This window comes from Glycine max, chromosome 8 (genome assembly GCF_000004515.6).
Source record: "Glycine max cultivar Williams 82 chromosome 8, Glycine_max_v4.0, whole genome shotgun sequence".
Classification (NCBI taxonomy): Eukaryota; Viridiplantae; Streptophyta; class Magnoliopsida; order Fabales; family Fabaceae; genus Glycine; species Glycine max.
Window position 1 is genome coordinate 40,808,610 of NC_038244.2, and position 144,179 is coordinate 40,952,788.

General features: G+C 32.5%; 4 protein-coding genes, 1 long non-coding RNA gene and 5 other non-coding genes across 13 annotated transcripts; 3 read left to right on the forward strand and 7 right to left on the reverse strand.

Moving 5' to 3' along the window:
• Positions 1-21,081: 21,081 nt before the first annotated feature.
• Positions 21,082-24,727, forward strand: LOC102662414 (FBD-associated F-box protein At5g22730). The gene is made up of 3 exons (XM_006586496.1): positions 21,082-22,122; positions 23,584-23,733; positions 24,407-24,727. The coding sequence occupies exons 1-3, from the start codon at positions 21,082-21,084 to the stop codon at positions 24,725-24,727; spliced, it is 1,512 nt and encodes a 503-aa protein (XP_006586559.1).
• A 647-nt stretch (positions 24,728-25,374) lies between these two features.
• Positions 25,375-25,495, reverse strand: MIR395D (microRNA MIR395d). The gene has a single exon (NR_126696.1). It is a non-coding gene; the product is annotated as a microRNA MIR395d (primary transcript).
• An 8,932-nt stretch (positions 25,496-34,427) lies between these two features.
• On the reverse strand, positions 34,428-34,544 carry MIR395E (microRNA MIR395e). Its single transcript, NR_126697.1, has one exon. It is a non-coding gene; the product is annotated as a microRNA MIR395e (primary transcript).
• Positions 34,545-48,938: 14,394 nt separating this feature from the next.
• On the reverse strand, positions 48,939-49,060 carry MIR395F (microRNA MIR395f). The gene has a single exon (NR_126698.1). It is a non-coding gene; the product is annotated as a microRNA MIR395f (primary transcript).
• A 6,253-nt stretch (positions 49,061-55,313) lies between these two features.
• Positions 55,314-55,441, reverse strand: MIR395G (microRNA MIR395g). Its single transcript, NR_126699.1, has one exon. It is a non-coding gene; the product is annotated as a microRNA MIR395g (primary transcript).
• Positions 55,442-78,770: 23,329 nt separating this feature from the next.
• Positions 78,771-83,861, reverse strand: LOC100802834 (serine/arginine-rich splicing factor SR45a). 2 transcript variants are annotated; one of them, XM_041018531.1, is made up of 7 exons: positions 83,586-83,861; positions 83,293-83,462; positions 80,555-80,665; positions 80,259-80,282; positions 80,127-80,144; positions 79,746-79,845; positions 78,771-79,657 (listed from the first exon to the last, which is right to left on the reverse strand). In XM_041018531.1, exons 2-7 carry the CDS (start codon positions 83,304-83,306, stop codon positions 79,505-79,507), a joined length of 420 nt encoding a protein of 139 aa, XP_040874465.1. In that variant the 5' UTR covers positions 83,307-83,462; positions 83,586-83,861; the 3' UTR covers positions 78,771-79,504. The 2 variants fall into 2 exon arrangements, with proteins under 2 accessions (XP_040874465.1, XP_040874464.1); XM_041018530.1 differs by having other exon boundaries at positions 83,293-83,860.
• Positions 83,862-85,001: 1,140 nt separating this feature from the next.
• On the forward strand, positions 85,002-85,088 carry MIR395C (microRNA MIR395c). The gene has a single exon (NR_048860.1). It is a non-coding gene; the product is annotated as a microRNA MIR395c (primary transcript).
• A 1,579-nt stretch (positions 85,089-86,667) lies between these two features.
• On the reverse strand, positions 86,668-89,768 carry LOC100305401 (protein kinase). Of its 2 annotated transcripts, none has more exons than XM_041017569.1 (6): positions 89,492-89,673; positions 88,676-89,004; positions 88,398-88,533; positions 88,021-88,157; positions 87,814-87,937; positions 86,668-87,444 (listed from the first exon to the last, which is right to left on the reverse strand). In XM_041017569.1, exons 2-6 carry the CDS (start codon positions 88,733-88,735, stop codon positions 87,026-87,028), a joined length of 876 nt encoding a protein of 291 aa, XP_040873503.1. In that variant the 5' UTR covers positions 88,736-89,004; positions 89,492-89,673; the 3' UTR covers positions 86,668-87,025. The 2 variants fall into 2 exon arrangements, with proteins under 2 accessions (XP_040873503.1, NP_001238650.1); NM_001251721.1 differs by lacking the exon at positions 89,492-89,673 and adding an exon at positions 89,705-89,768 and having other exon boundaries at positions 87,026-87,444.
• A 41,644-nt stretch (positions 89,769-131,412) lies between these two features.
• LOC102663939 (uncharacterized) lies at positions 131,413-137,020 on the forward strand. 2 transcript variants are annotated; one of them, XR_005892693.1, is made up of 5 exons: positions 131,417-131,596; positions 132,126-132,296; positions 133,945-134,054; positions 136,335-136,594; positions 136,794-137,020. It is a non-coding gene; the product is annotated as an uncharacterized lncRNA (long non-coding RNA). The 2 variants fall into 2 exon arrangements; XR_005892694.1 differs by lacking the exons at positions 133,945-134,054; positions 136,335-136,594; positions 136,794-137,020 and adding an exon at positions 131,685-131,734 and having other exon boundaries at positions 131,413-131,596; positions 132,126-132,259.
• Positions 131,946-138,799, reverse strand: LOC100803361 (transcription factor MYB124). Its single transcript, XM_006585952.4, has 13 exons — positions 138,538-138,799; positions 137,908-138,045; positions 137,757-137,803; positions 137,602-137,658; positions 137,411-137,483; positions 136,926-136,981; positions 136,650-136,829; positions 136,391-136,572; positions 136,095-136,240; positions 134,723-135,111; positions 134,455-134,645; positions 133,961-134,106; positions 131,946-132,603 (listed from the first exon to the last, which is right to left on the reverse strand). The coding sequence occupies exons 2-13, from the start codon at positions 137,983-137,985 to the stop codon at positions 132,493-132,495; spliced, it is 1,656 nt and encodes a 551-aa protein (XP_006586015.1). The 5' UTR covers positions 137,986-138,045; positions 138,538-138,799; the 3' UTR covers positions 131,946-132,492.
• Positions 138,800-144,179: the final 5,380 nt, after the last annotated feature.

The window sequence follows — 144,179 nt, forward strand, 5'->3', positions numbered from 1 at the left end:
TTTCTTTATACTTTCACCATTTTTGTTCATTCAAACATTGTTTCCTCCTTGTATTGAGCCCTCCCTGCAAATGGAGGGCTAAAAACTTCATGGTTGGGGAGTTTTTCTACTGAGCACTCTTAATGTAAAACTTCTAACTATCTATTTAATATTATTTTTAGTGTTCTCTGCTTCTATCTGTGTTTATTGTATGCACTTGTGGCTTGATCATCCATTTGTATGCTTGGTTAGGTTTTGAGTGTTGGAAAATGCTTAGAATCCTTAGAAATCGGTAGAGCAGCTAGAGGTCTGTATATCTAGGAATAGAGTGCAGTAATCTAGTATATGTGGAGGGGAGATAAAATTGAAAACTCCAGAGGAAGCAATGGAGCTGATTAAGAACATGGCTGCCAATGACCATGCTATTTTGCGTGACAAAACGCACATTCCCACAAAAAGAAGTCTATTAGAACTTTCATCATAAGATGCTCTATTGGCTCAAAATAAGCTGTTAGCTAAACAACTTGTATCACTCACAGAAACCTTAAGCAAATTGCCAACACAGTTGCAAGCAGCTCAACCGACTCATTCAACAGTTATGCAAATTGGGGGCTATTGTATATGTGGAGGGGCTCATGAGTCTGGTTGCTTTATATCTCAAGATGATGCATCTAAAGAATTTAATTATATGACTAATCAAAGCAGGAAAGGATTTCACATAGGTGATTTTTCAGGATATCAGCAGGGATGAAACTTTAATCATAATCAAGTACAAGGCTGAAGGTCACATCCAGGAAATCAATTCAACAAAGACCAAAAAGGTTCTTCTAATCGACCTCCTAACCAAGGGCCTAACCTGTATGATCGAACCACCAAGTTGGAGGATACACTGACTTAGTTTATGCAGGTCTCAATGTCCAATCACAAGAGTACTGAGTCAGCAATTAAAAACCTGGAAATCCAAGTGGGGCAGCTAGCTAAGCAAATAGCAAAAAATTCCTCAGAAAGTTTTGGAGCGAATACTGAGAAAAATCCAAAGGAGGAGTGAAAAGATGTAGTCACTAGAAGCCAAAGGAGAGTGATAGTGGATGATGAGAGTCAAAACAATGAAGGAGAGTTAGGAGTAGATGAGGGAAAAGAGAGAGAGGGAGATGAGACGAGAGAAAAAGAAATAAGTGAGAATGAGGAAGCAGAAAATGAAGAAAAGAATAAAAAGAGAAAGATTGAAGGGGTAGAGAAAAAAGAGGTTGGAGATAGAAGGACTAAAAGTGAGCTGGTGAGAGAAAGAAAGAAAGAGGTTGTCCCCAACTCGGGCAAGGAAGCACCATATCCTTTGGTGCCGTCCAAAAAGGACAAGGAGCGATACTTTGCTCGCTTCCTTGATATTTTCAAGAAGTTGGAAATTACTATTCCTTTTGGGGAAGCCTTGCAACAAATGTCACTGTACACTAAGTTTTTAAAGTATTTTTTGACCAAGAAGGGTAAATACATAAATAATGAAGGCATAGTGGTGGAAGGTAATTACAGCGTAGTTATTCAGAGAATCCTTCCACCAAAGTTCAAAGATCCAGGGAGTGTGACTATCCCATGCTCAATAGATGTTGTATCATTGGGAAAAGCATTGATCAATTTGGGGGCTAACATCAATTTGATGCCCCTTTCTATGTGAAGAAGGATTCGGAACTTAGAGATCGCACCAACTAGAATGACATTGCAACTTGTTGATCGTTCAATTACAAGACCCTACAGTGTGGTGGAGGATGTGTTGGTCAAGGTTTGTCAATTCACATTCCCTATGGATTTTGTGATCATGGACATTGAGGAGGATACTGAAATTCCATTGATCTTAGGTTGTCCTTTCATGTTAACGGCTAAGTCTGTAGTGGATATGAGAAATGGTAACCTAGAAATGAGTGTCGATGATTAGAAGGTTACCTTCAATCTATTCGACGCAATTAAGCATCCCAACGACCATAGGGCATGTTTTAAGATGGAGGTAGTTGAGCATGAGGTGGCCATGGTAGTTCAAGGTATGACATCTCAATCTCCATTGGAGAAAGCATTGACTAATGCTGTGGAGTGCCTTACAAAGGAAGAAGAAAAAGATTTAAAGAGGTGTCTAGAAGAGCTGGAGGGGTTAAAAGTAAGCCCTTCAGAGAATGTTTTGTTTGAAGAATTGAAGAAAGACCCTCCCACAGAGAAAGCAAAGGTGGACTTGAAGATCTTGCCAAAGCATTTAAAGTATGTATTTTTGGAAGATAATGAGGCAAGACCTGTCTCATGAGGAGGAATCTTGGCTGGTGGAAGTCCTGAAGAAGCATAGGGCAGCGATTAGATGGCATATATCAAACCTTAAGGGAATTAGCCCTTCCTATTGTATGCATAAGATCAATATGGAAGCTGAGTACAAGCCTGTGAGACAGTCACAACGAAGACTCAATCCTTCTATGAAGGAAGAAGTGCGCAATGAAGTTTTTAAGTTGCTGGAGGCAGGACTCATTTATCCCATTTCTGATAATGCTTGGGTGAGCCCAGTACAAGTAGTCCCTAAGAAGGGTGGCATGATAGTGATAAGAAATGAGAAGAATGATTTGATTCCTACAAGAACAGTCACATGATGGTGCATGTGCATTGATTATAGGAAGCTGAATGATGCAACAAGGAAAGATCATTTCCCTCTTCCTTTTAGGGATCAGATGCTTGAACGACTAGCTGGACAGTCATTCTATTGTTTTTTGGATGGCTATTCGGGGTATAATAAGATCGTCGTTGACCCCAATGATCAAGAGAAGACTGCATTTACTTGCCCATTCGACGTGTTTGCTTATAGAAGAATGCCCTTTGGGCTTTGCAATGCTCCCGCTACTTTTCAAAGATGCATGGTGGAAATATTTGTTGACATGGTAGAGAAGTGTATTGAAGTATTTATGGATGACTTTTCAGTGTTCGGATCATCATTTGATTGTTGTCTAGCCAATTTGGAGCTGGTGTTGCAACGTTGTGAAGAGACAAATCTGGTGCTCAATTGGGAAAAATGTCACTTCATGGTCCAAGAAGGGATCATTCTGGGGCACAAGATTTTTGTAAGGGGAATCGAGGGGGATAAAGCAAAAATTGATGTTATTGAAAAATTGCCTCCACCAGTTAATGTTAAGGGAGTAAGGAACTTTCTAGGACATGCTGGATTCTATAGGCGGTTCATTAAAGAATTTTTGAAGATTGCCAAGCCACTAAGTAATTTACTCAACAAGGATGCCATGTTCTTATTTGATGAAGATTGTTTAAAGGTATTTGACACTTTAAAGACCAGCCTAGTATCCACTCCTGTAATTACAGCAACAGATTGGAGCCAGGAATTTGAGCTTATGTGTAATGCAAGTGATTATGCAGTCGGTGCTATGTTGGGTCAAAGGAAAGGCAGGGTTTTTCATGCCATTTACTATGCGAGCAAGGTCTTAAATGACACTCAATTAAATTATGCCACCACTGAGAAAGAGATGCTTGCAATTGTCTATGCCTTAGAAAAATTTCGATCATACCTGATGGGGTCAAAAGTCATTGTGTACACCGATCATGTGGCTATCAAATATCTGTTAACAAAGGCAGATGCTAAGCCCAGGCTAATCAGATAGATCTTTTTGGTGCAAGAATTTGATCTAGTCATTTAAGACAAAAAAAGGATCAGAAAATCTGGTAGCTGACCACTTGTCAAGACTAATGAATGAAGAAGTCACCTTGAAGGAACTGTAAATACGAGATGAGTTTCCAGATGAATCGCTGTTAGTTGTGAATGAGAGGCCATGGTTCGTGGATCTGGCTAATTTTAAGGCAGCATGAATCCTTCCAAAGGATCTTAATTGGCAGCAGAAGAAGAAATTCTTGCATGATGCTTGCTTTTATGTCTGGGATGATCCATATTTGTTTAAGATTGGAGCCGATAACCTGTTGAGAATATGTGTGACTAGAGAAGAAGTGAAAAACATATTGTGGCATTGCCATAACTCGCCGTGTGGGGGTCACTATAGTGGGGACAAGACAACAGCGAAGGTCTTGCAATCGGGTTTCTTTTGGCCTTCAGTTTTCAAGGACGCCCATGAGCATGTAACTCAGTGCGATCAATGTCAAAGAGCGGTAGCATATCAAGGAGAAATGAAATGCCCTTGCAAAATATCATTGAGGTGGAAGTTTTTGACTGCTGGGGTATTGACTTTGTAGGACCACTTCCCCTATCTTATGAGAATGAATACATACTTGTAGTTATTGATTATGTGTCCAAATGGGTTGAAGTAGTGGCTGCCCCAAAGAATGATGCCAAGACTGTTGTAAAATTCTTGAAGAAGAACATCTTTTTGTGGAAGCAAAGCTTTCCAAGTTTATTTTGATGATGCCAAAGAATCAAGTCAAGAATCAAGAGTCAAAGAAGTTTCAAGAATCAAAGAGTCGTTCAATCAAGATTCAAGATTCAAGTAAAGAATCAAGAGAAGCCTCAATTAAGATAAGTATTAAAAGAGTTTTTTCAAAATATTGAATAGCACAATTTTGTTCAAGAGAATTTTTCAAAGAGAAAAATCTTTTACCAAAGAGTTTTACTCTCTGGTAATCGATTACCAGAAGGCAGTAATCGATTACCAATAGCCAACATTCTTTTCAAACTGATTTAATAAGCAGTAATCGATTATCATGAGCATGTAATCGATTACCAATGTTTTAAAATGTTAGATTTCAAATTTCAAGAGTCATAACTTGTGATAAAACATTTTCAAACTTGTGTAATCGATTACACAATATATGTAATTGATTACCAGTGTTTCTAAATGTTTTGATTTTTAAATTTAAACATGAAGAGTCACATCTGTTGATGTGTAATCGATTACACTATAATGGTAATCGATTACCAACGACTTATTTTGAAAATTAAATTACCAAAAGTCACAATTCTTAAAGTGACTAGTTTCTAAAGATTTTTCTAAAAAGAGTCACAACTTTTAAAGTGACTAGTTTTAAAAAAGAATCACAACTTTTAAAGTGACTAGTTTTCAAGAGAGTCGCAACTTTTAAAGTGACTAGTTTTAAAGAAATTGCCAAGAGTCACAAACTTTAACTTGAGTCATCAAATGACTATAAATATGTGACCATGACACGAATTTTAAAATGTGAGAACTTTCAGATTCCTTTCATTCAAAGAGGGATTTCTTTCATTCATTCAAAACATTTTTCTAAGAGTTTTTGTTCAATACTTTCTTTATTCAAGAAAAGTTCATTGGCCAAAAACTTGTGTTATTCTTCTTCTTCATTCCTTCTCTCTCTTGCCAAAAGAATTTAAAGGACTAACCGCCTGAGAATTTTTTTGATTCTTCCTTCTCCCTCTTGCCAAAAGATTCAAAGGACTAACTGCCTGAGAATTCTTTTGATTCTTCATCTTCCCTTTAAACAAAAGATTTCAAAGGACTAACCGCCTGAGATATTTTTTGTTTCCCTTTACAAAGATTCAAGGGACTAACTGCCTAAGAATTTTTTGTCTTAACACATTGGAGGGTACATCCTTTGTGGTACAAGTAGAGTGTACATCTACTTAGGTTGTTACACTGAGAACAAGAGAGGGTGCATCTCTTGTGGATCAGTTCAAGTGGAGTGTACATCCACTTGGTTGTTCAAAGAGAATAAGGGAGGATACATCCCTTGTGGATCTTTGCTTGTAAAGGATTTTACAAGGTTATTGGAAATCTCAAGAACCGGTGGTTGCTTGGGGACTAGATGTAGGCACGGGTTGTTGCCGAACCAGTATAAATCTTATGTTTGTCTTTTTCTTCCCTACACTCTTTATCTTTCCGCTGTGCACTTTTTATTTTCGCTTTAATTTTGTTTAAGTTATTGTTTCTGTTCTTTACTTTCTCATAACTTAGTAGTAAAGCCTAATTGAATCTAGTAATATTAAGAAGGATAAAATTTTAATTAGTCAAGACACGTTCATAATTAATTCAACCCCCCATTCTTAATAATTCCGAGGTCACTTGATCCAACACTTTTCTTGCTTAGGGGTACCGAGAGTTCTGATCAGTGATGGTGGCTCTCATTTTTGCAATTGCCAACTTCAGAAGGTATGGGGCACTACAGGGTAACACATAAGGTGGCCTCACCTTATCATCCACAGACAAACGGTCAAGCTGAGGTTTCTAACAGAGAACTGAAGAAGATACTAGAGAAGATTGTGGCCTCTACAAGAAGAAACTCGGCTATTAAGCTAGATGATGCCTTGTAGGCTTATCAGACCGCTTTCAAAACTCCCATAGGACTGTCCCCATTTCAAATGGTCTATGGCAAAGCCTGCCACTTGCCAGTAGAGATGGAACATAAGGCATATTGGGCTTTAAAGTTTCTGAATTTTGATGAAGTTTTATCGGGTGAGAAGAGGAAGCTGTAGCTCTTGGAGCTGGAGGAAATGCGGCTGAATGCTTATGATTCATCCAAGTTGTACAAGCAGAAGGTGAAGGCCTACCATGACAAAAAGCTGTTGAAGAAGGACTTTAATCCAGACCAACAAGTTTTGCTCTTTAACTCAAGACTCAAGTTATTTCCAGGAAAACTGAAGTCTAAATGGTCTGGGCCGTTTACCATCAAAGAGTGAAGCCGTATGGAATAGTGGAGTTAATGGATCCTCAATCAAATACTCCTGAGAGAAGATGGGTGGAAGCATTGAGAGGTTAACCATCATCTTGCATTTACAAGACCCATAGAGGTGATATATGTCAAGCTAGTGACGTTAAAGAAGCGCTTACTGGGAGGAAACCCAGCTTTCTTACCTTTTCAATCTTTATTCTTGTGTTTTAATGTTTATTAGTTTAGATGTTGTTATAATTGATACTGCTAGGAGAAAATAGTGAAAGAGAATGAACTTGAAGGAATGGGGTTGGCCACAAGCTTATTTGAAGCTACTTGGATAGGTTGAGTCTTAGAAAAATTTTTAGTCATCCAACTCACTCAGCGCCACACCCGCGCTAAGCGAGACATATGCTATGCGCTGAGCGAGTAATACTCTCGCTAAGTGCACCAACCTATCATCCAATGGTAGAAGGTTCCTCGCTAAGCATGCCCACACGCTAAGCCCAAAACCTTCTCGAGTTGTGCATTGGATGAAATTGGGCTAAGCGTGACACTCTCGCTAAGCGTGTTAAATTGTCTCGCTAAGCGCTCCTACACGCTAAGCGCAAAACCTTCTCTGTGTGAGCTTTTATGTTAATTGGGCTAAGTGAGACCATCTCGCTAAGGCCAAATGTCTCTCTGTAATGGCAATTGCGCTAAGCGAGACCACCTCGCTAAGTGCTCCAACACCATTGCATTCATTCTCACTTAATTTGCTAAGCACGCCATGGCCCGCTTAGTGGAAGTTGCAGACCAATCAGAGCTGCATAACTCGCTAAGTGCGCACCTACGCGTTAAGCCCAAAAACCTATCGGGTTGAAAATTTGGATAATTGGGCTGAGCGAGCATGGCTTGCTAAGCACGTGGTTTTAAATTTTGAAAACTCAAATGTCACAGAGTGCTCGCTTAGCGTGACACTCGCGCTTACCAAGCAACTCGTAAATTTAAAAAGAGAACATAATTGCTTAAGGCAATTACTTTTGGTTTCATCACTATAATTGCACATTTCTACCTCTGTCCTTATCATTTACCTCCTATTAGCATTGCATTCCTCATCCATTATCTTCATCCCAAGTAAGTCTTCTCTTCTCTTCTTAATTTCTGTTTATGCAAAACCCTAGGGTAGAAGACATGTTTGAGTAATTATTTGCTTCTTTCAGTTTGTTGCTTTGATTTCTTGTTAATTTAATGTTTGGGTACTATGTAGTTAGTGTTATTGCATGCTTGCTTGGTGTTATTAGGTTGTTTAGGTTGAGCCTCAAGCTTCCAAGCCTAAATAGTGGCTTAGGGAGTTGAGGCTGACAAGCCTCAATTTCCGGGTTGTGATGAACTCGCTAAGCGAGACTACTTAGCTAAGCAAGTTCATACGTTTGTATGAATTTCATGGTTTTAGGATGAACTCGCTAAGCGCTCCATGTTCCGCTAGGCGAGTTCATCAAGTTTGTTTGAATTTATGCATTTTAGTGATGAACTCGCTAAGCCATTGCCTTCCGACTTAGCAAGTCTTTGATGATTAGTTATATTTTTTGGGATTGTATGAACTCGCTAAGCCGGCTATCCGCGCTTAGCGAGTACACTTAGTTTAGTCTGAAACTTTGAGGCTTTCTACATTACACGCTAAGCCCAATCTCGCCTTTGTAATAAAATTGGGCGAAGCGAGCCTGTCTCGCTAAGCCCAAAGCAATTTTAGATTTCTGAATGTTTGTTCATGCGCTAAGCGCGCCATGCGCCCTAAGCACAAATACCTCTCTGTCACGAATAAGGCTTAGCGAGTCTCCCTCGCTAAGCCCACGTTGTTATCTGTAGTGAGTCTCGCTAAGCGCCCACTAGCGCTAAGCTTACTTCCGTTTCAGTTCATAGTCGCGCTAAGCGTAATTCTCTTTCTGTTTGGAATAAGGCTTAGCGAGTCATACTCGCTTAGCCACTGTTATCTTTCGGCTAAGTGCGCTGCTGGCGTTAAGCCATTGTTGCTTTTATTTTGTTGTCGTGCTAAGCGCGCCATGCACGCTAAGCGACCTTCAGTTATTTCTGTAAGGCGCGCTAAGTGAGCCTATCTCGCTTAGCGCCCACCTTATGTCACCACTTGTTTTCTTAGCACAGTTTTCAATAAAATTCCTGACTAACTTCAATCCTTTACTGTGTTTGGTGCAGATGGCTTCTAAAAAGAGATGTGCCTCATCTTCCAGGCCCCAAGAGTCATATGAGACATCCCGATTTGTCTCTAAGATTGCATGGGAGAGATATGGGACAAACATTCATCAGAGGAACATCCTCCTAGAGAGGAATGTTGAATTAGCTTACTCGCATTATGATGAGTTCCTCCAGGAGCTGGAGTGCCATCAGTGGCACAAAAATCTCACACGCTAGATGGAGAATCACATAGACCTAGCACTGGTTAAGGAGTTTTACTCCAACATGTATGATCCAGAAGACCGCTCCCCAAGACAATGCAAGGTGCGGGGGAAGACTATTAAATTTGACGCAGCCACACTGAACACATTTCTAGAGACCCCGGTGGTGCTTGAGCCTGGGGAGAGGTACTCAGAATACTCCCGCTACTACCACACTCACCCTGACCATCAGATTATTGCAACCAAATTATGTCTACCAGGGCGGGGGTTTGTTCTTAATGCTGAGGGGGTGCCTTGGAAGTTGCGGAGGAAGGACTTGACTACTCTCTCTCAGACATGGAGTGTCCTTTCTTACTCCAACCTCGCTTTTACTTCTCATACCTCTGACCTTAACATGGACAGAGTGAGGTTGGTATATGGCTTGGTCATGCAGATGGACATGGACTTGGGCTCTATCATTTCAGGCCAGATATCTCAGATGGCCCAGTCCAACTCCTCTAGGTTGGGCTTCCCGACCCTTATCATTGCCTTATGCTTAGCCTTTTTATCTTTCTTTGTCATCTTTTAATTTAAATCTTTATCTTATCTTTTATCTTTCGTTATCTTCTATTTTAATTTCCTTATCTATTACTTGTAAATTAAATATTCATCTATCTAAGTACAAACAAAGTCCTTGTGGATATGATACTCGGACTTCCATTTTAACTTTACTACTTGGAACGCATTGGTGCACTTGCCAATCCATCAACACCTACGTTCTTCAGTCCGAAGTGCATGACCCTATAACAGAAATTGGCATCTTGCATGTTGAAGGAGGTTTTTTTCCTTGTCTCGAGGGTGAATCCTAATTTGGTTATACCTTGAATAGGTGTCTAGGAAACTCAACAATTGGAAGCCGGACGTGCCATCCACAAGTCTGTCGATATTGGGCTAGGAATATGCATCCTTGGGGCATGCCTTGTTGAGGTCGATATAGTCAATGCACATACGCCATTTTCCATTTGTCTTCTTTACCATGACAACATTGGCTAGCTAGGTCGAATATCTAACATCTCTATCAAAATAAGCCTTGAGTAACTTTTTAATCTTTTCTCTGATCGCTTTTCTCCCATCTTTCTCTTCTTCTATGGGTCTGGTTTGGCCTGAGGATAGATAGCCAATTTGTGGCATATAATGCTAGGATGGATACCTGGCATATCAGATGACTACCATGCAAATAAATCTACGTTCTTTTGTATGACTTTCACTATTTGTACTCGTGGCTAGTGAGGTCTCTGCTAAGCTGCATGCATTACCTAAGTCTGGGTCCAAGCTGTAGCTTGACAAGTTCTTCAATTGGTTTTGGGCCTTTGTCGTCGTTGTCATGAAGGTCTACGTAAAATATGTCATCTTAATCTCTTCTAGTTGCTTCGTAGACGGCCAGGGTCTTTATTGGGGATTCTTCGTCCATGCCCATGACTTCACTGTCGCTACCACCAAAGATGGGATGAGGCCTGCTTGGGTCTCTGATGAGAGGATAAAGAGCCACCTTCAAGCTTTCAATATAGCATTATCGGGCCTGCTTCTGGTTTTCCTCGATAGTTACGATTTCTCTCGTCAAAGTTGGGAACTTCATCTTGAGGTGCGGTGTAGAGACAATGGCTTCGAGCTCATTTAACGTTTTCCTGCCAATCAAAGCGAAATAGAAAGTATCTGCATCAACAATTAAGTACCTAATAGTGAAACTCCATGAGAGCTTGCCCAGACCAAAGGTGATCATTAGGTCTACATAACCTCTGGTTTCTACTCTATCTCTGACAAAGCCAAGGAGTGATCCATAGTGCGGTTGAATCATGTCAGGTGAGACTTCAAGCCTTTGGAATGTCTTCCAATAAAGTATATCTGTGGAGCTGTCGTGGTAGATGAGAACCTTGGACACCATGAAATTGGCGATGACAATGGAGACGACCATGGGGTCATCCTGGTTGATGGGGTTGATGCCTTTGAAGTCTTTGTCAATGAATGTCATCGGAGGAAGACTTCTTGGTGACTGTATGTCGACGCAGTTGACGTCAATACCTCTGATGGCGTGGAGATGAAATTTTTGGGACTGACTAGACAACCCTCAATAAGAAAATCTATCCACAATGGTGTTGATTACACCTCTAATCTGCTGAGTGGGTTCGTCCTCTTGCTTTTGCTGAGGTTGACACTCGTGTCTTTGGAGATGACACCTCTATCTTCCTCTTTCTTTCATTCGATCGCTCTTTCTGTTGGCATCTCGTACCCTATGATGGTCGTCCTGGTGCCCCCCAGACGTCTAGTTCGACTGCCATTAAGTGTTTTTTACAAAATGGGCTAGGTACTCGATTTGTATGAGTTCCTCTATTTTTTCTTCGAGGGTCCAACAATCTTCAGTATTATGGTCGTTATTGCGAAGATACCTATATTGTTTGGTTCTATCCAACCCAAGTCTAGGAGGGGGTATAGAGGGTAACTGTGTGGGTATCTTCGCATTGAAGACTTCTTTAAGAATGACAGCTCGATTTACTATCAAGGGTGTGTAGCGCTCGTACTTTGATCCCTTCAGAAGGGGCTGACGTTTGTCTAGTTTGTGTCGCTTGCTCGACTTGCGTGAGTCAGTCCTTGTTCTACTTTCGCCTCTCTCTCTCTCTCTCACGTCCAGCCTATCAGACTTTGTTTTGGAACCTTAACATTTCTTTCATCTAAATGTACCTTTTGGCTTATTCACGCAACTCATTCATGCTGCTAGGAGGTTTCTTGCATATACTATTAGCGAACTTGTTAGGTCGTAGGGCCAACAACATGGAGTGTAAAGCCACCTTAAGATTGAGATTCCTGATTTGGATAGCGATTCGACCAAACCTGTTTGTAAATTTACAGAGTGACTCATCATCTGCCTGGCATAAACTAGTCAAGGCTTCAGATGTCAGGCGGTGCGATCGACTCGTCGTATACTAGGAACTAAAGCGTTCGACAAGGGTGTCAAAGTTGTCAATGGATCAGGGAGGGAGTCCCTCGTACCACATCAAAGTTTCCCCTTTAAGAGATGTTGGAAAGACTCAACACAGGATCACATCGTCATTGGTATAAAGATTAGTTTGGGTAAGGAACACATCTAGATGTTCATTTGGATCAGTAGTTCTGTCATAGCGCTACAAGTCGAGAGATTTCTAGCCTAGAGGCAAGTTGACCTCCATGATCTGATCGACAAAAGGGTGTCATCGAGTTGTCAGTCCTTCATGGCGATGTACGTGTGAGATGTTGTGGTCGTCCAGGGTATTGTTGGTCTGACAGGGATGTGATTCACCCTGGGTGCACTCGTTGATCGTATGAGCAGAGTGTTCGTCCCCTTGGTGGCGTCTCACATGAGCCCCTAACTGGTCGTGGTCGACCTTCAATTTTCTAAGTTCTTCTTCGTGACGGTGTTCCATCTCTGCAATGTGTGCTTGAAGCTGACGGAGAACATTGTTTTTCATCATGGTCGTCTGAGGACGGTTGGAGTTTTCTAGGAGTGGCTCTCGCCAATGGCTAGAGCATGTACTAACCATGAATGCGGGTGGCCGCGGGGGAAGTTTTATTATGACCTTATGGGTTTTGGTCATTAAACTCCATGGGGAGTAGGGTTTTGTTGTTCGTCACACCTTCGTCAGTGTTGCAAAGATGTTGTGTGGTTGGATCTGGTTTGACCTCCTCCTATTTTCGATGTTCCGATCTAGTTCAATCTCGTGATGGAGGCGCAAAAGGGTGAAGACATTGTGCGCAGTGTCCATCTCACTGGAATAGTCGAAGCTTTTTTGTGTCATCTCAGATTCCTCACACACATACCCTCTTCGTGTACATCCCGCTAGTAGCAATTGTATATATGATTTGTTTTTTGACTCTGTGTTTGATTGGGTATGGAGCGAAAATGTTGGTATAATTCTCTGTTAGATTGGTTTTTAATGTCAAATACACTGGTGAGAAGGTTTGGAAAGGGCTGAAATTTCGTTTGAGAAATGTGATCAAACACTTGGTGTGCAACAAGGTATGGATATGGCATGTGTTTTATCTGAGGAAGTCAAGCCATTTTTAATAGAAGATCACCTGCCAAACAATACATATGCAGATCAAGGAGCAAAACATATCTGTCAAAGTCAAGAATTTTATGTAAGTGATTGTATGGAATTTTGGGTGTTTTCTGTTGGTGGTGTGGGGTGGGTTGTTTTCTATTGGATAAGGGGAAGAAAGGGTTGGACGGCGCAATGGTGGCGATCGACGACAGTGGTGGTGGTTTCCGTTGGAGAAAGGGAAGAAGGGGAAAAAGGAAAGAAGAAGGGGAAGAAGGTGATAACGTGACATTGAGGTGTCAGTGATAAGGCTTGATAACGTGACACCTTGTTTGCCATATCATCACTTAACGAAAGAGGATTAACGGCAGGTACTAAATTGAAACATAAATTTTTTTCAAGTACTTAGTTGAAAAAAATGAATGTTAGTTAGTAATTTAAAAAAGACTTATTTTTCAAATATGAAAATCTTAATTAAGCCTTTATTTTATAGCTTAATCTTAATTTTTGCAACTTTATCTTAAAACCAAATATCTTTTGACTAGTTTTTGAATTTACACAAGCTAGCCAGTGTTTTTGCTTAGTACAAACAAGTAGCATGGTGGTGTGTAGGAGCATATGCATGTTTCATTGGTTGTGGTGGAGCAAGTGGCATAGAAATTTAAAGCTTATGTGAGCCGGTTTTATATATGTCTTGTAACTCATCGCATATCTTATGCTATTGATGTCATATAAATATTATAAATAAAAGTTTCTTTGCTTAAAAAAATCGGTAGGTTTCTAAAGCATATTATATTACAAGAAAAAATATTAATATTAAAAGAAGAGTAAATTCCGTCAATAAAAGAAAAAGAGTAAATTACATTAATTATTTTTGAGATTTTGTGTAGTTACGTTGAATAAACACTCTGTTTTTTTTTTTTTAACTATTACAATCATCTTCTTTATAGGGAGTGTTGATAAAAGACATGAGAGGGTGTTAATATAATAATTTAAAATATATAAGAGAGTGTCAGTATAATATTTTAAAATAAAAAAGAGAATTAATGAAAAAGTAAAAAAGTAATATTATATATAATTTAAGAAAAATTAAGAAAGTGTGTGTGAATGTAATTTACTCTTAAAATAGTAATAACATGCATATCTTTAATTTCTGAATCCGTTAAAGGTGCATGCATTATGGATTTGGGTGTAATGGGAAATGTTGCACTTGCGCAAACTAGGTTAGTAGGTTGGAGTGCTCCGATAAGTATAACTAGATAACTTATATATGTTCATACCATGAGATGAACTAAGAATGATAATCAAATATACTAGTAATGATCATGGACGAGACATACTAGCAGATTAACTTTCTATATTTCTTGTTTTAGTCGGAAACAGACTGTAGACAAAGTTCTAATAATTTATATAGCTGAATTTCTAGGAAAGGTACACATTCTAAATTAGGAAGGTGTAACTATAAACAGAAATTTTCGGAGAAACACAATTTAGAGCAAAGATTTTTTATTTCTTATAACAAAGAATTTGTCTTGTTCTTATCTTCCTTTGCGATTTGTTAACCTAGTGAACATTATTATTGATGGCAGGAGTGGACAATTGGATATGGATCCGAATAGGATCGGTAAATCCAATGAACTTGATTCCAACTTACAACGTGAATAAAATTAGGTATTCAATTTAAGTCAAATAGAAATTATCCAAGCTTCATTGGTTTAGGTCGATCAGGTTTCTGGTCAATAAATTTAAGATTCCTGCTATATGGTGCAAAATCTTAAAAAATGCACGAAAACACTAAAAACAGATAATGTGTAATTATCCTATAATTAAATAATAAAGCAAATCGACTTCGATTCTTGAATAATCAATATCACTTCTGCTTCTATTGTAACAAAAGATTCCCTTTTTATGTGGAAAATTTTAAATACAAAAAATTCAAATAATAATTGATCCACCGAATTCAAGTTGTGGGCGTGTTGCAACAAGAAGGCTTACATGTTGCAATGGCTAATGGGTTTAAACGTTGATATCAAAATGGCTAATTATCTTTTAAAAAATTTTGGTACAATGCTTATCTTCAATTTAGATAGTGGCACATTTGATGTCTCGATATTAACAATCGATGAGATGAGGTACCTTTTGAAGTGAAGGCCGCAAAGAAGTAGAGGATCGCAGTGCCTTAAGTAAAACGTTTTACGTTTGAAATTAAAATTATAGTTGAAATGAAGTGCATGCCATTCGCCTTTAGTACGAATAAAAACAGCAGTTTCCTAAATTTAATCTGTCCAATATCACTAAAATAAAAGCTATAATTTATGGGGGCTAAAAATGTAATTTGAGACAGCTAAAAATTACAAAAAAATAATTCTGACAGCTAAATAAGCTGTTAGAACCACGCGTCACAGATAATCTTTGACAAATATAGTCTCTTAAAAAGCTGTCAGGATAGTCTAAACGTTTACTAGGGGCTGAAAACTCCCAGTAATTGCATTTCTAATATTTTCAGCTTTCATTTATTGACAACTTTGAGCCACCGCACTTAATAATTTACATTGTTTTTGACCTTTAAACTTGCAACTATTGATAGCTTTTAGCTGCCACAACATATAATAATTAAAAAAAATGGTGTGATTTTTTAAACAAAATGAAAATTTTATTATAATAATCACTATTTTTATATCAAAATTAAGAATAATTATCTAGATGAAATGATAATTTTAATTAAGAATAACACCGTAATACCTTAAATGCACATTATTTGGTTTTTGACAATAATTAAAAAACTAAACACTTGAATTAATTTCATAAAAATGAATAAATATGAAGTTAAATAAATGATCATGTGTGAACATGAGAATTTTAACTGGCAGGGAAAATGCTTAAATTAGGTGTTGGATCCTTATGACTTGAGATGTAGGGGAGCAAAGTTTTATCATTCATTTTTTTGCTTTTTATGACTACTAAAGAATCATGAGTAAAATAGGAAAAAAATACATATGATCATGTACCCAATAGAGAAACTAATATAAACAGATAGAATAATCAATAAGCAAAAAACTATGAGATAATATCAATATTTAGCAAGAACTGTTCCATGAAATCATGGACACATCTGTCATTTTCTTTCCTAGCTGTCAAGGTATATCTGTTAGGGTGATTTTGATGCAATCTTATCCTGCAAGGGCATTGGATAGAAGACTCCAAGTAGATTGGGCCAGAGATCCAAGGGAAGGCCCTAGGGTTCTCATGAGCCTTAGGGTAGATTTTGAGCCCGCTTATCTTTGTAAATATTAGAATAGGTTTTTTCCTTCGTTTAGGCCTTGTATTTTGGCCATTCTACTAGTATAGGGTTTTAGCCTTGTATTTTGAGGCATTTTGAGTAGTCTTTGTAGTAGGGACTTTTTTTTTTTTTTTTTATTTTCATGTATTTTGTCATGGGGGTGAGCTTAGCTATTATAGGGGGTGTGTAGCTAAGTTCAAGCTTCGCATCTCAAGGAGGTGAGCTTAGCTATTAGAGAGGTGCGTGTAGCTAAGCTCTAGCTTCGTTAGGAATCTTTTCAAGGAAGCTTCTCAAGGAAGTGAGCTTAGTTATTAGAGGGGTGTGTGTAGCTAAACTCTAGCTTCTCAAGGAAGTTTTCTCAAAGAAGCTTTTCGATGAAGTTTTCTCAAGAAAGTTTCTCAAGGAAGCTACCTAGTCTATAAATAGAAACATGTGTAACACTTGTTGTAACTTTGATGAATGAAAGTCTTATGAGATACACTTCAAAGTTCCACTTCTTTCCCTCTTTTATTCCTTCAATTTCGTGCTCCCCCCTTCTCTCTTTCTTTTCCTCCATTGAAGCATCCTTCCAAGCTTCTTATCCAAGGCTCATCTTGGTGGTGAAGCTCCTTTTTCCATGGCTTATTCCCTAGTGAATGACGCCTCCTCTCACCTCTTCTCCTTTGTCTTCCGCTGCATCTCCATGGTGGAAAATCACCATTAAAGGACCTCATTAAAGCTCAAAGATCCAGCCTCCATAGAAGCCCCACAAGCAAGCTCCATCAGATTTCCTTTCCTTTACATACATTTTCAACAAAAAAAAAAAATTCATAAACCATAAGAGATTGATAATTAATACACTAATCATCAATCTCAGTCATTGTCCTAATTGAAAACAAACACTAAATCAAAACAAGAGTTTAGGATTAAAGGAAGCACTACAATTCATCTCTCATCTCTTCACCTAGCTATCCCCTGTATCAAATAAAAAATTCACATTATTAGCATGTCACTATCCACATAACAAAAATGTATCATCATATAGTAAATAAAAAAGGCTCAGCTTCAGATGATAATATTAAATTTCTAGGAATTGTTGGCAGTTTTAACACTGCCCAAATACAATCAAAAGGCAAAGGATTAATCTGAACAACATAATGTTAGACACCATCAGGATTACTAGCTAGTGAAGATCCTCCATGTGGTTGTAGGTACATCTTGTCCACTCTCTTCATCCTATGAAAGATAAAATAAATACATCATGTCAGCACAATTAATTAATAAAATTTATACAGGATATAAAGTTCAATAAAATGATTACCCTTGGATTAGTCGTATTTCCAAACATAGCACCTAACTCTGGAGGAATACGTCCTTCCTTTATGTGTATATATGCAACCATTACATTTTGTAATGTCTTGACATTTTCCTCCGAAGCCGCTAACTTTGCCTTCAAACTAACAACCTCCTCCTTTAATTGAGAACTTTCACTAGATTCAAAACTAGAGGAACTACATCCTACACCACTGAATTTTGTGTTGAACTTAAATGCAATACTATATAAACCTCCTAAGCCCAAGCAACGTACACGTCCACAGTGATCTTTCCCCAACACTTTTGGAAAAGCATCATCGGAGGAAATTGTTGTAGAATTATCAGCTTGACTCATTTCTTGATGCTATGTTTGGAATGCAGAGGAAATGTTAAACTAAAAGTGAGAGTGCAAGAGAACGAGAAAATGCTTTGGAATGCATAGTGTAAGAAAACTCTTCCAACTACATTTGAAAAAAACACAACCAGAGAAAGATGAAGACAATAGTGCAGAGAGGAAATGAAAACAAAGAGTGCTACGGATTCCAACAAAGATGAAGCAACACTCGTACCCTAACCAGAACACGGTGTCAAGAATTGAATGTGTTGAAGTTGAGAGTGTAACCTGAGAAGAAGAAGAGACAAGACGAGAGTGGGTTTTTGTTTTTGTCTACGTCTACAAAGAGGGCTTTTGTTTTTTAATTGTGAGGGGTTGTAGAAAGTGTTTTTTTATTTTTAATTCTTATCTATATTTTTCTATTTTTAAAATTTCATATATGGCTTATCCTAATAATCACGTGCCATCTTAGAATTGTTTACACAGAGCATTAATATGTGTAAGCATCCCTAGCGGGCACAATAAACAACTAAATTATTTGCAATAAAATAAAGTATTTTTGGCGGTTTCTTGTAGTCGCCACAAATAAACAGCCAAAAAAATTCATATTTTTTTTTGTAGTTATGATTGTTTTTTCCGTTTATGATTCTCTTAATAACTTTTTATTTTTTCAAAAAGTAAAAAAATTTCATTAGCTAACCAATTTAAATTTAATCTAGTTTGCTAAGTTCAAATTGAGTACCAAAAAATCAATCTAACTTAACCTCAATGACGTTTTATTACACTTTAGTACTTATTAATAGCTTGTACACTATCAATCTATCACACTTGCATGGATTTTTTTTTTTTTTTTGCAGGATTTGAGGTTGAGTTAAATTATCAATTGTTGAAGGCCTGTAATAAATGATCAATTATGATTAGTTAAGGTTTCCAAAAATTTCCGGAAAAGCTGAAAAGAAGATACTATACGAGCAAAAACCCATTTATGACCGTAAAAAAATTAATTCTAAATTCTTTGACAATATTATTTTTATTAAACTTTATATTAGGGGTATTTGTGTTCTATTTAGTTTAATTTTTGAGTAAAAAGTCATTCAAATCAAATACAAAATAAAGATACAATTTCATTTAATTCGAGGTAAGTATAACATCAAATCCAAATTCATCTTTTTGATTTCAGTTTGAATTTTTTTATTTTTTTAATTCATTATCAAAATTTAAAATCTTGCCAAGTAAGCTTACATAATTATTATTATGTTATAATATTTAAAAAATGACTTTTATTTTTTTTATTTAATTTTATTTAACATATTTTAATTAAAAATTATCCTTTTCACTCTTATTTAGCATTATTATAAAATATATTACCAACTCTTTTTATAACATAATCATAGTACATCATTTAATATTTAATATCTTTTTAACATATTGATATATTATTTTTAACATATGAAAATCAACTATGCATTTTGATTATAAAAGAAATATAATAAATTATTACATACTTATTATTAAATACCACAACAAAAATCATATATTACAAATTTATTACAAAAATAAATACACTAAATTAAATCACATACTATAATTATTATAAATTAAAAATAATACTAGTTACATAAAATTAAACATCCGTTGAATAAAATCAATATAATTATAATATGTAATTTAGTTTGGTTTGGTTCAATTTTGATAACAAGATTTAAAAATTAAACCAAATAAAAAATATTATGCAATTTTTTAGATTTTTGAATTTTGTGATTTTTTATTTAAGTGATTTTTGGTTTTTTTTAAAGATTTAACCATTTATAAACTATTTGATTTGGTTTTGAACAATCGTAATTTATATGTGTACTAAAGATAAAAAAATGAAATATTAAATATAATTTTTACAAATTTTAAATATTAAGTATTTATATTTATTTAATACGTTAATTATTTTTATAAAATATATAATTAAGATGATTAATAAAAAAGTATTATGAAATTAATATTGGGTCTAAGGCATTATACTTAAAGTTCTTTGCTTTTTTCACATCAAGGTCAGATTATTTTCTATATTTTCTACAAATTTAAGGTGTGTTATCCATTAAATTGCATCCATTGAATTAAACTTGACTGTCTAATTGTTATCGGCATGGACTTGACGGCCAAGTAAGAGAAATGGCAAATTATTAACGAAACTCGTCCATGTCCATTTAAAATCATGATCGATTAGATCGAGTCAGAAAGAAACACAATAACGGATATGATTTGAATACTCTTGTCTTTATGTGACGAGAAACAGAACATTAAAATCAATAATCAATTATACTGATAATAAATAAAAAAATTAAAAGAGAGAAAATAATTCATACAAAACTTTTTGATTGTTTTTTTGGATGGAAACAAAAGAAAAGATGAAGAGAGAAATATATATTAATGACATATAGTAAGTAATTTAGAAAAAAAGATATAAATTAACTATTTTTTTTTAATAATGATTCCTGTGATTCATGTTTGCAGGAATCATGAATTTTGAACGAGTCAAATTTTTTTCCTATCAATTATTATCTTGATAAATTAAATAATTATGTCTTATAAATAAAAACAAAGAGAATATATAATTAATTTTTTTCATAATAAAAAATTATAACTATATTGATATAACAAATAATAGATAAATAACATATAAAAAAAGAAAAAAAAATAAATCAATAAAATATATTTTTATAATAAAATAAACAGTAATAAAATAACTTAATATAGTCGTAATTTATAGGAGTATAATTTTATTTAAAAAAAATTGAGCATAACCATTGCCCCTGCTATATATTCACCCTTCCATCGATAATTCCGACAGTGACACAAAAAACAAAGATACAGATCCTCAATGGTTACTCTTATCTTAAATTACACGAAAGACCATGTATGAGCCGGCAATACGGGGATGATTCCTAGTATCCCTTAATCAATTTGAATCATTTTCCAAGATATGTACCAAGTTCATTGGCTGCTTAATTATCACAATTTTAATGAAGACAAAACCATGCACTTTGTGATATCCGCACTCCTCCTTACGCCTTATATAAATTACGGCTTTGTCATTGTTGATCTCTCCTTTTGGCCACGGTCACTACTTTCTCTAGTCTAATCTAGAGAGAGTGCACACAAAAGATGAAGAATCAAAATCGGAAGAAACAAGGGGAATCGGCAGCTAAGTGTAAAAAAGAAGATTATATCAGCAAACTTCCCAATAGCATCATATGCTACATCTTATCTTACCTCAAAGTCAAGGATGCTGTGACGACCAGTGTTCTTTCATCCAAATGGAGGAACATTTCTTGCAATCCAAGCAACCTTATTCTGGATGAAGACAACATGCTAATTAAGCGAGAACACTCTCTAACCTATGTTTTGCTCCACCAAAGCGTGGTGCAAAGGTTGGAATTCAAAAGGGACAGAACCTTAGCCTTCGTTAGTAATGTCAACATGTACTTGTCACATGTTGAAGAAGTCCAAAAGATTGACAAGTTAAAGGTTTGCTTCACATTTCGCCATAATGAGTATGGCTCCACTGATCTTGATCGGTGGATTCGTTTCGCCGTCGAGAAAAATGTGGAAGAGATTGATCTTTGCTTGTTGGAAGAGAATCATCATCACCAGATCAATGCTAGTCCAAATGATGGATACTATGTTTTCCCCTGTGAAGTTGTTGGCAATTATGAGGGTGAAAGTGGCTCCAAGTCATTTCTGAAGAGTCTTCGATTGGCACATTGTGTACTTGCACCCCACATGTTACATAACTTGGGTTTTAGCACACTTACCACTATGGAACTCTTCAAAGTAGATCTGAAATCTGAATTGCATATTCAGATTTTGTTGTCTAGCTGCAGTAACCTTGAGTTTTTTGGGCTGTCTGAATGTTACAACATGAAGAATCTGAAGATAGAGCACCCCTATTGCCAGAAGTTAAAGTACCTGAAGGTGAAGCTTTGCCAGGAGTTGAAGAAACTTGTGCTCTACAGCACCAGCTTGGAGGCCTTGGAATTCAAGGGAAGCAAAATTGAATTTGTGTTCGATGCTCCAAGACTTAAAACTTTCTACAGTCCTGTGAGTGATACTGATGCTTGTCATAAGGAGCTTTGGCCAGTCTTTAGGCTTCCCATTGACATACCCCAGCTGGAAACTTTGATCATGGAATGCAGCTGTAACATGGTATGTGGTTTTCAGCATGAGTTTTGAATATTTTTCACATCAATTTTTGTTACACACTTTCTTGTACATCTGTTTGAAAACATTTTTTCTTTTCTTTTCTTATCCAACAACGAAGATGATATATATTAGGATACCTTAATTTATAAACATCTGCCAACATTTTTTATTTTTTTTTCTTTTTATTATATCATATCACGGATTTTATCAATCAATTATCTTTTCTATTTTTTTATGTATCTCAAGGTGAATATATTCTTTTGATGTACGATAATTATTATTACTATGATGTAACCAGAAGAAAGAAATAAAAAGAAAAGTAAGTATTAATAATGAATTATTTATAATGAGAGGTGTCCATATATCACTACTCAATCACTAATGCATCCAACAATGATATTTTTGACACCCTTTTACTTTTAACGTTATCATTAGACTCCAATTTTTGTCAGAAAAGATGATATGAAAATTCAATTTCTATAATCCTTCTTTTTTAACAACAGGCAGAGTGTGAAGAGTGGTAATTAACTAGGACCCCAGTTTGAACTATTTACAGTTTAGATGGGATTGGAAGGATCATCGAGATAAGAAAAAGAAACAAAAGACAGAAATATTAAGAATATACTTTTTTTATTACATTCCTTTTATTAATTGAACTCTATTAAAAATTATAAATTTTTATGAATCCTTCGTTTTATCTAATGAACATATCTCATGATTTTGTAATTTAAAAAAAAAAATCTAATAAAAGAATGTGTATTATAAAGAGTGTGTTAAAAAGTATACTATTAGAATTAATAAAAAAAGGAAGAGAGAGAACAATAACTTTGAAAAAAAAGGAAGAGAGAAATAAAAGACAGATAAAAAATGAGATGGAAGAAACAAAAATTAATGACTATAATTATTGGAGTTAGAAAGTGTAAAATAAGAAAGGGTACTAGCATTTGGATACTTAGAAATTATAAACACTTCATTAAAATGTCTCATTTTTTTTTTCTCTTCATTCATCAAACATCACATAACCAATTATGAGTCACTCCTCTCTCCTCTTTCTCTCTCAAGTTGTTAACATTCAAGCAATGTCCAAGAATATATATTTTTTAATAGAGCAGGGAATTTTGAACACCCTGATTTACAAATACCTTATTAATATTCTACTTTTTTTCCTTCTTATTGTACTACTTATTTTTTTCCTATTTTATCTTTGTCGCTTGGTATTAAATAGTATTTTGAGTAGTGTTGACAAAACATTTTTATTTCCAATAAAGAATGTCAAGTAAAGGTTATATTATTTTATCTCCTCTTTCTTTCAAGTGATTTAGCATTTTATAGAAAATTTTAAAAGGTGTAAGACAGAATGGGGGTGTGAAAAATCATTCAGTTTTTAATGCCAATATTCAACCCGTTTGATCGAGTATCAATTGTTTCAAAATCTTTGACATATTTTTCTTTATGGGGCTTCAGGGTAAGGTTATGACAAACAGATTGCCGACGTTGACATTTCCATGTTTGAGGCATCTGGAAGTTATCAAAGTGTCCACACAACGACAGGACCTGTGGTGGGTTGCGAGAATTCTGAAGGCATGCCCTATGCTTCAACGACTAGAGTTGCATGTAAGTTTCTCTTTTCTAAAATCTATTTATATAATATATCAATTTTGAAGCACAAATTATAAGATTGTCATCTAACTAATAATACATCAATATTATTTAGCGTAGATGTCATCCTTAAATTTTTAAATATAACTTTTGATATATTTCTCCCTCTTCACTTTCATAATAATTTTATTTTAATTTTCAAGATTGTCTCTCTATGATAATAGTGTCTTTATTTCCAGACAAATAAATGATACAATATCCTTGATAAGGAACCAATGTTTTATGTCAAGTAAACTGTAAACAATTCATCTGTGATCTTGCACATTTCCCTTGGCATATGAATCACATTAATGAAGAGAAATCGATATTTATATTCTTTTTACTATATTATTGATATAAGATATACCTCATATCAATAATATTTATATTCTTTTTACTGGTTGGTCACTTTTAATAAAATTCTTCTCTTTTTCAAACACGTTTATTCCTTCTACAATATTTAAATTTGAAACTTTATTTCAAGAGACCATATCAATATTATTAGACCAACTACTTGTTGGTAGAGGGATATTTATATAACTGTACAATTGAACATCTTCAAAGAAAAGATGAAAAGCCATCTAGAATTTAATGATTTTTTTTATGATAATTTATGTTTACATTGATACATTGATCTAACTTGTTGCAGCTGAAGACCTATCTTTGTATTGATGATGATGTAAGGGAAAGAGGTTGGCCTCCCAAATTTGAGCATAATCATCTCAAGGAAGTTGTAATAACCGGCATTAAAGGATACTTATGTGAAATTGAAATTGCAATTTATCTTCTAAGGAACGCAATTTCACTTGAGAAGATGACAATAGATCCACGTGCAAAAGTTTACACTGAAAACGGAAAATGGGGTCAAGCAGAAGCTTTTGGGAATTGGAGCAGGGTAGGGAAGCCGAAGGTCCATAGACATCTAAAGCAAGAAGCTAATTCTTCAGCAGTGGAATTGTTGATAAAGTAAACAAAAAGGGATGCAAGAATCTTGCTATGTGCAACATCTCCTCAAGCAATAGAGATAGAATCAGACAAGAAAAATGGAAGCTAGGAAAGAAATTCATAAAGGCATAGCTAACAAGGAGCATATAATAATAATGATAATAATAATAATAATAATAATAATAATAATGGTAAAATATGTATTCCTGTTTAGTCTATGTATTTAAGTAAAATTTGATTTTAGTTTTTAAACTTTAATTTTTATTAATTTAGTCCCTGAATCTTATTGAAAAGAGTGATTTTCACCCATTTTCTTCGGTGTTAACATCGTCTGTGAATTGGGATGAAAACAATTGTTTTTAAAAGTTTAGGGACTAAATTAATTAAAATTAAATTTGGAAATTAAAATTAAGTTTCAGATAGACTAAAAACATATTTTATATAATAATATTGTAAACTTGTAATCCGTAGTTCACTAGTATGCACTATGCAATAAAGAATAGTCATATATATGTAAAAGGACAATGCTGGACCTCGGAGTTCAGCTGAACACAAGTTTCCCCAAACACTTCAAATGAAATGAAATACAGTTCCTTGTTGGTTTTCAATGTACACATATAGCCTTGCAAGTAATAAAAATGATTTTGGTTCATACTTTGTTATTTAGTGTTAGTTGTTCCCGAAAGTTCCCCCAAACACTTCACTTAATTAAGACTATTCTATCTAAGGGTAATACAGAATAGAACTAGCCACACACGTACGTGAAGTGCTCAGAGGAACTCCAAGAGACAGCCAACATTTAATCCGAGACATGCTTCAGGGCTAGACAATATGCACACAAAGGATCCTATTTATAGGAAAGAAATATGTTCAGAGAACAACTAAATGATGTGGAATTTATGTGGACATGGAGATTTTTAACAAAAAATTGTGTCTGGTACTGAACCTGAACCTGGTCAGGATGTTTGCTAAGATTCTAATGGGTTTGCTTCTGGTAAAGTGATTCTAAGTTGTATAGCCATCAAAAGCTAACACAAGATAAATTCTCAATCCCTTTTTAAGCCATTTTAGTATCTCATGTTTTTTTTTTTAAAAAAAAAAAATTATTAATAAATATTAATTGTTAATTTATTAAATTTTATTAGCAACAGGATTCAAATCCAATGACCTCTCCTTTTCAGATTTTTTTTAACCATCAAACTAACCTTATATTTTCATTTTAATATCTCTCACATATCCTGGTAAAAGTCACGTGTAGCTGAGAAAAGGGAAATTACTGTAATGTAACATACACTCTTCCTTTACATAAGCTAGACATATTCCAGCTTATACTTCTTATACTTTGGGAGAGTAAAGTTACTCAGAAGTTTAGGATTTTTCAATATATATATATATATATATATATATATATATATATATATATATATATATATATATATATATATATATATATATATGTATGTTAAGTAATGATTAGTTTATTGGTACTTTAAATGCCTAAGTCATGTATTGATGAATGTGCACAGAAAGAATAACTTTAACAAAATTAGAAATCTTGATTACATGCAATCTACATTATTATATTCCTCTTAAATATCTGACTAGGATCTAGGAGCATACAAATATAAAGTCTAAAAAGAGTAAGTGCTTTGTATATGTCTTATACAAGGGAATATTGTGAGCATTATATTCGATAAAATTCATGTGGAATTCATTAATTAGGAATTAAATTCATTAAATAATTAAAAAGTGATACACTATACTACATCGTTTACTGAATTTTACGGGGTTATTGTTTAATAATATAAAAAGAAAAAAAAATATTATACTATTTACTAACCTTTATCATTGCCCAGTAAAAATAAAAACGAAGTTAAGGGTCAAAGAGTTGCCTACGTGGTTCTGTTATACGTAGCCAAAATCATTCAAACAATGTCAAAGGAAAATACAAGAATCAGAGTTCTTGCAGCATATATATGCGTTTGCATCAGATTGAAGACCTAATTTGTGACTCCAAAGTCACGTACTAGATTTTATTTGGCTCTTGTCTGTATGCATTATTTAGAAATCAATATCTTTTAATCAGAGGACGTAGCGAGGACAACAAAGCAGAATTGCATGTGGCTACTCGATTTCGGATGTCCTTAAAATATTCGCATTCGATTCTTCAACTCTCTATGGACCAATGTTGCGTCCAGGTTCACTTGCTTTACAATATTCCCATGAACAAAAGCAACATTTGCAGCAAAGTGCAGAACCCAATGTAAGGACATACGTAACTCATCAGGTGTCACCTAGTGTCCCTCGAACACTTCAACATGAAGGAGATCCTTTATATATATATATATATATATATCCCCCTCTCAAGTGTGTTTGGGAATTAGTCCCTGGTAGCTAGCATATAGTAGCATTTGATAATATACTTTAATTACTGTTGCAAAATTGTATATGAAAGACTGAATTGAAATAATGTAGGATTGTGCAAAAATAGCCAGCAAAATAATTAAAGGATAATTGAGTATCTTAAAAAATGAGTAAAATAAGACAAGGAATAAGGAGAAAATGGAGAATTTTATTGATACTGCATTCATGCTTTACATCAGACTAATGCCCGCTATTTATAAGTGCAGAAAAGGCAAAAATAAAAAAGGTGGACGGATGATTCTGGATTAAAAGTTTATTACAGAACATGCTGAGCTGACATTCTCAATGGCTCACCCTTTTTGTCCTTTCTGCTCATGTGTATTATCCTCACTCGTTTGATATTTTAACATCCCCCACAAGCTGGAGCATAGTAAATGTCAATCATGCCCAACTTGGAAATAAATGGAACAAAGAATGGAGGAGGTAATGCCTTGGTGAAAAAGTCAGCTAGTTGCTCTTTGGATGAGATTGGCAACAAGCGAAGTACACCCTCTTGGATCTTATTTCGAACAAAGTGACAGTCTATCTCCAGATGCTTAGTCCTTTCATGAAACACCGGGTTAGCAGCTATTCGTAAAGCACTTTGATTATCACAATATAGGACAAGTGCTCTTGTACAAGTAATGTGTAAATCGATCATGTAGCAGATATAGTAACCATTGTAGTTCATAAGCAGCAGTAGAGAGTGCCCTGTATTCTGCCTCGGAGGAAGATCTTGAGACTGTTTGCTGCTTCTTAGCTCTCCAAGAGATCAAAGATGCTCCCAAGAAGAAGCAATATCCTGAAATGGACCTCCTTGAATCTAAGCAACCACCCCAATCAACATCAGAAAATCCTAGTAGCTGGATTTCTGGCTTTCTTGGGAAGAACAGGCCTCGGCCAGGACTGCCTTTGAGGTACTTAACAACCCTACAGGCAGCATTGTAGTGTGTCATACTAGGTTTACTTAAGAATTGACTAAGTTGTTGAGTGGCAAATGTGATGTCAGGCCTAGTGTTGTTCAAGTACAGAAGTTTCCCAATCAATCTTCTGTAGGATGCTACATCTTCATATGGTTTCCCTTCATCTTGATGCAGCCTAGTTGAATGGTCAAGTGGTGTTTTGGCAAGCTTAGCCCCAAGCAAACCAGATTCATGCAACAAATCCAAGCAATATTTTCTTTGACAGATTGAGATTCCTGACTTGGGGCGGGCAACTTCCAACCCAAGAAAATACTTCAACGTTCCCAAATCCTTGATTTTGAAATTGGAATCTAGAATTCTCTTCATTCTAGTGAATTCCTCAATGGAGTTTCCTGCTAGAATCACATCATCCACATAGATAAGAAGAGTTGTGAAACTTTTAACATTCTGAAATGTAAATAATGAGTGATCTGCATTGGATTGTTGATAGCCTTGACTTATAAGCAATGAAGTGAGCTTTTCATACCACTTTCTACTTGCTTGCTTGAGACCATACAAAGACTTAAGCAATTTGCATACTTGATTGGATTTGGAGCATTTGACACCTTGAGGAATAACCATGTAAACATCCTCATGTAAAATCACCATGCAAGAAGGCATTGTTGACATCTAGTTGATGCAAATGCCAACTGTGAGCAGAAGCTATGGCCAGCAGGGTCCTTACTGTGGTGAGTTTAGCTACTGGTTAAAAAGAGTCAAAAAAATCTAGGCCTTCAACTTGATTGTAACCCTTAGCCACCAACCCAGCCTTATATATTTCTATAGATCCATCTGCTCTATATTTCACTTTATATACCCACTTGTTACCAATTGGCTTTACATTTTCTGGTAGATCAACTAGTATCCATGTACCATTCCTCTCAAGAGCATCCAATTCAAACTTCATGGCATTATTCCAGCATTCATGCTTACTAGCTTCCAAGTATGTGTGTGGTTCGGAATTATGTGTGACTAACAGTGAGTAAGCATGAGGTGAAGGTGACAAGTTTGAAAAAGAATGAAATGATGAGATAGGATAGGAAATACCTGAGGCAATTGTATCTACTGAGCTGCTTGAAAGGCTACACACATATTCACTTAAATGTCGTGGTGGATGCCTTTGTCTCTGTGATCTCCTTATATGTTCAATAGCAGCTTTTGCCATATCTGGAGCAGTAGGATTCAGGACAGGTTCAAAATCAAAGATTCCAGCTTCTACGGGTTCTGTATGGATGGTGGTAGGTGATTTAGGTTCTGTTATAGGAGTGAAAGGTGGTGTAGGTTGATGAATAGGTAGTGGAGTGTTATTTTGGTGATGTAAAGTGGATGGTGTGGAATGACAAGTCCAGGTGGACAAGGGCGAGGAAGATTTAAATGGTAATATATGTTCATGGTGAGTGATAATTCTAGAAATGAAAATTTCCCTATTACTGAGATCCAACAAGACAGCTCCTTTCACACCATGTTTATAACCAAGAAAAATGCACTTCCTAACTAGGTGCAAGCTTTGTTCTATGTGACTGCAGTGTGGATGCATAGCATAAGGAACCAAAAAATTTCAAATCATGCAAATTAGGTGTATGTTTATACAAAAAAAAAAAAAAATAAGGTGATTTATCTTTTAGAAGGGTGCTAGGCACCCTATTTATTATGTAAGTAGCATGAAGAATGGCATAGGACCAAAATTCCTTTGGTAATTTTGATTGAAAAAGAAGTGCCCTCCCCACATTGAGTACATGTTGATGCTTTCTCTCAACCCTTCCATTCTATTGTGGGGATTCCACACAACTTGTTTGATGAACTATGCCTTTTGAAGCATAAAACTATGGCATTGTAAATTCAGGACCATTATCAATCCTTATAGCCTTAACTCTTGCATTGTGTTGATTTTCAATTAATTTGATGAATTCCTGGATATACTGCCTCACTTCCCCTTTTGATTTCAACAAAATGATCCATGTAAAACGACTAAAATCATCAACTACAGTCAAGAAATAAGAATGACCATGAATAGATTGTATGGAGATAGGTCCCTAAATGTCAAAATGAAGAAGTTCATAAGGTGAATCTGCTTTGTTTAAACTAACATTATATGGTAATTTCTTATGTCTAACATAATGGCATACATCACAAACTGCCTTTGGATCAACAACAATAAAAGGAAATTCTAAATTCATAGAAATCATCCTAGAAATTGACAAGTGTCCTAGTCTAAAATGCCATAAGGCTTCTTCTGGTAGAGTTTGTATATCAGTTGCTTGAACATTGGAACAAGAGACATGCTTGGCATCAAAAACTAAGTGATATATCCCTTCAAACCTTTCAGCAGATCCAACCATCCTTTGAGATTTCTAGTCCTAAATGAGACAAATTGAATCATTAAATGTGACAACACATTTTAAGGTAGAAGACAATTTTTATACTGAAATCAAGTTTAAAGAAAAATTAGGTACATACAGTACATTTGTAATGAAGAATCCAGGGGAAAAGGAAACAGTACCAGCATGTTTAGCGACTGAAAACTGACCATTAGGTAGTCTTATGCTAATTGGTTTTATCTCATTAAAGGTTTGAAAAATCTTTAATGAAGCACATATATGATCACTAGCACCTGAATCTATGATCCAAGAGCCAAGAGAGAAACTATTGAAAGAGGAAGAGATGTAGATTTTACCTGACTTGTGATTTTCAGCTAGTGAATGACCAACCTGAGTAACTGTGCTGACTTGGTTAGCTATGGTAGCATAATCCTGATTAATACCAGAACCTTGAATCAGACTAAGCAGTTTCTCATATTGCTCTCGAGTGAAACTAGGAGGAACAATATGCATTTCTCCATTAGTTGAGAAATCTCCATTCGAATCTGCAACATCATTACAAGCATGGTTTGCCATTGAGGCATTTCCTTTTTGAAGGTGAGGAGGCAATCCATGCTTCCTATAGCAAGTCTCCACTGTGTGACCATTCCTTCCACAATAGGTACAAATTCTCCTTGATCCCGAGTTTTGTACTGGACCTCTCCCTCTTCCTTATGGCCTCTTATAATCAACAACATTTATAAGGGCCTTAGAATCATCTCCAACAACATAGTTCCCTTGTCTTTCATGTTGAATGACCATAGAAAAAATTTTGTTCATACTAGGCAGTGGATCCATTAGTAGGATCTGAGATTTCACTACTGAAAAATTCTCATTCAAACCAGTCAAAAATCTTATAGCATAATTAAGAGTATGAAAATGTCTGGCATTTCTCATTGCAGCACAGGTGCATTTAATGGTACAGGAACAACATGGAATACGCATATATGTTTAAAGTTCTTCCCAAAGTATTTTTAACTCAGAATAAAATTCAGTGACAGAGAAGGAACCTTGCCTGAGGCCATATATCTCTTGTTGAAGTTCAGAAATTCTGATAAGGTCTCCTTGAGAGAATCTCTCCTTCAAATCATTCCAAACATCAACAACATTTTCCAAAAACACTATGCTTTGACCGATTGATTGTGATACTAAGTTCACGATCCATGAATGTATGATCATGTTGCAACGACTCCAAGCTTTATAACTTGGATCAAAGCTACCAAGAATGGGTATACTCCCATCAAAAAACTCAAATTTGTTTTTAGCACCCAAGGCGCGTCTCATAGAACGAGGCCACGCATGGTAATTAGAGCCATTCAACACAGAAGTGACTACTACAGATAAAGGTCCATCTCTTGCATGGACATAATACGGGCTGGAAAGGTCTTGCGATGGATCTATATGACCACCTCCATGATTGTTGTTGCCGGAACCACCTGGACGAGCCATCAGAGTGACGCAGTCAGAGAGCTAAATACTCTGGTACCATCTTAAGAAATGAGTAAAATAAGGCAAGGAATAAGGAGAAAATGGAGAATTTTATTGATATTGCATTCATGCTTTACATCAGGCTGATGCCTGCTATTTATAGGTTAAGAAAAGGAAAAAATAAAAAAAGGTGGATGGATGATTCTGGATGAAAAGTTTGTTACTGAACCTGCTGAGCTGGCATTCTCAATGACTCACCCGTTTTGTCTTTTTTGCTCATGTGTATTATCCTCATTCGTTTGATATTTTGACAAAGTATTCATTTTGTTTCCTGAAAGTATGAGATAATGGCAGATTGATAACTGAAAGATGAAAAATTTAAATTTAGTTTTCGAATATGCAAAAAATACGACAAATTGATACTATGGTTAAATTCATGAAATCATTTTGTCATTAAATTGTAATGTTTAAGAACCAATTTGACAGTAAATTATATTTTTATGATCAATTTGACATTAAGTTACAAAGATTAAGAATTAATTTGTCATTAAAATATTATTCACATGACCAATTTTTGGCACTTTTTGTATATTTAATAACTAAATTTAAATTTGGGAGTTTTTGTACAACTGAAATCAATATGTCACAATCTCACGTATATAAGAACTAAAATGAGTATTTATCCATAATTAAAAGCTATGACTAGATTTCAGTTATGCTCTAAATGAAGTTAGCTAACTTGTGACTTTAGTCTCACTCAAGAAAGATGTATACAACTCAAGATATAATCGAATTAGTGAGGAAAATCAAGCTGTTAGAATTATATAGCGAGTTCATGTTCCTTCTAATTTTTAGTATAGTAAACAACCAAACTAGCTGTTATGGAGACACGATTTATTAAAAGAAAGGTTTTTTTTAAGAGACAATTTATCAAGAGCTGCTATGGAGCCAATAGAAATTTAAGTGTTTTAATACAATTTTTTTTAGGGGTTTAGAGTTTTTTTTATATGTGAGCATTAAACTTGTACTATTAGATTTATAATAGTGTATAAATATTATTCTACCAATTGAATTAAACTATTCATCTTTTGGATTAAAAGTTAAATGAATTTGAACTCACGAAAGAAAAGTAGAAAAACTCATCAAATAGAAATTCATTACGAAAAAATAACAATACCAAAATTGATCGATACTATCAAAAACCAATATTAATATACTATTCATATGTGATCTTTTAGAGGAATATTTATGTGACTATATAATTAACAGGGGTTAGTGTAGCCTAAGGTTAGTCTTTTATTACATAATGAATTAGGTTCGAATCTCTATTAAAAAAATATTTATATTTATTATTTGATCATGTATTAAATAAAATTGTTTTGTTTTAATTATAAATTTTATCATCAAATTTTTATTATTTTATAAATTTTATCACTTATTTAATTTTTGTAAATTTTACCATTCAATTTTTTTTATGAATTATAAAATTTATCATTCGATTTTTTTATCATACTAAAATGTTGGTAATAAAATAATGCAAAAAGTTATTTTTCTAAATTTTTGTACATCGGTTATAATTATAATCGATGTAGAGAAGTGACTTTTTACATCGATTTTGATTATAACCAATGTAAAAAATCATTTTTCTACATCAGGTATCGTTATACCCATAAATGCTAAGAGTCAAAATCATCTTTTTTTAGTAAAAAGTTTTTCAAAACCACCTAGTTGATATATAATTTTACAAAACTACCTAGTTTGGTAAAAAAAAAAGTCCATCAATGGTAAAATGTATAAAAATTAAAAACTTTGGAGGTAAAATTTGTAAACCTAGAACTTGAATGATACAATTTATAAAATAATAAAAGTTAAATGATAAAATTTATAATTAAGCTAAAAGGAAATATTTTTGGGAAACCAAAAAAAAACTTCCAACCCAGCCGTTTGAGGTTTAATGTAGTATAGATCCCTTCAACTGAGTAGGAAGTAGGAATAAGAGGCATTAAGGACACTCAAGTGAAATTGAAACTGCAATTTATCTTCTAAGGAATATGCAATTGCACTTGAGAAGATGACAATCCCCGTCCAAAAATTTACCTTGAGAAGAATTGGAGCATCGAGGTGATCAGGCAAAAAAGGTTCATAAACATCTAAAGCAAGAAGCTAATTCTTCAGCAGTGGAATGGTTGATAAATTAACAAACAGGGATACAAGAATATTGGTATGTGCAAAACCTCACCAAACAATAGACATGCATATAGATAACGGAATCAGACAAGGAAGAATGTGAGTAATTATAAAGGCATTATAGCTAACAGGGAATACAGATACATAAAAATAATAACAATGTAAAATTTTAATCTGTAGTTCAGTAGAATGTACGATGCAATAATCAATTCATGAAATGTAAAATGACAATGCAGGATCTTGGAGTTCAGCTGAACAGATAAACGAGAGTTTCCCTTAATTAAATAAAATGAAATATGTTTCCTTGTTGGTTTCCAATGTACACACAAATAGCCTTACAAGTAATAAAATGAATTTGATTAAATTCATACTTTGTTGTTTAGTGTTAGTTGTACCCAAAAGTTCCCCCAAACACTTCACTTATATAAGACTATTCTATCTAAAGGGTAATACCAAATAGAACTAGGTCATTCGTGAAGTGCTCAGAGGAACTCCAAGAGACAGCCAACATTTGATCTGAGTCATGTTTCATGGCTAGGCATAGCACACAAAGGATGCTATTTATAGGAGAGAAATATATATATATATATATATATATATATATATATATATCCAGAGAACAACTAAATAATGGAGAAGTGGACATGGAGATAAAATTTGTGCCTAGTACTGAACCTGGTCAGGATGTCTGCCAAGATCCTAATTGCTCTGAATGATAAAATGTGTTGCCTCAAAAGTTATTCTAACTTCTATCCCTCAAAAGCTAACAGAAGATCAATTCTCGATCCCTCTAAGTCATTTTAATATCTCACGCACTAAATAATATAAGTCACGTGTAGCTGGAAAAAGGAAAAAACTACTGTAATGTAACATACAGTATTCTTCCTTATACATATATAGGCATATTCCAGCTTATTATACTTTGGGAGAACAGTTACTCCGAAGTTTAGGACTATTCAAAATATGAACTAATGATTAGTTTATTGGTACTTAAATACCTAAGTCTTTTAACAAATCAGGATTCATAAGTACAATCTAAATTATTATTCCTCTTAAATATCTAAATAGGATCTAGGAGCATACAGATATAAAGTCTTAAAGAGTAAGTACTTTATAGATGCCTTTTACAAAAGAATATTGTGAGCATTATTTTTTTTTCAGCATATTGTGAGCATTATACTTATACATTTTTTTAAAAATAGCTACTTCCGTCAATAAAAGTGTGAGTTGGTGATTAGACATGGCAACGGGACGGAGATAAGTATGGTCTCCCTAGTCTCCGACCTCGACTCCCCAACATATATCCATACCGGTTCCCGATATTTGATAAGTTAAAATTTGTTACTCCATCCCCGTACCCATCGGGTATCGGGTATCCCCGTCCTTGCCCCGTCCCGAGTTTAGATTTGTAAATTTATTTTGTAAAAAAATTATATTGAAAATCTGATTTTAAAAAAAAATTAATTGTTATACATTTATTTTTAACTACTTGTATTTGCAACACATTTGTCTACAAAAATCATCAAGAAAAGAATCTTAAATTATGTAAAAATCATAAAAAAAATAACAAGTAATTAATAAAATTTTAATAATCTCATCATCGGGGCGGATGCGAGAATGGGTATGGGACGGGTAGTGACATCCCCATCCCCAACCCTGATTAAAAAAGTCAAATAATCCCCGAACTTGTACCTGGTCAACTCAGGTATTCCCTGTCAAAATTGGAACGGGTTTGGACGGATACCCACGAATACGAGTTTCATTATCATGCCTATTGGTGATAATTTTGCGAGTTAATGAAAATTCTGATTTGTTCATTGAATATGTAAGAAATATGATAATTATGGCATACCATTAAGTTTTGAGACCATTTTGTAAATTAAGCTTTGATGTTTATGAATTAATTTGACATTAAGTTATATTTATTGATGATCAATTTGATAGTAAATTAAAAAAATTGTGAATCAATTTGGCATAAGCTATACAATAGAATAAAATTATGCACTTTTTACACATCACTGACTAAATAAAAAAAATGTTGTAACATAAACTAATTTATCATCACTTTACATTTCTCAAGAACAAAAGTGTTTATTTACACCTTCTTTTATCTAATGAAATTCATGTCAAATTCATTAGTTAAGGAATAAAACTCATTAAATAATTAATAAGTGATACTACATAATTTACTGAATTTTACGTGATTGTAATTTAATAATAAAAATGTTAATAATATATTAATATATATTTATGAACCTTTTTCATTGCCCAATAAAAATAAAAAAGTTAAATAATTATTTTAATCCTTAAAAATATAAATCGGTGACATACAATTTAGTTTCTTGAAAGAATAAATATTCTGATTTAATCATTAAGTATATAAAAGTACACTAATTACGTCATGTGTACAACTTAATGATATGTAACTTCATTTCTAAGTTTTATAATTTAATATAAAATTAATTATCAAAAAATTTAATTTAATTTTAAATTAATCATTGAACATCATAATTTAATAATAAAATGGTTCAAGAAGCTTAATGGCCCGATATAAATATGTAATTGTCATACTTTTTAAATATTTAAGAATTAAATCAGAATTTTCGTTCTTTTAATTTAATTAGAAACTAAATTATTGCCAATTTCCACTTTGAGATACTAAATGATTATTTGTCCAAATAAGTTAGTGTCAAAGAGTTGCCTTCGTGGTTTTGTTCTAAGTAGCCAAAATCATTCAAACAATATCAACAGAAAAAAGAAAAAGAATCAAAGCATTCTTGCACTATGCGTCACTTCTAAAAAAAAAAAAACTATCAAAGATGATTCTATGGCACTTTCCACAATGGTTTCGAAACGGTCTTTAAGGCCGTTATCGTGAAAAGTAAATATTTTTATGATGGTTTTTAAACAATCTTATAAGATTTTTTTTTACATCGATTATCTTATAAATTGTCTTAAATTGTAGTGTTTATTGTTTAAAAATGTGAAAAAAGATAAGATTGTAAGACGATTTTCTTTAAAACTAATATTTTTTATGTTTATTTAGTTTTACAATAAATTAAACCCAACGTGCAATTTCAAACCGGTTTATAATAATAATAATAATAATAATATTATTATTATTATTATTATTATTATTATTATTATTATATAATAGTTAACGGTCTGTACGGAGAAAGTTTTATTATTATAAAACCATGTCAATTAAACACATAGATTAAACTAACTAATAAATAGAATCCATGTGAAGAAAACCAAGATAAGAATATGGTTACCTTATATTAAATGTTTCCTTGAGTTGTCCTCAAATCGAATTAGCAGAAAAATTTCCCCCAACTTCCATTATTGCATCTATTTCATATTTCATATAGGTACCAATCATCCAATGTCACAAATAAAACCTGAGATTAAAAAATAATTATGTCAAACAAAGTAGTATTTCCTTATGTTCTTACCTTAGAATGATAGTTTAAAACTATTTACATTTTGTATGTGCATAGATTATTTACTATTTCCTTACTATACTGTTCTTACCTTTGACTACAGAGTTGGAGATAGGATCGGGAAGACCATTGATAATGTGAGCATATGAGACATTTGGTGCTAATCATATTTGCATTGCTTGATTTATAATAGTTTCTGTGTTTGCTTTTTGTTAATGGATTGACAAGGGCATCAATTCATCCCAAATAGTAAAGTTAAAACGGAAGTTTGAGTATCATATCCATAAGAAATTTGTTTGTACTTAAGTAGATGGATATTTAATTAAGAAAAAGATTTGAAAAATGTAGTAGAAAACAGTAAATTAAATTGTTGAAAATTAAATCAAACAAGAAAAAGAATTAAACATGAATTTAAATTAATTAATTAAAGACAGAAAAGATGAGAAAATCCAATAATATTGTAGAAGGAAATTCAGAAGATAAAAATGTTGGGAACTTAGCCTACCAGAGCTACTCCTTAATGTAATGTTAATGATTTTTTTCTATTTATAATTATTCCAATTTACACCAGCATCTGCTAATATACTCTAACTTCGATCCCCTGCATGAAAGAGCCTAATTTATCTATTTTCTCTCCCAAATCCCTTTGTAGAGCTAAAATAGTAAATTGCATTAAGAATAGAGATGTATAACAGACTAAACAAATATCAACCTATCCATAGTGATGAGAAAAGATGAGAAAATCCAATAATATTGTAGACAGAAATTCAGAAGATGAGAATGTTGAGAACTTAACCTACAAGAGTTACTCCTTGATGTAATGTTAATAATTTTTCTCTATTTATAATTATTCCAATTTACACAAGCATCTGCTAATATACTCTAACTTTGATCCCCCGCATGAAAGAGTCTAATTTATATATTTTCTCTCTCAAATCCCTTTACAGAGCTAAAATAATAAATTGCATTAAGAATAGAGATGTATAACGGGCTAAACAAATATCAATCTATTCATAGTGATGACTTTATTTAGATACCCTTTCCTAGTTCTATTAGAAAATAATGTTTCCCAACACTATCCCTAAAACTTACCATGCAAATGGGTGATCAAGCCGCAAGCAATAATATTAAGCACAATAAAGGATAATGCAAAAGTAATATTCATAAATAGATAGGAAGAGAAATTACATCAAGAGTAGTTGGCTACTAAGTTCCCAACAAAGGGGGTTTAGCCTCTCATTATCATGGAGGCTTTACAATTGCAAGAGGGGAATATTTAATAAAGGGGGAAAAGATAAAAAAAAAAAAGGAATGGAGGGAAGGAATGACTCTCATTGTTTGCTTCTCCCTCTTCTAGCCTTTCCCTTCTATAAGAAACTGTATTTTGTAGGAATTCTTGTGTATCTTCTCCTTCTTCTCTATTCTTCTTTTATAGGTGCAGATTAACGGGCTTTTGAATTAGTTTGATTTCCTTAATTAGTTATTCTTTCATTAATTATTATGTTTTCCTCAATTAGTCTTCTTTCCTTAATTAGCTCTTATTTCCTCAATTAATTTTCTTTAGTCTTCTTTCCTTAATTAACCCTTCTTTCCTTAATTAGCTTGCTTTCCTTAATTATTCTTGCATTTTTGGGCTTTATTTTACTCACAAAGTTTCATAAATCCATCACTTTTAATATTCTCTGCACAAAAACTTAAATAATGTTAATTTAACAATTATTTACTCAAAAAGGAAAAATTATAAGAGAAAAAAATATGAATTCCTATATAATTTAACCCCAAAATGTACTCATAATTAGCCATTATCAAACTCCTTCAAATTTAAATCTTTGTTTGTCCTCAAGCAAAAGGAAAAAGTTCAGAGTTTACCAATCACAGTTCATGAGATAACTGAATACATTCCAAAAAGCTTCATTGGTTAATTCTCAAGTTCACAGTTGTCATAAGTTCATGAAAAGAGCAAAACAAGGTGTACTTCAAATGAAATGGTTAGCAAGAATGACAGATCACAAGGAATAATCACCAAACATGTCCTCACAAGGCTAGTGTTTCTCTCAATCCCAGAAGTGTCTCAGTAAAAGTGTTTGAATTATAACAAATGAATAGTAAAATTCTCAACTTTGCACATCATCTTAGTGAATGCTATCACACATGCATAATGTGGATCACTAAGGACTTTATTAGGCTTGTAACGTGGCTGGGCTAGCAAAGAAATCATGATTTTTCTAGGAATCAAAGCTTAGAATCTAGGAGAGCATTCATTCCCCCAAATTAATTACAAACCATAACTTAGAATTTTTCACAACACCAACCTTATTGCTTTGCTACTCTTTTCAGCACCTTTATTTTCTTTGAAGATGGTTTACCCCAACTTTTATTCTTTAAAATAACAACTTTTTTTTCATTTTTTTTGCAAATGTAAAATCATTCATACTGGGATGAAATAATACCATATTTTTAACTCAATTTAACTTGTGTTGTATATTTATTTTTTTGCAATAGAAAATCACCCAAAAATATTCCCCCAAATTTGGGACAAATTTGTCTGGATCCATGAGTACTCTCATACAACCTAAGAAAGGGTAGTTAGTGAATATCACATTTTGGGCTTGTGAATGTATGAATACATGATTTTTATGATGCCAAAGAAGAATCAAACAAAGTTGCTTCAAAGGTTAAGCATTGCTTCAAGATTAATACGAGGTTGCTTCAACAAACAAAGTCTTGCTTCAAGATTAACTCAAGATCAAGTCTTGCCTCAAAACAAAGTGTTTGCAAGACATCCAAGGCTCTGGTAATTGATTACCAAGTAGTGTAATCGATTACCAGAAGACAATTTTGAAAAAATAGCTTTTAGAAGGGTTTTGAAATTTGAATTTAAAAGTTGTAATCAATTACCAGCAACGGAACTCTTGAAATTCAAATTCAAAAGTCATGACCCTTCAAAATATAACTGTGTAATCGATTACCAAAAACCTGTAATTGATTACTAGTGAAGAATTTCAGAAAAAAGATTTTTTGAAAAGACACATCTCTTCAAACCATTTTGAAAAGGCACGAAGGGCCTATATATATGTGTGTATAACTTCAAAAAACAAGAGACAAATATTCCAAGAGAACTTCGTTGTCAAATGCTCTCTCAACAACTCTTGGGAAAACACTTGCAAATCTATTGAGAGTTCATCCAGGAACTTGAAATTGTATTATCCACTCTAAAGGAGAGAAATCTTTATATTCTTCTCAGAAAGTCAATTGTAATTAAGAGACTGATTGTCTCTTGAATTGTGAGTTTCCTGAACACAAAGGAAAATGATTCCTTGGGTGTTCAGAAGTTGTAAAAAGGATTTTTACAAACATAGTGGAAAATCTCAAGTGGGTTGCTTGAGGACTGGACGTAGGCACGAGAAGTGGTCGAATCAGTATAAATTGAATTTGCATTTCTTTCTTCCTTTATCTTATTTATTTTATTGCCATCAATTTTGTCTTTCACATTTAAAGAACATTATTAAATTGAGTGTTGCTTCTTCTTCTGCATTTTGAGTCTATCATTTATAAGGGGGTCAAAAGTTTGTTAGTGGGAAATTTTGAAACTTAATTCACCCCTCTCTTAAGTTATTGAGGTCACTTGTCCAACAGGGCTTGGGTTCTAATGACAAAAAATTTCACATTAGGCTCAAAAAGGGTGCAAGGGATGCATTCATTCACAGGATGACTTTTTGGCTAAGTAGTTGAAATAAAGTAACAAGCAAGGCCTTGATCATCTCCACATCATACATACAATTCAAGCAATCCAAGAATCATGCAAAATCAGGAAATTAGAATCAGTCGTTCTCTCACAGTTGAAAGTTCACACAACTTACCGATTTTCATTGAAGTATGAAGGTTCTCATTCCATGCTTTTCTATCCAAAATACTAACATTTTCACTCTTGTATTGTTAGTTCACACTCCATCACTTACACTAACGCCTGCTATCATGAGAATCAACCATTCACAGAATTACTCATTAGTACGCAGTTAGTCTCACTCATGCAATCGGTTCACTCAAAATGTGTTGCAACTAATCAATAAGTATCCACCTCTCTATCATGCATCAAACTAAATTAAAACTATTAAATGACTAAATTTAAACTACTGAAATTAGATTATCGTAAATGCAAGAATTTAAAATGAGAATAAAAGAAAATGAAACCAAAACAAAATAAATAAAGACAAATAAAGAGAATTAAAGAAAAATCCTTATCAAAATGGGCTTCAATCTTATGTGGGCCCTGGATCCCAAGCTTCATGTGCAATAGTGATGCTCGCAATGAAATCATCATCAGCTCCATTTTTACCTACGTCAAAGGTGTCACCCCCTCTACAAAAGCCTTTGGTTTCATGAATTTAACATGAATTTAATCCAATAATATGAGAAAACAGTAAATTAAATTGTTGAAAATTAAATCAAACAAGAAAAAGAATTAAACATGAATTTAAATTAATTAATTAAAGACAGAAAAGATGAGAAAATCCAATAATATTGTAGAAGGAAATTCAGAAGATAAAAATGTTGGGAACTTAGCCTACCAGAGCTACTCCTTAATGTAATGTTAATGATTTTTTTTCTATTTATAATTATTCCAATTTACACCAGCATCTGCTAATATACTCTAACTTCGATCCCCTGCATGAAAGAGCCTAATTTATCTATTTTCTCTCCCAAATCCCTTTGTAGAGCTAAAATAGTAAATTGCATTAAGAATAGAGATATATAATAGACTAAACAAATATCAACCTATCCATAGTGATGAGAAAAGATGAGAAAATCCAATAATATTGTAGAAGGAAATTTAGAAAATGAGAATGTTGGAAACTTAACCTACCAGAGCTACTCCCTTATGTAATGTTAATGATTTTTCTCTATTTATAATTATTCTAATTTACACCTGCATATGCTAATATACTCTAACTTTGGTCCCTCGTATGAAAGAGCCTAATTTATCTATTTCCTCTCCCAAATCCCTTAGTAGAGCTAAAATAGTAAATTGCATTAAGAATAGAGATGTATAACAGGCTAAACAAATATCAACATATTCTTAGTAATGACTTTATTTAGATATCATTTCCTAGTTGTATTATAAAATAATTTTTTCCAACGCTACCCCTAAAACTTACCATGCAAATGGGTGATCAAGCCACGAACAATAATATTATGCACAAGAAAGGATAATGCAAAAGTAATATTCATAAATAGATAGGAAGAGAAATTACATCAAGAGTAGTTGGCTATCAAGTTCCCAACAAAGGGAGTTTAGCCTCTCATTGTCATGGAGACTTTACAATTGCAAGAAGGAAATATTTAGTAAAGGGGAAAAAGATAAGAAAGGGAATGGAGGGAAGAAATGACTCTCATTGTTTGCTTCTCTTTCTTATAGCCTTTGCCCTCTATAAGGAATTATATTTTGTTGGAATTCTTGTGTGTCTTCTCCTTATTATCTCTTCGTCTTTTATAAGTGCATATTAACAGACTTTTGAATTAGTCTGATTTCCTTAATTAGTTCTTCTTTCCTTAATTATTTTGTTTTTCTTAATTAGTCTACTTTCCTTAATTATCCTGCATTTCTAGGCTTTTTTTAACTCACTAAGCTTCATAAAATCCATCACTTTTAATATTCTCTGCACAAAAACTTAAATGATGTTAATTTAATAATTATTTGCTCAAAAAAGAAAAATTATAAGAGAAAAATTACAAACTCTTATATAATTTAACCACAAAATATACTCATAATTAGCTGTTATCACTTTTCACCACTCCCTTGCCATTTTATTCAGATTTGCATATTAGAAAAAAAAATGTAAAGTTTCCAATATGTAGAGCTCATATATAGTGACACTAAATTCCATTAAAATTCTTGCGTAGAATTATTTTTTACTAGTTGATAAAGTAAAAAATATATATATTGATAATGCATGGAAATTAAACTTAATTTTTCGTTCAATGAAATAAGAAATTGAAAGTGGGTTTGCCAACAAAATTCATGTTACTCGTGGCCATGTATCATCACCCGTGAGCATCATGTCATTTTCATCATCTGTGAAAGTAACAAACCCATTTGTCTTGTGAGCGCAGCTCTCCTCTGATCTCAAGCAATTTCTCAAGTTCATACGTGAGATCGTAATAGTCACTCAACGTGGTCAAGTCAAACGCACGACCAACAACAACACCTAAGCTTGCATTTGCACCTTAAGAATATTAAAGTCAGCATATCCCTCAACTAAGAAACCATTATAACTTAATTAAAACATGAAAGTGAAAATTGAAGGAAAAAAATTGGTTATTAGAGAATGTGACACTCTTGACTCCAACCTACCTACCAATATTGTTAACCATTAACCATAATTCTTGAAAGATGACCAAATTTCCTACCTTTTTACATTATTTGACTTTGCTCATAAATATGAAAGGAATATTAGATTATTTCACTTCACACAAGGTTGACAATGTGTACCTTGGTACGCACCCTCATGGATGGTATTGTGGCCTGCTTGTTCTGCCACTCATTTGGTGACGCCAAAAAAATAATTTGCTTTTGGCCCTTGTTGGGCAGTGAATAGTTGGAAGTATGAACCTTTGAAGGAGTAGAAAGCAAATGCCTCCTTGGTTGACCTTATCACATTAATGAAAGGGATAAGAAAAATTCACAGTAATAAAGCAGATATGAGTACTATGTCTCTAGCATTCTTCATTTGATGCAAATCACAATATTCATTCATTCATTCAGAATTTGAACAAGCAACTAAAATTTACTGCTCATATCAAAACCAATTTACCCATATATGTATGTGTATGCACGCTTAAACTTCCACTCAAATCCATGAAGATCCTTTGCTGTCCTGAGTAGAGGTTGCTTGAGTCATGTCCTACAATATACTAATAAAAAGTATTTAAAATTTAGGAAATTTTCATTTTTTCTTTTTCAAATCTATTAAACATGTACATTCACTCATTCAGTCTCAGTTAAAGGAAACTCAAAAGACCTAAATACCAATGCAGGCAAGCACTCAGTAGCATGCTTCCACAAAATTGAAAATCCTCCATGTGTTAAGCTTGTAAGTTTTAACACCCATTTCTCAACTAAAAATCTATTTCATCGACACAAGATGTTTTTTCAAATCATAAAGAAGAATGAGACGGACACAAACCAATAATGAAGGGAAACTCTATTAAGAAAAAAAGTGTGACTCAATAACAAAACAGATGGACAAGACTAAACCATAAAAGGATAGGAGACACATATATTCTCACATCTAATTCTAGAAGCATAGCGATGCAAGCATAAACCTCATCAGGGTATGAGAAATGAGGGTTTTACCAACAAGAACATGATGTCTCTCGACTCTCTGCTGCGCTCGCAGAAATCGACCAGCCCTTCTAGCACCGAGGCTTGCACGAGCAGGAAAAGGTTCTTCATGAACCCTAACAGCACCGCAAGTAGCAACTGTGCCAGACCTTGAACCCTGCATGCACCAGCATTGAAGCACAGCAACACCAGCCACACGTCGTCGAGGTTAAGGTGCATGAGTGAGGCGATGAGGGCCTCCACGATGAGGCTGGTGCGGGGACGAGAAGAGGGTAGGTGAGAGGGTGAAAGGGGAGTGAGTGAGGGTCTGAACATTTAATTTGCAAATTAAAATAGTATACAAAATGCGACGATTTTACAAAAAAAATTGTGGAATGTTGCGTTGAATGCAGAATTCCACGATGGTTTTTGTAAAACCGTCGTCGTTGAACTTTTCCTGTTTACAAAATTACCATTGCGATATATTATAAGACGATTATTTAGAACTGACATCGTTTTGGCGTTGTAGAATGCACTCTTTTTAGTAGTGTGTATGAATCAGTGAATCATCAGTGAATCACATTAAAGACGCATTTTGTGACTCCTAAGTTTTGTTCACACAATTTGAAGTACTAGATTCCATTTAACACTTGTTCGTGTGCATTCAAAAAAATATTAATGTCTTTAATCAGAGGACATAGCGAAGACAACAACGAAAAATGGCATGTGGCTACTCGATTTTGGATGTCCTTACAGTATTCTCAATCGATCCTTCAACTTTCTATGGACCAATATAATATTGCGTCCAGGTTCACTTGCTTTCACCTTTGACAATACTCTCATGAATAAATGCAACATTAATTTGTAGCTTAGTGCAAAGACCAGAACCCATTGTAAAATAGTGGGGTTAGCCATACTCTCCCATGCATGCAATTGCAAGGCATATATACAGGAACGAAACCAAAAAAATATATTAAGGGGGCAAAAATTTAGTACATGATAAAAATTAATCATAACTAACTTTTATCATTAATAATTATCTAAAATTTAGTATAATAAATAAATAAATAGACTTAAATAACTTTTTAGTACCAGTAAAATAGGCTATTTTAATTTTGCTAACTAAATTATCTTTTTTTTATTTTATTTTAGTACCCAACATATTTTTTATATTTGATTTTACTATCCATCATTAGGGAGATTCCATAACCAATGATGTGACTAACGAAATGATACGTCATTTTCATGATAGGTACCTTATTCAAAAGGCATATAAAAATTTGTCAGGTACCAAAATTAAACAAAAATAATAATTAGGTACCAAAATATAAAAAAAATAAGTAATTTATTTATCGTCGTTATTGCACCATATGAATTCTTTGCTACCTTCTTCATCCTCTTCCTCAGCATGATACTCCTAGAACCCCTAGGGCATTTCGAGTGACACTTGAAAGATTCTAGCAGCACAACAACCTCAATGACAACATGAGTTGTAATGAAAAATCTATTGGTTGAGCAGCTGCAAGCATCTAATTTTGGGGAGCATGTTGGACAAAATGTCGTGGAGAATGTCATCACAATGGAAGTAGAGGAAGACAACAAAATTGACCTCAGGAGGCACCTAAGTAGGGAATCTTGTGATTATGTTGTTAACAGTAAAAGTAAGATGGGTAAAAATTTGCATGAATTGGAATGAACAAATACAACATAGAAGAGACATTAAGTGGGGTGAGTTGAGGTCCATATCTAGTGACAATGATGACGATAATTAATTGTTTTGGGAGCTAATTAGGAGTGCCACAACAAAAAATAGGAAAAAGAATGATGCAAAGAATTCGTGTAGTGGAATGACGATGATAATTATTAATATTTTTTGGTTTTAAGTTTAAATAACTTTTTGATACTTATAAAATGGGGTGTTTTGTTTTGGTGGCTAACCTTTATTTTTGTTTGATTTTTTATATGACAAATTTTTATTTTTGAAAAAGTTTTTATTTTATTATTTTGGTACCAAACCTTTATTTTTGTTTTATTTTAATCCTTGATAAATTTTTACTTTTGAAAAAGGTATCTGTTATAAAAATGACATGGTTGTTGAGTTAACAATTTTTAAATGACTTGAACTTGCTGATGTGGTGCTTCCTTAGCCACATTAACAATTAACGCAAAAGCTGACTAACAATGGATAGTAAAATCAAACATAAAAGTATGTGATACTAAAATCGAAAAAATAATAGTTTAGTTAACAAAATCAAAACCGTCTATTTTACAAGTTTAAAAAAATTATTTAAGTCTTAAAAAATATTAGATCATATGAAAGGAAACATAACTACCTTTAATACAAGTTCATAATGAATTTTTTGAAGTTTGTGGCATAGGAGAGTGTGGACAGATTAAAATCATTACTGTCTTATTTCTGTAAAGAATAATAAAAAAAAGACATTTTTTTTAGTTATCACACTTCAATTGTATTAAGAATTAATTTATTATAAAGAAAATTCATTTATCTACCAAATTATAAATATTGTAAATCTTTATTTAACAATAGACAGTAAATAAAATTATTCAAAAATAAAGATAATTTAAATAAGAATAATTGCTTAACTATATCTATAATTTTGAAATTATTTTTGGTTATCATGAAATCATTAATGCCTCAAAACACATAGCCTACAAAATCTAACCCTACTGTCAATTTCCTAAAGCGTTTCACTAAACCCATACATAGCCCATTATGTGAGGAAATTTCATGCTACATTGATTCAACATCACTAGATTAACTAGTGATTTTCAAAATCACAAATAAAAATACAATGATAACCCCTAGATACAACGGAAATGTGTACTCTTCAAAAACTTCTCCACTATCTTGGCCTCGTCCAACTTTTTCAACAAAATCTTCATACTTTTCTTATCACGCTGATAAACCATTTTCTATATATGCATACTGAGATGTGAGTTTTTGCTCTATTTTGTCTAATCAGTGGCATATTTCCCTGGCAAAACTCACAATTTTTGTTGAAGTTTGCAACAGAGACAGGTGCTCAGCTGGAAAAGTGTGAAAAAAGCCCAAAAGATGCCTATTTCAAGCCAAGTAGAGTTTTTCTATTAATTATAAATAGAATACTGAAAGTATTAGTTAGGCTTACTTTTGTTCTATTTTGAAAATAACAACTCTAAGCAAGGCAGTGAGAGTGAAAGAGACCACCAGGCTTTGGAAGAGTGTGAAGAACATCACGGAAGTTTCAATTTGTAATTGTTCCTTTCCCCTGTTCGATCTCTATGCTTCTTGTTGTAATTTTATGCATCCCTGAACACATGTCTAGCTAATTTTTTGCTTATTACATCTCCTTCATTTTTTTTCTTAAAAATTCCAAATTCTTTTTTGGCAATTTTACACTGCCAAATAATTAGTAGCACCTTAGAATGGCTAGATAATATCTCGAACCAATAATATTTTAGCACCTGACTACTCTTACATCAAACTAGTAGCCCAAAAAGTATGGTGAGTGCAACATTATCACTTATTGTTGATATTTGATGAGAGAACTAAAAATAATGATGAACATAATTGTTGGATTGAGACGGCAAAAAATTATTGAGATTGAAAGTGAATTTCTTGATGAAGAAGATGAGGAACTAAGATCAATTATAAAAAAGTTGAGAGAATAAAAGTAAATTTTATAAAAAAATAAAGGATTAAAAATATAATTTAACAAAAAAAAATACCCATTGCAACTCATGTAAGTGGTTGTCGCATACGGTGATAATTGATGATAGTGATCAAATATTTTAATGAAGAAATAATTGAAGAATTAAGACCAGTTAAAATATTAATTAGAAAAACTAAAACTAAAATTTCAAAAAAGTTCTGCAACCAAAAAGATAATAAGCCCTAATAATAATTGCAAACTTGTAAGCTGTAGTTCACTAGCATGCACTGTGCAATAATCAATTGTGAAATGTAAAATGGCAATGCAGGACCTTGGGTGGGGTTCAGCTGAACAAACGAGATTTTCCAAAACACTTCAATGAAATGAAATACAATTCTTTCTTGGCTTTCAATGTACACACAAATAGCCTTACCAGCAATAATAAAATGAATTTGGTTCATATACTTCGTTATTTCGTGTTAGTTGTACCCAAAAGTTCCCCCAAACACTTCATTTCAGTGATGAGGACTATTCTATCTAAATGGTAATATTGAATAGAACTAGCCCCACGCGTGAAGTGCTCAGAGGAACTCCAAGAGACAGCCAACATTATTAATTATTCTGAGTCATTCTTCATGGCAAAGCACACAAAGGATCCTATTTATAGAGGAGAAATGTGTTTAGAGAACAACTAAATAATGGGGAATTTATGTGGACATGGAGATATTTAACAAAATATTTGTGTCTAGTATGAACCTGGTCAGCATGTCTGCTAAGGTGCTAATTGTTCTGAATGACAAATTGGGTTTGTTGCTGCTTGCTAAAGTGATTCCAAGTTCTTGCATCAAAAGCTAGCAGAAGATCAATTCTCAATCCCTTTAAGTCATTTAAATATCTCAGTCACTAATATAAGTCACGTGTAAAGCTGTGTAAAAGAAAACTACTATAATGTTTTTGTTTTTCTATCAACAAATATTAATTATTAGTATAAGAGATTCAATTCATAATTTTTTTTTCTTTTTTAATCACAACTAATTTTATATCTCCTAAAACATACACTCTTGCATTGCATAGACATATTCATATGCAAAAATACTTTGGGAGAACAATTACTCCGAAGTTTAGGATTTTTCAATATATGAACTAGTGAGTATTTTATTGGTACTTTAAATGCCTAAGTCATGTATTGATGTATGTTTAAAAAAAAGAATAATTTTAACAAAATCAGAAATCATAATTTCAATCTAAATCGTTGTTTGTCTTAAATATCTGACTAGCTAGGATCAAGGATCAACCGGATAGTTTAATAGAGTATGCGCTCTGTAGATGGCTTATACATAGGAATATTATGAATTTGTGAGTATTATTACTTTTTTATTTATAAAATTCAATTACCTAATTGTATGTGTTGTTTATAATTTTTTTACGCTCTTCTATGATTTTTATAATATATATTTTATTATTTTACTTATTTAATCAATGTGGTAAACAAAATTGCACATATAATCTATTTGCTTAAAAAATACATATACATGATTAGCTTGTTTATACCTTTTTTTATTGAATAAAATTCATGTGAAATTTATTGATTAAGGAATAAAACTCATTAAACAAAAAGTGGTACAATATGATTTACTGAATTAATCTTCAATTTTAAGTGAATTTTTTTTTATTTAATAATAAAATGTTAAAAAAAATGTTACTAGGGTCAAAGAGTTGCCTAAACGTGGTTCTGTTCGGCCTAGCCAAAAAAGCATTCAAACAATATCAAAGAAAAAAAGAATCAAAGCATTCTCGCTTCCTGCGTCTGCATCAGTGCATCACCTAGATTCTATTTTAGCTCTTGTTTGTATGCATTCAGAAATCAATCGCTTTTACTCAGAGGACATAGCGAAGACAACAACGCAAAATGGCATGTGGCTACTCGACTTCGGATGTCCTTTCACTATTCTCATTCGATCCTTCAACTCTCTATGGATCAATGTTGCGTCCAGGTTCACTTGCTTTCATCTTTTGCATTATTCCCATGAACAAATGCAGCATTTGCAGCTTAGTGCAAAGATCAGAACCTATTACACTTATTGGGGTTAGCCACACATGTTCTCATGCAATGCAACCGTGCAGGTATTAAATTGCAGTTGTTGTTGTGATTGCAGTGAATAAAAACATCTTTTTACATGTGGATAATTACAAAAAAAAAAAAGTGACTGTAATTATGATTGGGATGCGGTCGCAATGAGTAAAAAAAAAATTACTTTGCGGCCATGCAATTATTGTTTATTGTTGTGGACCTCAATTTAAAAAAAAATTACTTTGCGGCCATGCAAGGACATACATAACACATCAGATAGCATTCGATAATAAATTTAAATTACTTTGATTTTGTTCCAGTCCATCACTCCATCTCCATTCATTCCTTTTCGTAATCATATGAACGTGATGTATATATGTATATAAAAAAAATCATATGTAACGTCTGATATTTAGGTATTTGATGTTATTTGGAATATCCAAAGCTTGTTCATATACTAATAATTAAGTGAAACTTAAAATTTGTCCTTATATACGGCCTACGTGAGTAATGTCAACCAGTTACATACGAGTTTTAAATTGTAGAAGAGATTGATATCTTTAGATTGTTGGAAGATCATCAGCTTAGAGCTCCATATATATGATAGCTCCCACCATGTTTTCCCTTGTGATATTGTAACTTCTTAAAATTTTCCAAGCACAGGCACTTCACTTCAGAAAGGATTAGGGTTCCATATGAATGGTTGGAGTTCTCTGAATGTTACAATATATATTACTTCTTCCGTTTCAAAATAGTTGTCGCCTTAGGTTGTTTTATATCGATGAAAAAAATAATAAATAGATGAAAAAGAATAATAATTTTATAAAATTAATCTTGTCATTAATTTATTTTTAAATTTTGTAATTAATCATTAATATATAAAAAATATAAGTGAAAAAATAATAATTAATATTATATTAAAAACAAAAATGAGAATTATTTTAGTATCAAAGTTTTTTATTACATAACAATTATAACGTGACAAGAGAGTAACTAATAATTAAGTTATGGAAAGTTGAAGTGCCTCAAGTGACTTTGTCATCAATTGAAGGACTTGAAAGTAGAAAGATATGAAAGAAAAAAGTTGAAAATAATAAGGGTGTGTTTGGTTTGCATTTTCATTTTCTGTTTTCATTTCCTATTTTCATTTTCTGAAAATTGTTTTTATTTTCAAAAGATTTGAATTCTGAAAACAAGTTTGGTTTGATTTCTTATTTTCTGTTTTCATGAAACAAAAATACTGAAAATTTATGATATATTGACTTATTGTCTTTTTGTATTTTTAGATTTGCTTAAAACTACATTTATTGTCACCGCAATTTCATTCTAACCAAAATGAGGTTTCTGTTCTCAACTGAAAATACTGAAAACGAAAATTTTTTGTTTTCATTTTCTAGTTGTTTACTGTTTTCATTTTCACTGAAAATGTTTTCAGAAATCAAACCAAACACATTTTCATCACCGTTTTCTGTTTTCAGTGAAAATGAAAACAGAAAACAACCAAACCAAACACCCCTAATTATTTCTAATATGATGATTACAAACTAGAGGAAATCCATCACTCTTATGCAAAGCATTTATTTCATTTAATTCAGGAACCTCAAGAGATAAAAGACTTCACAATTCTCAAGAGTCAGGAATTTGAAAGAACTAACATATTAAATTTTAGGCCCAAATAACCTTTTTGTTTAAGTTTCTACAAAATTTTAAATTTTTTATTTTAGTTTTTATCATCTAATAATAACACTAATAGAGGGCATAACAAACATTGTCTATTGACTGCTCACGTCATTAAGGATGATGACAACAATCATATACAATACAGTTAATATATTATTTTCCGTGTAATTTGTAAAACAAACACAACAACCATATACACAACACAAATAGGATGATCACAACTAATACATAATATATATATATATATATATATATATATATATATATATATATATATATATATACTCACTGAGCCTTAATAAAGAATCTAAACAAATTGTAACAAAAAACAACATTCTAAACAAATAAGTTTAAAGTTTCTAATTCTTGAGTTCATTCTATCGATCCTCCAAAATGCTTTTGCTGGAAATTAGATTGCTCAGTTGAAGTGAAAGCACTACTGCAACATTCATGTTTGAAAACAATGTGTGAATTGATCTTCCTTTCCCCTATGGGTTGCTTTGGTTGCTGCAAAGGAGTTGATAGACAAACATTTGAAAAAGGTAGGGATCGATGAAAACCAAACAAAAATATATATAGCCGAAACCAATTTAAAGTAATATGTTTACAAGAATTAGAAACATATATAATCACTTTAACATCTTATAAAACACTATTATTTGTCTTTGTTCTTTTATAAACTAATTAATAAAATAGTAATCAATATCATCTTGAAATTATAAAATAACACGTAAATAAAATAATTAAATGATGGATTAAAAAAGAGAGGAAAAAATATGACCGTTTGATTTACCAATTTACATCTTCTTGGACAACTTTTTTTAAATAAATTAAGGCTGAGATGTGCTAATTAAGGAGGAGGACTTACCAGCAAAGACAACTTACCCCAGAGCCACAACAACTTACCTGTCTTGAATAACATTAAGTTGGAAGAAAAAGAGAAATACAAAGTGGGGGAGATTATACCAAAATTCACAACAACTTAACAAAACCTATAATGCTGAAGAAACATTCTATTTCTAAAAAATTCGTTCCTAACAAAAACGGGAATCGAGTCCCATCAAGTAAAGGAATCACATGCAAGACAAAACACTGAGATTGGTCAGTTTGTCCACACAAAACTTTCCTTCTCTATAAATATAAGAAAGGAGTAAAACTAGATCTTACAAAAAATGGCAAGCTTTCCATCTTTTATGCAGCTTCCAAGGGATAATAGCGGGATTAGAAAAAACTTGAAGACCAAAGTAAAGTCACACTCAATCCAAAGGTTCAACCACCATTTCTCTTTGGTCGCTTCCAAAGCAAGAATATAAGGAAAAAAGTTTTGAATACTTATGTAAGAGGAGAAACAACCAACCATACATCCCCAAAGTCTTTGTTGATCTCTCTCTCTCTCTTCACCTGACTAATTAAAAACCAATGCTATAATTCATTCTTCTCACCAATGTCTCCTGTGGTTTTCTTTAAATATGTCTCAAACTACATTAATCAATTTTCCGTCATCTTATTTTTTCACTTGGTGTTAGACCAATGTTTTCTAGAATATAATCATTTTGTATTCTATTCTTTCTTCTATAGTCAAACATGCATCTTAGCATGTGTATAGGATGAAAACTATGCTATTCTCAAATAAGTAGTTTCAAAAGACTAATGTGCATAAGTTTTTCGTAACATCAATCTTCGGGACTGATACCAAGGTTTTAAAATAAGTTTAATTACTATTTTGGTTCTCTAATCTATTTTAGAAATTCAATTTGATTCTTTTATTTTTAAAAGATTTAATTTGACATCTTAATTTATTTATTAGGTTCAATTTAATTTCTTATTTTTAATTAGGTTTTTTATTTTTTAAAATGAGTTTAATTTGATTTCCTTTTTTAAAAATATTTGGAGCTAACGGTAGAAAGATAGGAACAAATTAAACTTATTATAAAAAGTACAAGACCTAAATGATCACCTTTAAAAATAAAAGAATTAAGTTGATTTTAATAAATAAATTATAAATCAAATTGAATCTTTTAAAAATAAAAAGATTAAATTAAACTTAAAAATAAAACAATTTTTTCTCTTTAAAAACTACGTAATATATGTAATCAGAATTTCGGCTGTAATTAATGTCAGAGTTTTTAGACTCTTTGTGATCACAATTGTAATCACATTAGCCACATTCATTTGTAATTTTCCAGAATAGATAGATAGCAGAACCCTTAGATTTCTGTAAGTACCACATAATTCTATATATAATTTCAAACGTTGACTCATAATTTAATAATTTTATATGATAATTTATATTTACATTGATCTAATTTGTTGCAGCTAAGGACCTATACTTTTGTATTGATGAAGAGGTAATTCACGGAAAGAGGTTGGCCTGCCCACATAATCATCTCAAAGAAGTAGGAATAACCGACATTATTAGAGAACACTCAAGTGAAATTGAAATTGCAATTTAATTATCTTCTAAGATTGCAATTGAATTTGATAAAATGACAATAGAGACCTACGTCCAAAATTTAAACCTTGGAAACGGAAAATAGGACCAGTCAGAATTGGAGGGTAGGCAGGCAGAAGGTTCATAAACATGTAAAGCAAAAAGCTAAACTCTTCAGTAAAGTAAACAAAAAAGGGATGCAAGAAACTTGTTATGTGCAAAACCTCATCAAGCAATAGACATATATAGATAATGGAATCAGATCACAAGGAAGAATGTGGAGAGAATAATAGTTAAAACCATTATATTTATAGATAATAATAATAATAATAATAATAATAATAATAATAATATAAACTTGTAATCGATATTAGAATCTAATTTGTTGAAAAGAATTTGCGTGATTTATTATAAAAATTTTTATATCAGTCTTTAATTCTTATAAATAAATAAAAACTTATACTTTGTAAGTTAGCTAATATGCACTATGCATAATCAATTGTGAAATGTAAAATGTCAATGCAGGACCTCGGAATTTTGTTGGACAGACGAGAGTTTCCCCAAACACTTCAATGAAAAGAAATATGATTCCTTCTTGGTTTTCAATGTACAAACAAATAGCCTTACCCGTAATGAAATGAATTGGTTGATATACTTGCTATTTATTTTGTGTTAGTTGTACCTAAAAGTTCCCCCAAACACTTCACTTGGTGATGATGAGGACTATTCTATGATCTAAAGGATACAATACCACTACTCTAGTCCCACGTGTGAAGTGTTCAGAGGAACTCCAAGAGACAACCAACATTTGATCTTGATCTGAGTCATGCTTCATGGCTAGACAAAGCACGCAAAGGATTCTATTTATAGGGGAGAAATATGTTCTGATAATTAACTAAACAATGGGGATCAATTTATGTGGACATGGAAAATATTTCACAAAAAATTGGTATGTAACACTGAACCTAGTCATGATATCTGCTAAGAAGGAAAGACTGAAGAGAGATCCTAATTGCTCTGAATGACAAAATTGGGTTAGTTGGTGGTAAAGTGATTCTAAGCTCTAGCCTTCAAAAGCTAACAGATCAGTTCTCAATCCCTTTCAGTCGTTTTCACAACTCACACTAATAAAAGTCACGTGTAGCTCGGAAAAAGAAAACTACTGTAAAGTCAGTAATGCAACATATACATGATCCATGATATACGTACTCTATATATCTTCCTTTACATAGACATATTCCAGCTTATACTTTGGTAGAACAGTTATTCATATGCAGAAGTTATGATATCATCGTTGGACAGAATAAAGTGATTAGTTCATTTTTATATGCCGAAGACATATTGATATGAATCTAAATAAAGAATTATTCTAATAAAACTAATCAGAAATCATTATTACAATCTAAATAGTTATTATTTTTCTTAAATATCTATAGCTATTAATAAAAATAATTATCTCATTTTATATACACATTTGCTATTTCTAATTTACCATTTAACTACTTTTAACAATCATCTACAATTACAAGTAGTTATTGTCTAATAATTTAAGACACGAGACAAAGAATGTCTATTTGTTAACTAGTCTAAATAAAAAAAAAATTGAGCTTAGTTATAGATTTAATTAAATTTAAAAGGAGTGTAAGTACTTTTGTAGATGCCAGGTAGAAAGAGGAATTTTGTGATCACTATCATTCTTATATATGTTATTATTGCATAAAATTAATGTGAAATTCATTAACAAAATGAAATTTATGAATAAAAATCACATCATTCATTAATTTCTCTTTGTGTACTACATCTACAGTTATTTGATGTATAAATGTAAATGGGTTTGAATATTCTTTGTATTGTACTCACTTTAATATTATTTGCTTATCAAAAAACCTTTCCATTGCCCCCAAAAAATAAATGAAAAACAAGCGAAGGGTCAAATTAATAAGAGTTGTCTACAATTAACATGGTTCTGTTCTAAGTATAAGTGGCCAAAAGGCAAAAGCATTCTAATATCAAAGATGCGTCTGCATCAGTGCATATATCACAATGAAGACTCATATTGTGACTTCAAAGTTGAACGATTCACACACTTTCACGTACCAGAACACGCTTTCACGTACTAGATTCCATTTAACCCTTGTCTCTATGCGTTCAGAAAAAAGCATAAAAGGATCGCTTTATATAATCTGAGGACGTACAATAGCATATGGCCACTCGATATCGGTTGTCCTTGCAATATTCTCAATATCTCATCCTTCAATTCAACTCTCTATGAACCAATGTTGCGTCCAGGTTCACTTGCTTGCACCTTTCGCATCATTGATTCCCATGAACATTAGCAACATTTGCAGCTTAATGCAAAGAGCAGAAACCATTATAAATAGTGGGGTTAGCCACACACCATTTTCATGCAAGGACATATACATAACACATCAGGTGTCACCTAGTGTTCCCTCAAACTCTTCAATGAGAAGAGCCTTTTGAAATATATTATACTGTATATCCTCTCTGATGAAGTGTTTGGGGGAACCCGGGTAGCATTTGATAATTGTTGAAATTGTTACAAATTTCTATAATATTCTTAAATATAATATGTATGAAAATAGTAGAATATCCTAAAATTATAGTGTATGAATATGGTAGAACAATCTAGAACTATAATGTCTATGAATATGGTAGAACAATCTAGAACTATAAGTGTATGTATAAGATAGAAGAATCTAGAACTATCATGATACCAATCTATCATGAAAACTCTAGAAAGACCTAAAGTAATGTAAAAATATTCATCACCATTGAGAGGTTGGTGACTTGAGCCTATAAATAGGCAATTGGTATGTTGTAATTAATAATCCAAGAAATCAATGACATAGCCTTCTTTCTAAAACAATTCTCTAAAATTATCAACTATCAATTATCAACTATCATCTAATAAACTACCAACGGTGGTATCAGAGTTACGTTCGGTCATACATTGGGCGTAGTTATATTACCTACCTACCATTCCAAAATCCTCCCAACTACTTCAAAAATTTCCTTTGTACTATTAACCCACTCCAATAATATTTTTTCTAAGCTATGGATAATACTACTCAATCGTCAACTATTTCTGTCCCTATCTTCAATGGTGAAAATTATGATTTCTGGCGTGTTAAAATGAAAACATCTTTTTCATCCCAAGATTTATGGGACATAGTAGAAGAAGGCTTCATTGTTCCCGCGGATACTTCAGCTCTTAATGCATCTCAAGAAAAAGAGTTGAAGAAAAATAAACTGAAAAATTCAAAGGTGTTGTTCACCTTGCAACAAGCGGTGACAAGGTTTAAATTCAAAGATGCCTTCTAGTCAAAGTTTAAATTTCAGCCCCAAAACAAAGAAAATGGAGGAAAGAAAAATTATAGAAAAACTTCTAGAAGAATAGAAGGTTCTAGGAATTTCCTTAAGAACAAAACAGATAAAAATCCTCCATGCAATATATGTAAAAGGCAAGGCCACGCAGAGAAAAATTGTTGGTTCCGTAATATGTCACAATGCAACCATTGCAAGAAGTTCGGACACGTAGAGAAAAATTGTCGCAACAAAAATAGGCATCAAGACAATATCGCAGAGGAGCATGATCAAGAACAATGTATGTTCTATGCCACTCAAGACTCAATAAAAGAAAAAGGAGGAAGCTGGTACTTGGATAATGGATGTAGCAATCACATGGCCAAGGATGAGACTATTTTCAAAAACATTGATGAGTTTGTCAAAGTCAAAGTTCGACTGGGAAATGAAAGTGTGGTTGAATCAAAAGGCAAAGGCACTGTCATGGTGGAGACAGATAAAGGTACACGACTCATCCATGATGTCTTACTAGTTCCCAGCCTAAAAGAAAATCTTCTAAGCATTGGCCAAATGATGGAGAGAGGCTACACACTTCACTTTGAAGGAGGTGTATGCAAAATCTTAGACAACAAAAATAAAAGGTCTGAGATAGCCCAAGTAAATATGAATAAGAGCAATAGAAGCTTCCCTCTAAATTTAAAATATGCAACAAACATTACCATGAAGGTACAAGTTGATGATTCATGGCTATGGCATCGAAGATTTGGCCACTTCAACACACATGCCTTGAAGTTGTTACATGAGAAGAACATGATGAGAGATCTTCCAAGCATAAATGAGAACAATGAAGTGTGTGAAGGATGTCTCCTTGGTAAGCAACACCGATTTCCTTTCTCAACAAGCAGAGCATGGAGAGCGAAAGATCTATTGGAGCTGATACATACGGACGTCTGTGGACCAATGAGGACGCCATCACATGAGAACAACAGGTACTTCATACTCTTCATTGATGACTTCTCTAGAATGACATGGGTATATTTTCTAAAAGAAAAATCAGAAGTCTTTGGAATATTCAAAAAGTTCAAGGCCCTTGCTGAAAATCAAAGTGGAAAACGGATAAAAGTACTAAGAAGTAATCGCAGCAAAGAGTACACCTCTCGCAAGTTTGAAAGATTTTGTGAGGATGAAGGCATTGAGCGACAACTTACAGTCACATATTCTCCTCAACAAAATGGAGTGTCCGAGAGAAAGAATCGCACAGTTATGGAGATGGCTAGATCGATGCTCAAGGAGAAGGGACTACCTAACACATTCTAGGCTGAAGCAGTCTACACTGCTGTTTACATACTCAACAGATGTCCAACTAAATCTATAAAAGACAAGACTCCAATTGAAGCTTGGAACGGGAAGAAGCCATCAACAAAGCACCTAAGGGTCTTTGGATCTATATGCTACATTCATATTCCAGACGTGAAGAGGCACAAACTTGAAGACAAGACTATACGAGGTATCTTCCTTGGGTATAGCAATATCTCTAAGGGCTATCGTGTCTACAACTTGCAAACTAAGAAACTCGTTACCAGTCAAGATGTTGAAGTTGATGAGTACGCTTCTTGGAATTGGGATGAAGAAAAAGTGGAGAAGAATATTCTTATACCTGCTCAACTACCTCAAGAAAAAGCTGAGGAAGAAGACCCAGGTGAACCACCTTCACCTCCACCACAACAACAGGATCAAGAACTATCATTACCAGAGTCTACTCCAAGACGAGTAACTTGGCCATACTTGAACCTGGAAGCTTTGAAGAATCGTCAAAGCAGGAAGTATGGGTCAAGGCAATGGAAGAAGAGATACAAATGATCGAGAAAAACAACACATGGGAGTTAGTAAATCGTCCCCATGGAAAAGATATCATTGGTGTTAAGTGGGTCTATAAGACAAAGCTCAACCCTGATGGCACCATACAGAAACACAAGGCGAGGCTAGTAGCTAAGGGTTACTCACAGCAACCCGGAATTGACTATAATGAGACATTTGCACCAGTAGCTCGTCTTGATACCATAAGAGCTCTAATAGCTCTTGCGTCACAAAAAGGATGGAGTATCCATCAACTAGATGTCAAATCCGTCTTCCTTAACAACGTACTTGAAGAATAGATCTATGTGGAGCAGCCACAAGGATTCGTGTCTGAAGGCAAAGAAAGCAAAGTGTTAAGACTAAGAAAAACACTCTACGGTTTGAAGCAAGCACCTCGAGCATGTTATAACAGAATCGATCAATATTTCATGGATCAAGGATTCAAGAGGAGCAAGAGTGAGCCTACACTTTACATCAAGTCTCAAGCTACACGGCCTGACATAATGTATGCTACAAGTCTTCTATCAAGATTCATGCAAAGCCCAAGGCAAATACACTTTGGAGCAGGAAAAAGAATTTTGAGGTATCTACAAGGAACAAAAGAGTTCGATATATGGTATACTACCGAAACCAACTCATAATTACTTGGCTACACTGACAGTGATTGGGCAGGTTCGGCAGATGACATGAAGAGTACCTCTGGCTATGCTTTCTCACTAGGATCAGGAATTTTCTCTTGGGAGTCGAAGAAGCAAGCTACAGTAGCATAATCAACAACAGAAGCAGAGTATGTGGCAGCTGCTGAAGCAACGAGTCAAGCTATATGGTTTCGTAGGATACTTGAAGACATAGGAGAAAAACAAGATGAGCCTACTAAAATCAACTGCGACAACAAATCAGCAATTGCAATGGCAAAGAATCCAGTTCATCACAGCATAACAAAACACATAGCAATCAAGTATCACTTTATCAGAGAAACTGAAACAACTAAAGAGATCAAACTCGACTACTGCAAAACAGAAGATCAAATTGCAAACATATTCACGAAGGCGTTTCTGAGACCAAGATTTGAAGAATTACGAGCTATGCTCGGAGTCACAGAAATTTGCATCAAGGAGGAGTGAGTGTTGAAATTGCTACAAATTTCTAGAATATTCTTGAATATAATATGTATGAAAATAGTAGAATATCCTAGAACTATAGTGTGTATGAATATAGTAGAACAATCTAGAACTATAATGTCTATGAATATAGTAGAATAATCTAGAACTACAAGTGTATGTATAAGATAGAAGAATGTAGAACTATCATGATACCAATCTATCATGAAAACTCTAGAAAGACCTAAAGTAATGTAGAAACATTCACCACCATTGAGAGGTATGTGACTTGAGCCTATAAATAAATAATTGGTATGTTGTAATTAATAATCCAAGAAATCAATGACATAGCCTTCTTTCTAAAACAATTCTCTAAAACTATCAACTATCAATTATCATCTAATAAACGACCAACAATAATAAACTTGAATTACTTTCATCTTGTGTAGCAGTCCATCATATCTTCGTTCATTTCTTTTCATAATCATTATATGTAACATTCTGCTATTTGGTTGACGTAATTTGGAAGCTAGTGTTCATGTATATATACTGATTAATTGAGTGCAATTCTTGAATTGTCTTTATATACGGCGTTAAATATTAGGTTTTTAAAGAATTTGGTTCATTAAAATCATCGGTTTGTATTTAAAATAAAGTTATGCAAAAAATGATTTTTGAGTATTTAATTTCATGACAAATTAAATTTTAGAATGTTATAGGGCAAATTAAATTTCATGACAAATTAATTTGTTTTAATTATTTTACTCGTTACACTCTAATTAACTAATTTCATTTTAATTTTCTCTATTTTTTATTCAATTTTTATTTTCTCTCTCGATCACTTCTTTTAACATCCTATTTTTTTCATAGTAGCAAGTGCAGTTCTATTTTAGTTTTTTTTTTTCAATTTCCCTCTCTCCCTCTTCTTTTCAATATTTATTTATAGTATCTTTATATTTACCTAAAAATAAAAATTTTAACCGTTATAGAATAATTTTCTTTTCATTACTAAAAATAAAAACAATTTAAGAAAAAAAACTAATTTGATTACAAGATACTTTGAAATTATAGTAACAAAAGAAAATTTTCGAAACCTAATATATAGTCACCAATTTTTTTAAAACTTATGTATGTTTTAATTTCCTACAAATATAGCTCTATTTGATTTTAGACCTTGCAAAAAAATTGTTTTAAATCGAATATATTTCCTTACTGTGAATATTTTTTAGTTCTTATCGGTAACTTTTGTCAGTTTAGCATTGTAATAGGGATTTAGATATTATAGGATACCTAAGTTTCATAGAGTAATATGTATATGGGATGTGTTAATTTGCTTCTCCCCTTAACAATTATTCTGTTTAGACATAAATATAAATATAAGTAAATTTAACTTATACAGAGATTAAAAAATAAGTAAATATAATTTAAAACAAAAAAATGACTTTTGATCAACTTTGCTGGCTTACAACCAATTTGATTTGATTGTTCAAGGTTTAACCACCGATCGGATTTTAATAATCATGTCTAAAACATAATTTACCAAAAATCATCCATTAAGAAAATGAAAAAAAAAATAATTAAATCCAATACTAGAATGCTCAAATTAAACACTAAACAGTGTGACTGTGTGAAGTGTGAACTTATTTGAACGCGTCTTTCCCAAGCAAGTGCCCAGGCAAAGAAGAACAAATAAAGTCCTGACCTGAAGAGTGAAGAGTGAAGAAAAGTCACTTTATGTTCACGGTATAAACTAACACGGTAGACCGAAGGTAGTGGACTGCCAGTGCAAGAAGTGTGCAAATGGAGAATATTGATTGAACCCATTATACATTATTGATTGGTTCAGCCATTGTTTTGTTCTCGTCTTTCCAGTGGATTCTTACTATGACCAAGGTGTGAATTTTGGATGATCACCTTCTGTGCAAAAAGTTTATTTGAGAAAACCATAATTGTTGTCTACAGGTTTTAGGTAAACATGATGCATGCATACCGATTGGATAGCGACTTCACTTTTTTGCTTCAACAAGTGTAGCATGCTTTTGAGATACGATCAAATATGATATCAGAAAGATTTAGATACTACTAATATAATGTACATTGTCTGGAATCTGAAGTTAACCTTTAAGTATTTCATTACCACCTGCTTCTAAATGGGTGTAATTCTATAAATTTTTGGGGTTCTTGCTGCTATTTTATTGTAAATAGAGTTCTATTTCTTTCCAGCCAATTTTTTTCCAGCCAATTTGATCTGGTTTGATGTTGAGTTTTAAATGTGCATTCAATCATCAAGCTCTTGGATATTGAATCCATTGGTCTCAAATTCCCCTTACTTAAGCTATTAAATTTTAATGACTTACTGGGATAAGTTGGTTGGGCATTTCATAGAATAAGTTTGAAATTACAAAACTAAAATTGTGTGAGAAATTTCAGTTTGATCTTTAATGATTAAGCTAACATCACATTAGTCTAAAATTTTTTGACACCAAACTAGTATAAAAAAGGTTTAAAACATTAGTTTGGTCTTCTCAAAATTTCAACATCAAATTAATCCTTAAATATTTGTTACTATATTATTCCTTTTGTGTAGAGTTCCTTGGGCATAGTTTGAAGAAGCACTACTGCGAAAAAAAACATTTAACGACGGTTAATAAAGGTAATCAACAACGGTTACAAACTATCTTTATAGCAAATGTTGTTGAAAGTTGAAATCTTTAACGACAGTTATAAAACAATCATCATAAAAAAAGTCAAATTTTCTAAAACAGTTGTTAGCAACCGTCTTAGAAAGTACCCTTTCTAAGACAGTTCTTATCTTGGACAGTCTTCGAAAGCCTTAGAAAAGATATTTTCTAATACTTTCTAAGACGGTCCCAATAAGAACCGTCTTAGAAAGTACCATTTCTAAGACGGTTGTTAACTGACAACCGTCTTAGAAAGGGTTTTTAAGACTTTCTAAGACGGTCCCAGATAAGAACTGTTTTAGAAAACAATGTTATAACATCTGAGGATTATTCTAGATTTATCGGTTCAGGCCAAAATGCATATCATTATCATGTGTGTGCAAAATTACCTTCATGATTAAGCAAAATTTCAAATTTTTGATGAGTAGAATGGTAACTTAACAAATCGTAATTATAATCTCGTTGCACCACTTGTGAAAAAGCAGTCCATTATTGAATTTGAATCTTATGATTTTCTTTCTCTTTTTCTTTTTTCAATGAAAATACATCATTTTCACATTGACTAGCCTCTTAGCCATTTTCAGTTTGTCACTACACACTATAACTCATCAGTTCGACTAGACTCCGGCCCTAACCATGGTTATGTCCAGTTTAACATTACTGTATGGATCTAAAGATAGGCTGTAAATAAATTATGAGTGGAAATTTCCATTACTAGTTATTATCAACAATGAAATTCAGAATTACAATATATAATAAAGACTAATTGATTATTATGTATTGTCACAACCTACCCTATGACAAGAAGGCGAAGGCCAAATAGATAGGCCAAAGCGTTCGTCTCCTAGGGAGAAAACGAGCAGAGTCTCCATCAACGTTTATTTGAGAAAAACGTTAGAAAAACCAAAAAGAGAGTCTGTGAATTTTGAAAATAAGGGTTCGGAAGTTGTTTACACATGGGGAAGGTATTAGCACCCCACGCGCTCGTCACAAGGGGTGGCATCCTTTAATCGAGTGTGCAAAACATGACTTCAAAATTGTGTATTTTTCCTTTTGATATTTTTTTTTGGGTCGACAAGGGTGTTGCCCTTGCTCCTATGTATCCTCAGGTGCGATGAGAAATTCAGACCTACGTAGTTCTTTAATCTGAATGTTTGTGTGTTAAATTGATTTTTATGTTTTTGAAAGATTCATTTTAATTGCGAACAAAAAATCATTTAAGGCGTTGGACCTTGAAACGATGTTTTAAATTTTGAAAAATGGAGAGAATCGCTAAGGCATTGGACCTTGAAACAATCTTTTAAATTTGAAAAGCGAAGAGAATCGTTAAGGCATTGGACCTTGAAACGATCCCAAGTGATATTTGATTAAAAAAAAAAGTTAGTTATGAGTTGGTTTTATCTTGGTTTTATTTATTAGATCTCTTTACAACTTTACAAAGAAAAACGTGATCGTTGATCATAAATGGAGAAGATGAATGTGCATATAATAACAAGGGGGACCCCTAAGGATACATAGATCATATTCAATTCTCAAAAATAAAAATAACTAACAATCGCACGAAAAATGCAGAAAAGAAACGAAGTAAGGAATGATTGGGGCCGCGATTCGGTAGCGCCTCGGTCTCGTTTCCTCTTCTTTCTTCTTCTTCTTTCTCTCTGCTCTCAATTCTCTCCACTTCTGACCCTTGGAGCCCCTTAAAACACCCCTAGGATGCCTATTTATAAGCAAAGGGTTACTTTGGGGCAATTGCAGCTCGCCCAGGCAAGCTGAAACTTAGTGCCCAGGCGAGCTAGTTTTTTGGCCATGACGCTATTTGGTGACCCAGGCGAGCCAGAGGCTAGCCTGGGCGAGCCAGAGGCTAGCCTAGGCGAGCTAGGGTCCAGGAAAACCAAGGAAAAGACCCTTTTGCCCCCTTTTTTTGGTATTTTTTGCATTCTTGATCAAAACACTGAATGATCATCTATTTTGCACTGTAGCTAGCATTCAACACCATAAGTCAACTAGTAAGGATCAAAAGATCAATGAACGATAATCCCCGAACGAAATTAAAGCATGACAGTTGCCCCTCTTTACTTATCCTTTATTGGAAATAAAATGGAAGTAAAGATAAGGACACTAATTTCGTTCGAGCGACCTTGTTATTCGATTGGGCAACTGGCGGAAACCAAGGAAGTGAAATCGAAAAAAATAAGAGGACATTGAAGTTTTTTTTTTCAAATCATAGAAACAGAGTACGTTGAGTCCTAAGAAGCACAAAGACAAGGACATTGAGTCCTATAAAAGATAGAAGATGTTGAAGTATTATAAAGTGTAAAAGACAGAAGACATTGAAGTTGAAGTCTTGTAAATGTAAATGAAGACATTGTAGTCTTTTGAAAGCGTAAATGACTGAAGACATTGAAGTCTTTGAAATGTAAATGAAGACATTGTAGTCTTTTGAAAGTGTAAATGACTGAAGACATTGAAGTCTTTGAAATGTAAATGGCAGAGGACTTTGAGTCCTATGAAAGCATAAAGACGGAGGACTTTGAGTCCTATGAAAGATAAAGGTGAGGACTTTGAGTCCCATGAAAGATAAAGGCGAGGACTTTGAGTCCTGTGAAATCATAAAAGCGAGGACTTTGAGTCCCGTGAAAGATAAAAGCGAGGACTTTGAGTCCAGTGAAATCATAAAGCAAAGGACGTTAAGTCCTATAAGCCAATAGGCACTACTACCAAAGGGCTCAACCTTATTAGAAAGCAAGAGATTGACTCTTTGAGAAGACCTCTCATCCTAAACTTAAAAGATAGGACATTAGATTTGGGAAATTGGTATGTAAAGAGAAATCTACGCACTTATAGCCTAATATGAACATGATTTTTGGGATGCAGATGCATGCAACCTTCATCTTGAAATGCTAGTAATGCAAAAGGTTTTGAATCATGAAAATTGTGTAATGCTCATGACATTCTTTCCTATTTTTGTGATTTTGATTTTGATTTGATTTTTTTGCTTTTTTTCTTTTTTGTGGAAAACATAGATTGACTGTTTCTTTCTAAAATAGGTGATAACTCATCAGACCTCATCCTATCTTTTTGCAAATCTCTTCAGGGACTCCCTCAGAGTGTATGTTTTGTTTGATTTAGTCACTTGACAATTTTGGAGTGCTGGCAATGGAGCCATTTGACATTTAATCAATCAACCAAAATATTGATCCTAGGATTTGCCCTTTTCTTTTTAAAAACTTCGATTATTCTGCACAACATGAAAACATAAGGCTTTGCGATCGATCGTGCGCCCCAATGAAGGATGGCAATGGATAGTCCCACTTTGGTATGTGACCAAATGAAACTTTCCCGATTTAAGATCGTAGAGTGATGCTAAGGGTTTGTCAATCCCACTGAAACTTGATGGTATGGGCTGATCCCAAAAGAATTTATACAAGAAAGGTCACCCTTGGATTTAAAAGGAATCCTAAGGAGTCTACATAAGTGACTAACATTAGATGTACCCCTACTATCACAATTGTCTTTGGGTATTTTCCACGAGCTCTTGGTCGAATGAGTTTTCTTTTCAAATGTGCAAGTGCGAAACCCCGAGGATTCTCAATTCAACAATCACAAGCGTGTGCGGGTTTCATTCCAGAATCCCAACTTAAAAGCAAAATTAGTCATTCCTTAATCCACATAGGCTTTATTGGGCTTGTAACATGGTCAGGGGTAAGAGGGCTATGAAAGAAAGGATTAGAGAGACTCAAAGAGTTTTTGAGGGTTATATTGAGTAAGAACCTTGGGAGTCTTGCTTGTACTTTGGTTTCTTTCAACTCTTGGGTCGGGATTTACTCTTTTTGTCTTATACATCAATCCTTATTGCACTTTTGTGCCTTCCTTGTAAAATCGGGAGATCTTTTGTCTCTCTTTTTCTTCACTCGCTTTTGGCAGATTTTATTATCTTTTTCCTTTCATTTTTGCCCAACTTCATGCATATGTTGTTTGCATTGCTCTTCCCACCGGTTTAGCGGTAGTTCCTATTTTGTTTTTGTTTTTTTTGTGTTGTTTTTAGAAAACAAATATGATTTGGCTCGAAGGGATAGCAAGGGATAAATTAGTGTTTGGGATGTTGAAACACGATCATGTGTCATTTCAAATCTTGACTAGATACTTTTAGTTTGGATTTTGGGACAAAACCTTAATAACATGTCTCTGATTGTTTTTTCTTTTTATATTTGTTATTACCCTAATTTTTGCCTAGGCCACCCTTTCGAGTTCTCGACCTACCGGGTAAGAACTTCTAATCTACTCCTAGGTTTGCTTGAGGCTCATGCACGGTGCCTCTCATTGCCCCAGTGTAGGGCTCTGAGGTATCTATTGTTGTCTTTTGTCATGACCTTGTAGCAAGGAAAAAATGAAAGAAACTGTGCAGGTTCTCGAAAATGAATTTTCAAGGGCGAGAAATATTTAAAGGATTTTCAGTTGACTGATTAAGTCAAATGACTCTTGTTCTTGACAACTCACTTTTCTCTCAAAAAGAAAACTTTTATGAATGAGGTCACACGAATGTCTGTACTTCTTATTTTGATTTGAAACACAACCTATCAAATATTTTTTCTTCTTTTTTACTTTACTCGTTGTTTACGGCACCCCCACCAAACATATAGAACGAGTAATTTCTTATTGAACAGCCTTGGAGATCAACTCAGAAACGCAGGTCACTTGAGCAAACAAACCAACAACTTACATTCACATTCCAGTGAAAGTTAAATAAGCAAAGATGTAATTGTGAGAGAATGAGAGACAAGGACATCAAATTTATCCATATTATTAGCATTGTGACTGTTGTTTACAGTAATGGCATAAACTTGAAAATCCTAACGAGTCATTGGAGACATCTAACAACAACCTTCAAATTGCCCCATGCATAGTGTCGCTTGACAATGTCAGAATTCATAAGCAATTGTCCTCCTCGAAATATTAATAAGCATCTGCATGCCTCATCTAGTGATATTCATTCACACATATTCAACTTAAGTTGCTAAAATATTAATAGCAGATTTATATTGAAGATGAAGTAAAGAATTCACAACTTCATAAAATAATGGGCGGGGGAAACAACTAGTGATCAATCCAATCTTGTAACCAAGGAAGATGTATTTAGTAAAGCACAAGTTACTACGATTCATGCTAATGTCAACAGTAGTCTATTTTTTATTCATGTATATGCCTATGAGAAAAAAAAAATACAAAAGCATGGCATTAAACGATAATAGAATTAGAATATGGAAAGTAGTACTATGACTAAATGCGGCAGTTGAATAAATATTATATCATGATATAAGAAATTTATCCATTAGTAAGAAGATTTGGTGCAATACATATATGAATAACCATGCTAATTTGAAATGCCACTAACTACAAGGTACATTAAATAACCATGCTATAATTCCCTTGCAAATTAAAAAACTCAGCAAATATTAATTTTCTATACAAAAAGGTGGTGCATAAAGCAATTGCCTTGATTGTGGTTACAAAACATTTTCAACTTTCATGCCTTTAGCCTTCAGAAAAAAATTACAAGCCTTTAGCTCACCTAATAAATACTATAGAAAAAAAGTTAAAATATGTTTTTTATTCTTAATAAATATTCAACTTTGTGTTTATTTCATAATAATTTTTTTTCTTTGTGTTAAGTCCCTATTTTAGAAGTGAAAACAACTAAATACAAGATCCCATACGTCTAAAAGTTGAAAAAAATCTAAAATATCTATATTCGATTGCCATCCTAGGACACTCAATATTCTTGGTCTGCGAGATCTTGTACTTAAAAAAAGGAAGCAATAATGTATGAGATAGTAACATTAAAGCATGGGAAAAAAGAGCTCCATGATAGTATTTTTAATGTTTTTCTCATGGAATGCAAGTAATGTGCACACCGATGTCTACCCTAATCACCAACATTAAACATATTCATACTAGATAATAATTTTTGCAGTATTAATATAAAAAGGTTACAAGTTATGTCAATAAAAGTTTAATTAAAGGATAAAACATTGCCAAGTATCTGTTGTTTGTGTTTATTTTAGAAAAGGCCCATAACATACAACTCCCTTGAAATCTAAATGAATCAAATTCTAGTTTAAGTGTTTAACACTACAAGTCATAATACAAACAACTTGAATACATGTACTTGTCTCTACCATTGGCTATCTATCAGTGCTTTTTCACAACAATAACATCAGTGTAAACTTTAATACAAAAATCTCAGGGGAAAAAACACAAAAACAATAGAAAAGAAAACATCTATGATCAAGGATTCAGATCAAATACCTTATCTACAAAAACAATGGAAAAGAAAAAATCTATGATTAAGGTTTATCTTGATCACAGTTGATTTTGGATTTGTCAAACTACTAGTAAATTGGGGCACTCTCGATTACGTTTACAACATGCATAAGTTGATCATTATAGTCAAGCCAAAGATTTGTTACATAGTACTAGCAAGAAATATGATTATAGTGACAAATGAGGAAATCATAAGGATCAAACTAGAAACGCGCAATTGGATGCAACAAAAATTACTTCAACAAGAAGAAATGAGTACATATTAAGTTTGAGAATTAATAAAAGTAATACAATGGAAGAACTCTTCTACTCTCACAGATTCAAGCTACTACAGAGAGCTATTTCACTCTATTCAGAACTATCGTAATGTTTTCCACGTGATACCCCTATTACCCCACATTCCCACCTATACTACCACAAACCATAAATCAGTAACAATCCTATTCTTTATTTCTCTCTCTATCAACTCGACATTCTGCCATTCCTACCTTTATTCTTCCTAGTGTAAACTCACCAAACCTTGAGGTCATGTGCCAACTGATGTAAACAGCTGATCCTTGGGGTCCAATGACCCCTTTTTAGGCAATAAGAGAGAATGAACTAAATACGAACTTACATAGATTTCAATTGCTAATCTAGTAAATGGAGCAATAGCATTATTGTTCTCTAAAAGCAAAAACAACAACTTTAACATTTTTTTTCTTAACTATTATAATTTCATATTAGCAAAAAAAAAAAGAGTAGAAAATAAGAGGTCTCTACCTCTTAAAACATCAAAGATAACTTCATTTTAGAATTTAGGAGATGGTGTCAAACTAAATTAACGTATAGAAGCTAGCTAAGAAACTAAAAAGGAGAAACATACCTAGAGATTTACAATAACAACTTTACCCCCACCACGAAGTGCTTTCAAACGCAAGTTGCATGTTGGAGTTATTTGTAAACTACATTGAGATTTTAGCCATGATATATCAAATAAAAAAATATAGCAAAGCAAAATATGTTCAAAAGATATGAAAATTGATCATGTAGGACTCATTGATATCCCATTCAAAGATAATTTATTACCTTGTACCCAGGCATAACACAATATATGCTTGTTTGCAATGTTTCTCAGTAGGATTCATCTCCTTTGAAGGCAATGCATCTTATACATACAATGACATAAACTCATTTAAAGGGAAACACGGATATGAAATCAAAAGAGTTTATCAAAATGTCCATAATCATCACCCCAGACAATAATTTTCACAAACATCAAAAACTAGTCAGTGTCACTTAATGGTTAGCTATGCTAAGCACAATAAGGCTCAATCTAAAACTTCAACTAGACCCCATAATAAAATCTTTTTTTATTTTTGAGTGGGTGTCTCTAGGACTTGTGTATGTGTCCTTTTGTCTAGAAGTTTATAAATCTTGTATCATATATTATTATATAATTGAGACCTAGTGGTGAAAGACTAGTATTCCTAATAGACCAATAAAATAGTATGCCAGTTGCAAGAAAACAAAGAACCTCAAGCAAGTTTGCAAACCTTTGGCAATTACTAGTCACTATTATGATTTCTTACAACGTCCACCCACCACCAATGGATTAAAATCAAGCCATAATACTAAAACACCATGTCATGAATCCAAATTTAAAGTAGCTTAAAAGAAGGACAATAGTAGCAACTTGCAAAATGGAGAAAAGACTAATTATTTCATAATTGGTGGTTTTAAACAGAAACCACTTTTGGTTTATATTGAAATTTTAAAAAACATTCCTACTAATAGCAAGTCAAGACTAAATGACCATTTTAAGTTGCAAAAATGCAATCAATTGAACGATAAGTACTAAGCAATTAGCCCTAGCTGGACAAAAATTTTTAAAGAGGAAAATATAACAAAAAGATAAAAATGTTCAGTCTAGGAAACTCTATTGAAGCACGAACCATTCAAACCCTCCTTACCTTCACAAAAAGAAATAAGTTATGTAAAATGGATCCAATCCCTTATAGATTCATTATAAATCTCAATTCCCGAAAACTTCAACATGAATTCTCTTTCCGTGTGTTATAAAAAGGAATAACCAAATAAAAAAAAAGGTTTTTGAGAAAGACAAGGTAATGCATTGACATGTTCATATTTCACCTACCTTTTCGATTTAGTTAAAAATGCCTGTCATTGTATATTCAGTTATACCACTTATGGTGTATGTCTTCCCACTACTTATGTGTCCATATGCAAAAATGCTTGCTAATCAATTAGACACTAGGGGGAGAGATCAAAAGAAGACGTTAACATAGAACTTTTGTGGATTTTGATGATGCTGATGAAGGAGGAAAAGCATAAAAAGGGAAGAAACTCACAGTTGATGCTGAAATGTTATTCATAAAAAAAGGAGTAAGAAAACCAAAAGCCCCAACTTGTGATGTATAAAGCCCAAGAGGCAGAACCGCAGATGACCCGACCCTCTCATACTGCTAAAAAAACTCACACCCTGGCACGCTGGGATTCTCTGTGGCCACCACCCGAACCCACGACACGGTCAGATTCCGGCATCGGCGCTCACAAAGTCACGATTCTCTACGACGAGAACCCACGGGTTAATGCATAGATCATTCCTGGATGAGAGGTCGAGGGTGAGGATCTTGGCAGCTGGGCCGAGGTGGCGGAGCTGGTAATCATGGAGAAGACAGAACTCGACGAGCGTCTTCTCCATCTCGTGGATGGTGCGGTGCATAGAAGAGCTTGAGCGGGGAATGGGGCTTCGAAAAGACATAGCTTATGATCAATATGAGAGGATCCTCTCATTGAAGAGACACATGGCCCAGTCAAAGCATGACTTCGAGGGTCACTGTAAACACAAAGTAAGCACAAAATCCATGAGGGTGAGAGAATTAAACTCCAAGACAAACAGAAAAGTAACGGGGTTTTGAGGGAGCACACAAATACCTTGGACAATGATGAAGGGAAGAAGCACAAAACAACCTAGGTTATGCGCGTGCGTTTGAGATGAAGGTAGCTACAAAGTTAGTAGCCAACGAAAATTTTTAAAAGCTTATTCAAAGATGGTCAATATGAAAAAACCGTCATTGTATAACCGCACTAACTGCGATGGTCTTTGTCAACCTGTAGTTGTACTCCTTAAACTCATTATTGAAGGTGGTTATTAAATAACCATCGTTGTATGCTTTCACAAAAATTACCACAATGCCACCGTGTATCCTTCAACGACATGTCCTTGTTAGGCGTCGTAGTTAGTGCATCGTAAAAAAGCTTTTTTGTAGTAGTGAAGAAAACTTATAAGAATCTCACGAGAATCACATTACAAAATATAATTACTGTAATTTGAGAGTTCAAGCCTTATAAATCCCACACTAGAACCTCATACTTCTTATAGTACTCAAGTCCCATACCTTGCAAGACGGAGGTTATGGTGGGTAAACTGATAAACATTGTACTGTGCATAAGTAAATAATGATCATTTGATATCCTATGCAAAAGTTGCATGGCTACAATTTCAATAAGTAAACCGGGTGAAAATTTATTGAATATGATTCTGATTTTAATAAATTAAATATTAAATGATTTATTTGATATTTTATCTTATTTTTAGGCTTAATTTGATCTTTTATTTTTTTAAAATTCAATTTGGTCATTTATCTTTTTTGGTTTAGTTTAGTCATTTATATTTTCAAAAATTATATTTGATAATTTATCATATGTTTTTTGTTTAGTTTGATTCTTTATCTTATTTTTTTGTTTAGTTTGACCATTCAGTCTATTCAAGATAGACGTTGTTAATCATTTAAAAATGAACTTTTTTGTTTCAGTTTTCTTCCCTATCCCTCTATTTCAGTTTTGACAAAAAAATCATTATAAAATGATTAACAACGTCAATTTTAAATGGATCAAATGATCAAATTGAAAAAAAATATAAATAATCAAAATAAATTTTTAAAAGTTAAGTGACTAAATTGAATAAAAAATAAAATAAAGAATCAAATTAAACTTTTTAACATATAAATGATTAAACTAAATAAAAATGTATAAGATAAATTATTATTTCTTCGGTTAATGTAAACTACAAAGTCTATGTGGTATCATTGGACCATTTTGACAATGATAAATTTTCTGAGTGTGTTGTTGACTTGGATGGAATAAATTGTCGTCTGAAATTTTGATGGACCAATTTGTCGGGAAAAATTGTCTCCTCTCTCTCTTCCTCATCTTCTCCCCCTTTCATCTACTTTATTTTTCCTCCTCTCACTCCAACAACCTCCCCTTGCCTTTCACTCCATTTTTTATTCCTCTGTCAATGTCAATTTCGTTAGCACCGCCACGCTGAAGACCACTGCCACCAACTTGGTAGTTCCACCCCTTTTTTCCAACTAAGATCCAATGGGTCAGTTTTCAAATGTTTGGGTTTTAATTTTGCTTGCAGGTCTAGTTGTGGTTGAGAAAAGCATTTTGATTTATTTTTGTTGTTATTTTGGGAATTGAAAAAAAAAAGTATGGAAGTATGGATATTGATGGATGAATGCGAAGAAGGAGAGATGGGGACTGCGGCGGAACTTGTGGAGGCGCACAATGAGGGTGTCCTTGTCGTTGAGCTCAGTGGGGCGATGCGGCATCACACAATGAGAGCAAATGTAGTCATGGGAAAAGGAGACGGAAGCAAAGCATTTTGTTTTGTTAACAAAAAAGAATAGTTCATCAATTTCTAGAAGAATCTATCTTTTGTGTTGTTTATGTGTGGAGGACCCAATCACTCATTAGTGAGGGTGTCAGAGAAGATAGGGTAGGTGAGGGTGTCCGAGAAGATAGGTTAAATGTTGACGGTTTAAAAGGAGGGTGTTTTCGAGACGACGTCGCCCAGGGTATTGTCAAGGGTTGTCATAGTTTGCAATAGGGATAAGAAAAAGATGGGGGCTAAAATAAATAAAAAGATGGAAAGAAAAAAGAGAAGAGGGTGTTGGAAAAGATGGAGTCTTTCTTCTACGGGGTGTGGCGCTTATTCAGAGCAACATAAGTGTTGTTATTCATCGCCATCAAAGGTGATTTCGGGCAGTGGCGCTCTTTTGTTTTAGCGTCCTCTTTCACCTTTCTATTTTCCCCTTCCACCGTGCGTACACTACCTCCTTCATAAGGACAGTGTCACTCCTTGAATCGTCGCATCATGTCTATGGCACTCCCATCGTGTCATTGCCATTGTGGTCCTTGACATAGAAGCGCAAAAGGAGAAGAGATCATGAAGAGAGAGAGGAGACAATTATGTCCAAGCTAAAAGATTGGTCCATCGAAATTTCAGATGATAATTTAGTCCATCCTTGTCAGCAGCACATTCAACAAATTTATGACTATCAAAATGTTTCAATGATGCCGTGTAAACTTTGCCATTTATGTTAACAAAAGGGATGAATTTGTTGTACTTTTTACAAATTAAGGGACATAACTTTATTTTTTAAAACTCAGGGACCCAAGTGTCAGCATTTTGCAAACTCAAGGACTAAATTGAATATTTATCCTATATTTAATAATAAAATCAAAATTTAGTGTTTATATATCTATATATATATATATATATAGATATATATATATATATATATATATATATATAGAAGGTTTTATTTCATGGAGTGATGTCAGATAGTGCCCTCATATTTATTCATTCAAAATAATTCAATTAATGCAGATTTTATATTAATCCATTATAATACATAAAAATCATATAAATTGAAATATTCAAATTATATATTTATTATATTTTTTGAATTTTATATAGTAGATATAACAACCGTGTAAATTGACATGATGTTTTTTTTACTCTATTTCTAATAGAAACTTAATTGATTGTCCAATATATTTCTAATAAAATGAAAAAAACAACCTTTTAAAAAAAAAAAGTCAAAAGAAAGCATGTAATGAATCACTAAATTAAAGTGAAGAAGATCCTATCTAGGATAACATTCACAATAATAATAATTTTCTGAATCATTTGTGTATAGAAAAATATATTTACATTTAAATTAAATAATTAAAAATTAAAAATTAAAATAATATAAAATTTACTCCTATAAATTATAAAATATGAATTTAATACTAATGCAAGATACATATGAAAAACTAAGATAGTAAGACCCAAAATAATCATTCTTTACCACTTTAGGGGGTGGGGGTGAATATATATATTTTTTACGTTACATTTTTTTCATACATTACACTGCTAAGAAAAAAAATTAAATTATTTGTTATTGTTTGTATGTAAGCTATTTTGTTGCCTAATTGTTGTTATTATTATTTTTAGATTAACTAATATTTAATAATAAATTTTATGAATATTTTATTTATTTTTTAACAGGAATCTAATTATAATCATTAGAGACTATTTATAATTAAATCCTTTATTTTTTTTATCGATGGTTTGTTCTCTTATACAATGTATTCTAACACTATCAGCATGCAACACAGTCTCGATAATAGTAGAATTTTCTATTGAAATTTACACTAAATAATAAACATAAATATTAATTAATTTTCTTTTCATAAAATTAAACTTAATTATCTTTTATAGATATTTCAATCAATTTTAAAATTCACAAAATAGAAAAAAGTTTGTGTCATATTTTGACCCTTGTTAAGGAATAAAAAGCTTGAGTATGTAATGCTAGATTGATCACCATCAAATCCTTTAATCTTTTATCAATAGTAGGCGGGTCTATTGTCAAAGACAAATAAAAGTAAACATATTTTATTCTCTCAAACTCAAACAAGAGAACCTTCTCAAGAATTGGTGCTTCAATTTCAATTATCTTGAGCATGAGACAATAGTCAACCTCTAGGTGTGATAACTATTTACTCATTAATGCATAATAATGATTTGCTTCATGGTAATAACTCTACTTTCTAGGTCTTCAGAACAAGTTCATCAGATTTTTCAAATTACAATATTTTGAAGCAACCAAAAACTACTTAATACTACCAAAGAACATATATACCACACAGGGGTATAATTTTGTTACGTTGATTGTCTCAACTTATATGTTGATTGTTATGAACCTTCTCGATGGATTGAGCAACACAATATGTCTGCTCGTTGGTATTGTTTTTGCATAAGTGGTGACACTTCTTGTGATCCTAGGCATGCTCTCAATTAATTGAATTATATTGGTACATTATATATATATATATATATATATATATATATATATATATATAAAAGCAAGGGATCCAACACATGAGTATGTGCCTCTTCCTTGTCTACCAGACTTGAATCTCCTTAGGTGCTTCAAATACATTGTTGGTTTCATAATCCACTCAAACAAACACTAGTACAATTAAGCATTTTAAAGACGATTATTGGACATATTTCACGATGATTTTGAACCATCTTTGAAATCAATGTCGTAGAAAGTCAATACTTTACACAATGGTTCGTAAACTGTTAACTCGTTGGCAAGTGTATCAAATTGTCACAAGTAGTAAAGTACTCAGAAGTCCGAGTGTCGAATCCACTAGGACTTTGTTTGTACTTAGATTAATGCAAACCCAAGTTAAAAGCAATAGATAAAGAATTTAAAATAAAGATAAAGAAATATATTAGATAAGATAAAGATTTAAAAGAAAGGATAAAAGATTTAAAGATAAAAATAGAAGATAGAGAAGATAAAATATTTAAATTAAGATATGATAAAGATAAAAGAAAATAAAAGATAAAAGATAAAATAAGAAAAGTAAAAGATAAAAATAAAAAAAAAATCAGAATTTGATAAGGTTGGAACCTGGCCTGCCAGTTTGCCTAGGATGTATGAGTTTATGATTTTTCTTTATCAATTTAGGTGATTCTATTATACCCACATTTGTTCAATTCAATTACTTGCCCCTGATTCCTCCTCAGGATGACAAGTCTATTTTGTTTATCTATCTTCCAAATTCCTTTGTAAAGACTCAACAAATAAAATGTATGAAGTATGAATTCTAGATGTTTGCAAGAATGCATGGACATAAAATTATCATTTTATTCCTAGCAATGATTTTCTTATGAAATCCTTTATTTTTGTTCTATTAGAAGTTACCTTCTTCCGAAAACGTCTAACCCCTAAAATCAATGCATGCATACCTTCTTTAAATCTTATTTAGAAATTACCTTCTCCCGAGCGTTTAACCCCTAACAGAATATAAAGATGAATAATGCAGGATAAAAGTAGAAAAAATAATAGAATAGAAAACACCTTTGCATTGATAAATAGTGAGTACATCGCTTGGCTTTTAGGCCTGCCAGGCCCTAACTAGGGGTTTAGCCACTCATGGCCATTGAGGGCTTTACAATGGATGGGGTATAAGAACTGATGGGATAAGAGGGGTGAAAGAAAGAAAGGGAATAAATGAAACCCCTAGGAGAGGGGGTTCTATGGTGTTGTGTGTTTCTGCTTGGCTTGACATAGTTGTTGTAGTGGACTTGGATCTGATGCTAGAAATCTTCCTTTTTGATATTTTTGATATTTTTTGGATTTGTTTTGTTTTTAATCATACCTTCTTGAGACTTCCTGATATTTTGAATATTTTCTCGATCTTTTAATCTCTCCTTTTCATATCTACAAGTTATAAATAAGAAAAATATCAAATCTTAATATTTAAGCCAAAGATAAATGCTAAATAAATATTTTTAAAGATATTTTCAATATATTTTTATTATCAAAATAATTCATATTTAGCAGTTATCAATATATTTTTAAAAATATTTTTAAAGATATTTTCAATATATTTTTAAACCATCTTAGATTTCATCCTTCTACATTGGTTCTTCACGAAATCGTTTTAGACTTTGTTTTTTGAAGAAGAAAAAGGTTAAAGAATTGGTGTTTCTAACACGGTTGTTCCAAACAAACCATCTTAGAGAATGAACTTTCTAAGACGGTTGTCAGAAAAATCATCTTAGTGAGTGGACTTTCTAAGACGGTTGTCAGAAAAATCATCTTAGAAAGCATGTTTTTAAGTCCAATATAATGCCCTGGGTTGGAGTTGTGCATTTGCTTCCTTGCTGAAATGAAAATATAGGAGTTAACTTTAACGCTTCCTCGATAAAGGACATAAAACATCCAAATACCACTAAACATCTAATAAACTTGAGTCAGTGACATCTTTCTCCTATAAATTTAACATAGTAACATTTTACATTATATTAAGAGAATCCTCAATAAGAAAATTTTATCCAGATACAGAACATAACTTCTGAGAAGAAGGTAAAATATTTATATCCACACACAAGATTAATGTCTGGTGTGAGATACAATAAAAGCTTGATTAGAAAGTTGTTGATAATGTCCATTGTTTAATAAAGAGTTGAAAGTGAATGTTGAGGTTGTAAAGTTGTTGGGCAATATAGTTGCTATGCTTAGTTGATTAAATGCATCTGATTAGTTATTTAAGCTTGTCATTGCTCAAGTTGTATCACTAAAGTTCACATGGATGAATTGATCACCTCTGATTGTTGCCAGCATAGCTTATGCAATGCATTCTAAATATAACCAGAAAACCGTCAAGTCAAGAAAAAAATGACCAGTACAATTTTTTAACAACTACTACCATGGAAAAATCATTACTGCTCAACAGAGATGTAACTACCCTCTAAAACTGATTGGTTAAGATACTTGTTACAGTGCTCCGCATCCATAGCGGACCCCATTGTAACAAAAGCAAAACCATGAGAAATCCGTGTACTAGGCTCCACCACAAGAAAACATGAACAAACCTACAAAAGAAAACAATCATTGGAGGGATGAATAATAAAATTCAGCAAAAAAAATAAAATTTGAAGAGTAAACTGGTATGATAATGACCTTTCCTTCCTTGGAGAAATGCTTCTTTAGGTCTCTTTCGGTGACCCTTGAAGATAGACCAGTTACATAAAGTGTGTCACCAGGATTTGTAGGTTCAGACCTACAATATATTTTAAAATATTAGAAGTTAAGCCACTAGGATTGAACTAGTGGTGAGAAACTTGGGTAGCTGGCATGAGTTCATATTTACAAATCTCATTAGCATTATTGTACCCAAGAGAAAAAAATAAAGATTGGGACTTTATTCGCGCATCACTATACAATATACAATAGTTAACATAAAAACACAGTTAACTCTTTCAAAAATACTTGTGAGATTAGATGTAAGCCTTCCAAGTAAAGTATTATGACAAAATATATACAAAATTGAAAATGACCAACCTTCCATGAATTGGTGACCTTGACATGAAGAAGTAAAGATCCAGAAAGTGGTAAAAACAAAAGACACAAAAGGAATAAGTTTCAAGTACTTTCAGAATGACAAAAATATATACAAAATTGAAAAAGACCAACCTTCCACGAATTGGTGACCTTGACCTAAAAAAGTACAGACACAAAAGGTGGTAGAAACAAAAGACATAAAAGGAATAAGTTTCAAGTACTTTTAGAATCAGAAATATATATATATATATATATATATATATATATATATATATATATATATATATATATATATATATGGTATCTACTATATACATTTGGCTGTAATTTTTCTCATAAGTTCAGTAATCATAGTGCATAATTTAAAACCTTGAGTGTCATAGTCACCTACCTCAACACTTTCAAACTAAACAACAATTGTCACTGACCTGCCACGACTTCTATAACGGGATCTTGGCCTTTGTCTAGGCCTAGATCTCGACCTAGACCTAGATCTTGATCTCGATTGAGCTTTCAACGGGGAAGGGGACCTTGAGTTCCTGAAATACCATCATGATTAGATAAAATAGCTTCACATCAGCGATCCATAAAAAGAGTTAAAAACATGGCTTCATTAACCCAACATCTAAAACTCAAAGTGGCCAGTTTCCATCAATAACAACACAATTAATTCTAGCAATAGTCAAATTACATTCTATCCACAATGCTAAGGAAATTCTTAATTTCTAATCAAACCACTCAACAACACACGACTACACATTCCTTCAAATGATCACCGGAAACCAATAATTCCCATTAAAACTATTACGTATTCTTATTGTTTTTCTTTTGTTTTATAAAACTATACCACAAAAAAAAGTCCATCACATATCATCTTGAAACAACAACGATTCCATCTTTTACAGCAAAACAACACCTCATCCTTAGACCACATTGTCGACATCGCAGCCTGCATGCACAACTAGAACTCTGGGTGGGCCTTAGTGGGCCAATGCGCTCCCTCCACTACAACCCAACTCCCAAAACATTAGAAGTTGTGAAGGCATCGAAGTCATCATCGATCTTGCACTTGATGGCGTAGTCCTTTTTGTTGACGTCTCCTCGTCGGAGTTGGAGACGACGTCCTTAGCTTAGAGAGAAGGAGTGGGGTCGCGGTCAAGGAAGGCCGATGGCTTTTGATATGCAAGAGATATGGGTTTAAATCTACGATTGCATTGTTTTAGGAAGGTCCTTGAGAGATTTGTTCTTGGTCTAGTGAGAGAAGAGGAAAAGCATAAGAGAGAAAGAAATAGGTAAGTGTGGGGACTGGCCTCATTCAAAGACAGTTTTTGAAAATAACCGTATTTGAATACTCGATTTCAACGATGATTTTCATGAAAATTGTCATCGTTTTGCAGTTTCAACGACGTTTTCGGCAAAACTGTCATTGAAATGTTCCTTGTATTTACAAAAATGTCACCACTTTGAAAATGATGACAGTTTTGGAAGGACTGTGTTGAGCTTGCGTGGTTAAAACTAGTTTTTTTAGTGGTAAAAGATCCTTCAAACTCCTTCAATTTTGCTTTCAACCAATCCATTTTTAAGTATAACAGATAAATATGATAAGGAAATTTAAAAATGATTTATTTTTTCGTAATAGGTCCATCGATTCAGCAAATTTATAAGTTTGTGATGAAATTCCTAAAGTTTGTAATATATAAATAAGCTGAGATATATAGATTAAAATCATCGACTTGTTTCTTTTTGAAGAATCGGGCTCTTAGAATTGTCATACTTCAACTATATAATAAGAATTAATTTTTATAGCTAAAATTAACTTGTCTACCAATTTTTGAATATTATAATTTCTTTTTTTAAGAAAATATTATAAATTCTCAGTGAACGATAAATAAAATTATTTCTAATACAAATTAAAAGAAATTCAAAACAACACTATTGCCTAATGTATATCTATAATGAGAAAAAGAAATTAAAAGAAAATAAACAATCTAAATTATATAACAAATATATCTATGAAAAGAAATCCATATTAAAAATAAAATTGTTGCAATATTGACTAAAATATATCTATAATGTATAGAAAAAAAATCTATAATGCATATCTTAACATAAATAAATTAATTTGTAACACCAATTAAAGCATCCAAAACTTTCACGTTATTTCTACCAATAAAATAATCTATTAAATCAGTTAAAAGAAAAATTAAATCTTAAAATGAAAAGAGATATTGTCTAATATATATTTTAGTTTTTTTGTATTAATAACTATTGTTATAAACAATTAATTTATAAAATAAAAACAAAACTAAATCTTAATATAAGAAGAACAGTATAATATAATATTTAAAAGGAAAAAACTCACTACAAAGTATAAACACGGACTAGAAAAAAGAAAAAACATGTTATTACTTACTTTACTTTTGGCTTCGTAAAGCTTTAAGAGTATAAAAGAAAGGCTGGAGTAAAAGGGGACAGGCGAGCCAAGATAAAATTTAGAAGGAAGGTATGAAATATCAGTGTATCATTGTATTCAGAATATTTTTTTGTAGTTTTTTTTTTTGTCACTATATATATAGAGTTATGACTCATGTATTGTGTTAGGAAGTTAAGAATCATGTACTATGTGATTCATGTACTTATGAAGTGTTAGAAAGTTATGATCCATGTATTCTATGTTTTAATAATTTATGACTCGTGTCCTCTGTGTTAAGAATCTATGTCTTTTTTTTTTTAAATGTAGTTTAGCTTATTAAATTTTTTATATGTCAAAATATGTTTTTAATCCCTTTAAAATCAAGTTTTGACTTTAATTCTTATATTTTTATTTTTCAAAAGGTTGAAATTATTTTTCTTTATTTTAACTATTATATGATACTTGTTAACCACTTGTGCCTTTAACTAAATATAAAATGACCATGCCATATAACATTCACTATTTGTAGTATGTGATACCTTTAAAAAAATAACAACGGCAAACAAAAATGCTAAGATTTATGGGTTTATGTGATCATATTATCATTATTATAATTGTGATCACATAAGTTATATTTGATTGTATTTTTTTACAACATTATAGATGACAAAGAAATAACAATTGTCATCGGAATTTAAGACCTTATTAAACATCATAAAGAATGAATTTAAGTTTGAAGAATAATAATTATACCTTATTTGACTCATATGACATTCAGAGTTCCCCCAAACACTTCAACAGTGTATGTATGTATATATACCTTGAATTCCTTTCAACAGTCCCAATGAAGTATTCCGGAGAACTCTAGGGGACAGCTGACCTAACTCCATAATATATTTCTTCCATCCTTTCATATTCTTTTGCTTCAATGTTGATAAAATGTAATAAGCAGCATGACACAATATTTATACAAAAAAACTCTCCATACTCATGCATGAAGAATTTGGACCATTGAAACCCCTTTTGAGAAGTGCATATGAACATACAAGCTTTACAAGTTGAATCTGGGCAGGATTGGGGGAAAGAATGCCCCATCGTGAGCTTTTCGGACCCATCACCTTCAAACTTTTTCCAAATGAACCATATTCCAATTTTTTTTCATATGCTGGAATCAAATCCATCAGATAAAGCTAGCTAGCCCATTTCCTCTTAGGCGTGGCTTCCCGTCTTCATACAAATTAACTTGATGCAAAAATTGCTAGCATCTTGACTCTTGAGCAATATTGACAGTTCAACTTTCAGCAAAATTTGTTGAATAAAGAGAAAATTATATTGGATGTGCACCTTGTAAAAAAAAAACAGGGGGAATAATACTGTGGTCCAAATACTTGCTTTTGTATCAGTTTTCAATATAGTGACATTTCTTGTATAAAAAAAAATAAAGTGACACCTTAATTTGCATTAGACTGTATTTTTTTTGTTAAATATAATTTTAGTCCTTATATTATTTCCGGTTTTATTTATAAAGTCATAATATATTTTACGGTATGACTTGTTTCTTATATATATTATTAGAGATAATAATTTTTACTTTTAAATTTTGTCATTTTAAAATTATTTTTTAAGAATAATTCATGTAATACTTAATTTTTTGGGATTAATACCTGTCATTACTTAATTGTCATTAATTGTGGCTTCGACCTACCATGTAATAGCATTCACTTTATACAATTTTTTAAATTAATTCATGCACATATATTCTCTTTTATTTTAGTCTTTTTAATTCTATATCTTAGTCATCTCAACAACTTTTATTTTATTTTATGTAGAAACATTCACTATATCTTTTTTCATTATTATTTCAGTTCCTAACTTTTTAGTCATCTTCCTTAAAAAAAAAAAACAGCCATCTCAACAATTAACGGTGATTAAGTAATGGTCCAGATTACCTCTCTAAAAATTTGAAAATTATAGAGTATTTAAATTTTTTTGACTTTTTTTCACCAAAAAAATAGAGTATTTAAAAATAATGTTAAAAAGAGTAAAATCAAAAGATAGGTATATTGTAAAGACTATTTAGAAAGCATATTTAATCCTAAGAATATGATAGTATATTACATGGTATATTTCCACTCTTGGTGACCACAACACTATTTGCATGCAAGTTGAGTATGTGTCGAATAGACACAATGAGAAAAAAGCAAAATGTGATACTTCTCTGATCAAAGATCCTCTGTTGGTCACACCTTTTTCAATTTTTATCTAGACTCTAGGTAAGTCTAGGTTCAGTTTCAGCAAGAGTCTTCAGCTTTGCCATGGTATCTCTTTGTTGAAACTAACAACATTGGCTTGGTTGCAACAAGAGAACATCACTATAAATATAACATGTTAACACATGTTGCCACACCAAGAAGCCATAGAAGCATTGAAGTACTTGAAAAGGCTTATTATGTCAGGTGTCCCCTAGAGTTCCCCTTAATGCTTCATTGAGGATTCTGTTTAGGTCCAATTTAACTAGTCCCTACTGAAGTGTTTGGGGGAACTCCGGGTGTCACTTTGACGCTTGAGAAAAATAAAAAACTTTGTGATTAAATTCGAAACAATCTTATATCTTTACATCCTCTACTCTTACACATTTTCTTTATCCTTATTATTCTTTTTTCTTTTCTTTCTTTTTGTTATTATATCACCCATCATTTAATCTATCAAGTGTTTTCTCTTCTTTCCTTATGATATTTATCTTGTTGAATAGGGTATATACCACTGGACTCGAAGTATTTAAACCGTTGCTTATAAATGTGTCAGAATTTTTTTTCTTTTTGAGCATAGATTAAGAAACTAAAAAAAATATTGGAATGCACAAAATTATATTGGTCATGATTTTTTTTTTTTACAATTCTTGTATGATCGTCACAATAAATATTTTCTTTTTTTTAGTTACTTAATCAATGTCTAAGGACAGCAAGAACCTAATAATAGTTCACCCACTTTATTTATCTTTAAAAGATTTTTACTACCAAATTACTTTCATCTCGTGGCTCAATGTTCTTTCTTTGTTATTATTCCAGTTTCTTTGTCAACTGACTTTGTTTCAACATTTTTGTATTGACTTCACTTAATCTTGTTTCAAACTAGCTTTCTCTTAATTATTCAGGAAAAAACGATGTCCTGCAATACTAACAGTTTGAATTATACTTACTTCCGCCAGTATAGTTATTTTATTTAACGAAAATTAAAATATTTATATAAATATTGTAGTTCCATAAGAATGATACATGGAAGCAATGTTCCAATGAAAGAAGCCTGAGTTAGCTGAAATAATATTCAGCTGCTTCTGTTGTAGTCCCAAGTTGTGGCTGGCTTAGAGAAACTAGAGCAAAAGTTTTGGACTGCATAATCAGATAGTACATGGTAGTTTCTGAATGATTTTTAACATGGCTTGTTCATAGTGCCCCTCATGGAAAAAAAAAAAAACAAAAAAACAAGAAGATAAGAACAAGTAATCGTGTTTTTCTAACCTTATATGTTTTGTGTTATTTCTTTAATCATTTATGTGTAACATGCTCTTAATAGCTTCACATATTATTATTAATGATTGATTTCCTATGAATACGATCTTCAGTCCATGCAAAAACAGCTGATGAGGACAGTTTTAAAGTAACTCTTGGCTAGCAATGTGTCCATAACAGTTGTACAAATATCTCAATAGCCATAATCAACCAACAAACGAACATGCAGAATACTGCTCTGTGGAACTTCTATAGCTTGGGGAAATAATGTGGTAATATTCAATTGAAATTTCATCTAAGTATATGCCACATTATATCTTGTTAAAGAGGAGTGCTGGAAAGTAGGAACACTCATGTGTAATGCACTCCTTCAAACGCATTATCTCTAATTTGTTAAAATTGATTGAAAACTATAAAATCAAGACAAATTATCATTAAACATGATGTAGGACCCACAAAAATTTGACATTTTTAATAAATTTCAACTAACAAGAAAAATTTGACATTTTTAATAAATTTCAACTAACAAGAGAGGATGTGTTCAGAAAAGTATGTTTGAGAGTGTGTTTCCTAGCATTTTTCCTTGTCAAACCAAGCCTATAAAAATAAAGAAAGTATATACAGAAATAATGTGGTAATATTCGATTGAAATTTCATCTAAGTACATGCCACATTATATCTTGTTAAAGAGGAGTGCTGGGAGTAGGAACTCTCTCTATAATGCACTCCTTCAAACACACTATCTCTAATTTGTTAAAATTGATTGAAAATTACAAAATCAAGAGAAACTATCATTAAACATGATGTAAGACTCACAAAAATTTGTCATTTTCAATAAATTTCAACTAACAAGAGAGGATGTGTTCAAAAGAGTATGTCTAAGAGTGTGTTCCCTAGCATTTCTCCTTGTCAAAACCAACCTTATAAAAATAAGGAATGTATATACAGATGTTCAAAATTCAGAGTACACAAGCAGATTATGGGAATGCAGTAGGAGTATGATTCAAATGGGACCCCTTTTGCACACTAGACTTTCTGACAGGAGCATGGACTCTCTTTTGTTCTAATTGGGAGTTTCTTCCTGCAGTTTTTGAGGCTGCAATCTGTTCAAGAGTTTGTAAAACCTCTGTAATCGGAGGCCTTCCCTTGGCTTCACGATTAAGGCATTTTAGAGCAAGAGTGGCCGCCATATAGGCTCCTTTTTGTGGGTATTGGCCTCCCAATTTGGTGTCCATGATCCGAAATAGTCTTCTTTTGTCACCCAAATATGGTTTTGCCCATTCTACTAGATTCTGCTCTACACCGGCTTTTGATCTGTCAACGGCTCGTCTACCGGACAATAGTTCAAGCAACACAACTCCAAAGCTGTATACATCACTTTTAGCCGTCAGCCGACCTGTTAATGAATTGGAGCTTTAGTATGGTGGTTTGCTTAAAATGAGACAAGTGAAAGGAGTTAGCTTCTGAATTCTATCCTGAGGAGCAGTGCTTGGAGCAAACATAATGAATCTAAAAATTGTGGCACATATTCACTTGTTTAGACAAAAACACATGATTAGTATGCGTGACAAGCAATATCAGACATTTATGGTTTACAATATGGGAAGAAACTGAAGTGTAGATCAGTTCAATGTATAGAGTCTCATACAATTGACTAGAACAATAGCATGTTCAAATGGACATAAATGATTACAGACCATTAACCATTTACAAGAAACAATGAAAAGTAACAACAGTTTACTGTTTACACAAAGCTAAGGTATACCTGTTGCAACATATTCAGGTGCTGCATATCCTTGAGTTCCCATGACTTGAGTGGAGACATGAGTTCTATCACCCGTAGGCCCAGCCTTTGCTAAGCCAAAATCAGAGAGCTTAGCATTGAACTCCTGTAACCAAACGAATGATAAGAAATTATTTTTCATGATACAACAATAAATTACTACATTATTTTTACCCTCATTGATCTTACTGCGTCTAGTAGGATATTGGATGCTTTAAAATCACGGTATATGACTTGTGATTTGGCATTATGAAGAAAAGAAAGTCCTCTAGCAGCACCAATGGCCACTTTCATCCTCACTGACCAAGAAAGAGGTTGTGGTCCTCCTGTCACATATAATAAGCCCATCAAACGACTTTAATGTAGTAATATGTCATTTTCCTAAGTGGATTAGTTACCAAATCATAGTCAAACATGTTAATAACAAAGAAGGTCACTCTTAAGGAACCATTTATCTTTGTTGATATCTCTATTATTCTGTGAGTTTCTTTGATGACATAACCATCAAGGTAATAGCTAAGTAAACTAAAGTTACAAAACAAAGTGTAATGGTTATGGTAACTTACTTCTAAACAGATGATTCTCTAAGCTCCCTTTGGACATAAACTCGTATACCAACAACCGGTTCTCTCCATCTGCACAGTATCCAATCAATTTTACCAGATTCTGATGGTGTAGTTGTCCAAGGTAGTCCACTTCAGTCTAGAAAATGATTAAAAAACTTCACTAATTGCACCATGAATAATATCCAAAAAAGATCTAAGTACCTTCTTAGGGGGGTTTAAATTTAATGTAAAGTATGCTTAAGCCATCTTAGGCTTGGAAATGGAAACAAAACACCTACCAACCACTCCTTATGACCTTGTAACCCTTCAGGTTTGAGTTTCTTAACAGCAACAACCATTCCTGATCCAGGTTTTGAAGCTGTAAATGTGTGTTCATCAATCCACCCCTTGTAAACATAACCAAATCCCCCTTCACCAAGAAGACTGTCCGGGCGAAAGTTCCTGGTGGCATTCTTTAGCTCATTGAAGGTAAAGGCCTTAAGATTTGGGGAAGACAAGATTTCGCCCTCAGACCTTGGTGTTGGAAGATTTGAGAAATCACTTGCTTCACTATATGACAGAATAGATAAGTTGGAAGGAACAGATGAAGGACTAGTTTTTGAAATTCCTGATGCAGCGAGAAGAGGAAAACAGTTAGTTCATATATGCTAGCATTTTCACAAACAAAAGCAGGAACTTGCCAATATAACCTTAAAACTCAACCAACTACACTCATAACCCATTTAGGAAAATTCTGAACAAATACTTTATATGTTATAACAAAACTTTTCATTATCACTTATTAGGACTGCTATGCTTTTCAGTTTTTCCTCCTCTTTTCACATGTAAAAGGACTAAAACAAAAGGGCCAAAGTGTTACTTAGTTTAGTTATAGTCCAAACTCGAGCATTGTATAAGTTTTAACTAGATTCGGTTAACTACAAGATCCCATGGATTGAATCCTAGCAAGCTTGCAGCATCCAAAAACAACGAGACAAGAAACCTTAAAAAACCCACAAAGAATTCCCAATCTACAACACCATCAAACCCACAGCTTTGAAATCTATATTGAAAAAAAAAAGGAATATTTATAAATGACAAAGGCAAACATGCACCTAGGAAAATCAAAAACACCCCTTCAAAAACATAGTGACACTGTGTTTTAAAAAATTATTAGCAACCATGATTTCAGTCGCGACCGCATTGCAACCACAGTTGTGATTAAAGGGTCGCCATGAAATCGCGACCGCGACCACAATTTAGAATCTTAGAAACAATATTGTTTCATTGACAAGTGAAGATTTACTGACAAAAAAAAGAAAAAGTACCAGAAGGGGTTCTGGAACTGTGAGCAGCTTCTACTTTGGCTGAAGAATCTAGGCAGTTACCCATTAGCCCCTAAGCTGGCAGAAACCTAGTCACACACCAACACACTACACTTATTTATGGTTGCTTAAAAGAAGGAGAAATTAAAAAAGTAATGTCTTTTTTTCTATTTTCTTATGTGGGGTTTGGTTTAAACTTTACAGTTTGCAAATTGGAATTGAAATGCTTGAAGAAAAAGGAAAGAAATTTTGGTTGACAAGGAAAAAAAAAAAAGTGAACGGAAAGAGAGGAGAAAGTACATGTGAATGACATAAGACATTGCGCGATTGAAGTCGAAGCCAAGTCTTTGTGTGTTAAAGAAAAGACACGGGAAGCGCGTGGGGTCAGATTATGCATTTACGATATTACCCCTGATTATTGTCATTGTTTTCTCACACACACAACTGGCATTAAATATCATGCTTTATTACCAATGGGATATTCTCGTTTGGCCATCATCATGTCATGTAAGAAGTTTCAGACTTTCAGCATTAAATTGTTTTGGCTTTTTTAGTTTATTGTTTTGTTCGAATTCGTGCTTTTCTCACCCAACGTTCGAGTACATTGATTGAACGGGTTTTTATGGATTTTAAAATGAATTTTAGATTTAACGTAGACAAAATGAAGATGTCAATCGACAATTCAAATGACTGATTCCGTTTGGTTAAGATTAAATAAAATGATATGCACATGTGATCTTTTTTTTTTTTTATATTGTACACATGGGATAAGATAAAGTAACATTAAGCATTAAATTAAGATTAATGATATTATAAATATTTTTTTACAGAATGTTGTAAATCATTTTATCTATCTAATTATGAAATTTGATTATACTATCATGGTGATTATATATAATAATCTCGTGTAAAAAACACATAATAATCTAATGGTAGATATTTAGTCATATTTTATTTAACATATCACACATTACAATAAAATTGTATAATAAAATGCTAGTTAGTCTTAGAATAAAATTTGATTATTTATTTCATTATAATTTAAAATTAATAGTCAAAATTGGCAAATTTTACTTTAAATAAAAATTATTAAAATATTATTTAAAAAATTTAATATTTATTTTCAGTTAGTCTTAGAATGGTGATACATAACACAATTATATTACAAATATTATACCTATCACCTATCCTTTTTTCTATATTTCTTTTTATCCCATTGTGTTACTAATGCTTACATTTTTCTCATGTCTATCTGTTTCTCTTCCTTGATGTGGAATAGCATGAAATGGTGGTCCATTCCTTAATGTTAATTTCGTTTAGAAAAGAAAGCAAAACAAAAGTAAGAAAAATAGTAGAAAGTGAGATAATATAGTAAAGTGTTTGGTAAAAAAAGAAAATGAAAAACAAATACATGTAAGGCCTCCAGCTTTTACTGTGTTTTTCATCTCATTTTGAGATGGAATTCCAACCATGTAAGGCGCATCATATTTTTGAATCTTTCAGTTGTGTTTCATCTTTAACAAACACGCATCCCTTTATACTTTTATTACTTTTCACACCCTCTTTCTTTCACTCTAATTTTCGATGAAAACAAACACATATATCATTACAGTCATTACTCGTTTCTAGCAGTACGTAACCTTAATTAACTAAGCCTTGATGACATATTAGCATATAATAACAAATGCGGGACAAAATGGTCCAGCACAAATTGAGTGGCTCGCAACCTAAGCAAAAAAATCAATTGAGGATAAAATTGTTTTGTGCAAAGAGTCAAATGAAAGATACAAAAGATGGTTTGAAGAAATTGATCCCAATGAGTAGTGCATTGGAAGCTGCCAAACAAATAAGTGAGGTAAGCAAAGACAAGTTGACCACGTATGACAACTAATTGGATTGTCTCCTACCTTAGACCCCTATCTACTATTCTAACACTAATGCCACATAACATCCAAATTAGGATACGGCATTACATAACCAAATTTCAAGCGTGAGATACAAGACACTTGAAAAATCTAGGAAATTTTCTTTACTAAATGGTCCATTTCTTTAACGTGTAAACCACGTGATTATGCCTAATATTTGAAAAGGCTTGAGTGTTAATTAATAATATTAATCTGATTTGGTATAAAACTTAATTAATATATATATATATATATATATATATATATATATATAATAACAATTTTTGTTTAAGAAGTTAAGCTAAAAATACGTAGAAGTTAGGCAAGATCTTATTTAAAGATCTATTCATGTTAGATAATATTCCTAAATTTTTTGTCTAAGTCAACAAATATAAAGTAACCAACAGTTATATAATTTTAAGACATCGCAATAAAAACAAGTTAGTAGTAATAAGGGTGGAGGAGGGATAACAGTGTTTTATATTTTCTAAATCTAAATTTTAAGTTTTTTTTTAAATATCTTTAAACTTTACATACTCAATGTTTAATAATTTAAGACAAAATTAATGGTATCTTTCATCTCTTAAGTAGTGAACCTTAGTTTCTTTCTCATTCCTTTTCATTTAAAATTATTTTCTCATGAAGTGATGGACTTCACTCTTCCATTGAAAACTTGTCCAATGAAAACATTCTAAAGGCTTTGTTCGAAGGTGCAACGACACGAATTTTTTTAAATATATATATATATATATATATATATATATATATATATATATATATATATATATATATATGACCGGGTAATGATTTTCTATATTATTGTATAATAAAATTAAAATATTTTATATCTCTCTTTTTATTTAAATTCATATGTTACATGTGATTAAAAAGTATTATGATATTGGTTGTTAGTGCTTTAATGTATTAATTACTTTATAAATTCATATTGAATGAATATTTAGCTGACAATTGTGACATATCAACATGTAACAGATCTATGATAAATAAATTTAAAATATTTTCCTTAATAAAATAAGAAACAAACTAAAACTTGAACTATAAAAAAATAAAAATAAATGTTACTATATTAATAAAGAACAAAAATATATATATATATATATATATATGCTTTAATATTAAATAATATTTTGTTGATAATAGATCATAACAACTGAATTAGAGTATATTTCTAGAAACAAAATATAAAATTTAAAAAAATATTTTAAGATATATAAATAAATTTAAGTTATAAAAAATGTGACAGATTTATCGTAAATTTACCCATATCTAACAAAATCCAACAGGAATAGAATGCGTTTAAAAATATAAATCTGATTTTCTTAAACCTAAATCTATCTCACCTTCTATCGGGAGAAAAAGGTCCTATTTATTGTTTTCCCTGAACCCATAAAATCTCAAAACCCACCTTGTATCAACTAAATAGTTTAACAAATTATAACTAAATATAAAAAATTGATTAATTTCAGATTTATATTATCTTTAAAATTTAAATATCCTTCTAATATGCATATGTTATATATTTCTATGATTTTAGTATTAATAAAATGCTTTAACTTCTTCTCTTTTTTTTCAATCTATCATTTTCAATAACTTTAAATTTTAATATTTTAAAATAAACTATCAATAATAAAATTAACAATTTATCACAAAATAGATTATTTATCATAAATCTAAAATATAATTTATATGTTCAAAAATATTTGTTACAAACTTCAATTATAACATTATTTAAATATTTAAAAATGTTTATTTATTATAATTTTAGTTGTATAAAATAAAAATAGTTATGCACAATGCACATACTACTAGTGCTTAAAATTTGTCTTACGAGATGTTTGTTTTAAGAATAATGTTTTTAGTCATGAGAATGTTTTTTTTTCCTAAGAACATAATATGGAAAAGTTATTTTTGGGTATTATTGAAAAATATGGTTGGTCAATTATTAAAATTGGTTAGGAATATTTTTTATATTTTCATGAATAATTAAAAAACATATGGTTGCTTGAGTTATTTTTTCCTGCAAATATATATTATAATTACTAAAAATATCTTTAATTATTGTGTTAATAACCTTTTTACCGAATGTAACGAATGTGCAGAAACTTAATAATTTCTATCTATATATAAATGTCTCTCTCTTCTCATTTATAAGAAAAAACATATTTTTTTTTGTTTTTTTATAAGTAAATTTGACCATTTTTATGTTATTTAATGAGATTATGTTTAAAATATTTTTTATTTAATAGGATTTTATGATTAATATCAAATTCCTACAAAGAATTAATAATTTAAGAAAAATATTTATTTTTTAATTGAAAATAACTCAATTTAATAAAATTAATTAATTTGTTTAATAAGAATAAAATTAATTTTTTTCTTATAAAAAAGAACGAAAGTAGTAATTAAGTTTCTTATCTAGTAGTATACACAACCCTCCAACATGTAATTGGTAGTAACGTACGTGAATGAAATTGCGGGAATAAAATTGGTTTAACATACAAGAACAGAATTTTGTTGGAAAGAAGAAAAATCTAGTCTCAAAATAATAGCTATTTTAAGTTATTTTACACACATAAAAAACTAATAAAGAGATAGAAAAGATTAATGATTTTATAAAATTAATCTTATATTATTAATTCATTTTTAGATCTTATAGTTTATCAATAACATATATAAAAGATATAAGTGAAAAAAATAATTATTATAATTATACTAAAAAACTAAAATAATAAATATATTAAAAAAAAATCTTACACTACAATTATAATATATGAAATGTAAGGAGTAACACATAACATGAAAGAGCTTTGAGATTTGACGATGGATAATAGAACGAGGGTAGTAAGGAGGATATGTCTGAATTTTTATTAATGAAAATAGATTTTTGTCATATGACATAGATTATTAATGATAGATAATTCGAAATTAAATGTTGATTCAACATAATATTATAATTTACTTAAAATAAAATGTGTCTTAGATTATTATTTTATTACTTCATAAGTATTTATGTATGTAACCTCAAAACAAAAAGGTTTATATGTCCGTATAACTTGATGCTCTACGGTTTAAAGTTAAATTTCAAGGAAATCAGTTATGTTTATAGAAGGAGGCTAGGATGTGAAACTAAAACTTATTTAGTACCATACATAAGTTTATTTTTTATATTTTTCATCATTTATTTCTCATTATACCCTTTCTCTTTTTTCCTCTTTCTTGTTTCTCCTCCTTTCTCTCATCTTCTCTGCAAAATCTTAAGGTTATGAACAAAATCACGATGTTTAATTCAACAACTATGATCTCAATACTACAATTATACAAGATTTCAACACAACAAATGCTCATTTCCCATTCCACTGCAGTCACCCCCAAAACACTACAACAGCAACGCAATCTCCGTCTCCATGAATAGCAATAGCAAACCCTCCACCACAAACCAAAATAGCAAACCATGCAAACAACAATGTGAATAGAAACATAATCTCATTGGGGACCTACAACCGTGAGTAGAGTTTGTGTGTGTCGTAACCAAAGGTGACCCATAGTAAACCATGCAAACAACAATGTGAGCAGAAACATAATCTCATTGGGGACCTACAACTGTGAGTAGAGTTTGTGTGTGTCGTAACCGAAGGTAACCCATTGTCGTCACACACAACGGCGCCCCTCTTCTAAACATGCATATTTTCATTTTTCTCCTTCTGGTCCGATCTCACCCCTCACTTGTGCACAAATTTATTTACTCATAGTTGTGCGGTCAAAATAAGAAACTCTTATTCCCAACGGCAACAGGCGTCAACCTCCTTAATGAATTGTCGTTGCATGTTTTTTTTTTTGGAAGGGGGGGGGGGGGGGGAGACGGTGAGGGCAGATGAGATCTGCATCAATAAGAGGCTAAAAAAGAGGGAGAAAATGAAAAGGGTAAATTTGCAGCAAAGTTGAAAGGTGGACGGAGAAGGAGAGGAGAAGAACGGAAGAGAAAGGAAAGAAAGAGAAATAGAGAAGATAGAAAGGGTAAATTAGGAAAAGTAAGAAAAAAGAAAATAAATGAAATAAAAAAGAAAGAAAAGTTTGAACCATTGATTTAAAATCAACTAAATCTAACGGTTGTGATATGATCGTGATAATTTTCGCACCGTGCAAAAGGAGATTTACTTTCGCATCCTAGCCTCCGCCATGTTTATATTATTTAAAGGGAAAGCAGTTAGGTTTATATGTATGTATAATTGAATGACCAAAAACTCTTTAAAATTAAATGAAATGCAATTAACGTTTATACTTTGGTGATTTATTTCAAATAAATGTAATGCATTTGTTGTTTATTTTTTAACTCCTAAGGATCAATCGTGTTCCTATACTAATATACATATAAGCCAAAAAATAATTGAGAATACAAGATCATCTGGTAGAATAATGACTACTAGAATCATCACTCTAAACTTTTTTCTGGTCACACCTAGATAGAGGGGTGTGTTAAAAATCTCATATGGTGAGTAACCATGAAGAAAATGAAACATGTTAAAGTCTCACATCGAATAAAGATAGTACCGAGAGATAAACTATATAAGTGGAGGACAATCTCAATCCTATAAAATTGACTTGTAAGATGAGAATTACTCTCCACTTGTATAGTTTAGTGTAAAACGTTCAATATTAAATCAAATGAGATACCATAAGAATAGAATTATCATTTTAAATATTTTATGAAAAAATAATTTAATCCTATTCTATAAAAATACCAATTCATGCATGGATTTACATTATACAAAGATATTGTTCTAATTTTACTGCACAATTCTTGATACTCATGGAATGATCAATACAAACATTTAAATTTTCAAACGAGTTCATTAAAAATAAAAAATATGATTTGCATACAATTTTTAATGACAGTTCGTTAATTTCAAGGATCAGCACAAACAAATAGTATGCCAACATAAGGGAACTTGTCCAAATATTAAAGATTGCTACAATTATTGTCTAGGTACGTTCGAGCTTTAAAGAATATGGTCTGGGCTGGGTTGCTGCAAAAAAGGATGATGATGACCATTGGCTTTGTTGGATACTTTCAAAATAATTGTTTTATGCCTGAAAAATAAAATTTTAATAATAATAATAATAATATGTGAATTAAATTAAATTATAATTTTGATCAATGATTATATAACTTGTATTTATCAATAAAAGTTTGGTCTGATAAGATGAATTATATATATTCTCACAAATTGACGAGTCAAAGATCCAATCCTCGTTAGAAGACATGTCAAGCGTAACATTATTTTTTTTGTCTGGTGCTTCTATTACAAAAGATATAATATTAATATTTTTATTATTATTAGTTATATGTTCACAATTATTTTTGAAATTGTTTTTTTATATAAAACTGAGAAATAATAGATTCAGGTTTTGTAAAGTCCGAATTTTTTTTCAAGAATCTTAGATTTTTGTTAAAAAGAAACTTGTCTTTATTTTTTCGGAATGTTTAAATCTTTGAGCTTCAGAAAAATTTCTAGTGATTTAAATTATAGGAATTTAGGGTTTCAAAAGATTCTTGCACTACTAAAATTATATGATTCTACGTTGGTTAATTTAAACATTCAACGACATAGAAAGTCTTTATTTTCTACTACGGTTTCATACAGAATCATCTTAGAAAAATGTATCATTTTAAGACAGTTTGTTAGTTAAAAATTATCTTAGAATTTTTTTATAAAAAAAATTTTAAAAATTTTAAGACGATTTTTCTAACAATTGTCTTAGAATGTATTTTTAAAAAAATTAAAAAATATAACTATTGAAAATATTATTATTAAGAAATTTTATGGATAAGACATTCAAGTTTTTTAATCACCTAGCAAAAAATAGCTTGAATGTATGGGAAAGGGCAACAATAAAACATAATATGTATACTAGGTGCAATTTAATATATTAATATTAATACCGATATGCCAAAAAAATATTTCCAATATTCACAAAAATATCTAATGATTACTAAAGGACAAATTTGAAACAACGGCAAACATAATAATTATAAATCATCAAATCAGAAATTAAGAATAAAACAAACTTCAAAGTAAGTCAAACATTACAATTATATATTATCAAATCACAAATAGTTGAAAAATTATTTCTAAAATATAGATAATATATACATTCTGGAAACTAATTTTTTGAACGATGATTTGGAAATTAGTTTCTAGAAAGAGGTATTTTTAGAAGAAAAAATTATGAAAAAACTAAAGGGTACCTTTAGCAATTAATTGAGGTGTATTTAGCAATAGCCTCCCGCTTATGGTTATTAGCCCAAACATAATTGATCCACCATTTATTAATTAAAATCTTTAGAGGTTTACAAGCTATTGTATTTATAATAACTGGTAGTTTTCCCATAGTCATGCATACTAGCTAGTGTGTGACATCATTGGACTATGTATACTTATTGAACTTAGTACTGTATAATTTGTCATAGTACATGAAACAAAATGGGTTGGACCTAGAGGTTAAATTCAAGTTTATATAGTTTTAGAATCTCCTACATGTAAACTATATATGGGAGTCATGAATGTCTAGTTGGTATATATAACTAAATGCAAGAGATCAAGGTAGAACATAAATGGAGGAGTACTATTGAGACATAGGCAATTATCTTGACTTCTGAAATAGGATTCATTAACTGATGATGGTCCTTTTTAACCTAGTTATAGCGCTCAATAACAGATTTCATGCTGGAGAAATATAGAAGTCCATATATATTAATGAGATGAGACATGATCATCAATTTGTAAATCAAGAAACACTATATATATGCACATGGGGAATCTCCATATATATTGGATACATGGATCAACAATTGAAACAAAAACAAGCAATTAATAGAAGCTTGAGATTGAAATTGAATGCAGAAAAAGACATAAAGGAAAGAACATTGGTACAACTAGAAAACTATGATCTTTGACAATTACCTGGAGGGAGGGCAGTGTCACTGGCATCAATTGCATACACCTGGCAAGACAAATATTCCATAACATCATGCATGTAAAATGCTTTAATGAAGGAAAAAAATAAAGTTTGAAACAAGTAAATTAAAAGCCTAATCTAAAAAAATAAAATAAATAAGATTCAAAGAATACAACAATATATATTATTAATTCCAAAGAGAATAAGTATCTAAGATTTTCCATAGTTTAAAGATATAGGACAGAAGAAGTTGAGAAAAAAAGAAATAGAGAAATACAAGGCCTGCATATTTTGTTACTTCTGGCCAGTCCTTGGAGGCTACAACTTGAATAACAGTAATTAGAAGACCAAATATATGGTCATCTATAAGTTAAAGGACTTTGAAAATACTTACTGCAGCAATGGATGGACAAGGGTCCTCTCCAGGTTCTGGATGAGTTACATCGGCTTATAGTTAATGTAGTCACACAAAGATAAGGATCTTAAAGTCATCATTTAAGATCATGATTTAGATAACCAAAGATGATCATAAGAAGCATTCTTATTTTACCTGCATAAATAAAATCAAAAACTCTAGGAACTCCACAAAATATAGTTGGTTTCAGTTCCTGAATATCTTCCAGCAAGAACTTGACATCCTACTTGAATCAACAAGAAAAATCCACACGAGTCATTAAAAACATAACACTTAAAGCATGGACCAAAAACTAATTCCATGATGTCAATCAAAATCTTACGCCTTGCCAAAATCCAATTGAGGAGCCCTTGGTGATGCAATAAGTCTCCATTATTTGGTGATATGCATGAGAAAGAAGAAGAAAGGAAAAGTACACATCGTCTTCTCCTGCCTAAAAATATCATAAAATGTTTTGTCACTATTAGCACTTAGCACTACAATGCTTAATTTAACAAAGATTAGATACTCATACTCATCTTCTCATTGTTTTAATTTTGAATATGATTAAAATATGTACCATATTTTTCCAAGAGAAATGAGAATAACATTACTTTCCATAGTCTAATGTATGTTTACAACCTCTAGGTGAGCATAATTATGTTTACCTTTTTTAATTTTTTTTATAGGCACTTCTGTCCACCTTACTTTATATCAGGATTTCACCATCAATTAATTGAAAAAAATTGGGGTTTGATTTCCCCATTATTGCTTTTAACTATTATGTTGCCAATGTTGCCACTTGATAATCATTATGACATTAATCAACATGGAAGCCAAAGAAACATTGACCTAGCGGTTGGCAGCGATTGTAGTAGTATAGCGTATACAACATGAAACTAATGAAGCTTCAAGGGAAATAGTTCTTAGACTCTGGCTTTCTGACATAAGTATGTGGTCAATAGACAACACTTCAGTCATGAAAGTCTCATTCAACATAATGACTCCTTTGGGATCTCCAGTTGTTCCACTCGTGTACATTATTATTCAAATGTCAGTCTTTTTTTTTTATGGAAGATCCCAATCCAGACATCCCTAGAGAAAGGAAGAAAAGATCTTAAACTGTTATAATTATATCTCATAATACTCATAAAAAATGGTTCATGATCCTAATTTTGGAACACCAAATAGGCAATTGCAAACCAATTTTAACATCTTACTAGCCGGAGAAACTCTTCCCATGAGAAGCAGGATGCACCATGCCCCTCATGTGACTTAAAATGACATCTGTGTTGAGAGAATCTCCAAATAATGCTAGTTTCATGGACCATACCTGAAGATGATCAAGCTTATCTCAGCAACCACTTCAAGAATACTTATGATCTGCCTCACCCATCAAATAGAGCCATTGTCGTCACAGTTCACACTATGTCGGTGCTTCACCAAAACCCTAAATCCTTCATCACCACTCACTTTCACTGTAAAATAACAAATAAGCAAACAACAAAACTTTATGGTTAAATCAAAACTGAAACATAAACATAAACACAAACAATAATTGAGGAATGCATTGAGCTAATGAATCAAACCTTGAAGCAATGCTTTTTCTAACGCGTCCACTTTCCTCATTTTGCTCCTTCAACAACTTCTTAATGGCCTCGAAGATGGAGCAGAAAATGACATTGGCTTTTGCTAGGGTTTTGCGCTGCGTTGTGGCGATGGAGACGTTGTCGAGGACAACATCGACAAAGACATTTGGTGGGGTGCTTCTGCTCATTGAGAGGGACAGTGAGCTTGTCGAAGTAATGAAGAAGCTTGGGATCAACATCGTCGAGGGATTGGAGTGAGGGCTTCTCAGAGCGTTCATCACACATGTCGAAGCCATGCAAGGTGTGATGAGAGAGAATGAATGAATCAAGAGAGAGAGAGAGAGCGAGAGAGAGACGCCTGCGCGGGTAGCTCGTCTTCGTTGTTGTTGCTCGTGGAAGGAGAAGATGAAAGGAGATATTTTGAGTGAAGGGGCACAAATGAAGGGTGTATCAGGAGACTGAGCGTCATTCATTTCAAAGACGGTTTTAACAAACCCGTCTTTGAACACTCACTTTCTATGACAGTTTTTAAACCGTCCTCGTACATTTTTTGTTATTTACAACATTACCACCGCCTGACATTCTAAGATGATTTTTGGGAACCGTCTTAGAAGGTGCATCATAAAAAACTAGTTTTTTTTAAGTATTGTTGGTATTAATTCTAAATATTTAAAGTGGTTTCAAATATTAAAATTATTATTTTTAGCTTCTAGAAGATTTAAAATTTTGGATCTTAAACAAGTAAATAACTACAAGTATTTTAGTACATGTTGATGATAACTAGTGATTTTTTCTTAAATGAATTATCAATTTAGTCTTTAAATTCTAATGATAAGTTAAATTAGCTAGTCCCTAAAATTAAAAAAATAACAAGTCAATGAGAATTTACATTATCAATCAATCCTGATGATTAATAATGATCCATATGCACATACATGGCCTTGAGCATTCCCTTTGATCTTTCTCTTTCAAAATGCACCAAGAAATCCCTCATTCAGATTAAGAGTTCCTTTTATATAATTATATTCATTGGATTTTTCTTTTAAGTTGACTTTTAAATTTTAACAAATGTGCTTAAGTCACACCGAAATTGCAAGCTTAAGTTCATGCAAATAAGCATGCCTTCTAAGGTCTGGCTTAAGTCATCTTAAAGTGATAGGCTTAAGTTTAAACAATTGTTCACACTTCTACAAAGTTGGGCTTCAGTCACACTACAGTGATATCCTAAGCCAAGACAATAGCCTCCTTATTTTTTATTTTTAAGAGTAGGATTTAAGCCGCTCAAAGTAGCAAGCTTAAACCTAGGCGGTAATATCCTTTTTTTTCTTCTAGATTTGGGCTTAAGCTCCCCCATAGTGGTAGGCTTAAGTCTTGGCAATAAAGTCTTAAATTTCTATCTAATTTTTTTCTTCCAAGATGGTGCCTAAGCTTTTCAACTCTTCCTAAACGATTCCTCATCAAATTACCTAGGAAACACAAACAAGTAATCCAAGATCAAACGTAAAAGGTACAAAATTTTAAACAAATTAAACTTTTATTAAAAACTAGATTACAAGGAACACAATCCACACTCAATAACATAAAAGATACCACCTAATTGTCCCCATAACAACAACCAAATGTAACAATATATGTCAATTATCAACCGCCTCAATCCATTGTCCTTTTTCTTAGTTGTTTATTTCTTTCATTTATCATTTTTATCTTTATTTTTATTTCCAATAAATTTTTAAAGAAGATTATCAATAATTTAAAATAACATTGTACTCAATATAATTGTTTATCTTAAAACCAAAATGTAATGTGTATCTGTTCAAAATAATTATTTACTATAAATTTAATTATATAAAATTAAATATTTTTACTACGCATTACACAAACTAAAATATTAATTTATTTATATAAATATACATTTTAAAAATTAAATCAGTGCATTACAAAGGTTTAAAGCCAAAGTCTATCATGTCTACATATTTGATAGGGAACTTGTACCTTCCTTGAGTGATTCACTTAATTTAAAGTACGTGTCTTTCCAGGATGTTTGGCCTAACTTACTTTTAGTTTAATTTCTTCTTATAAGTTTAAGTTAAGGCAAACCCATTTTGGTAAAAGTTCTTGACAATACATGTTATGGATTGATATAAGTGATATTGATTTGTGTTTTTAAATCAAGATTTAAAATTGTGATATTGAATTAAATATTGATTGAAGATAAGATTATAAAAAAAAAAAAAATCCCTCAGATTATTACTCTATTACTTAATAAGTTTAACTATACGTAACCGAATAAAAATATTTACAAGTACGTATAACTGGATGCTCTACAGTTTAAAATTAAACTGCAAGAAAAACAATAATGTTTTATTTAAAAGGAAAAACAGTTATGTTTCACCAAAAATTCTTGAAAATCAAACTTCACGAAATGCAATTAAAGGAAAAACAGTTATGTCTGACCAAAAATTCTTGAAAATTAAACAGCCATGTTTGACCAAATAAATGTAATGCAGTTTTTTTTTTTTAATTCCTGAGGATCCGATTCCTATATTAATATACATATAAGCCCATAAATATTGAGAATACAAGTTCATCTTGTAGAATAATGGCTACTAGAATCATTGGTCTAAGCTTTTTTTCTAGGATTTCTATGCATTGCTCTTCTTTTAGCTTCATGTAATAATTTTAGAGTACGTTTAATTTACCTTTTTTTTCTGGCTTAAAAGTTATTTTGAAATTCTTAATTTTCTATGATTTGCATACAATTTCTAATGACATTTCATTAATTTTAGGATTAACACAAATAGTATGCCAAGAGAAAGGAATTTGTTCAAATACTATAACTTGCTACAATTATTGGCAAACTATTCCTAGTGTCTATTCTTCTTATTGACTTTTCATCCAGAATCTCATGGACAATTTTAATTTGGACAAAGAAGAACCACAATGAATCTACTCTCTTTTTTATTATACACAGTGAATCTACTCTTATGCCAAAGCATACATCATGGGATAATTGACAACCAAGAAAAAAAAAATAGGGTTGAGTTGTAACATTCCTGGGAGTGTTTCAATGTTGGCCCACTTTACAGCAAGAACAATAACAGCAAGTTTTGGGAGTACTTATGATATGTTCTGTTTCTATCAAACCATGCAGGTAACCATGTAAAAAATATGGCATAAATCCATTGATTTAATGCATTGTTGATAAATGAGTAAAATATTTAAATATATATTTTAAACCATACTATTCTCGAAGATAGATTTGAGGACTGGGCCGGTCCAACGGTGAAGAGTAGGGATACTATAATGTTTAACAACTGCTCCACAGCTTTGAAGTTAAGGGACATCGAGGAGCCCAATGAGGAGCAGGTACTTGCCCCTTTGGCAAGGATCGAGGATGCAAAAAAAATGGCAGATATTGAGCCTCATATAGAAAAGGAAGCAAATAATCAAATGTGTGTTTGAGGCAACATATCTATTACTAAGTGCCATGTAATTCCCATCACAGAAACCATGTCACCCATCATGTGAATGTGACCCATAATGTCAAACTTACAAAGGGGTTTTTATTATGTGTTTGGAAAGCAAAATCCAATTCTGTTTGTTAAAGTTCGAATGTTAAGTATAGGATTTTGTTTGTTTTACATCAAAAGTTTGATATTTGTTGTTGTTCCATTTGTTCAACCCTAAAGTTAAGTCAAGCCTTACACTACTAACTTCTTCAGGACCAAATAAGCAAAGAAAAAGAGAAGCTTACCTTCACGAATACATTCACAAATACTTGCAAGTCGCGACAACTGAAGGGCACAAGACCGAGGTCGCGGTGGTGCGAGAGTTAAGCCAACATGTGATGTGGAGGTCAGGGTGGTGCGACAAGCTAAGGTTCCTTTGCTGGAAAACAACACACGGTTGACACCTGAATGAAGAATTTTGTGCTAACAACAGAAATTGGACAACTAAGAGAGAAGGATTTCGATCGACAATCTGAAGTGAGCGAGCGACAAGAGAATGATGTCCCAATTATTATATTATATATGTAACATTAACGACGGTGTATATGTAAACCTGTCTTTGTATCTCACGATTTCTAAGACGATTTTTACAGATAAACCGTCTTAAATAAGTTTCACTTAATTGTAAAAATGCCCCTGCCTAGCCTACTAAGATGGTGTTAGATGAAAATGCCATTGTACATGTCATTTAAATACGATTCTTAAAGACCGTCTTCGTTGGAGACTAGCATATTTACATAAATGCCACCATGCAACCTACTACGACGGTTTTGTTGCGATCAACGTTAAAGATGAGTCGTAAAAAAGACTTTTTTTAGTAGTGAGAATATGGTCGTTATGATGTTAATGGTTTGTGTTGCTGCACCAAGGGATGGTGAAGACCCTTGCCTTAGTTGGATACTTTCAAAATAAGTGTTTTGCCACTTTGTTTCTAACACAAGTTTCCATAAAAATTCAAATATAAATAAAATCTTTAAATTTGTAGTATTGTTATATAATTTTTATGACTGAAAAATGAAATTATAATAATAAAAATAAAAAATACGAAAATTAAATTAAATTATAATTTTGATCTGTGATTATATGACTTATATTTATCAATAAAAGTTGGATCCAATGAGAAAAACTATATATACTCCTACGAAAGAGTCAAAGTTTTAATTTTGATTAGAAGAGATGTCAATCGTGATATTATTAATTTCTTTTTTTTTTTCTAGTGCTTCTATTACATAAGATATAATATTAGTATTTTTAAAAATTATTAGCAATATGTTCATAATTATTTTTGAAATTGTACTTATTTATAAAATTGAGAAATAGATTCGGGTTTTGTAACGTCTGAATATTTTTCAAGAATTTTAGATTTTTGTTAAAAAAAAACTTGTCTTTATTGTTTTTAGATGTTTAAAACTTTGAGCTTGCGAAAAATTCTAGTGGTTTAAATTTTAGGAATTTAGGCTTTCTGGATATTCTTGGCATTTAGTCTAAATATTTAGAGTGGTTTCAAATATTAGATTTCTTTTAGCTTTTTTAAGATTTCAAATTTTGGATCTTAAACAAGTAAATAAGTACTATTTTAGTACATGGTGATGATAACTAATGATTTTTTCTTAAACAAATTATTAATTTAGTCTTTTGAATTGTAATGATAAGTTAAATTAGTCCCTAAAGTTAACAAATTGGCTACTTGATTCTTGAAAATTTACATTATCAATCAATTCTGGATGAAGAGGAATTCATATGCATAGACATTGCCTTAGCATTGTAACAACTTGAATTTTAGATTGAAAATATGACCTGAAAACATTTTTATTTAACTTATTTTAGAAATATACATCATAATTTTTAATTGTTACTTACAATTAGTAAAACATCTTCCTATATATTTTTTTTAAAAAAAGAAAACAAACACATCATTCGAAAAACAATATGCCTTTACATGGAGCTAAAATAAACGTGGATATAGAATAGCTTATTCTTCATGCATCATTAAATAACATCAGTTGTGAGAAATAATACAAAAATAGCTTATAATAGTATGAAGGTAATCAAAATAAATTTTACATTATTGCTACAACAAAATGCTTGTCCTTGGCGAAAACATTTCTTAAAATACATCAAAATCAGTAAAAGAATTGTAGGACTAGAGCAAACCACCATCACGCTAGAAGTACTAAACTATCTAAGGTGTGTCCTCGGAAGGATCATCACTCTCCTCCTCGAATGTTAGCTCTAACTGCCACAGAAGTTTCCTATACTCTTCGATCTCCTTAGATGACATGTCTGAATGGTCTCCTCAATCCTCTGTAACTTCAACTGGGTGTACTGGCTCCACGTTATATTTGAGAATGTTGCCTCGTCCATCGTACCCCACCAAAGTCAACAAAAATTTTAGATCATGATGAGGCTCTTCTAGTCCAAGATACGCATGAAAGTCCTCATAACAACTGAGTGAGATGTAAATCTCCATGGGACATAGCAGGTTAATGGTGGTCTATGGTAACGAGCACTCAATTTGGAGTTTCTACTAGCACAAGGTAGACTCGAGTATGACAGGTGTATCACGTAATCTGCATTATTGTGCACGACCATGTTGACTCTCTCTACAAGAAATGCTAAGTCTGCAAATGGCTTAGTGTCCTTAGCATCAGTACCTAAAAGTTGTTGGTTGTAAGGATAAGCCCTCCGCTCCTCAAACGCCACAAACAAATAATAATCCAAAAAAAGCAAGCACACTTGTCACCTATTAGGGCCTAACCTCTACCATCAATCCCTTCATGTATTAATGGTCTTATAAATTTATGTGGATGACAGTTAAGAGTGGTCATCACATACGGATACAACATATGTCGACCCAAATTCATAACTCAAAAAGCATAGTCTTGGAGCCTGTCAGGAGTAGTAGAGTAAGCCTATGAGTTACCCATACCAAATGAGTGCACTAAATGTCAGATAGTCACCACTCGCTAGGTTCCCTAGGTTCTTCAAACCTTTCTGCCCACTATACCTCAATGTATCTTTGTCCATCATCTACTTTCTCAACACAATCTCACTTTTTCACAAAAGAAAATAAAACCATTAATTCCTTACTCTTTCTCCAATCCTCATGATTTCTGCCACTGCATCACATGTGTAGCCCTCGTGCCACTTACATCAACAAACACATACAGTCAAAAATAAGAAAGAGATACGAGGCTCAGGTCTACGTATTACTCTCAAGGAACCAATTATGGCCCCTTAAGCAGTAGAAAACACTTGTCACACAAACAATCGAACAACATAACTACCAAGGTTAGGGTTCAAGAAGTGGAAAGACACCCTTTACCTTGATGAAGTTGCACAAAATGACTCAAATGAACTAAGAACTCGGGTACTTGATGTCTCAAACTTCTAAGAACGGAAATGAAATTTTTGAACCATGAATGAGAAACTTGCACAAATTTGGTAAGGAAAACAATAAGAGTAAGAAGATTAACAACTCCTTACCAAAGCTTTGATGGAAGAGACCTCAAGAACACTTGTATCAAGCTTGAAAAAATGCAGAAGAGTGGCTTCCTCTTGATCTTGTGAACATATGAATATGAGAAAGAAAGGTCCCAAAATTTGTTTTTAATGAATTATGAAGATTAGGTTTAAGGCTTTTGCCCAAAGGAAATTTGATTAAGCCTAATTAACAAACTTAATTGACATCACTATGTTCCACTTGGCAACCCAAGTTTAATGTTCCAAGACATGCTTTCTATGGGTGTTGTTGCTTTTGAAATTTTAGCCAAAATGGATAAAGTAGACATAAGCAAAAATGATAAAAATTGCATTTTCCAAAACTGGTAAATCTTGTCTTAAACATCTAAATTATTGTGCTAATCTCCCTAGGGATACATGTACTCATAATAAACCTCACACAGAGTGTAACATTGTGTTTTCGTTATTGGTTGTTCAAGTGATTTAATTAAATTCTAAAAGTAAATAAATTTATATTTGAGTGCCTATAATTAATTAATGATTAATGTGATGGTGTTTTACTTATATTTGTATGTGTTTAGTGAGTTTTTGGTAAGTTTGGGTCATCAGAACTTTGGGCTTGTGATGGTTAGTGAAAGGGGTGTGAGTTTAGCAGATACTTAGGTGTAGGAAAGAAAAACCTTTTCAGTCCTATAACTCCCTAAAACCCTTATTTATGCGAAACTCTATCTCTCTCAACACACTTCTCTTCACAATTCTCTTTTCTCGAAGAAAGCATCATTAGAGAATTTTGAACATTGGTGTTGTGCAGAAATAGAGCTCACTTCTCCTCCCTTTAGTGGTTGTTTACAGGTCCTAGGCGAGATAATTCTCCTTTCTTCCTCTCTTTGAGTTCATTTTTCGTTTTCCCTTAAGTAACCATGAACTTTCATGGAAAAGCTTGGTTTTAAGGGGTTCTGATTCTATTTTTGGTTTGCCTTGGAATTTAGTTGATGCTGGTATAGTGCGGTTGACGTGGGCTTGAAGGAAAGTTCCTTACTTGTAACCAAAGCTTGCTCATTTTTCCTTTCTTCTTCAAAGAGGCATCACCTTGGGTTTGATGGGTAAGGGAAGCTTTATCCTTTTCTATTCTTAGGTTGCTGTGAATTGGTTTCAAGGTTGCTGGAAAATGAACCATGTTGTTAAAAAATGGAAGTTTGAACATTTGAGGTTTTGAGTTCTAAAATTTAGGTTGCTATTTATATGATGAATATTGATTAAAAGCTCCAATTTGTGAAGTGTTTTGATGTTGCTTATGTATTTAGAATTGATGGGAAAAAGTTTGAGTTTGTATTTGGGATGATTTGGAAGCCATGAGATGGAATTCTACAAAAATTTTGAAATTTTGCATAATTCATGTCCAATGAATACTTTCGCATCTAGTGTTTAGTGTCATATCTAGTGACTATTTTCGCATCTAGTTTCCAATGAACATTTTGAGTCTAGTGATTAGTTTTTTATTAAAATTTCCTATTTGTTAAGTGTTTTGATGTTGTTTATGTATTTGGAGTTGATGGGAAAGAGTTTTAGTTTGTTTTAGGATGATTTGGAAGCAATGAGAATATAAGATTATAAAAGAATAAAATATGCCTTAGATTATTATTTTATTACTTCATAAGTTTAATTGTACGTAACCTAAAAAAATATTTATATGTACGTATAACAGGATGCTCTAGAGTTTAAAATTGAACTGAATGGAAAGCAGTTATGTTTATTTGTTTTTAAGGAAAAACAGTTATGTTTGACCAAAAATTCTTTCAAATTAAACTTCATGAAATGCAATTAACGTTATACGTTGGTGATTTATTTCAAATAAATGTAATATAATTATTTTTTAACTCCTGAGGATCCTATTCCTATATTAATATACATATAAGCTCATAACAATTGAGAATACAAGCTCATCTTGTAGAATAATGGCTACTAGGATCATCGGTCTAAGCTTTTTCCTGGGATTTGTATGCATTGCTCGTTTTAGCTTCAGGTAATAATCTCAAAGTACGTTTAATTTACTTTTTTTTCTGGATTAAAAGTTATTTTGAAATTCTTGATTTTCATTAACTTTAAAAAAATTATTTGAGAGTAAAAACACAAAACAGTAGGGGAGTTAAAGCGAGAAAATACAGAGTAATACATAGAGAAAAAGTTAAAAAACATTATATGTTCTTGTTTTTTGAATGTATTTTGGTCTTCTTCTAATTGTAAATTCATTTTATTTTTTTTATTATTTCAAAATTAATCTTTGAATTTAAGTCTAGTACGCTCTATATTATATTAAATGTATTTATCAAAATCTGAAACTGACACACAACAGGGTGGATATGGCCAAAGTAGGCTCATGGGCTTCACACATTTGCTTTGAGAGAGATCATTGTTAACAGGAAAGGAAGGAAGACCTACAAAATAAAGGACTATGACGCTCAAGTAAGTATATTAGTTAAGAGAATAAGAGAAAAAATGAATACACGAGTATGCAAACAAGTGTGCATGTTTGTTCATATGTGTTGAGGGTTCGATGCAAATGAGTTTGAGGTTGAATCATATCATTTTTTTATTCTTTTAGTAAAAAAATTGAAGTAAAAATATTTTTTGTTAAAAAAAAAAAGAACCTACATTTGCATTTTTTGTTTTCATCCTAAAGACCTCTTTCCTTTTATTCTAATTTATTACCTAAAATAATGAATTGAGTTTGTATAGGCATTTTGGGTGATGCTATTGAAATAGCCTTTCTTGCTATATTTTCTGGTACCCCACCCATTTCATAAAGTATTAAGGGTTAGATGTCTGTGCTCCTATGTCAGGGCTGACATGGAGGGTTGACACGTGTTTTGGAGTGTCATGTGTATTTTGTGGACCCTGAACAATACATTAAATAAAATGAGATATGATATTAATAGAATAATCATTTTAAGTATTTTATGAAAGAATGAAAAAATAATTTAATCCTATACAATAGAAATATCAATCCATGCATGAATTTACATTAAACAAAGATATTGTTCTAATTTTACTACACAATTCTTGATACCCATTGAATGATCAATACAAATTGTACTTACCAAAATCTGGAGTTGGCACACGTTAGGATGGACATGGCCAAAATGGGCTCCTAGACTTTGCACGTCGGCTTTGAAAGATGTCTTTGTTAAGAGGACGGAAGGGAGGACCTGCAAAACAAAGGACTCTGACGTTCAAGTAAGTATAGGGGTGTGTGGGATGTGTTGAGGGTTTGATGAAACCTGATATTTATAGGAGTGGAGTGGAGTGGAGCTGAGGGTCCTTATTTGTAAGGATTGTTATGGCTGTGGCAGATAATTACCAGCTTATAGATAATAGCTGGTAGCTTATAAATAGTCTTAAAGATAATATGTAACTTAAAAATAAAAGCTAGTAGATAATTGTAATTTATAGATAATGTGTAGTTTATAGATAATTGAATATTTGCCAAGAGATAAGGAGATTCAAATATATTTAAATATTAAGAGATTAAAGATAACCTGATAGTTAGGGAACCCGACCGCTAAGGGTTGAACGTCCGTGCTCCTGTGCAAAGGCTGACATGGAGGGTTGACATGTGTCTTGGTGTGCCACATGTATTTTGTAGACCATGCACAATAAATAAGCCTCCCATGCTCTGAGCCAACTTATGGGCGAAAGAGGTTGTCCAGTGTTAAAAATTGTCTAATGTTCAGGGTAGTAGCCTTAACAAGTAAGAAGGTGACGAGTTTGTCAAGCCCCCAAGCATGGATGAGCGTTTTCCAATGTTGGGTGTGGTAAAATTGACAAGTGAGAGAATTCAGGTCGATGTGGCTGGTCAACCCCTCGAGCCTAGACAGGTGTTGTTCAGGCTGCTTCTGTCAAGTTGTTCGGGATGGACATGTCTTTGATCTTGCAAGCTAAGTCTGACATGTCAAGTGAGGGAAGTCTTTAGATTTGGAAAATATGTCCTTTTCTAACCATTAGAGAATGCATTGAAGACAGATGTTACATTCTATCCGTTGTCGCAGGTGTGTGCGGCGCATGCATAGTACTCTTGCATACATGTCACTCCTTGAGTGGATACGTATTGGAGACATGGTTCGTGTGTAAGTGGGGCTGCATTGCAGTGCAAAATTTTAGGGCACAACTTCAACTCCCACCAGTTACCGAAGAGTGTGTCTCCTCTTTAAATGGAGGGGACATTTGATTTTGGGGCATCGTCACTATGATTTTGGGACGTTCGATTCAACAACCCCTGATGGATTGAGAGGTCATTTCCATTGGTAGTTTCCTCCTCGAAGGATACTCATCGTGGTGCCTCCGACAACAAGTCATCCTCCTCAGAGAAGGTAAGGGCTTCGTGCCGTATTGGTGGAGGCACTTCTCGCCTTCATGGGAGGGCCTGACCTTCTACAGCTTCTAAGGAGCCTGCCCTAGTTATTGTGATCTTCCCCCCTTATACTTCTAGGGGAGTGAGGAGAGGTAGTGGCGGTGGAGATGTCAAGGCATCTCACCCCAGGCGACGTAGCCATTGCGCTGGGTCGCCATCGTCCGCACTTGTTGTTGCTGGCTATGAATGAGTGAGAGACAATGTTTTAAAGTATAAGTTCTTTCTCACCTCTGCGGCGAGCATCGCTGCTCTACAATGCCAGATGAAGTTGACAAGCCTTGAGGATTCCTACAAGATAGTCATCCAGGCTTGCGGGAGTGATGGCTTTCCTTTCTTGAGGGCAGCGCCAGGTAGTCCGCCCTTCTTCTTTATGTATAGGTGCTTGTTTGAGGTCTTGGGACTTGCTCTCCCCTTGACCATCTTCCAATGTGCTTTGGTTGAGCACTTAAATGTGGCTCTTTCTTAGCTCCACCCAAATAGTTGGGCAATGGTGAGAGGTTTTAAAGTTTGTGCCCTTTCTTCAACATCCAGCCTAGTGTGTTGGGCTTCTTGTATTTCTTCCAAATGAAATTGACGGAAAAGATTGGTTGGATCTCCTTGAACGTGTGTCCAATAAGTTTTTCGATTTTGACTCAAACGTCTTTTTTCATTTCAAGGATGGTTTCTTCAAGGTCCTGGACATGGGTGTTGTGGTCGACTGTTTGCCACTGATGCTTAACAAGGATGGGGAGCCTCGCTTCTCGTTCTATTGGCAGGCTGATCCCATCAAGTTTAAGTGTTTTGATGAAGATTTGTTGACCTTTATGGAGAGGGTGAATAAGGCCATCATGGAGCAGTTGTCGACCTCGTTGGATGCACGAGCCATTCTGTCTCTTTCCTCGATGAGCGATCCCCTCGCTGCCTTCGACAATAAATGTTCTGCCATGTCTTGCTTTCTTATGTTTGTACTTGCATTGAGGCTTGAACTAACACTTGCTTGTGTTGTTGTTGCTCATTTTACAGGTATTATGGGTGACTTTGCATGAAGGCCACTCATGAAGAAGGTCGGACCTACAAGTGGGACTATACCACCATTTGCTACTGCTCTCGTTGAAGGGCGTCATCCTGTTATTGAGGTTGGCCCTATTGTTGTTGGTATTACTTAGATTGCTCCCAGCGCCCCTTCCTTTATATTGGCTAAGAGGAAGCAGGATGATAGTGTTTGACCATCTAGCCATAAAAAGTCAAGGAGAAGTGTGGAATCTTTGACTTTGTAGGAAGTAAGACCTTGTCGATGTAGAGGCAGGATCGTGCTAGTCTTGTAAAAAGTAGATGACATAAAACACTTATTTTGAAAGTATCCAACAAAGGAAATGGCTATCATCATCCTTTTTTGCAGCAATGTAGACCATTAGCATCTCAACGACCATATTCTTTAAAGCCCGAACTTTGACAATAATTGTAGCAAGCTATAGTATTTGCACAAATTCCCTTCTTTTAGCATACTATTTGTGTTGATCCTGAAATCAATGAAATGTCATTAGAAATCGTACGTTTGTGGACCATGGACAGTGCACAAACATTTAATTTTTCACACAAGTTCATTAAAAATAAACTATGCTTTGCATACAATTTCTAATGACATTTCATTGATTTTAAGATCAGCGCAAATAGTATGCCAAAAGAAGAGAATTTGTGCAAATACTATAGCTTGCTACAATTATTGTCTACGTTCGGGCTTTAAAGAATACGGTCGTTGCGATGTTAATGGTCTATGTTACGGCAAAAAAGGATGATGATGACCCTTGCCTTTGTTGGATACTTTCAAAATAAGTGTTTTGTCACGGTGTTTGTAACATAATTTTCCATAAAAAAAATGATAGCATAGATTAAATGCTTAAATTTAAAGTAATATCGTTATATAATTTTTATGACTGAAAAATGAAATAATAATAATAATAATAATAATAATAATAATAATAATAATAATAATAATAAAACATATGTGAATTGAATTAAATTATAATTCTAATCTATGATCTATGATAATATGACTTGAATTTATCAATAAAGCTTGGGTCCAGTGAGAGCAACTGTATATACTCTCACAACATTATTTCTTTTTATAATGCTTCTATTATAAAATATATCATATTAATATTTTTAACCGTTACTAGTAATATCGTTCACAATTATTTTTGAAATTATATTTTTTTATAAAACTGAGAAATAGATTCAGGTTTTGCAACCTTTGAATTTTTTTTTAGGAATTTTTGTTTTTTGTAAAAAAAAAAAACAAATTTGTCTTTATTTTTTTCTAGATTGTTAATATTTTGGGCTTGAGAAAATTTTTATGATTTAAATTATACGAATTTAGGCTTTCAGAACATTCTTGGTATTAAGTCTAAATATTTAGAGCGGTTTCAAATATTATAAATATTTTTTTATGTTCTTTAAGATTTAAAATTATGGATCTTAAACAAGAAAATAAGTACAAGTATTTCAGTACATGATGATGATACCTAATGATTTTTTCTTAAGTGGATTATTAATTTAGCCTTTTTGAATTGTAATAAGTTAAATTAGTCACTAAAATTAACAAAGTGACAGCTCAATTCCTGAAAATTGATTTTATCAATCAATTTGATAAAGAAGAATCCATATGCATAGACATCACCTAGAAGGTCCCTTTGATTTGTCTCTCCTTTAAAACACACTAAGAAATCTTTAATTCTGATTAAGAGTCCTTTATGTCCATTAAACTTTCTTAGAGTTGTAATATTAAGTTCAAACAAATAAACATATCTTCTATGGATGGGCTTCCTAAGGTGACAGGGTTAAGCTTAAGCCTAGAGGCTCATAATTTTAAGCTCCAAAGTTAGGCTTAAGCTACTCTAAAGTGATAATGTTATGTGCACAAGTGACTTGCCTTGTATTCAAGGACAAGGGGCCTCTTAGAAAGCGAGAAAAGAGGAATTTGTGAAATTTCTGCTTGCTTATTTCATTCATACTTCAATATTTAATAGCGACACAGGCCAATCATTGGCACTTTTATAATACGCGGGAATGGAATATTCTAGTATAGCACTGAGTGCTAAAAGAATTTATAAATCAAAATAGAATGATAACATCTTTTTTGACAAGCACAAATGTCTCTAACAAACTTTTTTTTTACATGGCTACGTAATCTTTGAGTGCTTTCAGCCTGTGCGTAACCCTCTTTGGGTGTACTGTGTGCTACTTCTTGTGTTCGCTATCATCACCTGCCATTGGGAGAAACACCTTGTCCTCAAGGTGGAAAGTAATTCACAAATCATCCCACTTCTCCCATGTGGTATCCTCCATGGCTAAACCATGCCATTGAACCAAGACCAGTAGAGCCAATGGGGAAATGGTGGAGTCCCATTTGCTATCAATGATGCTCAGAGGCTCAATCAAAGGATGATTATGGTACAAGTTAGGAGGATTTGGGTGGAAGGTCCAAGTGATAAGCAACTGCACCTATTTTAGCCACAATCTGAAATGGCCCATAAAACCTCTTGGGCAGCTTGTGGTACTAGGTAAGAGAAACAAAGATGTTCATAAGGTCGAAGTTTGACATAAACCCAATCACCAATGTCAAAGTAAACATCACGGCAGGTGCTATCAACAGTAGTTTTCATGTATGTTGGGCTTTCATTAGTTTATTTAGCAAAGAAGTCAACATGTTCTGTTGGGAAGAAAATGTGCATTCGACTGCCTCCACCTGTGACTAGTCCGTTATATATTGAGGTATTTAAGGAGAACATTTGTCGTAGGTGGCTTCAAAAGGCGTATTGTTGGTAGTGAAGTGTACGATTGTATTATAGGACCATTCTGCGAGAGCCAAGAACCAATACCAGTTGGCTGGATCGTCGTGAACAAAAGATCAAAGATGCTGCTCTAACACGTGATTAAGGACCTCTGTCTAGCCATCGGTTTTCAGGTGGTATGAGGTACTCATACGGAGTTTTGTACCATTCATTTTGCATACTTCTTGCCAAAACCGACTGATAAAAATCGGGTCATGATTGGACACCAAACTACATGGAAAGTCATCAAGTTTGCAAACCATTTCCATGAATAGTGAAGCAACTTTAGAGGAGTAGGTGTATTTGATATGTGATGTTTCAGGGTGGAGTAAGAAGGGTAGGGGTCTGGAAAATGGAGGAATATTGGTGGAGGAGAGAAGTGATGGTCGGGATCGGGTGGGTGAGGAAAGGTCTAGTAGAGGTGGTGGGTGTAACGCCCTGAAATTTCGATAATTAAAAATAGATGTTTGATGTTTTTCTTGTGTTATTTGATTACTTGATTAATTTGGATGAGTTAAGGTATTGTGTGAATTAGCCATGTGCGATCTTCTTGATGTGGATGTTGAGTAATGTGGACTTTTATTGACTTAGGTTGAAATTATGAGTTTTCAAGTTTTCCTTAAACCTATTCCACTAAAACCGCAATCTTGAATTTGTTAACCGTTGGATCGCTTTCAAATTTGTACTTTCGGCTTGCAACCCCACTTTTCACATTCTGACCGTTGGGATTTTCAATATAGCATCTTGAGAATGAGATATGAGTTTTTAATCGAAGCAATAAAATTTGAGTTGGATCAACTCGCCCAAGCGAGCCAAATTTCGCCTGGGCATGTGTTGGAGGCTACAAATGCGTCTAGCAGGGTAAAAGAGCCATTTCTTTCCCCTTCTCTCCCCCTAAACCATCCCCTAACACCCCCAACCTCCTCCTCCACCACCACTGACCACCGGTGACCACCACGAGTCGCCTTTGCTTGCTGTCGGACCACCACACGGAGAAGAACAGTTTAATCGAAGCGAAATCTTCAAAACTCAACTCGAGGATTCAGTAGAGAACGAATCCTCCAATCCTTCCTTCATGGTTTCTTCGACATAACCGTGATTCTAAGCTTTCTCCTAGTTAGTTTAAGCCTATCTTTGCATATTTTTTTACTTGGGAACCATTATTGGATGTTTTTACATTTCCTTTGAAAAACCCTTGAAAAAGAGACATTGTAAAAGTTTCCTTTTTATAAAATAAACTTTGTTTTTGTAACATTTGTTGAACCCTGGTCACAATGGCATGATCAGAATTTCAAAATGACCTCTCTTTGATATGAATCTCAAAACACCCATTTAGCCCCTTTTTAAATTAAATGGGTATTTGACCCTAAAAGTTAATATTAACCTTGTCTTTGAAATCTATATTGAATTATCTTCAATTTGGTATATAGAGATATGTGTTTGGACGAACAGACGTGAACCTAAGAGATCTTAGAACAACACTGCAAGAAACTAAGAGAGAGATATAGATAGGTGAGGAGAGTTTATTGTTTGTTTATAACTTTTGATACCATAGTTGAGGTCAGGGAACCCAATTATGGGGATGTATGTTTGCCCCTGTGCATGATGGTTTTCAAGAAAAAAAATGTGTTTTTAACTAATGGGATGTGATAGGTTTGTTATTGATGATTGAAATTGTCGATGATGTTGTTGTTGTATTGATTGGAATTTTTGGGAAAAGTCTTAATTATAGAGGAGACTCTGCCCAAAATTTTATATTTGTTCTTCTATTTACTTCTTTGTTAAATTTTAAATCGGCATAAGAGTTTGTTTTGAATACTATAGTTTTCCTCTTTAATTTAGAATTTTCCTTAAAAATATGAGTCTCGTGGTATTATAGATTATTGTTGTATGAGATTTATGTTGCCTGAAGACTGGGGAATGTGAATCCCGAGCATGAATTTATATGTATGTATGTGGAATGTGATTGCTTGTGATGTTGATGATGATGTTGAGATGAGATGATGTTGATATTGATGATGTTATTATGATGATGTATGTTGTGTATGTACATGGGGGATGTGGTGGCCATGTTGGATATCCTTAGAGGGAGAAATAGTGTTTTAAAGAGTTTTAAGTATTCCTGGATAGAGAAGGGGATGACTTAGAATCTTTAATTATCCATGGTTAGTGCATTGATGATGCTCATGTTTCATACTTCATATTTCATGGAAATAGTACAAACTTTGTTAGTAAGTACTCGTAGTTTTTCATGAGGAAAAATACTTGTACTTGGGGGCATGTCACTCGGTTTGAAACTTCCTTAAGACTCAAGTTGATCACCATGCAGAGGGGAGTTGCTTGTGCACGACAGGGTGACCTCGACACTTGCTGCCTAATTTTCCTAAGTGAGAGTGTCATGTGGACACGCTTAGGGTATTTCCAGATAAATGGTACCACATTGTATTTTAGAGTTAAGTCAGGTACATGCATCATTCTAAGCATATATGATTTGAAATATGGAAAAGTTGATGACTAGTTTGTTAAGTGTATGTTGAACTGATGGGTTATTAAGAATGATTGTGGTCATTGTTATTATTTTCTTGTTAATCATTGTCTTTTGGTGTTTGTTGATCTTTTATAATAAACTCACATTTGCAATTTTTGTATCGTGTGATTGGTGCCTGTGATGATCTCGAACTTTTGTTCGTGGAAGCAAATGAGCAACAATAGGTGACTTGGAGGGAAGTCTTTTGTTGGAGCCGCCAAGTCGACATGATATCTTTGGAATTTATTTTGGGGGAGAGTTATGTTTTGTTATGAACTCTTCCTTAGTTGATTCCTTGAATCTTTTTGATTGGGCATGTAAGTCCCAAGTTTAGATATATGTAAAAAAAATATGAATTATGTTCTGACATTTGAAAGATGTGTGTATATATATATATATATATATATATATATATATATATATATTTGTTCACATGTTTATGAGTTGTTTGATGAATGTGCATCGCAAAAAATTTATCATCGTTTTCACAATCAAATTAATAGAGCTTTCACTTAAAAATTGAAATGTCACATTTTATAGTAAGTGATATCGTAGCGATGAGGTGGGTCATTACAGTGGGTTATGGGTTGATCACAATATGATAGAAAGTAGAAGCGAATTGGGTTAGGAGAAGACTCTTAACTTGATGGGGAAAAGCATCTTCAGGACTGGTAGGTGCATCTGCCTTAAGTGCAATTGAGGTACCCAGATGACGGAATTGCATTGTCAATGCATTATAGTATGTCACAATGGGACCTAATTGTTTAAGTCATTGAATACCAAGCACTATGCCAACACCTCTGATAGGTAATACATGTAGATCGACAATGAACATGGTGTCCCTGAAGGAGTAGAATAGCATCAGGACTCATTTGCGTACATGGGAGTATTGTGTCATTGCTCACCGCAACTTGTAACAACGACATGGTTGCAGTCAATAATGCCAAGAATTTAGCAACGCGTGTCTGGATGAAATTGAGTGTGCTTCCACTGTCAATTAATACCGTGAGACGAATTGATGCAACTAGCCATAAAGACAGAGAGATTCTGACACAAAGGTATTGAAGAGGGCATTAAAGCTAATTTGAGCATGAGCATTATCTGACGGACTAGGTATAGGGTGTTGGTCCTGGTCAAATGCTAGTAAAGGAGTTGGAGGTTCTGGATGGATGTCTTCGTCCTTCGCAATCAACAAGAAGAAATGTGCCTTACAACAGTGGTTAGGTCCCCGTTTTTCCTCGCAATTGTAGCACAGACCTTTATCATGTCTGAGTGCCATTTTGTCCGGGGACAAACGTTTAAAGTGTGGTTTAGCTGGATTGGGTAATATGGGGGGCGGAGGTGGAATATCAACAGGGCTTCTATTAGAAGAGATTTCAAGGGTAACATAATTTTTTTTTTCTTGATGCTTCTTTTACAAAAGAGATAATATTAATATTTTATTATTATTAGTAATATGTTCACAATTATTTTTGAAATTATGTTTTTTTATAAAATTGAGAAATAATAGATTCAGGTTTTGTAACGTCTGAGTTTTTTTCAAAAATTTTAGATTTTAGTTAAAAAGAAACTTGTCTTTATTTTTTCAGGATGTTTAAATCTTTGAGCTTCAGAAAAATTTATAGTGATTTAAATTATAGGAATTTAGGGTTTCAGAGGATTATTGGTATTAAGTCTAAATATTTAGAGTGGTTTCAAATATTAGAATTATTTTTTTAAAGCTTATAGAAGATTTAAAATTTTGGATCTTAAACAAGTAAATAACTACAAGTATTTTAGTCCATGGTGATGATAACTAGTGATTTTTTTTAAATGAATTATCAAATCAGTCTTTGAATTCTAAAGATAAGTTATATTAGCTAGTCCCTCAAGTTAACAATATGGCAACTCAATTCTTGAAAATTTACATCATCAATCAACCCTGATGAATAATAATCCATATGCACATACAACATTCCCTTGATCTCTCTCTTTAAAAATGCACCAAGGAATCCCCCATTCAGATTAAGAGTCCCTTTTATATCTATTGGATTTTTCTTTTAAGTGAACTTTTAAATTTCAACAAATGTGCTTCAGTCACACCAAAATTGAAGGCTTAAGTTCGTGCAAATAAGCATTCCTTCTAAGGTCTCGCTTAAACCATCTTAAAGTGACATGCTTAAGTCTAGACAATTGCTCACACTTTTAAGCTACAAAGTTGAGCTTAAGTCACACTAAACTTATATCCTAAGCCAAGACAATAATCTCTTTATTTTTTATTTTTAAGAGTTGGATTTAAGCCGCTCAAAGTAGCAAGCTTAAACCTAGGCGATATTATCCTTGTTTTTCTTCTAGAGTTGGAATATTAAGCTCCCCCAAAGTCATAGGCTTTAAGTCTTGGCAATAAAATCTCGAATTTCTATCTCTCTTTTTTTCTTCCAAGATCGTGCCTAAGCTTTTCAACTCTTCGATCTCTAAGCAATTCCTCATCAAATTACCTTAGAAACACAAACAAATAATCCAAGATCAAACGTAAAAGGTAGAAAGTTCTAAACAAAATAAACTTTTTAAAAAAACTTAACTACAAGGAACAAAATCCACACTCAAAAGCATAAAAGATAACACGTAATTGTGCCCAACTACCAAATGTAACAATATATGCCAATTGTCAACAACCTCAATCCATTGTCCTTTTCCTTGGTGTACTTGACTTTTTCTTAGTTGTTTATTTCTTTCATATATCATTTCTATCTGTATTTTTATTTCTAATAAGTTTTTAAAGAAGATTATCGATAATTTAAAATAACATTGTACTCAATACAATTGTTTATCTTAAAACCAAACTGTAATGTGTATCTGTTCAAAATATTTATTTATTATAAATTTAATTATATAAAATTAAATATTTTTAACATGCATTACGCAAACTAAAATATGAACTTATTTATATAAATATACATTTTAAAAGTTAAATCAACGCATTACAAAGGTTTAAAGCCAAAATCTATCATGTCTATATATTTCATAGGGTACTCGTACCTTCCATGAGTTATTCACTTGATTAAAAGTACATGTCCTTCCAGGATGTTTGGCCTAACTTACTTTTAGTTTAATTTCTTCTTATAAGTTAAAGTTAAGGCAAACACATTTTAGTAAAAGTTATTGATACTATTTAATTTATTAATATATGGATGGATATAAGCGGTAGCAATTTGTGTTTCTAAATCAAGATTTAAAATTGTGATATTGAATTAAATACTGATTGAACATAAGATTATAAAAAAAAAAAATATGCCTCAGATTATTACTTTATTACTTAATAAGTTTAATTATACGTAACCAAAAAAAATTTATATGCACGTATAACAGGATACTCTACAGTTTAAAATTAAACTGCAAGAAAAACAGTTATGTCTTTTTTTATCAGGATAAACAGTTATGTGTCACCGAATATTCTTGAAAATTAAATATCATGAAATGAAATTAAAGGAAAAACAGTTATGTTTGACCAAAAAATCTTGAAAATTAAATAATTAATGTTTTGACCAAATAAATGTAATGCAGTTTGTTAGTTTGTTATTTTAATTCCTGAGGATCCTATTCCTATATTAATATACATATAAGCCCATAAAAAATGAGAATACAAGTTCATCTTGTAGAATAATGGCTACTAGAATCATCGGTCTAAGCTTTTTTCTAGGATTTCTATGCATTGCTCTTCTTTTTGCTTCAGGTAATAATCTTAGAGTACGTTTAATTTCCCTTTTTTTTCTGTCTTAAAAGTTATTTTGGAATTCTTAATAGAATTCTCAATTTAAGTATTTTATGAAAGAATGAAAAAATAAAACTATGATTTGCATACAAATTCTAATTACATTTCATTAATTTCAGGATCAGCACAAATAGTATGCCAACAGAAGGGAATTTGTCCAAATACTATAGCTTGCTACAACTATTGTCTAGGTTTGGGCTTTCAAGGATATGGTCGTTGCGATGATAATGGCCTGTGTTGCTGCAAAAAGGGATGATGAAGACCCTTGCCTTTGTTGGATACTTTCAAAATAATTGTTTTATCATTGTGTTTGTAGCACAAGTTTTCATTAAAAAAAAATGAAAATATGAATAAAATGTTTAAATTTCAAGTAATATCGTTATATAATTTTATGCCTGAAGAATAAAATTTTAATAAGACTAATCAAATATGTGAATTAAATTAAATTATAATTTTAATCTATGATTATATAACTTGTATTTATCAATAAAAGTTCAGTCTAATAAGAGGAATTATATATATTCTCACAAAAGTCAAATATTCAATCCTCATTAGAAGAGATGTCAAGCGTAACATTATTTTTTTTTCCGGTGCTTCTATTACAAAAGATATAATATTAATATTTTTAATTATTAGTAATATGTTCACAATTATTTTTGAAATTATGTTTTGTTTTTATAAAACTGAGAAATAATAGATTCGGGTTTTGTAACATCTGAATTTTTTTCAAGAATTTTATATTTTTCTTAAAAAGAAACTTGTCTTTATTTTTTCAGGATAGATGTTTAACCAAGAAAAAATTCTGGTGATTTAAATTATAGGAATTTAGGAATTCAGAAGATTCTTGGTATTAAGTCTAAATATATAGAGTGGTTTCAAATATTATAATTATTATTTTTAACTTCTAGAAGATTTAAAATTTTGGATCTTAAACAAGTAAATAACTAGAAGTATTTTAGTACATGGTGATGATAACTAGTGATTTTTTCTTAAATGAATTATCAATTCCATCTTTTAATTGAAATGATAGGTTAAATTAGCCAGTTCCTAAAATTAACAAAATGACAACTCAATTCTTGAAAATTTACATTATCAATCAATCCTGATTTATAATATCCATGTGCATATATATCACCTTGAGCATTCGCTTTGATCTTTCTCTTTCAAAATGTACCAAGAAATCTCCCATTCAAATTAAGAGTCCCTTTTATATCCATTGGATTTTTTTTAACTGGACTTTTAAATTTCAACAAATGTGCTTAAGTCACACCAAAATTGCATGCTTAAGTTCGTGCAAATAAGCATGCCGTATAAGGTCCGACTTAAACCATCTTAAAGTAAAAGGCTTAAGTCTAGACAATTGCTCCCACTTTTTAAGTACAAAGTTGGGCTTAAGCCACACTAAACTGATATCCTAAGCCAAGACAATAGTTCCTTATTTTTTATTTTTAAGAGTTGGATTTAAGCTTAAACCTAGGCGGTAGTATTCTTGTTTTTATTCTAGAGTTGGGCTTAAGCTCCCCCAAAGTGGTAGGCTTTTCCAATAAAATCTCAAATTTCCATCTCTTTTTTTTCTTCCAAGATGGTGCCTAAGCTTTTCAAATCTTCTCTGAACAATTCCTCATCAAATTACCTAAGAAACACAAGCAAATAATTCAAGATCAAACGTAAAAGATAAACAATTCTAAACAAACTAAACTTTTATTAAAAACTGAACTACAAGGAATACAATCCACACTCAAAAGCATAAAAGATACCAAGTAATTGTCCCCATAACAACCACCAAATGTAACAATATATGACAACTATATCAACCACCTCAATACATTGTCCTTTTTCTTGTATATTAGATTTTTTTCTTAGTTTATTTCTTTCATTTATCATTTCTATAATTATTTTTATTTCTAATAAGTTTTTAAAGAAGATTATCAATAATTTAAAATAACATTGTACTCAATATAACTGTTTATCTTAAAACCAAAATGTAATGTGTATCTGTTCAAAATATTTATTTATTATAAATTTAATTATATAAAATTAAATATTTTTACTATGCGTTACACAAACTAAAATATTAATTTATTTATATAAATATACATTTTAAAAATTAAATCAATGCATTACAAAGTTATATAGCCAAAATCTATCATGTTTACATATTTCATAGGTACTTGTACCTTCCTTAAGTGATTCACTTAATTAAAAGTACATGCCCTTCCAGGATGTTTGGCCGAACTTACTTTTAGTTTAATTTCTTCTTATAAGTTATAGTTAAGGTAAACACATTTTAGGAAAAGTTCTTGATAATATGTGTTATTTATTAATATGAAGTGATATAAGTGGTAGTGATTTGTGTTTCTAAATTAAGAATCAAAATTGTGATATTGAATTAAATATTGATTGAAGATAAAGATTATAGAAAAATAAAATATGCCTCAGCTTACTACTTTATTACTTAATAAGTTTAATTATACGTAACCCCAAAAAAAATATTTATATGTACTTATAACAGGATGCTCTACAGTTTAAAATTAAACTGCAAGAAAACCAGTTATGTTTTTATAAGGAAAACCAGTTATGTTTCACCAAATATTCTTGAAAATTAAACTTCATGAAATGCAATTAAAGGAAAAACAGTTATGTTTGACCAAAAATTCTTGAAAATTAACCAGTTATGTTTTGTCACTGTGTTTGTAACATAATTTTCCATTAAAAAAATGAGTATAGATAAAATGTTTAAATTTAAAGTAATATCATTATATAATTTTTATGACTGAAAAATGAAATAATAATAATAATAATAATTGTAAAAATAATAATAATAGTAAAACATATGTGAATTGAATTAAATTATAATTTTAATCTATGATCTATGATAATATGACTTGTATTTATCAATAAAACTTGGGTCCGGTGAGAGCAACTATATATACTCTCACAACATTATTTCTTTTTATAATGCTTCTATTATAAAAGATATAATATTAATATTTTTAACAATTATTAGTAATATCCTTCACAATTATTTTTGAAATTATATTTTTTTTTATAAAACTGAGAAATAGATTCAGGTTTTGTAACCTCTGAGTTGTTTTTTAAGAATTTTTGTTTTAAAAAAAAAAACATTTTTTTCTTTAACTGGATGTTTAATATTTCGGGCTTGAGAAAATTTTAGTGATCTAAATTATAGGAATTTAGGCTTTCAGAATATTCTAGGTATTAACTCTAAATATTTAGAGCGGTTTCAAATATTAGAAATATTTTTTTATCTTCTTTAAGATTTAAAATTATGGATCTTAAACAAGTAAATAAGTAAAAGTATTTTAGTACATGATGATGATACCTAATGATTTTTTTCTTAAGTGAATTATTAATTTAGCCTTTGAATTGTAATAGTAAGTTAAATTAGTCCCTAAAATTAATAAAGTGACAACTCGATTCTTGAATTGATTTTATCAATCAATTTAATGAAGAATCCATATGCATAGACATCACCTTGAAGGTCCCTTTGATTTTTCTCTCCTTTAAAACACACCAAGAATTCTTTAATTCTGATTAAAAGTCCTTTTATGTTCATTAAACTTTCTTAGAATTGTAATATTAAGTTCAAACAAATAAACATATCTTCTAGGGATGGACTTCCTAGGTAAGACTAGAGGCTCATAATTTTAAGCGCCAAAGTTAGGCTTAAGCAACTCTAAAGTGATAATGTTATGTGCACAAGTAACTTTCCTTGTATTCGAGGACAAGGGGCCTCCTAGAAAGCAAGAGAAGAGGAATTTGTGAAATTTTTGCTTGCTTATTTCATTCATGCTTCCCAATTTAATAGCGACACAGGCCAATCATTGGAACTTTTACAATACGCGGGAATGGAATATTCTAGCCTAGGAGTAAGCGCTAATAGAATTTGGAAATGAAAGCAAAATGATAATAGCTTTTCAGACAAGCACTAATTTCTCTAACAAACTCTATCTCTACATGGCTATGTATTCTTTGAGTGCTTTGGGCCCGTGCATAATCTTCTTTGGGTGTACCATGTGCTGCTCCTTGTGTTCGTTATCATCTCTCACCACTGGGGAAAGCACCTTGTCCTCCAGGTGGAAAGTAAGTCGCAAATCATCCCATTTCTCCCATGTGGTATCCTCCAGGGCTAAACCATGCCATTGAACCAAGACCAGCAGAGCCGATGGGGAAATGGTGGAGTCCCATTTTCCGTCAATGATGCTCAGAGGCTCAATCAAAGGATGATCATGGTACAAGTTAGGAGGATTTGGGTGGAAGGTCCAAGCAATAAGCTACTGCATCTATTTTGGCCACAATCTGAATTGGCCCATAAAACCTCTTGGACAGCTTGTGGTACTAGGTAAGAGAAACTGAAGATGTCGATAAGGTTGACCCAATCACCAACATTAAAGGAAACATCACGACTGGTGCTATCAGCAGTAGTTTTCATGTCTGTTGGGCTTTCATTAGTTTATTTAGCAACAAAGTCAACATGTTCTGTCGGGAAAAAAATGTGTAGTCTACTGCCTCCACCTGTGATGGGCCCGCTATATATTAAGGTATTGAAGGAGGAGATTTTTTTTAGGTGGCTTCGAAAGGCATATTGCTGGTAGTGAAGTGTACGGTCGTATTATAGGACCATTTTGCGAGAGCTAAGAACCAATACCAGTTGGTTGGATTGTCATGAACAAAGGATCAAAGATACTGCGCTAACAAATGATTAAGGACCTCTGTCTGGCCATCAGTCTTTGGGTGGTATGAGGTACTAATACGGAGTTTTGTGCCACTCATTTTGAATAATTCTTGCCAAAACTGACTGATAAAAATCAGGTCATGATCGGACACCAAACTGCATGGAAGTTGTGGAGTTTGCAAACCATTTCCATGAATAGTGAAGCAACTTTGGAGGCAGTGAAGTGGGAAGGTAAAGCATCAAAATGAGTTGCTTTGGACAGGTGATCCATAATGACTAAGATTGTAGTGCAAACATGGGAAAGTGGTAGGCTAGTGATGAAGTCCAATGATAAATCTTGCCAAATAGAAGTAGGGATAGCAAGGGGTTGGAGTAGTCCCACAGGTTGCTTTGTTTCATACTTGGTCTGCTGGCAAGTGACATACTGGTGGATGAAGTGGCAGACCAAATTGAGTGTATTGAGACAATCAAATGCTTGTTGAGTTGCATTGCTCCAATGGAAGTTGTCCTTCTAGAGTAACGCGAATCAACTTTCTGTAGAAGCCTGTCAAACCCAAAAATCCATGAAGGGATTTGATTGTGGTAGGCATGGGCCAATCAACCATAGCTTGGATCTTAGAAGGTTCAGGGGCAACTCCGTTGCCTGACACTATGTGACCCAAATACTCCAGGCAGCGTTGGGTGAACAAACATTTGGATTCATTGAGAAAGAATTGGCCAATCATCATTGTTTTGAAAACACATTCCAGGTGATGCAAGTGTGTATAAAAAGTAGGGCTATAAACCAAGATATCATCAAAGAAAATGATGACGAAATTTCGCAGGAAAGGTTTGAGGAGGTCGTTCATGGCCGCCTAAAATATGGAAGTGAATTGCAGAGCTCGAATGGCGTAACACGATATTCATAGTGCCATTGATGTGTGCAAAAAGCAATTTTTGGGGTATCATCAGAGTGCATCAGAATTTGGTGGAAACCATGGCACAAGTAGAGCTTCGAGAACCATGAAGTGTGCTTGAGTTCGTCCAGAAGTCCGTCAATAATGGGCATAAGAAAATAATCTTCCACTACGATGGAGTTCAGAGCTCGAAAATCAACGCAGAACCAGCTTTCATCTTTCTTTTTAACCAAAAGCATCGGTGAGGAGAATGAGCTATGGCTCAACTTGATTAATCCGACCCTGAGCGTGTCCTCAACCTGTTTCTCAATCTTGGTCTTTTGGAAATGAAGGTAGGGATAAGGGCGAACATTCACCGGATTAGTATTGGGGAGTAGATGTATTTGGTATATGATGTTTTAGGGTGGAGGAAGAAGAGTAGGGGTTTGGAAAATGGAAGAATATTGTTGGAGGAGAGAAGTGATGGTCGGGATCGAGTGAGTGAGGGAAGGTCTAATAGAGGTGGTGGGTTATAGGTTGATCGCAATATGATAGAAAGCAAAAACGGATTGGGTTTGGAGAAGACGCTTAACTTGATGGGGAGAAGCATCTTCAACACTAGTAGGTGCATCTGCCTTAAGTGCAATCGAGGTACCCAAATGAAGGAATTGCATTGTCAATGCATTATATATAGTCTATCACAATGGGACCTGTTTGTTTAAGCCATTGAATACCAAACATTATGCCAACACCATTGATGGGTAATACATGTAGATTGACAATGAACGGGGTGTCCTTGAAGGAGTAGAATAACATCAGGACTCATTTGCGTACATGGGAGTACTGTGTCATTTCCCACCTAACTTGTAACGTCGGTGTGGTTGTCGTCTGAAACGCCAAGAATTTAGCAACGCGTGTCTAGATGAAATTGAGTGTGCTTCCACTGTCAATTAATATCGTGAGATGAATTAATGCAATTGGCCATAAAGACAAAGAGATTCTGGTGCCGAGTTACTGGAGAGGGCATTGAAGCTAACTTGAGCATGAGAATTATCAGAGGGACCAGGCAGAAGGAGTTGGTCCTAATGAAATGTTGGTAAAGGAGTGGGAGGTTTGGGATGGGTGTCTTCGTCCTCCGCAATCAACAAGAAGATATGCACCTTACAATGGTGGTTAAGTCCTTGCTTCTCCTCGCAATTATAGCACAGACCTTTCTCACATCTGAGTGCCATTTCGTTTGGGGACAAACGATTAAATTGTGGTTTAGGTGGATTGGCTAATATGAGGGACGGAGGTGGAGGTAATATTAGCAGGGCGGGTGATGGGATTTGGTGTGGGGTGGGTACTTTAGACGGTAGCTCTGACGATGGTCTTCGAGTTTATCCTCCTGTAATTTGGCTAAAGAGATAGCCTGAGGAAGTGAAATGGGTTGTAAAACCTGCACCTCCCGACAAATTTCCTGTGTGAGTCCAGAAATGAAGCAACTAAGGAGAAAGGATGAAGGAAAATCAATAATCTGATTTGCCAACCTTTCAAATTCGGTCAGATACTCATTGGCGAACCCCCACTGCCTCAATTTAAACAAGGCTCCTTTCGGGTTGTTGTAAAAGTTTGGAGCAAAACAGGATTCGAGTGTTTGGAGTAGAGTTGTCCAGGACGTAAGGAAGTCGCTCCTGAACATCCATTGGAACTAGCTCAACACCGGACCATCCATGTAGAACAATGCGATGGTGATATGCTTCTTATTTAGGGTATTGTAATAATAAAAAAATTGAGAGATCTTAAAGATCCATCCCATGAAGTCATGGCCATCGATGCGGGGAACCTCGAGTTTAAGGTGATGGTTATGGTGATTATGGGAGGGTGTGGGTGGTGGTGGTGATGGTTGAATCGATTGAAGCTGAAGGGAGTGGAGTTGGTCAAAGATGAAGTCCATTTTCATGGTGAGTTCATTTTGAGCATTGGTGAAGGTGACTTGGTTTTGGGTGAGCCGCAGCACGTCATCTTCCAGTCAATCTGTGACTATCTTTGAACGTGTGTGATGTTCGACCATGGTGACTAGTGACAGGTCAGACCAAAGATGTTATGCACGCAAGTGACTTTCCTTGTATTTGAGGACAAGGGGCCTCCTAGAAAGCGGGAGAAGAAGAGTTTGTGAAATTTCTACTTGCTTATTTCATTCATGCTTCCCTATTTAATAGCAACACAGGCCAATCATTGGCACATTACAATACGCGGGAATGGAATATTCTAGCATAGAAGTGAGCGCTAGCAGAATATTCCAACAAATATAGTTAAAATATAATTAAATTGAATAATATATTTTAGAGAAAACTGTTAGGAACCCCAAAATTGAAAAGAAGGAAAAGAACATTTTTTTTATTAACTTTAAAATAGGATATAATGTTTTCTTCAAAGGGTTTCTCCTTTTATAATAGATCCACTATTTTATCCCCCTCAAGGTTTACTAATGGGAATTGCTACGCACACAATTCATTTTGCTAGTACCCCGAGCACAAAATATGTAATTCTAATGTTAACCTTCTGTAAATGGAACCGAACCTATGACTTTCCGAACCTATGACTTTCGCATTATTAATAGGTCATGCAGGAATCGAACTTATGACTTTCACATTATTAGCACGATGTTCTAAACAATTATGTTATAAAATAATTAATGTTGCTATATATAACACTAAAAATTTTAATGTATATTTAATGTACATGTAAATTTGCATAATAAATTTTGTGACAATTAATTTCAATCTAGTAATTAATTTGTTTACATATATAAATTGTAAATAAAAATCATAGGTTTAATAAAAATTTATATGTGTAAAAAAATACATTATTAACATAAATCTACTAATGTATTTTTTGACCTTATTATAATTAATTTTGATCTAAGAATATATTTTTTATATATATAAACTTTAAATAAAAATCATAGGTTTCATTTGCAATTCATATATGTAAACAAATTAATTATTAGATCAAAATTAATTGTCACAAAATTTATTATGTAAATTTACATGTGCATTAAATATATATTAAAAAATTTAATGTTATTTATAGCAACATTAATTATTATATAATATAATTGACATATTAGTTCAATTGGTTAAAGTTTCATGTTAATAACTTGAAAGCCACAATTTAATTTTTACTTGAACCATTAATTTTAAATTAATTCATAAAATATATTTTTGAAAAAATTAAAAAAAAAATTCATGTGAACCACTTACGGATTGCCCCGATCTTAATTGGTTTATAAATTACAATCTGTAAACCAATTACGGAAAGATAATATGAGAATTATATATATTGTGCTGGGTATACCAGCAGAATGAATGGTGCACGTATCAATTCCCTTTCCTAATTTGAATGCCTCCTCTCTACGATAGTATCCTCCTATTATAGATACAATGGGCTTGACGCATAGCATACCTTTAATTTATTTTTTCCCCTAGAGATAAAGATAGATAATAAAAAAGATAAAGATAGACAAAGATAAAAGGATAACTAACTTATCCCTGTTTTTAAAGATAAAGATAAATAAAAAGATAATAAACTTATTTCTATTTTTGCCCGGATGAATAAAAGATACTTAACTTATTCCTATTTTCTAGGAAGTCTCTTAACAAAAAAAACTTTATTCTATACATTTTAAAATCAATTAAGGCATTTACTAGCTCATGTGTTAAGTGAATTGAATTGGATTGAGTGGAAAATTGGTTGGTCAAACCAAATGAGTCAAAGTGAGCCTTTGGTGGACAAAGTTAACAGCAAAGGTATGTACTTTTATTTTGTAGGGCGTTCCCTCCCTCTTTTCACCGATTGCTTTAGCCTTAGTCATCATTATATGTACTGTATTCCATCACCATCCATGAACTAGTTGTCCTAACCAAATAAGAATGCAGCGAAAGCAGAATTCTTCTTCTACACAGCAAAAGACCACACTCCATGGCAAACAAACCAATATCAAAGAGAAAGGTATGCTTGTTTCTGCATTTGTGTTCTTACTCTCCATTTCTTGTTTAGTTTTGCTTTTAGAAAATGAAATGAAGTCTTTATTGCTCAGAACTGTCTTTGGGAACAAATTTGTTGGCATAGGCTTCCTCTGAGTTCTTGGTGATGTTTTCTGGCATTTGTCCTTTTCATTTTCTTTTATGTGCCAAATTCCCTTCTTCATGTTGAGTGAGAGAGGGAGGGGGGATAGAGGGGTTATTTGTTTATGCATATTTCATTTTCTGCTGGGAAGTTTCCACTTATATTTCCTAGTTTTGAGAATTCTATACATTTGACTAAGTCCAGGAAAGTAAGAGAGAACAGAAACAGTATCTGCACACCAAAACCAAAATGCATTTCCAATCACTTATAGTTAAGTTTCAGTACATCAGAACCATAAGGGAAAAATCTTTATTAAAATACCTATGCACACACCAAACAACAAATTAGAATCCAAGTTCTCACTTTCTTTTTTCTCTCTTCTATATATGCTAATGTATTCATACACACTCAGGAATCAGGATGCTAGTGATTACACAGCAAGCTCTGTACAAAAAAAATAAGGTTCCGGACAAAATGCTGATTGCTGGATTGGAGAAAAACAAACCCAGAATAATATTATAAGAAAACAAGCCAAAGAATGACACACTAAGCAAGCCAATTTTTATGTGCAAGTTTCAAAAAGGTAACTTTTGAGTTGTTAGATATGTTGAAGGTGGAAAGAATGCATCATAACATTCTTGGGGAGCAGCATATGCCTTTCAAAATTTTAGGCACAGTGAAATTGTATTTTTTTCTCCACAAGCCAGATTACTGCCAAGGAAGACAAAGTAGGATTCAGAACAGGGAAAGAACGGTTCAATATTTGTATCTCAGATAGTTTATAGACTAGGTAGTAGGGCTCTTTTGCAGGGTGGCGGTTGTGATGAGTTGGCACTTGGGTTGATGGATGGAGATTCCATTCCTAGTGTTTTCCTTAAGAAGTTCCTTTCCTGAAAGAAAAAGTGTTAAAATAATGGTTAGTCTAGTTTCAAACTTCAATATATTCTAACAGTTGACAAAAATTAAAAGAGGTGTCGTTACCAAAAAAGAAACTAAAATAAGGTATGTGAAGATATTTCTAAAGCAACACAGGTGGTATGCCCCAAGCTCACAGAATATATAGATTAAACTTATGATTATGAGGATAGAATATAATGTGCTTCATATGTAGGTCCCTGACTTCGTGAGTCATGATACCTTTAATCCCTCTGCTGTAAACTAACATGCTACACTAAAGATGTCTATTTTGTGTTCCTTATGATTCAAACATAATCCAGAGCTTAGCTGAATATGATTCAAGAAATGTCTATTTTGCGTTGCAGATGATGATAATATCTAATCGTTCCACAAAATTTAGTATTGTTTGCTGAGAGGTTTCTTGCTTCACTAGTTTTCAACTTAAATATATACTATTATATCATTATGTGCTTCACCTAAGTATGGCAAATTTCAGTAAGATCTTGCACCACATAATCTGTAAGCTACAAAATCCAAATGGCTTTTAGAAAACCCCATGCCATGTGTATGTATCGCATTAGTTTCACCAGCACATTTACTTGTCACCCAAATACTTGATTACAAACAGGTTCATCTTCTTCTTCATTTACCTCTTTTTTAGGTGCATCATCAATATTAGGTAGGGATTGCCTAAATATTTCAAAAGCTCACCTCATCTGAACCTAAATGGACCTAGAAGTATCAATAGATTGAGGAATACTTGAGATTTATTGAAGGTATTATCTGTAACATAAAATGGTCAAAATGGAGATAAGGTGTCTATGGTTTCATCTACTAGGTACTGTCACTTGTGATGAAAATATAAAATGCCACCATTGTTTGATTAACTACTGATAGATTATTTTTTAATATATAATCAGCATTCATCTTACTGAACTAAAAAAAGGAAGAATAACATGATTCCGATAATCCAACACCTAATATCATGTTAAGTTTCTAAAGATAAAATCTTAAGCTCACTGCTTTAAAATGTTACTTATGCATTGATAACCCCCCAAAATCCCCACTACAATAAGCTCTACTCTACCATTAACTTAAAAAGCTCCCACCACTACTAGAGTAGATCTATTGATACACGGCATTCTGAAAGTCCTACTGCTAATTGAGACAGATCTTGTAAGAACATTACAGAGTACCATTTCTGATACCAGTGTTATGATACATGGGTTCATTTGTCTAGCTAATATGTCATATTACTAATAATATAATCATGCTACTTGTCACTATTACTAATATAATCTTTCTGTTGGCCTTAAAATTGTTCAATGCACAAGTGCTTGGGTGACTTACACTTTCTGAAAATTGTGGGCTTGGAATTCCTGCCGCCAAAGATCTAAACAGAGGGGTTACTTGAAGAGGGGAGCTGAACTCCAATCTTGATGAGGTAGAAACAATCCCGTCATTGTTTATCTGTTCCATACAACATGGTACCATATCTGCCAGAGTACATATCATATTAGCACTTCTGATTCAATATTAGGGTATATTATCATATAGAAAAACATTTAATTTTAGAAAATATATAAAACTAAGCATAGATATAATTTCCAGCTTAGGAACAATTGACCGCTCAAGTGGTTAAGTCATTTTGTGGTATTCATTAACTCTTTGAACATCATGACCCCTAAACCTTCTACCTTGACGCAGCATTGCTCCGTCAGGCTTTTACCCATTGCGGAAAATTCCCCATCAATTATTTGCGTGGTTAATTGTTCTTAAACTGAATTTTTTACCTAAAACTTTTGTTCTTTCTATTTGCTTATCACAGAAATGGATTATCTTACCTTGATCTACATTTGCAGTAGGCATAACCACTTTTACTCCTTTTTCATCTTCAAGTTGTTTAGACTTCATTTCGGTTCCAATATCCTGATGCAATGAGTGCTCCAAATTATCACTAGCTGACTGACAGATGAGAATTGATCCTGTACTGTATCCAGAACTGCCTGGAGAGTTTTCATAACAGTCCATTTTCCTAGAACATATTCAGAAATTATTAGACATTTCACAGAGGCCACAAGTGATGTAATAGCTTTAAAGAACTTAAAGTACCTCCAACAAGCCTGGCCTTCCTCATTACCACTCTTCAAGTCCTCAATCATATCTTTAAGATCTACAAGCTGTAAATTTGGAATCTTATGTTCAGGGATATCTGATTTGTTGGTTCGGTTCAGAAACTCCTGAAGTACCTGGCCTTCCTCATTACCACTCTTTGAGTCCTCAACCATATCTTTAAAATCTGCAGGCCGTAAATCTGGAATTTTATGCCCAGTACTATCTGATTCTTTGGTTCGGTTCAGAAGCTCTTGAAGAACCCGGCCTTCCTCATTACCACTCTTCAACTCCTCAATCATATCTTTAAGATCTACAAGCCGTACATCTGGAACCTTTTGTCCAGGGATATCTGATTCTTTGGATCGGTTCAGAAACTCTTGAAGAACCTAGCATCAGTTCAAACAAATGTTAGATGATATTTAAAGTGTATACATAAAGAATGACATTTATCTCAAGAACAAGATATATTAGCTCATGATGGGCATCTTAAAATCAAGCTGTGCTTTCAATATTAGAATATATGCTAGCAAGATGATCTATGAAACTATTTTGAAGTTCTCATAGGTAAGATTAACAACTAATTTGATTCATATTTCTCTTTAAATAAATTCTTCAGATTCATAACTAGAGAAATTGTAAATGTTATAGAAACTATAGTAACATGCAATACCTAATACATTTTGATTAGCTTTTAACGCTACTAGGTTCCTAAAGAACTAAGCCAAGATACATGTTAAATGGCTTTCATATTTTTCATATAAATAGGTTGACAAATGTCAATTACAAGTTGCTTTCTGTTGATGTTGAAGTTCTAAAGGTGTAATGATTAGAACATTGAGAGAACCACACCACAAAAGCTAGCCATTGTAGTTGGAGAGGCCAAGGCCCTATAAACCCCACACTAGAATGCCATACTTCCAATGTGAGACTCCAAGTCCCATACCTTTCAACTGGATCCTAACATCCCACCACGCTCCGCAGCTTCGGCGCCCACACAGGCTGGCTGGGCATTAGCCCTTTGACTAGTCCCAGGCAAACACTGCAATGCCAGCATCACCACCCGTGCCGCTCGTTTGCAGCTGGGAGTCATGGTGGAAGGTTCTTATACCAATTGATAAGAACCTTGAGAGAACCACACCAAAAAAGCTAGCTATTGTGGTTGGAGAGCCCAAGGCCTTATAAACCCCACACTAGAATCCCATACTTCCAATGTGGGACTCCAAGCCACATAACTTGCAATTGGATCGTAGCATATAACAAATACTTTTGGGCTCTAGTCATCACATGAACTTAAAGTTCATCTTTGAAGAAGCAAATAAGGTGTTCAATATTCAAAACAGGAGCAAGTTTACAAATTTTCAAGCCTCACCTTCCATGCGTTTTCAAGACTTTGGTCCATATTCTCTGTATCAACTTTTAGAGCTAGTGAACTTAGTAACTCCGCCTGTTGCATCAATGCACTTATCTTTGGGTCATCTTTTTTGAGAAATGTTCCTTGAATCTTGTTATTTTGGGCTGCAGCATGATAAACCAATATCATCTTACAATGAGAGGATGGCCAAAGTTTTGTTAGCTGAATATATTAACTATATCCTGATTTCTGTCTCAGGTTTTATAATTCGTGAATCAAGTTCCAAAACTAAAGTTAATTTCAAAGACAACTACCGGAACTGCTAAACTTGGGATTGCAAAGATGATGCTGGTCTGTCAAGTTGTTTGAGTTATGACAGTTTTGAGCTAAGACTGCAAGTGGTGCTCTTGGCTGCTGATTTATTGGAGTTCCATTTCGTAAATGTGATCGGTCCTCAAATTTGATCTTTTCTGCATCATCAGCAATATCGGCCCTCCTATATTCCAATAGGATAATATGTTAGCACTTCTCTTTGTAGAATTTGTGTATTTTGATACATACAGTATACAGTACCTCAAATTCTTAATAGGTACTCCAGATTCTGATGTTGTATCCATATTATTACAATGTTGGAGCATCATCCTCTTGTTATTTGAATTGATGTATGAAGTGCTGTTCTCTTTTGCTAAAGCTGCATATTTCTGTTTCTTCCTGCAGAGTGTGGAGAAACGATTTTTCACAGCATTATCCGTTCTGCACAGAAAGCATTGCATTAAGTATTAGCCGTTCATATAATTGCTATCATGCATTCACATGAACTCGCGAAGAAAAGAATGAATTTTTGGTTACCTGCCTGAGACCACCTTTGCTATTTCTGTCCATCTATTACCAAATACCTTTTGAGCCTACAGAAAAAATTGCAAAAATTAAGATCACAAAAGCCACATTTATCCATGTGTAGTGAAGTGTAGTTGGTGCCATCCACAGGAGTATACATATATACATATGAGATCCAGGTTGGTTTGGTTGTAACCTACTACTAATAATAGGTTAGGCTGCTCCTCAGTACTCAAGTTCATCAATGGATTTTGTCTACTGCACAGAGGCATCAGACAATAACAACAACAAAAGTCTAATCCCAGTAGGTGAGGTCGACTACATGGATCATACTATACCATTCGGTTGGGTTAAAGACTGAAGCACCAGACATAAAGGAAAAACATGAACTCTGATTTTTCAAAGTTCCATATGCTTTTATCATAAAATAAACTTGTCAAATTCCCACAGCATCCGTTGTAGATGTAGTGGGTTCTGAACACAGGGAGCATCGTTACCTCACATAAGAGCATGTCTTCCTCAGCTGACCATCCACCTTTCTTGAAATCAGAATTCAAGTAAGTGTACCATCTGAAATTCAATTAGTAACTTAAGCATCAGATTGGTAGTAACCAAGAACCCAACAAGATCTCTTGAATCAGTAAAGATGAAAAATTCAAAAAATGTAGACAATTTTTAAAAATTTCACCTTCTTCTGCACTGTCTTGTCGTTTTATCTTTGAACTTTGATGCAATAATTGCCCAACTGCATAGTTTTAATTGCAATAAAAATCCCTTTAATGTCACACATCAAGAAAGTAGTGTGTATGACAAAAGAAAAAATTATCAAAGAGTAGTGGGTACTTTTCAGTTCCATGAATACCAATCTGTTCTCTTAGTATATCATCCTCCTGAAATTCACAAAACCAATATGAGAACTAACTAAATGAAATAGATTGAAGAGTAAACAAAAGATTAAAAAAAAAATGCAGACATATGACGAAAGAAGAAGCACCTCTTGAGTCCAAGTCACAATGTGACGCTCCTTCTTCTTAGATTCTCCATTGTCTTGCTGCTTCATATCTTGCACCATTTATTTTATCTCTCTCTTCTTGAAGCTCCTTTCCTTTCCAAGAGTTAGCCAACTTGCATGCTAAAGCCAAAAGCTTTATAATTAGAAGCTTTTATGATTTGTAGAAAAAAAAGGGAAACCACCACTTCCCCCCTTCTCTTTCATCCACCTTTACACCGTAATAAGTATAAAATTCATTTTCCAAAAGCCCTCACCAAAAGGGTATTCAATTGAGAAAGGGAAAAGAAAATTGCTATTACCATCTGTGATCAAAGGAAGAACAAAACGAAGAGAAAACAATCCAATGCTAAAATTAAAGAGCAAGAACTACACGAAATAAGAGAGATAGAAAATGGGCAATTAAAAATACTTAAAAGGGGCACAAAGGGGTACATGGGATAGGATCAAAATCGTATTTTTATCCAATCCCAACAAAGTACTAAAAAAACCTATTTATTTGATCATGTACTGTAATGTAACGAATAGCCCAGAAATGGTGGGGGATCTAAACAAATTGAGGATCTTAGAGGATACCCAAATGAGTAAAAAATAAAGGGTCAAGTTGACAAATACCTCAAATAAAACAACAACGATGTTTTGATTTGTGTTACATATTTCTGGGTTAAACAGAGGAAAAAAAACTGATAACAGCGAGCACAGAGCTTCGTATGAGAAAAGCACTGTGTGGAGAGAGTGAAACTGAGTCTGTCTCTTAGACCAAAGTACTTATGTTGATCTGTGACTGTCTGAGTAGTTGTATTTACTTATTTTGTTGTTTTTTTTTTACTACTACTTTCTCTCTCTTACTTTTTTAGAAACGGTCACACACCTCTGAGTTGGTTGGTTCTCTTTTCTTGCAAGAAAGAAAAACATAGAAAATACAAGAGATGAGGTGAACATAAAAACTAACATTATATTTAATAGTTTTAAATAAACGGATACTTTGGTTCGTGCGCGGGTATGAGGGGAAGTTTGAATAAAACGCTGAATTCCATGAGAAGGCTTGTGCTGCGTGCAACGTGTAGCGTGCACAGTGCAGTGTGTATTAATGGTCTGGGTCATGAATTAGGGTGACATAGACTATTGCACACTTTCTCCCCTCTTCCAATGACCACTATACATAAGGATATTATTTATTTTTTCAATAAATACTTAAGGTTTTTTTAAAAGCAAAATATTTTTACAGTCGAAAGTTGCTTGAGATATAAATATCATCCAAGTTAATTTAGTCTCTCTCAATAAATTTTATATATATTTATGATCAGAAAATTGAATTTTCATTAATATGTTTAAAAAACTCAATCATATATTTAAAATAGCTTGATATATAATTGTAATGGATGATAATTAAAGAGTATATATATGTATTGTGAATTTTAAGGACACATGAGAATGTACGTGACCTGACAAGCTAGGGGTTGCAATTGCAAACACACCCGTTTGCATTGAAATTAAATGGTTCATGTGCCTTGGTTAGCTTTGGTCATGCTAAATGCACCACTTCATCAAAGTTTGGTGCTTTCTTTTTTACTTTTGGTTAAAAATTTTGAAACTATCCTTTTTTGAAATTAAATGGTTCATGTGCCTTGGTTATCTTTGGTCATGCTAAATGCACTACTTCAAAGTTTGGTGTTTTTTATTTTTTACTTTATATATCTTTTTGAGTAAACAATTGTTCAACTCTTAAAATGAGTTCAACTAGATTTTGTGTCTGTGCATACAAGAAAATATTTTTATGTTAGACGTAGATTATAATAATTATTTAAATTATAATTTATATCCTTTTGCATATATTTTTAAACTAATTTTTGTAATTAAATATCATTGATGAAAGTCAAAGAAATGATCTTTTGTATTTTATAAGAATTTAATTATTTGAATTGATTTTCTTTAATTGGGTAAAATATATATTTTATTTTTAGTTGAAGATTATAATTATTTAATTAAATTATTTTCTGATATATATATAAGCCTAAAAAATTTCAATTGATTATATAAAAATTATTACAATTACAATTTTTTCACGTTCTCTCTTTAAATTTATGACACTAACTTACAAAAATTACATGTAATATAGATTTTCATAAAAAAATAGTTATTTAAATGAAAACATTAAATAGTTAAATAATTTTATAAGGTACCGTTATTTCTTTTTACCTTTTTTTTATGTTTTATTTTTAAAAAATAAATTTTCATATAAATCCATGGTAACAAATTCATGAATGTTCTTAAAAAAAAAAAATTCATGAATGTTCTTAAAAAAAACAAATTCATGAATGCAAAAAAAAAAAAAAACAAATTCGTGAATGCATACGTTCAAATTTAATGACACTATTATAACCAACTACCCTTCTCTCAATATCTAACAATAAATGTTTATTTAAATTTTACCTTCTATTAAATGTTCCACTAATTAATACTAGTATGACTTATCAATTAAAAAAATAACTAAAAAGGAATGGTCTAAACTAAAATGCTCTTTTTTGGTTCGTAAAAAATGCGTCAAAAAATTCTTACTTTATAATAGTTTTCGTATTGGTGTGACACACAAATTTTTTTATATTTACGTAGATTATAATAATTATTTAAATTATAATTAATATTTTTAAAGATATTTTTAAATTTAATTTTGTAATATATATATATATATATATATCACTAATTAAATTTAAAGAAATAATTTTAAAATATTTTATATTTCCATAAATATTTAATTATTTGAATTGATTGTTTTTAATTGGGTAAAATATATTTTTTATTTTTTGTTAAAAATTATAATCCCTTAATTGGAATTTCTTTATGATATATATGTCATATTACTTTTTCATATAAATATTAAGGCAAAACAATTTTAATTCATTAAAATTATTATTTTATATCATATGAAAAGTAAAATAGTTAAAATTGTTGTTTAAGATCCTTTGAATTCACATTGAAAAATATATTATCAAAGGAGTCTAACTTAGTTGGTTAAATATAATGAGTGAATTATTATAAATGTTTAGTTATCAAATATTTTTTTTCAATTATAATTTCATTACAATTAAACTTCTTCAATTTTTAAAAATAGTATGAAGTCTTTTAAGATTTTCACTAAAATTATCATCTTAGAATGAAAAAAAATGAGTATAAAAGCACATATATTTGAATGAGTTTAATGTCTAACAATATAAAATAAATTCAATTAGTGATCACCGTTAAAATTATTTTAAAAATTAATAACAAACTTAGAGTATATAATGAGTTGTATTAAACGAAATTTTCAATGTATAACCATTTTTCTCTATTTCAATTACAATTTTTTGAAGTGTGTTATTATTTTTTGTTCTACAACACTTACTGTTTGCGTGTGTCTTGCGTTCAAAACATTTGAGATATTAGTAACGTTCTTTAAACAAGGTATTATTCATGTCATTAATGGCAAATTTGACCAAAATAAAATTATTAATATTATTCATATGAAAACATTAAATAAAAAAATATAAAGTAAAATAGAAAATTAATATAAGGAGTTAATGTTGACTAAAAAAACAATTAATGAATGCATGAATAATAATAATAATAATAATAATAATAATAATAATAATAATAATAATAATAATAATAACTAATTAATGAAGGCATGAATTCAAATATTAATAATAAATGTGTGTTTAAAATTTGTTATCCTTCTCTTAATATTTAATAATAGTTTTTTGTAATAAATAATAAATATTTTACCATGCAAATACCTAATAAAAATATGTGTTTAAAATTTGGTTTTTTATTAAATTTCCAACTAATAATAATATTTATTAAATAAATGAAAAATTAAAATAACTAAAAATTAATTGTGTAAGAAGAGTTCTTGTTTTTTTAGCAAAATTCCATTACTTTATATTATAAAAGATATCTCTTACCCAGTATTGTTACCAAGTTTAGAATTCATAACTTTTATATTATAAGAATTGTTTATTATATATATATATATATATATATTAAATATATGCTAGTATATATGTGTAAACAATCATAAAATATATAAGTTAAATATATATAAAAAAGATATTAATAATAATAAATATTTTAAATTATAGGTTACATTGATGTTGCATACACTTAGAGGTGCATATATGTAAGAAATTATTAAACCTATATTATATAGTATTTTATAATTATTATGTTTGGGATAGAAAAAATACTAGTTTTTTAATTAAGCGTCAAAATCAAGTAAATATGATGCATACAAGCTAGAGTTCCAACTCTCAACCTCGGGGGGCATATATATAAGAAACAAAAAACTCTAAAACATATTTATCAAACAATACTTAGGGGTTAAGCTACTTATTCATAAAAAAAATAGAGTTTTACTTTTACATGACATAAACACCATCAAATTGTTTTTCTTCTTTTATACACAAATATACACAAAGAGACTAAGGTGATCTCCATGCACATGCATATAAGACCATATAAAAGTGACAAAATTTATCCTTCCCTTACCTTTCGATGTAGCACGTGAGATAGAGAGCAATCAATCAAGAGGTGAAACTTCTATGGTGCCTCTAGCCTCCACTAAGCAAGATCAAGGATGAACTTCAAGTTTGGTGTGTGTCTCCTAGAAGAGCTGCAAAAATTTGTGCCTGAGTTTTGAGTTTTGTTGGAGAGGACACAATTTGGTGGGTAAGGGAGACCAACGAAATGTTGTATTTATAGTGAAATTTGGGGTTCAATTAGTAAAGCAATAAGTTATTAATTATTTGATTAATTACCTTAATTTAATCCATATTTGAATGTATATGGCTGTTATCAATTTTTTTATCACAAAGTTATATGTTAATTTGTGTTTTCAATTTTTTAAGAATGAAAATCTTAATCTTTCCTTATGGAATCACTCTAGACATTAGACATTAGCTTTTTAATTTTTTTTTTCCTACAATTTTCAAAGCCCTTTAAGCTTTTATAGTTGAGCACTCAAAGTTGCATCTGAACATTTTGAGTAAAAAATAAGGAATCTTTATAAATTACAGAAAAATTCCTACAGCCATAGAATAGTATCCTAAACATATTTTCGTATATGTTTAGAATATCATTTTATCTTGTTTTTATATTTATTTACTATTTTTCTACCCTCCCGTGTATAGGTTTTTAATTGTAAGAATTTATAATTAATTTTGTAAATCTCATACTTGTTTATAAGTCTAAATTAATACAATTCTACGTTCTTAGATTTTTTTTTATTCCTAAGGGTACAAAATTGATATCTCGGCTTCTATGCAATGTTTCTGTACATTAGGAAGATAGTCAATATAGAAAACAAAAATACCAACGTATATAAATAAATATTATTAGTATTATTTCCTAAAATAGACAGTATTAGCATTATTTCCCAGTACATTAGGAAGATAGTCAATATAGAAAACAAAAATACCAACGTATATAAATAAATTATTAGTATTACTTCCTAAAATATACATTATTAGTATTATTTCCCAAGAGATAAGAAAAATTTTAGAGACTAAAAACAAAAATTGAGGAAAAAAATAAGCCTAAAAGAAATCTCAGCATGATATTGGTATAATATTTAGACATTTTCCTTCTTTTTTTCCCTAATTTTTATTAAATTTATTTTATTTTATTTTTTATGTTCAATATAGTGTCCCACTTTCCGTTCAAGTTAGATTAGAAATAGTCGTTTAGCTAATATTTTATCATGGGCAAGTTTGTTTGTTTCCTTTCAAATTTAATTAAAAATATTTTAAAATAAACCGTAAAAAAGTTATTATTATTACTAGTGGAAACATAGGAGCGATAACACTTATGTGTTTCTATTTTTATTGTGTTATTTCATAAAAAATTAATATAGTATAATAATTTTTAATTATAATTTTTGAATTCTATTAAAAAATTAAAAACAAACTGAATAACACAACTAAAAATAAAAAATAATTAATTATTATAGGAAAATCACAATAATCTTGACTTTGAAAAAATATTTCTCCTCCTCCTTTTTTCATAAATTGTCTCTTCGTTGACAATGATAGTTTCCATCTGTTAAATTAATTAAAATAGTAATTAGTAACAAATAAAGGAAATGAAATATAAAAAGATGTGTAAGAATGAGTTAGAATAAAAAAAAATTGGGAATAGATACATAAAGTGATGAGAAGGATCAAAGGAGAAGGATCCTGAGAGAAAAATATATGTTGTGTACCAAAATTTTTGTCATTGAGAGA

What these genes read in the sequence shown, in the direction of transcription:
- LOC100305401 (NM_001251721.1), bottom strand. Translation starts at nt 89,768, where the DNA reads ATGGGTAACTGCCTAGATTCTTCAGCCAAAGTAGAAGCTGCTCACAGT. An exon ending in AGAGAATCATCTGTTTAGAA is followed by an intron (nt 88,158 to 88,397) that starts GTAAGTTACCAT and finishes TATATGTGACAG; the next exon opens with GAGGACCACAACCTCTTTCT. An exon ending in CCAATATCCTACTAGACGCA is followed by an intron (nt 87,938 to 88,020) that starts GTAAGATCAATG and finishes GTTTGGTTACAG; the next exon opens with GAGTTCAATGCTAAGCTCTC.
- LOC100803361 (XM_006585952.4), bottom strand. Translation starts at nt 137,985, where the DNA reads ATGGTGCAAGATATGAAGCAGCAAGACAATGGAGAATCTAAGAAGAAG. An exon ending in GCAAAGGTGGTCTCAGGCAG is followed by an intron (nt 136,830 to 136,925) that starts GTAACCAAAAAT and finishes CTTTCTGTGCAG; the next exon opens with AACGGATAATGCTGTGAAAA. An exon ending in GAAGGCCAGGCTTGTTGGAG is followed by an intron (nt 134,646 to 134,722) that starts GTACTTTAAGTT and finishes AATATGTTCTAG; the next exon opens with GAAAATGGACTGTTATGAAA.
- LOC100802834 (XM_041018531.1), bottom strand. An exon ending in CGTTATAGAAGTCGTGGCAG is followed by an intron (nt 80,283 to 80,554) that starts GTCAGTGACAAT and finishes GTACTTTTTTAG; the next exon opens with GTCAAGGTCACCAATTCGTG. An exon ending in ATTTCTCCAAGGAAGGAAAG is followed by an intron (nt 79,658 to 79,745) that starts GTCATTATCATA and finishes TTTCTTTTGTAG; the next exon opens with GTTTGTTCATGTTTTCTTGT.
- LOC102662414 (XM_006586496.1), top strand. Translation starts at nt 21,082, where the DNA reads ATGAAGAATCAAAATCGGAAGAAACAAGGGGAATCGGCAGCTAAGTGT. An exon ending in TGGAATGCAGCTGTAACATG is followed by an intron (nt 22,123 to 23,583) that starts GTATGTGGTTTT and finishes ATGGGGCTTCAG; the next exon opens with GGTAAGGTTATGACAAACAG. An exon ending in TTCAACGACTAGAGTTGCAT is followed by an intron (nt 23,734 to 24,406) that starts GTAAGTTTCTCT and finishes AACTTGTTGCAG; the next exon opens with CTGAAGACCTATCTTTGTAT.